A 131092-nucleotide genomic window follows, 5' to 3' on the forward strand; every position below is an offset into this window, starting at 1 on the left:
AAATTTATGTTAACTTTGGCCTTGACCGAATTACTTCGAAATGCAAATTAGTTACAACCCACAAAATAAAAACAAAAACTCATTACGAAGCGCTGCCAAACAAACCGCTGCCCAACGCGACACTCCACGCGGCCTTATTTAATTTCATACTAAATTACACAAGCAGCAGCAGCAACCCACATTGATGACGTCACCGAAGGGCAGACAAAACGTGAAAACAGCCAAAACCTAATTAGCCAACCGCTGCGCCGGGTCGTCAGCTCTGCTTCATTTTCACTGTCACGAGTGGCGACCCAAAGAGTCGTTTGTTCCGCCCCGTAAGTTGACCCCAGCTTCGAGTGGGCCACATTAAATTACCGAAACGTCCAGGGTCGCATTTAGGACAAGGCAAGGGAAAAAAAAGTTATTAACGCGCCAGGAAGGAAAGTTGTGCGACTTTCCTTGGCAGCTCGGCAAGGATATTTCTGCTAGGCAACGACAAGTGCGGTGGGTGCTCAGGGGCAGGCAGCGGCAGAGGGTGGTATCGCTTTTGTTAAGATGGTGGCCTGACCTCATTGCGAAAATGTTGACCGCATAACGTGCTGCAAGTGCAGACGGGGGCGTGGCAGCTGCCGTTGCTAGGACACCATTTGGGTCAAAGTTGGCAGCAGTTGATGCCAATGTAATTAACACTGGCATGCGCGCTGTCATCTCCCTCTCTCCAGTGCATTTCTCTGGTCTTTCTCGTTGCTCTCTGTCGCTCTTACCGCCAAGCAGGGCAATTGGCTGTCACTTGTAACAGGCGCGCAGCACTGAGAGACAAAGTTTTTAATTAATTTTTAGCGCATTTTGCAGCTTGCCGGTTCCTCCACCTCTACAATTTATACCCGCCATGGAGCCCGGCCGGCTTTTTGCTGCTGTTAATAATTGTGGCTTTGGCTGCTGCTGAGCGTGCCACAAAGTTTTTGTCGCCTGCCTTTTTCTCTGCATGTGTGTGCTTGTGTGTACATTTTGTCCTTGCCCCAGTGCACCAGCAGTTGTAGGTGTGAATTGGCTTTCAGTCTGGAGCCAAAAAAGGACTAGGCGAGCAGCAAATTGCGTATGACATTTTCCGAGTGTAAGTGTGAATGGAATAAACTGAGCTACAGAGAGACTGAAAAGCAAAACATGAGAGAATGAAAGAGAAATATGCAATGGGACAAACTGAGAAATGTTAAAATTAGAGGGGAAATTAACTGGAACTGCACTCAACTTGACAGTCCTTAAATAACAATAATGATGGCAAACTATTTCGGGCCATAAGCAATTAAATTAAAGAATCGGCCGTCCTGGCCGATAGTTAATCAAATTAAGAAACATTAAAAATTGAACTCCATTAGAAATTTTGATATAGAAATTATCAGCACAATACAATTAATGGTTATTTAAAACCTCAAATACTTGCCAAACGTAATAAACAATTAAGCTATTAAAACTCTAATTAAATTCATAATTGGCAGTTATCAGTATTACATTTTAATGCCAAAAACAGCCCACAATTAACAACCCTCACAGTTGCACAAACAACTGTCAAACTGCCAAGCAGACAATGCAAATTATCGCTTATGCCATTGATTATTGTCGATTGCCAATCAATTTTGGCTGGCAGTCGCAGTAGGGCTGCAAAAATATCAATTGCCAATGCCAAATACCACAGCGTCACGTCAGCGTCCTTGCAGTGAGGGGTTGCACGAATGGTGATGGACGAAGGCAGAAGGAGGGCGAGGTGGTACTGAATGCAACCTTTTGTTGTTGGTAGGCGCACAAAAGGCACTTAATAAAACAAACAGAGCTGCTTGCATGCTAGCTGCTGGTTGCTGGCTGCTGGCTGCTGGCTGCTTATTGTGTGTATTGTCTGTCCTGGCCAAGCGGCTTCTCTGCACTTGACTTGCCAGCTGAACAAAGGACGCAGAAGATACAAGGCATGCTGCATGTCATGGACTCCAATTGTTGCAATTAAGCGCAGCAGATTTTGCAACGACATCGACTTGGAAACGTGACCCCTATTGAGCCTCTATCGATATCCTGTCGTATGCCTGTAGCCTTGTCACCCCATTCTTATGTGTCTGTTGTGTTGCATGCATTTGCATAATTTGCATATAATTCTCTGTCAAACAGTTAGAGATACAAAACAACAACGAAATATAAAAACCGCCGCTCATGTTTTTCAATAACTCTATGCAAATTCGTGCGGCGTGTGAAAATTTTCGTACCACTCTCGGGCTAAGGCAGCTGCTGCCGCTGATAGGGGGAGAGCCACCAGGAACAACAAAAAAAAAAAACATCACAAAAAAAATATCAACCTCAGCCCGCTGCTCGTCTGCAGTCTATAAATATTCAAGCGTTGCATTGACAGCTCGACCAAAAGTTTTGCTCAAAGTTTTAACTCTGCGACAGCTTAAAACAATAAAAACAAGGCGACAGTTTGGTCAAGCATTCGACAGGAATATGCTACATTTAGTATCTATATGTACTTATAACTTCTACTAGAAGAAAAGTGGCACCAAAGTTTGCGCGTCGCTTGGCATTCTGTTACGCTGATTTGCAGGCATTCGACCGAAGCTTAGGCTTGTGGGGGAACTGCAACGGGGCTAACTTGGACGCGTTCAACTTTTAGCCACAAATTGAACTGCGTAACAACAGTCGCGACTGGGTGGAAGTGTGGTGCACTTAATAGGGTTGCATTTTTGATTGTGTCAAAAGAACCAAGTTAAACGGAAAATCTAGTTCGTTGTTCAAATAACTGTGAATGTTCTTTGTTATGAACACAACTACTTAAACTTGCGTCACTTTTCTATCTACGTCTTATCCTCGGGAAGATTAAATAAAATCACCAATAAAATCATCATTTAATAATCCCCCTCCTCGCTGCCCCAGCCTTTTAGATAACTGGAGAACTAGCCGGGCTGTAAGCCCTGGCTAGTTTAAGGACGTTGTGTTCACAAGTGAAGATTAGTTAGTGCTTAAAACAGAAAGGATGCTGCATAAGTATCGATTGAGAAATATATGTTTCTACCTTACCTTCTGCTACAATTAATTTGTAAGTATATTTTGAATATGTTCTTAATATTTTATGAGTGTTAAAGGCACGATAAATTGTTGGTTGTGTCGTGAGAACTCATCCTTCATTTTATTTATAGTGCCGACATTATTGTGAACATTTTGAAAGTGGGCACGACCCCACTCTTAATTGTGAGTTTAAATAACATTCTACGCGTGGCTATTCCCGTATAACTGTTGCGTAGGCAAAAATCTAATCTAAATCAGCTAATGCGTGTATCCAAAACTATTTCAAGCAACATAAACTTTCAGTCAAAGAGGTGTAGCAAATTTAAAAGACGAATAAATGAAAATGCCTAAAACCCATCGGCTGGGCCAATTAACACGCCATTAAGTGCACGAGGCGAGCAACAGCAACGGGAACAGCAACGGCAGCGGCAACTGGCGACTGGCAAATGGCAAACGGTAGCGCCCAGCAATTAGCCAAGTTAATTAAGTCTCGGACATAAACAGTGCCCTAAAACGGACGGCGCATAATGAGAGAATTTGCATAATAAAAAGCAAATTAAATGTGTTTAACTAGCTCTTAAAGGTGCAGCCAAGCGCACAGCCAAAAACAACCAGCGGGCAAGCCAACGATGAGAACTGAATTTGCCATCTTGTGCCCCGCTGGAGTGGTGCAATTGTACTGGCCCGAGTTGCAGCCATCGTAAGTTCAATTTATATGCAGCCATTGGGTAAGCATTTCTGCAGTTCTCTGCAACCAACCCGGCCCTTTCCACTTATCAATTTCCAGTTGGTGCCATAAATTTGGCCAGTCGGCCGTGTCCCAGCAATGGCGAGCTGACCCACGCCGTAGCCACAAACTTAATTTCGTATTTGTTGCCAAAACAAAGGCAGCCCAACAAAAAAATAGCTGTGGTATACGATCCTACATACGAGTATATCCAATGCCGTTAACATATATATCTGAGCTACTGCATGCAGTTGGCAGCCAGTGTCTCCGCATCGGCCAGCCCATCGGACATTTCGGCAGACATTTGTCTGCAGCAGACATCGGGGCGTGCATTTTGTATCCATTTGCCAAAAAAAAAAATAAATGGCAAGTTCTGTTCTGCTTGCAAGTTTATTAGGGCGTATGATTAATTGCCTCTCGCAGGCGCCGGTCGCATCCAACCTCAGGCAACATTTGAAGACCCCAAAACACACTGACGAGGCTTAAAAGCCGACTCTTGCTCATAAAAAATTGACGCAAATTATTACAGTTTATGCTGCAAACGACGGCCAAGGCGATTACCAAAGTCGGGAGTCAGGGGTGTAGTTTGTCCGTAATTAAAATTGATGTGAGGAATTCCCTGAACTTGAACCGCTTCAGCAAAAGCAAAAGTACCTTATTAAGCTAAGGAATCAGACTCCAAGCTGGAATGTCTAAATATATATAATTGTTACTACTGGACTAGAAATTGTATCGTTATTTAAGCGCAATATGTGTTTTTCTAACTATTTTCACATAACTTTAAAATGTGAATGGAATTTCTTTCTCTCCCAGGTCGTGGCTATAATTAGAAGCCGCTTTATTACTTATTCAGGCAAACTTCTTCAGTTAAGCCATCAAATTCCCATTCCCAATGGAGCCCGTTTGCAATGTGCTTACTAATTTTTTGCAATTGTATCTCTTGCTTTGAATGCGATATCCATGATATCCATGATATCCATCCATCTATCTATGGCTACTTGTAACTGTATCTGTGCATTGTACATTGGCAACCTGGCGCTGGAGAGCATTTCAATCAAAACCGCACTAATGAAGCCCATTGAAAATGCAATGCTTAAGCAGCAGCTTCCGATTGAAGCCACCTGCCCCTCCTCTTCCCTCCACACTGCCAGCGTTCCCTCATTAAGCCACCGTAACCACATTTCAAAGCGCAAAGCTCCAATTCCCCAGGCGCTTGCAGTTTTCCGCTCGGCGTCAATTTTAATGGGCGCGTTATATTAATGACATTTTCATTTCCATTGCATTGGCGATGGCGATGGCAAAAAAAGATATAAGTATCTTTATCTTGTTTATGGATGTATCTTGTCAGCATAATTATGAGCCGAGTCTGACTGCACCGGCAGCAGCTAGCAGACAGCGTCCATATCTCTTTCTCTCTGCCCACCTTTCGATTTCGCCAAGTGCAGTTGATTTTCGGTTTTGGGTTTTCGGGTAGCAGTCATGGATCCAAGGAGGCGTGGCAGCCAGGTGAAATGCTGTTTTTGTTTAAATCTGCAACCGACTCTCATTCTGCCTGGTGTTCTTATTGTTGTTCTTGTTGTTGCACGCCTCAACGCATTTCCACTTGCCATGCAAGAGTCAGCAGCACACCAAACCCAACCACACCGAGCCAACCACACCGAAGCAGCCAACCAACCAACCAACCACTGGCAAAATAGAGTTCTTGTTGCTGTAGGTTGTTGATGTTGCGAGGAACCTTCAAGTATTATTTTTCCACATTTCTTTATTTCCATGCTACCATAATTGCGTCGTCGGCTGCAATTCTTTCATCCAAGTGCGCCTCATCAGCGTCGGCCAACAACGTGGCAGCCGCTTCAGAATGTGCCCAGCCCTTGCACCTTCCTTCCACCCCACCCCAGACCCTCTCTGTCTCTCTTACTCAGTCAGGCCCGCGGTAATTAAAGCGAACTGCAAAATTTTGTGTTTTTTTTTTCGGCGCTTTCAGCGCTGTAATTAAAAATTTTCAAAAGTATTTGCTTGTGTTTTTTTCCTATCTTATTTTTTGCTTTTTTACTGCTGCTGCAGAACAAATGCTGAAAGCTGTGTGGGAAAACCGCGTCAAAAGCAACTGAAATGCATTGGACAGACCGCTTCTCCTTTTCTCCCAACAGGGAGGTCTTGGCTGGGCAGGGCCCGTGCTTTTTATACCTTTGCAAAGGGTGAAAGGAGCGTCACTATGCTGAGCAAAATTCTATCAAAAAAATATATAACAACCAAACTCACAAAAGCAGCTAAGAGATGGCAAGGTGTTTACTCCTATAGGAAAAATTGGTCGTAGCTTGAATTTTCGCAAAGTTATAATATATGAGGTATGTACACCTTTTGACAGTCTGCTACGTGTGTGCTTTATAGGGTATTTTATATTCGGCATCTTAAGGACAACAGTTATTTCTTGTTTTTATACGTTTTATGTATGGCATTGATATACGAAAAGTTGCGCGGGTTGTCGTCATTTCAGTTATGGCATGAGGTAACCACAACTTAAAGTCAACTGAAAGCTTAAAGATCGAATGTAAGAATAACGAATGTGATCATTAGCTGTAATTTATGGCCAATGATTGAGTTGTTATATATACCAGTATACCAGCTGCCATTTACCGGCCATGCTCCGTCCTAGATAACTGCTTCAAATTTTAAACATTAATTATTAAATTATTAATTTATAAAATGTTAGACAAAGATGTTTAAAATGAGTTCGAGACCGATTGCATGGTAACCAAAACAGCAACAACACAAAAGAAAACTTATATTTGGTGTGTCTGTAAAATGAATTAATCTTTTTAAGACGAAAGTAATATCGATTGCCTGGCGGCATTCACTGATAGTGTGCTATGGCTAAGGATTAATTTATTATCAAGAGACTTGGCTGATGCAGCTGTAAGTTGCCCGCCCGCAACTCAACTCCAAATTAGCAGCCAAAAAGCGGTCAACGTTTTGCGAGCAATCAGGAAAAACTGTCAACTAGCCATAAAATGCGCAGAGGAGTCAAAAGCGAAAAGTCCACAAATTAAATTAGGCAAGAGACAAAAGGCGGCTTGCAATTTACTGAAAACCGCCAGCTAATCAAATTGCCATATAACCAGATCCCAGATCCAGTCAGCACACACTACACCGATCGCTGGCCAATTCCCGCGTGGACAATTGCAGCCACAGTCGTCGTTGTGGCGGAGTAAATAATTTCGTCTTGCCATAAAATTGCTGTCCGGCGAGGGTGGGTGTCGGGTGGGAAGGGTAAAGGGGGGCGGGCGCAGTCGGCTGGCAGCATCTGTCAATGGCTGGGAGATTGATGCCCCTGGATAATAGCGACGCGAACAATTTGCAGACGACAACACACCAGAGCCGAGCCGGCAACGAGGCTGAAGCCGCGCCGCCGTCGGTGGTCGCATGTCTCGAGACAAACTGAATGACAACTCTTTAGCCGGTGGCTGGTAACGGGATTTTAAAGCAAGTTATTTGCCCAAAAATGGTGGCGACAGGCGGCGAAGTGTCGCAGCCGCCGACAGGTGACAACGGCGCATGCGTGACTCGCCAATGGTCCATACCCAATTGGCAATTGGCAATTGGAAGACACTCATTGTTGGATCGGCGGGCCGGCCAGACAGCGGCTGATATGGATATATGGTAAACGCAACGTTGACTGACACTTTGTCAGCATACGCAGCTTGGACAAATTTGCCTTGTTTCCCAACGGTGGCAGCTGTTGCAAGATCTGCTGCAGGAAAGGGGTTTCCAGCTTAAGCCGGCAGCTGCATGCCTAGACATGCCTAGACAAAGGCCGCATTGTTTGTGCGGCGGGCAGGATGCAATAAAACGCAGTCACAGGTGCATCAAATGTTGGTTCAAGCTACAGTCAGCATGTTGCCAAGTCATTAACTTGAGCCTGTTTAGGCTTTTGTTACATGTTTGTGATTACTGCTGCTGCTGTTGCACTTGAGGCGGCATTATAGGGGGAGTGGCAGCGGGGCAACAGCAAAACAAAGCAAAACAAAAGGCGGCCAGGACATGGACATGCACTGTTCTTGTCGGCCGTTGCTGTTTAATTGCAGAAGCTGAACTTAAGGGCCAGCTGCGATGGCGTTGCCAGCGCCTTGAGCGTTTAGGCCATTTGAAAATTGCTGGCCTACTACAGCTGGCTGGGGGTGCAGGGGATGACTCACAGCAGTTGCACACAGCAGCAGCAGCAGCAACCACTTTGGCCAACAACAACAACTGCTGCTGCTCCTCCTCCTCCGGCCCGCCATTGTCCCATGCGCACGTGTGTGTGTGTGTGTGTGTGTGTTTGTCTTGCTCATGTGCGAATTTTTATTGCCAAGGAAAACAACCCCCAAGTGCCACACACATGCGAATGTATGTGCGTGTGTGTGTGCTTGGCAATGTCAACTGGGGCGGCTACAAGCTGCTAAGTGCACTTGCCCAGCATTTCATTGCCTTTCCTTTGGCATCTGTGTGCGTGTGTATGCGTGTGTGTGTGAGAGTGGTTTGGGGAGGTGCATCTAACTCTGACACACCCCCATCCCCACATGTGCTCGCTTTATTTATTTATTTTTTTCTTTCGTTCTTTCTTTTTTAGCAACTGCCATGAATACATAATGCATTTGAGGCGCTTCACCCGCTTGCTCGCTAGTGACAAAAGCGGGCGGCTAATTCAAATGACGGGACCACGACTCGGGGCCCTAGCCCCCGACTCTGTTCGTCAGATAACTGCATTCTCCAAATGTTGCATAAGGATGCAAGCTCCTCTGCCCGCCAGCTGGGCAACATCTTTGTTCGCCTTCCGTTGCCGTTGCCAGTCGGCCGGAAAGTAATTAAAATCTGCGCTTAAGTGCAGGCTCTTTAAAACAATGCGTCAGCGAGGGACTGAGGAGCTGAGAGGCTGAGAGTCTGAGGCCTGACAACAAAAGTGTTGAAAAAGCTACTGAAATATGCGAAATTAAATATTTAATAGGCCTATAACAAGCGCCTTGAAAGCGGGCTGAAGCAAAGGAGATTGGGTAAGTTTCCGGCTCCATCTATCGTCTTAAGTGTGTACAAATCTGTGCATCCTAGTTGATAAATCATAGCATATCCTTTTTAAAAACGATTAGCGCCATCTGGCGCAATGCTCAAACTGTTCCCATGCACATCGCAGGCGCAAGACATCGCTCTGGGAACAGTTGCGCCAGGAACATAGCACACAGTTAGCAGGGGTTAAATCATGAAACATTGCAGCGATGTTAACATCGCACAATTGAGTTGCGCTCAAACAGGATGCACTCAAGCTCAATTACCCCTTCGAACATTTTACTCGACTCACAAAACCACTCGCAGGAGCAGCGCTGAGTGAAAGAGCAACGGATCTGAGTTAATTGTGAATGACTTTGAGTGCTTTGCAATTGAATTCGGGCCGAGTGTTGCGTCCGTCTGCTGTGCTAATTATGGAGGCGTGCATTGAAATATCCGACATGAGTATCTTTTGCCTTAACAATTTGTTGAAGGTGAACAGGCGATGGCCTGTCACACGCCCCGTGCTGGTGTATTAAATAATGCAAATAGCAAAAGTTTTGATACACCCAAACCAAAAAACTGTAGCTAAAGAATGCAAACCATTTTTCAATATGTTTCTAGCATTTGTACAACGCAATCGAAAAACTTTTCACCTTGCCACACGCAGCTGCAGGCAAAAGTTTTTCCAAACAAAAAATATCTCTTCAATGCTGCAAATGAGCAAAAAAAATATATAATTCCAAAAGTGGTAGATGAGTAGGTGGCTAGATGGTCACAAAACTGTGAAAATTGAAACGAAAATTACCCATTGTGGCAGCAGCATTTCAATTTGAGTTTCCATTTTGCACGTGCCTTGCGCCGGGTGCTCAGCGCTCTGTGCTGCTAATGGTCCATGGCAATCCCTCGTTTCTTGGCCGCCTGCTCTGAGCCATCTATAAAGCCGACTTTGCATTTTATTCATGTCGTGCGACGTCAACGTTCGACTTTATTAGTTATTTTCTGCTCAATTTGCGCTCGGGAGGCAGGATAACAAGAAAAATTATTTTCATTTCATTCAACTTGAACACATTTACCATAATGGAAATATGAAAAATAAAAAAAAATAATAAAATCAGAGCTTGCCCTTCAGTTAGTTCGGTGCAGGCAAATCCATTCATTGGCACTCGAGCGAGCCAAGTTCCAATTTTGGGTTCTAACTGGCTATTCATAATTTCGCTTTGGCCTTGTAGTCTGGGCACGTACTAGACCTGGTTTCCAAACACGAGCTAAGGCATTTCAGCTTTGTCATGTAATTCACGTATAGAAACATATACGCAAACAATGCGTATGTTTATACTCTAGATTGTCAAATTACCATAATGAAAAATTTCAAATGGATGTGAAAAATAGTCTCATTCTCTGAATTATGAATTCTCATTCTCTATTCTCTATATGATAATGACGTTTTATTCTTAATGACGACCACATCACAATTTTGTTTGTTCAAATAATACCAAGCGGATAAATTTGATGTATGAATACAGTCGTCCCTGGTTTCCAATTCTATTTTTGTTTGTGTTTAGTTCTGCGTTATCAATACATTTGATTTTACTTCCTTCATGAATGGACTTCAGTTTTCTGATCAATTATAAATTTAATGTTAATTCTTTCGTTTATATTTGGTTGTCATCGTCGAACCAGCAGCTAAAACCAATGTTTTAAGTGTGGCAGAAATGGAAAATTCTTAGATTAGATTAAATTGTCAATTTGTATATTTTCTAAGAATTAAAAGAACATATATTAAATTGGACACAAATGTTTATTGAAAACTTATCAACATTTTAATGAGGCTCATGACTTGCCAACTCAATAGTTTGTCCACCTGAATTATAATTCGGGGATTCAAATAAGTAGTAGTTTATTAAAAATACCCTTTTAATTAAAACTATTCTCTGCGGCAACAACACAACATCAATAACATAAGCAATCAATTTGCTTGACTTGAGCTTTTCTATTTTAGACTGGTTTTATTTTTAATTTTGGACAATTTTCAAGGGTGTTCGAGCGTCGTTGTTTTAAAAAGTTTAATTAACTTAGTTTGCAAATTTGTGTATAGCATTGATTAACGGCCAGCAATGGTCGCTGTGACTTAGGCCAACTAGTCAGTCAACTCTGACTAAATTATGGGAACTTTCCAGCTGTAAAACTTGACAGCTCTAACGGCTAATTACATGAAAAGTCTGCCGTTTAGTGGGGAATACTTATACAAGTTAAAAAGTTTACGCACAATTACCAACACTTGGCCCAGGCGACATGATGGGGCACAAAAAGTTGACAGCCACGCCCAGTTCATTGCAGCTAATCAGACTATATAAATGTCAAGTTGCGACCGCATCCCGTACAGTTAGAAAAAGCAGACCTAGATCCTTACAACGAAGTGAACAGAACAATGAGCGGCTCGTTGGTGGAGACTCCACGCACCTTTGGGGACATGATGCGAATGCCCGTGCGTTTCTACAAGACAATTGGCGAGGACATCTATGCGCATCGGTCCAGTAACCCGTTGAGATCGCTGCTGCTCAAGATCTACTTGTACGCGGGCTTCATCAACTTCAATTTGCTGGTCTGTGGCGAGTTGGTGTTCTTTTACAAATCGATTCAGGACTTCGAGACAGTGCGTCTGGCGATTGCTGTAGCGCCCTGCATTGGCTTTTCCTTGGTGGCGGACTGCAAGCAGTTGACCATGGCGTTGTATAAGAACACGCTGATACGGCTGCTGGACGACCTGGAGGAGATGCACCCGAAGACGCTGGTGGCACAGAGGGCCTACAAACTGGCAGACTTTGAGCACACCATGAAACGCGTCATAAGCATATTCACATTCCTTTGCCTGGCGTACACGACCACCTTCACTTTGTATCCGGCCATCAAGGCGACGGTCAAGTATAATTTCCTCGGCTACGAGACATTCGATCGTAATTTTGGCTTTCTCATCTGGTTTCCCTACGATGCGACAACTAAAAACTGGGTTTATTGGATTACCTATTGGGATATTGCGCACGGAGCCTACTTGGCCGGCATTGCCTTCCTCTGCGCGGATCTTCTACTCGTCGTTGTCATCACTCAATTGTGCATGCACTTCAGCTATATAGCCACGCGTCTTGAAGCGCATCCTTGCAATCCAGATGAGGACGCAGAGAATGTGCGCTTTTTGGCTACCATGATCAAATATCATAATAAATGCTTGACGTGAGTGGCATAAACTCAAATTAACTAGTTTAAATATTGCATTTCTGCTCTGGCGCAATATCATCTCTAACAGGCTCTGCGAGCTCGTCGACAGCATGTATAGCTTCTCTTTGCTGCTTAACTTTCTGATGGCCTCCATGCAGATCTGCTTCATTGCGTTCCAGGTGACCGAGTCTACGATTGAGGTAATTCTGATCTACTGCATCTTCTTGATGACATCGATGGTGCAGGTTTTCCTAGTGTGCTACTACGGCGATGCTCTGATAGCAGCAGTACGTGACGAGCATATTTCTGTCTGCTGTTCTTTCTAAAAAAAGAGAATACCTTTTGCAGAGTCTGCGTGTGGGCGATGCGGCCTACAATCAGAACTGGTTTCAGTGCAGCAAAAGATATTGCATAATGCTCAAGATGATGATTTTGCGCAGCCAGAAGCCAGCCATGATACGTCCACCCACATTTCCGCCCATTTCGCTGGTTACCTACATGAAGGTGAGTGCGGCTGCCAGAGCTCAGCTTCAATTATCATAGTTCTTGCGTTGTTTGTAGGTGATCAGCATGTCGTATCAGTTCTTTGCCCTGCTCAAAACTACCTATTACAGGAACTAAGCATTCAAGCTTTCATCTTTCCTTCGCTTTAGTCCCTCTGCGTTCCCTCCCTGCCTGCTGCTAGACTAATGATGTCCGCGACACACTTTGATAATATTTAATTAAAAATCGCATTTAAAATTAATAAGTTAAAATGAAACCAATAGCGCCCGAACGAGCACAAATGCAAAATGTAAAAAAAAGAAAGAAATAAAACACATAGAAGAGCCCACGGACAAAAACATTTTTCAAAAGGAATATTACAGCACCAATAACAAACAAAAAATACAAAAAAAAAAAACTCACACAGAAACAAAATCTGTAATGGCCCCCACTGAAGCGTCCAGTGTAAAGAGATGCCAGGAGCCATCACCATTTCCCAGTCCCCGGCTGGTAATAAAAGGAACAACATAAAACGCAATCACAATCATCGACAATAATCCGGCAGCGGCAAAAAATGCTTATTATAAAATTTCACAGTTTTTCAATGAGCGGCAAAAAGCAAAGCAAGTAAAAAACGGAAAAAAGCAATGGCTTTTCAAAATCATAATGGCAGCTAGTAACAAGAGTTTTGTGTACAAATAAGTGGAAAAAAATTGCCAGGCACTGGCATAACGATCGGCAGCCATGCCCCAGGTTCGCGTCCGCGTCCGCGTCGATGTCTATGTCTATGTTGGCGTCAATGAGCGCGAGCAAATACCACGTCAGCAGCTCCAATGGCATCTGCACCACCGCTGCCACACCCGTGCTCCGCTCGCCAGCTCGTCGTGCACGTCACGCGCAACCACTTAAAAAACCTTGGGCCACCCATCCAAACCTATTACCAGGCCATTCTCCATGTTCCATCCTCCAACCTCCATCCTCCAACCTCGCCGTTGCTCGCTGCATTTTCCCTTAACAGGCCGTTAGTCGTTATTATTTTGGTCCATTGACGCTGCGGGCCATGGCAGCACAGCTTTATGTACACGGGTATATATACCTCCTCGGCCATGTACACCCTCGCCCAGCCCCTGGCTCGGTCACCTCTAACAGTGCTGTGCTTAATGCGCCGTTCAGGCCAACGGCAGTGCCCGGGCCACATTATGTACCACACCGGCCCACCCCCAGCTCAGCTCAGCCCAGCCCGGCCAGTCCATCAGCATCAGCATCAGCATCACCCACCTTCGGCTTGGGCTGTTTGCCACCCTCGTTGACGTTGATGTCCCGTATTGGAATCGCGTTCGTCTCGCCTTGTTTGTCCTCGTCGGCGTCCGCGCCCGCTTGCGTCCGCGTCCATCGTCCTGGACGCGCACTCTCGGCAATAGCACCACCAGGAGGGCAATTTTTATAATTTTAGTCTCGTTTGCTTTGAATTTATTTTTATTTTTCTGTTTTCTGTTTTCTTTTTCTTGTACTTTTTCATTTTATTTTTGCCTCTCTTGCCCGCTCGACTGGCTTGACTCCTCCCTTCCGGCCTGGCAAAAAGGCTCCCCCGTTGCGGGCGTTGTTGATTTTATATGCCTGCTGCTGCTTCTTGCTCAAATTTCTTGTTGTGTACACACGAACGCACACACTCACATACACACACACATTTGGATTTAGTTATGGTTTTGTATTGGTTTCATTTGACGCTTTTTTACTTACTCACACAGCATTACAAAATGGCGTTGCTCGTATTGATTTTTGATTTGTTGTTTTTATTTTCACCAGATTTGTGTCCTGTGTAGGCCAAGTAATGACTAATCAGAACTTGTGCTAATGCGCACACAACTGTACCAAATACTACATTAGTAGACTAATATTAGAAAGTTGACTTTATTACTAATAGACTAAATAGGCATTTCTTACTTACTATTCGATCAATTAGATTATATATCAATATTTTTCTTTTAATATTCTCTTACTTTATATTCTGGCCGAGGGTTGCAACAGAAATATGACATTTCCATAGGAAACTCATAATTTTATTTGAGCAAATTCCTGCTCAAAATGTTTTCATCTAAGAGCACTCATTGCATTGCGTGCTGTGTCGTGAAGATGTATTAGAGTGCACTCCTGAACTAACTTAAACTTTTAACAATGCAGCATCTGATTAAGGAAACACTGAAACACTGTAGGACGAACTAGGTACAGGTTGTTCAGAAGCAATTGAGGCTGAGTGTAAATTGATATTGCAAGATCGTCATTTAATATGTCGTTAGATTGGAGCATCCATAGACTAGTATTCATTCTATCTGTCGTATTTGCCGACCCCGTATCGCATACCACAAAGTTTAACAAACAACTGAAAAGTGTTTCGAAAAGTCTTTCGAATAATATAATATGGCTACAAACCAATAAAAAATGTGGGTCGAATTAATTAATTTTATGGAATTGTAAATTTGTTCGTCTCTGTTCAAAGACTTGCTACTTAGTGTTTATCTTGTTCTATGCTATTCATTGATTTTTTTCAATTCGATGCCTGTTAGCTGTTAGCTGACCCTCATTAGCTCACCTATTGGGCAGCACCCGCACGGGTGCACGACCCTTCGCCCAAAGTCGTGCTGGCAAACATTTTGTATTGAATTAGCATCAGGATGCTGGCAACGGCTACAAAGTGTGCGCAAATACGCAAAATCTTTTTATTTCGCTTGTCAGCTTTTAATTTTATGCTTTTCCTGATGGACCAAGAACAGGACCATGACAGAGTCGGGCCCAGGGCCGGGCTTGGAGTAAAGCAATACTTTTCTTTCTTTATGCCTTTTGTGCGCCCGAAGTGGGACTGAGACTGAGACTGGAACTCGGAATGGACGTGGCTAGCACTGGCTGCTACTTATGCGGCAACGACACAAGAACAACGTGCAGCCCGGGCCCAACTGAAAAGACGACCACTCTAGTTGCCCGCCCCGCCTGCGGCCCATTTTCCCCTAGCAACGCTAATGAGATCCAAACGCAGAGTGCGGAGGCAACTTTCCATTACATACAATTTTTTTTGTTTTTTCCACTCGTTGTCACTGATGTTGTTTCGTCTCTGGCCATCCTCCCACGCTTCGTGCTCGTCCGTGATCTGGCATGTGTCCTTTGGGCTTGTTAAGAAAATGTCGCTCTCTAATGCCCAGCAAGTTGCGCTCGGCAGAAATGTCAGGGGCAGGAGGGCAGGGCTGACAAGTCGCTGTAGGTATTGGTGCTGGTGTTGCCACTGCCGCTGCCACTGCCACTGGCACGTTGGCGCTGCCGTTGCCGCTGCCGTCGCGCTCTTAAATTAGAAAAATGTAAATTTATTTTAATTAAGATAAATAAGTAACAAAATGTTTTATGGAAATTACGTTAACAACGTGGGGACAAGCGGCAGTAATGGGCGGCTGGGTGTAGATTTCTTTCGTTTTGGCTATTACTTTCAAGAGGCGACACACTCCAGCCCGACCGCATGACAGCACAGGACAACGTCGGAGCACTGCCAACTGCTTTAACATGCTAATACACATAAACAGCAGGCCGCATTTTAGGAGAGCTAGCTGGCGTCAATGGCAACAACAGCAGCGGCCATTTCAATAGGACCTGTCCGGCACCATGCTCCTCCAGCTAAGAACAAATAAAATTATTTTTACCACTTGTGTATGCAGGCATTTTTTTGTTTTGCGGCTTTGTGGAAAAGTTAGCCATTGCTGCGATCGATGGCTGATGTTTTATAATTTTTATTTTTTGTGTTTCGCGTTTTGTGTATTTTATTTATTATGTACGCATTCTCTCGGAACGGCGGCTGTTATCGACACTCATTGAAGCGGTTTGATGAATGTTGTTGAAACTTTTAATTGAAGCCGAGCCGCGTCGGAGCTGAACCATTCGCAATTAATATATATTTGCACTTGCATTTACCGCACAATATTTCAAACAAAAACAAAAACAGCCAAATACAAATAAAAGCCATCGAGTTTTTTATTTCCATTTTTTTTTTTTTTTTTTTTGTATGTTTTATGTAGAAGTTTTATTTATTTTAATTAAGTCGCTTAATTTGTGTTGTTTTTTTTTTTTTTTTGCTTTTTATTGCCTGGTCAGCCGTTGCATTAAATGGCCCGACTGAAAATTTATGATCGTCAATTGAAGCTGCAACTTTTTCAATATATGCACCATAATTAAAAGTGCTAATAAATTTCATCTTTGACAACAACAAGCTAATTTAATACAATGAAAATCATTCTTTATTAAACAAACCTCAATCAGCCTTCGGGCTCGTCGAACATTAAGCCCTCTACAGTCATGTTCGCAAATTTGAACTGTCGTAGCATAGACAAATTTTGCATAGACTCCTTGGCCTGGCATCTGTATCTGGAACCACTCGGCCGGTCCACTTTTCAAGCTTAATGGTTTAAATATTTACTCGTAATTAAAATTCAGCTTTATGCACATCACATCAAGTGCATAATCACAGCGCCGCTATGCTGACAAGGCCATTGAGACGATTTTTGAGTGAGACGACGCCCAGTGCGGCCGTCACCAGGAGGCTGGAACAGCAGCGACTGGCGGCAACGCCGACATTAGCCACCGGGCAGGATAAGTAAGCAACTGAAGATTATGTCGCCCCTTAAGTAAATTAAACTTATGCACAAATTACACAAGTCAGTTGACTGGCTCCCAGCTCTCCCCACCCTCTCTCTCTCTGTTGGGCTGTGGCTGGGCTCCATTCCACTGTGGGCTGCTCTTTGCCCTATTCAGAGCAGCCCTGCTCATAATTAAAACTGGAGCTGAGTGAAATCGCATAAAATAAATTAAACATTTTAGGGCAATTAAGAGGGGGGAGTCGGTGACTTTCTAGGTGTAGTAGGTATGGGCTCAGGTGTGGGCTGCTACTATGCATGCTGGCAGTTGCTCTCAGGACAATTGTAGCGTTAAGTGAAATATTAATGGTGTGGATATTCGAGGCATGAAGCAGATTCTCTAATAATGTAATCCAGACACAGCTTTGACGGCGTACTGGTGGGGCGCCCGAGCAGGGACTGCTTTTAATGATTTTTTGCTTCCCTCATTGTTGTTGTTGTTGTGCACACACACACACATACACACACACTCCAAAACATTTTCAAGTGCATCATTATTTGTTGCGAAATGTGCGGCCTGCCTGCGCGTGGGGGGCGTGGCAAAGGTGGCTGCCTCGTGCAAATTCAATGCACTGCATTTTTAATCCTGATGCAGGATTTTCTTTGTGTGAGTGTGTTTGGCTATGTGTTTTTTTTTCAATGCCGCAACTGAAGTGCATGCCACGCCCACTGCACTTGGTATGCAAACATTTATGATGACGACGTCGACTGCCTTTCACTGTGCCCTCAAAGGTAGTACGACTGCTTTTGTTTCGCCTCCCGTCCGCCCATCCTACCGTCCACCCATGTCCCCTTGCTGGAAAGCATGTGTGGGCCGCTGCTTGTCGAGTGCAGTCCTGGCTGCATAATGGGATGTCTGATGAAGCTCTTAGTCGGCATAATTATTACTTTTTTTGTTGTGTTTTTGCTGAGGGGCAACTGATATGCGTTGGGCCCTCTACTTGCTTTGCTTTAACTCGTGAAATGAAATTATTAATTATATAGACTACAGCAACATGGCCGAGCAGCTTTTGGCCAGCACTAATGAGGTAAGCAGTAAGCTTTGCAGTGGCCAGGATACAGTAGTAATGAGAGCAGCAGGAGGTGGCTGCCTTTGATCGCAACCACTTGAATGCCAATTAAAAGCGTGTAAATAATTTTGAACAATTGCCAAACATACAATAGCCATGCATACATTATATTGTATTACATTAGGCAGCAGAGACCTGTGGCAGGATGAGCGTGAGTTATGGCTACTGCATTAGCATAAGGATTTTGAGTGCGGCATAGTTTGACACGGGTTAAGGACCAAGTACCAAGAGTCGAGGGAACCTTACAGCCCAAGAAAGCGGCAATCATAAACATAAATCGTGGGAAAGACTGCCAGCACAGGCACAGCGAATATTCAAATTAGATGTATGTCAATTCACAGGACACGGGGCAAACAGTACGGCATTTATAGCTGGCGCTACAGTTTTGTCAACGTACACGAAAGACAGAATAACTGAATAACTGAATGGCTGAATGCCTGAATGCCTGAATGAATCAATGAAAGGGTGATTGTTCTTGTTCTCACAATGTGCGCCCAAAGTGGCGATCGTTTTGTTTTTTTTTTTTGTCTATGAGGGATCGTCAATCGCCAGAATCACAGCGGCTGATGAAGCTGTGCGTCTTTTCAAGCTGTCCCGTAACCCTATTTTTCATTTCTTTTTTTTCTGCATATTTTCCAACCAATTTTAATTGAAATTTTTACCTGGAAATTGTGAAGCTTGGCCAACATTTGGGTGCTGCGCTTGCAGCTGCGACCCGCTGTGGCCTCTATCTGAGCTCTGGATTAATGTACAATTCTTTATTTATTGAAATGCGTCAAATATTTTCATAAAAAATACCACAATATTCCTAATGAGAACCGGTTAAACCGGTCTGCCTGTTACAATTTAACCCTAGCATTTATCAACCTCATCAGCTCAATGCAGATCGCAAGCTGCACAAGGACCTTGAGAAACTCTTGCGCCTTGTAACTCTGAAGGAGGCTGTATATCAATTCCAGTTTGAGCACGCCAGATGCTCCACCCGAGAATCAGCTGCCTTCAAAAATTCATTTATAGCGCACGACTTTCAAAACATTTTTTTTAGTGTGTAAACAAACTTGCCATGCATTAGAGCCGAATTTCAATAAGAAAGCTAATATAAATTAAAGTTTTTCTGTTTTACATAATAATGCAAAATATATTTGATTAGATTATCCTAATGTTTTCTTAGACACATATATTTTGGCTGCAGTTACCTTGAGGCCAAGTCGTGACTAACTTGAAATAAATAGCTCATTAGCTTATTAGCTTGACTTGTTTCTAAAAAATGGAATGCATTCAGTCTGTGTCGACTAAATAGATGAGATATTTGCTTGGAGCTCTCTGTTATTCATATTTGAAACTTTTTTAATCTTCACAATCTATCACAAAACTTGGACAACGACAGCTGCGGGTAGATGAAAATTTAATTTTGCCGCCCCACGTTCAGCAAACGGCAACTTAATTTACGCTGAAATCCATTTGACTTTATCTGACATTCCAATCAAGCCGTCTAAAAATTTGTAACAACATAAAAAAATCATAATAAAAAGCAAAAAAAAAAAAAAATATCCCAAAAATAACAAAAAAAAAAGTTGCTCGCAGTCACGTCGTACAACTTTTGATAAAAATTTTTTTCGAAAGCACTTTTTTTTCTTTTCCTGCCTGCAACATAGCGATGATGAACATGAGTATGACGATGATGATAGTGGGGTGGCGCTGCGCTAATGGGCAGCCCACCCCTCGCTGATTTTACGTACAAAAATAATTCAATTGTTCGTGTGACGATAGCGACTGCGAGAAGGACTCGGAAAATTAAAATAGTGTGGCAAAATATAAAAAAAAAACAACAACAAAAAACGCTGAAAACGAGAGAAAAAAACCTGAACCGACAGCCCAACAATATGTGCTGCGTGCTTGCGGGGCCCGTCAGCTAGGTCGGCGAGTGTATGGGCTGCTGGGTTTCCTTTTAGCTGTTGTTGTCATCGGATTCTCTGCTGCTTCTTCTCTTGTGCGCACATAATTTCCGGCGCATTTTTTATTTAATTTTTTACTGGAAATCACATGCTGACATATTCTTCCTTAACGACAAAAAAAACTTTGTTTTATCAAAAAAAATGTAATTTTATAGTCAAATTGTAACAGTTTTTCACATGCCCTCACGCAGGGTATTACAATTTTGACACGAAGTGCGTAACGCATTGAAGAGAACATCTGGGATCCACACAGTGTACATATATATTCTGAGTTTAGATAGTCATGTCATCGGAACTAGCTCCATTGGACCATATCATATAGACTTAATCGGTTATCGGTTATCGCTTATCGATTATAGCTTTAGAATGATCTTCTTTTAAGGCTCACCATTATAGAAATTATTATCTTAATAAGCTGCAATATAAACAACATTGTTATGTGGCCAGGTATTAAAATATCGTTTCTCTCTGAAAGGGTATTTTAAGTTCGGCACATCCTGCGCTGATATTTTACTTAAGATTCGGGGTGTACATTGAATAAAAGTATATATATAAATGAAATTAAAAAAGTGCACAGTTTACGCTCTATAAATTTTAATGTAAATGGATTTAGGTTTCTTGTTGTTAGTGTAGATCTCGTTGTTGTTGTTGTTGCTGCTGCTGCTGTTGTTGTTGTTGTTGTAGCTATTGCGTTTCGTTTCGCACATGCTTGTTAGCTTTAAAGCGCATTGTTACTGACAAGCTGTCGGATGCGTTTTATGTTATAAATTTTGACTTGTTTTTGTGAAGAGCAGCAATAAAAAAAAAACCAGACAAAAAAATGATTGTAAAAAACGGCGCATAAAATGCAAATGCGTGAGTAGTTTTTTTTTTGTGTTTTACTTTAGTTTTTTTGGTATCATTTTATGCATGCATAAGTGTACTTATAGCAGCGATATATGGCGAAAAGTAATGAATGCGGAGCGGAGCGGCTGTCTAATGATTTATAGCCAAGCCATATGGTTAAACACATAGTAAATGGTCAATTGTTCGGCGGGGTCTTATTTGAAGTGGCACTTTGCCTAAAGCTTATGCTAAATATATATCAATATTTTGTTAAACAAGTAGACTATATGTAAGGCCAGATATTAGCTATATATACCTTCTTTTAAGGAAAAATGTCGGCAAAACGAATTTATTACTTAAGCTCCTAAAACAGACCTTCAATTTTAGGCAATTTTAGACTATTTTGGGCCATTTTATTTATGGGTAAGCACTATCTATATTCATTTAATAAGACTGTCAATGGCTACAACTAGATACTGTTTCCCTCTCGCTTTAACCATTTCAAATGGGTTTTCCTCTTCAGCATCCGTTGTACTACATCAAAATGCACAGCCTTGTTAATTAATAGCGAACAATTTTCCAGGCCAATAAATTTGATTCTTAACAGCTCAATTGGAAAGGCAACTTCAACAACTATATGACAAACTTTTCCACTAACTTAAAACCACATTAATCTTAGCCACTCATCGTTGTGTTACGTGAGTCACATCAATCAAGAGCCGATTGGCCCACCCCAAGCCGGTAACAGGCAGCCCACAACATGGCCGCTTCTCTCTCCAGTTCTCTTCTGCACTTCTCTGACTGTTTCGCGCCCTCTCTGCCATGATTTTTTGCAAATTTATTGACATACAAATGGGATTTTGACGGCGCTAACAAGTCAATAAAGCAAAGTCATAGACCTCAAGCGACGACACAAACTGACAGCTAAAATTGTCAGTTTCAAGTGCTTGGGCAAATTTTACAATAAATAAAAGTCGAAAGAGTGCGCTACCAACAACAACAACAACAGGCATTAAGCCTATTAACCTTTTTTCTGGTAGCGCAACAAATAACAATGCAAGAATAAAAAAAAATGAATAAAATAAAAAAAACTCTGACGGGTCGTTCGGTTAGGGGTTGTGCCAGACTTACCCCCGCGGACGCACCCCACAACTCACTTTTTCACACCAACCGATCAATGCTCACTTTGCCGGTTGTCGATGTTTTTGTTGTAGTTGTTGCTCTTGGCTGGATGTGTGCATATATAGTATACAAAAGTGCCGATTTGCGATCGATTATGCGGTCTGCATTGATTTCATTATTGATTATTGCCTGTTTACTGTACACAATTGAGCCTGTCATTAGAGCTGTGAGGGAAAAGGGCCCAGGGCAACCCTTGGGCCTGATCCTGTCCACTAATTTGCCCAAATAATGGCATTGTCTGAGCGCAGTGCATACTTTTATTTGCCACCTGAGCTCATTGGAGACAGTTTCTTTTTTTATTGCTTTTATTACTTTGCGCTTTCCCAATTGGAATTGCAAAAAGTAAATGCTGCCAACGCAGAACGAATTTAAAGAAATTCGCTTGAATCAGCTAAAGTATGCTTTATCAACTCAGCTCATCTTGTAATTTGGAAATCCGTGTAGGTAATGTTTTAAGCAGAAGATGCGCTCTTCTGCTAATTACATTTACTTGCGAAAAACTATCTACCCGTTTTAATTTATATGGAGAGTAAATAAATGGGTGTAATGTAAATGGCTAGAGCAAGAGAACAACTATAACATATTTAATTGTAAGTAATACACGTTTTAGCGATCTTTTTGAATTATTTTTATACGAATATTCAATCTTTAAAATAATAATAGCCCTCAATTACCAGATCTAGCTTTAATATATTCGGTTAATACAAGCTAAAAGTTGTTATATTGTTACACAAGCTTCAAGCTTTAAGCTTCAAGCTTTCTTGCTTTCTTTCTATCAGGCAAAAAGGTCTTCACAGGCTTTAATTCATTCGAATTAGACAAAATTAAAGCTTTAAGTCAATATCCAAGTAAAAAGTCTTCACAGATAAAGCATATACAATCTTAATGAATTAATGTAACTTAAGCTCTTCATAGATCAAGCTTTAATTTATTCGCTTGAAACAAGCTGCAAGCTATAATTTAACCTAAACTCTTCACAAATCGAGTTTTACTTTATTCTTTTTATTAAAGCTCTGAGCTCAAGTTACGCTTTTTGAAAGCTCAAGGCTTTAAAGTAATTAGCAGGCATTTAATCACGTAATATGTTTCAAAATCTTTTTAACTCCAACTGTATATGCAAATGTTTGCCTAACTGTGCCTTTTCACTTTGCCAACACCACCTCTGCTAGGCAACTGTACTTGCAAGCTGCAAGCTTTGCAATTACTGTTGGTCAGTTGTGAGTGGCGTCTCCCTTTCATATTCGTTTCATTTGAAAATGCCACGGCTTTTTCATTTACTATTGTACGCTGGCAGACGCCCAGCAGGGGCCTTGGGCGGAAAAGCGCTGCGAAAATGCCTTTAAATGCGGAATAGCGACCGCTCACTAATATTTCTTAATTAAGCGCATATTTTTGCTGGTTTAGCGTTAGCCACAAACCACAAAAATATTTTGCAGTTCATAAAATTTGCGCGCTCGCCCGCAGCCTCCGTCTAGAAATGTCAGTGCTTTTAAAAAACTATTATTTTCTCACACAAAGTACAATATAAGCTCGCCGGGGCTTCCTTATTAAATTTCCAGCACAGACAAGGACGATGGCGGCGCGTGTAATTTCTTCAAGGAAATCTTTTCAATTACAATTCGTGCAGATGGTTGCGTTTCCTTTGCGCCAACCACCTACCTCCCATCCTCTCTCTCTCTCAGGCAATGCGCTTTGCCCCTTTTTGCTGGTTACTTTTTAAGCCCGGCAGACAGTGGCAATTTCTTTTCATTTTGTGGCGTGTCTTCCAGCGGTCCTGAATGTCGTCCTCCTGCAGCCCGTTGACAAACTGCGGGCTGCTTTTCCCTGTGGGGGCTGCTACGGCTTGCTTCCCTTTGGGCTGCCTCAAGGGGCGCTGCGACATTACAAGTGTCTACTCGAGACCTGACTCAAAAGGTAAGGCACCTTCTGGCCTGAAGCTTGCAGTTAATTAGTGTATGTGGTACACAGTTCCAATTGCATGCGACAGCTGCCATGAAGCTGCGCGAAGCTGTACAGTGAGCCTGTTTCTCGCCCAGCACCATTATTCCATTGGTATCGGGGGTATTTACGACTTCATAAAGACAGAATTGAAGAATCGTGCATTTATATTCCCCTGGGATAATCGCCGAACATAAGTGACGTCATCATTCGTTGTTGCCTCTGCTGGTGGTCTGGCCTGGTCGTAAGTTCTTGCCGACGATTACAAATTGGAAAACCATTTAAACACTAATGAAGATCCGCTCATGGCTTGTAGCGCCGGCGCATGTAAAATATTTTCCAAAGGAGCACTTGAAAACAAGTTGCGAATGTGGCTCTAGACATATACCGACTGCGCAATGCTCTATAACACAAAGTCGGCGTCTCGAGATCTGTAGAAATTCGCTAGGCCGAAAGTGGGATTCAATTGCGTTCATATGAATAGACGGACAGACTGTTAAGCAGGTATTGCACAAAGCCAATATGCCCTTTTTGCATCGGCAGAAGAGTATAAATGGTCAAAAATGAAAAGTATTTGGACTTGTTTGAGTCGGCCAGAGAGTGGATTCGATGAGCTACAGGAGATGATACAAATAGGAGGCAGACCATTTAAATGGAATTTACGAGTCATAAAACAAATTATCTACTGTGGAGCTACAAGTGACCTAAGAAAGAGAGGATTATTATCTCCTATCTCCCACAACACATGTAATACAACCAGAAAATCTTTGAATGATCAAAGCAAAAAGTGCTTCGAAATCCATCCCAAATATTCACAAAAATCAAAAAGCAGCTTTTCTCAATTGTAGCGCGTAGTCAGCTAATCCACGAGTCAACCTACAGGTTGCCACTTGCAACTTGCAACAAATTCGCGCCAATAAAAATTTGTTTATAGCTGACAATGATTGAGCGTATTTCATAATGGAACCTTGCCGAGAAAGCTGGTGGGCTGCCACAAATCCAGCTGCTTCTATGCAGAGCCCACATTTTTTCGGCTTCAATTGTTTATTGTTTGTGGAGACGCCCTCTTAGTGGCCCGAGGCTTAAGTGTTTCATATGATTTGTGCACTAATTACTTTTAACATTCTAAAGCAAAAGTTCTGGCAGTGTTGTTTGAAGGCTTTAGCGACAGAGCTGACAAATTTTTGTTTTGCCATAATGAAAAATTGCAGCTTTTATTTATAACTGAAATAGTAATATTCTGACATAATCCGCTTAAATGTATGCAGCTTTTGTCATAAATTCCAGTGCATTGTTCCATGTCACTAAATCATATCAACAGCAATTTATGCAAACCCACAGTACACAGTACAGACAGTACATAGACCAGAATATACCCATAGAGCTGAGACTCGCCGACTCGGAGACTCAGGTCCAGTTCAGTTGTAGTCGAAGTTTCAGTTTCTGTTCGCCCAATTAAAATGCAAGAATTGTTAATGCGCGACATTAAAATTCATTATTATTACATACGTTTATTACTATTACAGGTATTTGGCATGCCGATTGCTGCTTGTTCCATGCAAATGCCCAAGTCAAACGCCTTTAAGCGCTTTGGGCAGCTAGAGACTTGGAGCTGGCAACTCTTTGGCGCAGAGATGTGGTCGAGAGAGGGGTTATGGAACCAATAATAAAAGCAAACTCTTATAAGATTCTCAAATTTATCAAGCAAATGCAACGTATCATCTTTCAGGTTAGATTGTTTCACTCAAGAGTTCATTTATCTGGGCAGCCTTTTGCCACCCCGTCTTGGTGTACTGAGGCTGCGCCTCTGGTGCTTCAGGCACCTGAGGCCAAACAACTCACACGCTTTTCAACTCCTACCGTCTGTCAAACGCGTCAAAGACCAGCCCATGCCGCATTGTAATTATTGACAATAATTTCTGTTATTTCTTGTGTTGGCCAAGCTCTCTGTGCTCTGTGCTCGGTGCTCGAGCTCTACCTTCATTTGGTGTCATTAAAATTGAAAAATATTTCAACATATTTCGCTCGTGTGTGTTTGTTCATGCCCACCAAACGGCAAACTCGTTATAATTTATGGCCACAGCTCAAGCAGCGGCTTTTTTTCTGTTCTGCAATTGTTATTATTATTGAGTTGTTAACAGACGTGGCTAGATTTATTTTTGCTATTCTTTGGCCTTTTTTCTCAGCCAGATTGTTTATCGGCTAACCGAACGCGCCAGGCTGTAAAAACCCCAAAAAGCCCTTGCAGCCTGCTGCTCAAATCGTCCATCGCACAGCTTGTCGATCAACCCCGCGGCTGACCCTTGGCTTCGGCTCAAGCAGTGCTATTTGGCGATAGCCCAGACTAGATAACGACAGCTGCAAACCCGTTCATGACCGCACACACACACGTACACACACACACACATGTAGCATACAGGATCACAGGACCTCAGCTCACAGTTGGATGCACAACAAAAGCCTTAACCCTTTGCGAGGCGCTCGACATAAAAAGCAGAAAAAAAGAGTCGCCGCTGCCGAAATTTCATTTTAAAACATTTTTAATATGCACGCATGCTGTTCGCGTTGAGTTCTTGTTTGATTTGCAGTTCATTTCGGGCTGGTCCTGGTCAGAGGCCCTCTAGACAGCTGCCCGACTGACTGGCTGACTGGCTGGCTACTCAGCCCCTCGACCTGCCCTCCGACCCGTCCAATAATTACACGCGGCATTTGCTTTGTTTTGTGCGCGTTTTTTGTGCATTGCCAGCATCCTGGCATCCCGTAAAAGGACGAACGCGCGCGCTTAAATAAGCAATTACCGTGTAGCAGCATCCTGTCAAAGTTCTGCCCAAAGTCCACACAGCGCTTCGGGGTTTGAGTACAGCACAAAACGAAGGGGTTAAAACACAACCAGCTCGTCCGAGTCGTGTTTTGTGCTGCTGTCAGTTCTGATTTAAATCTTTTGGCCATGACATGTGGCCACCAGACTGAGCAGTCGCCGTCTCCCTTCCGCGCGCTTTCTCTGTCTCTCCCTGTCTCTGTCTGGCTTTTTAGAATTCTCTATGGTAAAATCAATAAACGTCTTGCTTGCTTTAAAGCCCACTTCTCGCCTCGCTGTTGTCTTGTTCGGGGCGCCAAGTTCAAGTTCAACACTCGATAATTAATTGCGCGCCAGCTCAGAAACCCCACAGATCCCGCTCCCACTCCTGCACCCACCCCTGCCACTGCCCCAAGTGCGTGCCGGAAAAAAGGGTCGTCGGGTCGGGTCGGGTCATTGTGCTTTTAATTACAAAACGGACCAAAGGACGGGCTAAACGGGTTGAAAATGAAAATAAAATAACATAAAAACTCATTAAGATTTGCGTTGTATATAAGCCCTTTTTTAGCTTTGCCGCTCCTGACCCAGTTACGTCCAGCTCTGACCCTTCGCAGTGGAACAAACGCCTAGCCAAGTGCTAATTAAGTAATTAAGCTAAAAACACTTTCACCCTTTCATTCGAACCGGCCAAAAGCAGAGCGAGCCCTGACCCAGGTCAACGAAGCTTCCCAATGTCCGCGCTATCACAGGTGTCGTTGAATGTGCATGTGTGTGTGTGTGTGTGTGTGTGTGTGTGTGTGTGTGTGTGTACGTGTGCATGCATTTCCGGTCGTTCTTTTACGTGATTGCATTGCCTTGCCAATATGTGCAGATGACCTCGGGCATCCTTTGTTTTGGTTTTATTTGGCCGGCAGCAGCTGCGCTCGTTGGCTGACCAAATGCAGTTGCAGTTCCCATTCCCGCACATTGTTGTCCTTGTTGTCCTTCACATTGACATATTTTGTTGTTGTTGTTTCCTCTTTTTTTAAGCTGTCTGCAACAGTTCCCACACATGCAACATGCAGCACTGACCCAACGCAATGTGCATTTTATTTGACAGCGCGTTTTTCGAGTGTCCTTCAATCATGATCTTACTCAAGCCCTAGCCATTGAGTACATCGGCAGAAGGCTTATATCGCATTCAAATTAAGCAGCGGTAAATTGCCTTTGATCCGTTTGTCCGCTGTACTTAATTCCTTTTAGAAACTTGAAACATATTCCATATCTGGATACTATGCCGTGTTGCAGAAACTGTTAGCGTATTGTGTCCACTCTCTCCACTCTTATATATACCACACTTTGAGAGCTTCAGCCTCAAGAGTGACCGATAGACTATTCTGAAATTCATTCCTGTACAAAATTCCAAAAATTGACTTCTATTAAGACTCCAGTTTGAAAGTATGTAATAATGAATAATAATCCTATCGATTGATTAAGTCGATAATCGGGGACTGTCAACAGAGTATTGCTGAGTCGGTGCATAGATCCGGATCTATTTGAATTGATACATACTATATACATAATAACTAGGGTCTTAATTTGGCTGCAAACATTGCCTATTAGCATCGAACTATTGACTTATAAAGGAACAGATGGTTCAAAATGAATCAATTCGTCGTGTATTTAGGCATAGAAATACAGTGAAAGCTCTCTTAAAGGACATAACTATTGGGTGGACACTCCACTTGGGTGGACAGTTTCTCTCAAGTCATTATAGATCAGTCCAGCGGACAGAAGTCACCCGACCGTCGCTGTCCGCCCTGGAGAGTCTTCACTTTGTATTACAGTTTACAAAGGGTATTCAATCTAGCCCACTTGGAACTGAGTTGTAGGTAGCTTACCTAAGTTTCTTTTGTGGATGTTTTTCGCTTTTAAGTTCGATTTAATCTGGGCTTCGGATATGCCACATTAAGTTCCTAACACAGTCTCCTTTATATGCGAATTATTTAAACGCTTCGCGCGAATTCCTTGGAACACGCGCCAAAGTATCTTTGGGCCCGGGACATGTCTGATATGTCAGACCTGAAGCTTCAACGGGCATGCCACATGGTAGCAGATGTTTCTGCCGGCTAAGCTGTTGTTGTTGTTGGTATTGGCAGACGCTGTCCCGGCCCTTTCGAGTTGTTGGCCACACAATAAAAATGCAAAAAGCCAACTCAAGAGCCATCGATCAATTGGCAGCGCGGACATTAGAAGACATCGGACTGGGACAGTGTCTGAGGCGATCTTTGAGACTTGATTTATGGCCGTTTCGGCGAAGGCTAGTTTTGCTTTCGATAACGGAGATCCAAGCACACACACACACACACAGATAAATTTGATCGGCCTGACAATAAATAACAAAATGATACAAAAAAGTTGCACAGCAAATTTGTAGTTTTCAATGTTTTAAGGCGAAAAACAGCGGCTAATGAGCTGCTCCTCAGAGATGAGGAATCTTTTCTACTCGAGGGCTGCCTTCGCCTTTGCCACGAGCTGAGCACCTGCCCCCAACTTTGGCTCTGGCTGAGCTTCTGCCCCTGCCTCTGCCCCTGCACCGCCTGCAGTTTGTTACACAATGAAGCGACAGCATGGCAGAGGCAGGGACTGGGGCAGGGGCAGAGGAGCGGCACCCGCATTGAACGTGCCTCTGCAGCGGCAATATGTTTGCCGGCTGCCTGATTTTTCAAGATTTTGAATGCACTGTAGCGGCAGCGCTGGCGCCATAGGCAGTCCCACTGCTGGGACTGGCCAAAGAGTTGAGGTCGAGGTCATGTGGGTGGGGCTGAGGGCCGCCCGTTCAGCTGGAGCTTTTGTGTTGGTTGCCAACCGCAAAAATGCTCTCTGACTCGCCTGTTTGTTGTAGTTTTTGCTGTTGCCATGCAAAAGCAATGGCAACTAATTGAATGTGCTAAACTCACACACACACACTTACACAGACACACACAGCTGCAACTGCATTAATATCGCGTTATATGGCGCATTAAGGCGCTCATTTCAACGACTTTTTTTCTTCTTCTTTGGCTTTGGGTTTGCTCTGTGGCCCCCAGCGTCGGAAATCTAAAGCAGAGCCCAGAAGTGGGCGGCTGCGGATAGCGGTGGGCGTGTGGGTGCGGCTGGAGGTGGCCATGTTGATGATGATGATTTCTCCGTGCGCTTTGCATTTGTATTGGTAATTACGAAGGCCCAGTGTGTATGTGTGTGTGTGTGTGTGAGTGACGTCTGTTTTCTGTCCCGCTGCCATGGGGTGGATTTTGCTCGCATTTTTTTCAATATTTTTTTTATAGCATTTTTTCTACTATGCTCTCTCGCTTGCACACACACACACATACACACACACACAGCGGGGGCAGCGCTGGCTGCAGGACGAATCGTCCTCGTCCAACGGTTTTTTCCCTGTTTGCCCGCTTCGGAAACCGCCATTTTTTATGCGCGCTAACTACGCCACCCTCTCAGCCGCTCTGGCAGCCGTCTCACATCTCTCTCCCTAGCTCTCTCCATCTCTCTCATGCCTTCGCCCCGGCCAACCCGCACCCTGACGCACTCGCACCCTCGCACAGAATTTGCGCATTAGAAAAAATGTGGGCTGTGTATTTTTGCCGTCTGTTATAAAAAAAATAAAAAATGGCGGCTTTTGTTGATACAAAATATAGATAAAAGTATTTTGTACGTTTATTTGCATGGCAACAATTCTTGACAATAAAGTTCGAAAGACGATAATTAAATAAATAATTAATATGTAATAAGATTTGCGCGGCTCAAAGCTTAAATCAAAGCAACATCTGCTTCAATTAAATTAAAATTTTCTATCCCCAATAAGAAAAACAAAAGCTGTTAAGTTTTCAAATGAATATAATTTAAATCTCTTAAATTTGATAGCGCCATCTATATTTGAAAATCAAAATCGGTAAATGCGGTGTGGCGCCACTTACTGTTTGTTTGGGAAATCTACATAAGCTGGATCTAGTATATATCGATATTGTAGTCGATTGCAAGTCGCGGCGTTGGTATTTTTGTGGCTGCTGACTTTGGTCACACTGATTTATTATTTTTGACGCATTAATAGTTAAGTGCGAGAAAGTATTGTAATAAAGTTAAAGTCGAATTAAAAGCGGTGGGTATTATCGCAAATTTTATGTGCAACTTAATGCCAATATATAATACTGCAGCAGCAAGTTGTGGCGTGCTTCCCGGAAACGCAGCATCCGACCACCTGCAACACCATCGCACAACGGCGACCGCCGCAGCAAGATGCACATGAATAATATTAATAAAGGTGGATATGTGCCGCCTGGTCACTATCCACCAAATGCACCGCCAGCCGAGGGAGCTCCATATGCACCACCAAACGCGCCCTATCCACCGGTGCCACATGGAGCACCCTCACCACAGCCAGCTAATTATGTGAGTACCCACGAGTATTGGGGGCGTTGTCAACACACATATATTCATACATTTGCATATACAGACGTATGTATGTATGTATGTATATATGTACACATTCCTTCGCCTGACGTCATGCTTGAGCTTGCGTGTTTATTTATCGTGCCTTATCTCAACGTTCAATAACACTGCAATTCGACTCATATATTTTTGAAGTTCGTTATAGGCAAGACCCACCGTACAATTAGGTTGCTCCGATTTTGCTGCAATTTCATCACACTCAGAGCCGATTTTGTAAATGCATTTGTAACATTCGTGTTAAGTGTAAATAAGTGTGTCATGAAATTAGTAATGCATTGAAGAAGTCGTCGCTTACACTATAAAGCATATATATACTCTTGTTCGGCTTGAATGGTTTGTCAGTCTCAGTTTTAATCCTTTGTAATGAATCTGTGAATACATCCTTCTTTCTGTTGCAGGCAGTACATATGTCAATCGGTCAGAGCGGACTATTTTAAAGGGATGATCATTTAAGTTTGTGTATGAACAACTTATTCGATTTATACCCTCTTACAGAGTATTCTAATTTTGCCATGAAATGTGTAAGGCATTGAAAAATGTCCGACCTCATGAAGTTTGTACATATGCATGCCTCAAAATTCGAGTCCATATGGCTATGTTCGCCTTTGCGCCTGTCTTTTTCTATGCAAACCAGTCTCTCAGTTTTAAATCTATCGTTTTGCTACTTCGCATAGGTCCATCTTTCTGTCAGATAGCTGCCATCGTTACGATCAGTCGAAAACTACTTTGCTACATTCATATATGCCAAATCTTAGCAACATCGGACAGTTGTATCATATAGCTGATCGGTCGAAAATTGAGTTCTTGTACGGACAACTTTTAGTTTTCTATATACCTTGATCAAACTTTTCATATAAGATATAACCATGCTAATTACATATGAGCAAAGTCTTATTTGCGTTGGACTTCAATATTATTGAGCTCTATAGGAAGAGTCGGATGAGTTTTTGTATAAAAAACTTATCTGCTGAAGATATTTTATCCACTCTGAGCTAAAAAGATCTTCGGTCCATACAACCGCAAAACTATAATATTGCTTCTGTAGAAATCATCGAACGGGAATAAGGCTTTTCTATAAAATCATTTTAAAGCCGCTTGTTTAGGGGGTGTTTATTCTTCGCCGAGCTGAAAACTATTTTTTATCTTGGTTTTTATTCCGATGACCTATTTCTAAAGCCATAATTATTTCATTGCAAACATTTTATAGCAATAATATATTAACCAGGGCCGATATGATGTATTGAGCGAGTGGTATAAAAGTTCGCACCATTGGAAAGGCCAAAAGAACGCCCCTATTTGATCGTATTCTTAATTTTAGGGCTTCACTCCGCAACCACCTCCAGGGGGTTACGCGCCAGTACCTCAAATGCCCTACGCAGAAGCCTATGGAGGAGCAGCACCTTTTGGCGCCGGGGGTGGCGGTACAGGTGGCGTTGCACAGCCTTATGGCTACCCACCCGGCCCAACTGGCCCTCCGCAACCATTTGGATATGCACCAGGACCTCAGAAACCGATTATAAGTCAGCCAGGGATGCCACCTGCACATCCGCAACCCGGCATGGGGCCAGCAGGTAAGTTTTACTATTGCTTTCTTAATAAGACATGGGCTTCTATGCTGCAACTACTAATGAAACCCACATCAATAAACACGCGTATGTACACGTATATATTTGGGAGCGCCATGCCAACATTGAAAACAAGTGCAAGATCACAATCAGAATTCTCTGAAATAATTGAGACAAAAGAAATCATTCAATAACCGATCTTCCACATTGACAATTGGTGTCAATGCACTCTAAATGTGATAATAGCAAGTCCACCGCCAGAACAGATATTCTCTGGCACTGAACTTCTCTTGTTGCAGGGAGGAATGCAACTTCGTGTCGAGCTGGTTAAAGAGAGCTGTGGAGGGGGGGTTCAAGCGGTAGAATACAAAGTAGTTTTCTATTATCACCCAAAACCTAGCTGTAAATATTTACATTCTTGGTGTGAGCGAGATTTCGAGTTGTCTGTCCCTAACCCAGATGGGCGGTGACACTGACGTTGGTATCAACAGCAAGATGATGTTGTTGACACACCAAACGCGTTTGCTCTTCCACATGCTAAAGACCCCGCCGCTTATTCGTAGCTGTATGCATCCCAAAGCCAACCCGCTGGCTCTTATCACGACGCGGCGCGTTTGCTTTAATTGAACCAATAAAATAATACAAATCGCTATTTAAAACACGTTCGGTTATGTTTACTACGATGACTTTTGCGGCACGGTGCGCTGGCAACTGTCAACTTGTGGACCCTCTCCCAGGCAGACGCTTCAGTTCAGTTCGGTGCAGCATCCAGAGCAGTCGCGACAACTTGAATCTTGATTAGTGTGCGATGTCAGCTCCAACCGCAGTAACGGTTCCAGTTCCAGCATCGAGCTCTAGTTACATCTCGACATTGGATCTGACTAAAAACGAGTCGGCTGATCAAAAGGAACCGACGCCTAATGGCGCCAGCAGTGGCTCGAAGGTGTTACGCTTCATTTGGCACTCACTGTACAGCAAATACAACTATTTCTGCACGAGATCACAGACGCTGAAGCAGTTGGTCTGCCGCGAGGCCAACAAGCCCTTGCCCAAAAAGTTTCGGCACACAATGCGGCTGAATAAGTCGGCAAAGCGAAAGGGCTACGAATTCTATATAAGCGATGAAGACAGGAGGTGAGACAAATCAAAGTACATAATAGACAGTTTGACTCGTGTGCAATTAACACTCCAAGGTTATGTCAGAACATATCAACATATCTGTTCAAGGGGATAACAAAGGTGCCTTAATAGACACGCCAAAGATAGCGAACTTTATAATTTATATAAGTCATTGTGATGAAATTATAAATTTGCATGGACCAGAGATATATTGGGACTGTCGTAAACATTATCTTCTCAAAGGCCACAATACGATTAGATAAAAGGCGGATTTGAGTGGCGTAAAAGGCACAATAAACCGCTGCGGCCCGGGTTCGTGGCTCGTCCATTGAAATGCCTTCAATTAGGCATACTATTTGTGACGTTGAGCAATTGGCACGATGACAACGACATTGACCAATTGACACGCTTCTGTGGGCGGTCGGTGCTTACATCTGGCACATGTTGATGTGATTCTGCAAGAATGTTCCACTTAAGTGTATTTGGACTGATGATGTGTTTGTGTTATTTTTCAATAGGCGACTGGATGAGTATACCTATAGGCATTCCGAACTGTCCGCGCGGATTGGAATACCTTACGAGTATAGATCAGCTCTTAGTTAAGCAGAAAGTGGAGCTGCTCGAAGCTTTCACTGGCTTCGAGACCAACAATAAGTTCTCAATCAAAAACGCTCTCGGCCAGAAGGTCTACTATGCGGTGGAGGACACAGACTGCTGCACACGCAACATGTGTGGTCCGGCACGGCCCTTCGATATGAAAATTTTCGACAATTACCAGCAAGAGGTCATTCATTTGAATCGTCCATTGGCCTGCTCAGCTTGCTGCTTTCCCTGCTGCCTGCAGACTATGGAAGTGTCCGCTCCACCCGGCAATATTATTGGCACTATCGAACAGGAGTGGTCCATTTGCAGCCCATCGTTTCGCATATTGAATCACATTGGCGACACGGTGCTGCGCATTGAGGGTCCCTTCTGCACGTTCTCGCTTTGCGGCGACGTAGAGTTCAATGTAAGTGCTGAAATTCAATTACAGCTAACGCTTTATTAATTATTCTGTTTGCTTTACAGGTGGTCTCTCTAACTGGGGAGAAGGTGGGAAAGATTTCCAAGCAATGGTCAGGCATAGCACGTGAAATCTTCACGGATGCAGATTTCTTTGGGATAACATTTCCACTAGACTTGGATGTTCGCATGAAAGCCGTGCTGTTGGGAGCCACTTTTCTCATTGTAAGCAGCTGCATTTGTTATTTCATCGCAAGTTTCACTAACCGCACATTTGCATGTTAAGTCGTACAGCATTCATTTCTTTCGTTTACAAATTATGAGTTGTCTGCATCGCAGATTTCGTTGGTGCCGAGGTAAAACTTATCTTATGAGCCCTAACAACGCCCCAGCTTCTTTTGATTGTGCTAGAGCATCACCACACGTCGAGTCATTTCACTTTGTTAACCTTCTGATTTTGTTTCTTTAGGATGCCATGTTCTTTGAGAAGTCCGGAAACCAGGAGACCGATCGTCCAGGCATGTTCTAGCATTTGTTTTAGTTTCTTTAAATTCTGCTTGGACTTTTATGACAAGAAAACTGTCCAACTTGGAGTAAATTTTAATATCGAAGCCCTGTGAACTATCGCTTACTAGTCCCCTTTGGCCAAAGCAACCGCATTCTTAAATCAACCAAATTATCCACTCTTTCAAAAATATATTGCTACAAGCAATTTAAAATAGCTTCATTTTTGTTGAGCTCAGGTTACATTTTTGAATATTATTATTTATTTATTTTTGTATTAAGCTACGATGTTAGCATTTTTGTAATCGCCTTTGTGATTAATATACGACGAAAAGCTATCTTAATGAATTTATTTGTGAGTCTACACCGAATAATCAAAAAAGAAATCAAAATCTCTATGCAGAGTCAACAATGTACTTTAACTAGTTTTGTGTCTTCATATATTCAATACATGTACAAGATTGTATTTGTGTATATAAATATATATTTTTATAAATCTACATATAAAAATATACATTTATGTCTACATTGCAAAATATTTTGTAGGAATGCCTCTAATGTATTTATCTACTCGAATGAAATAATTTTTTGATTGTTGAATAACTATAAATATGTATATATATAATGCATATGGATGTTCCTCGTATAAAAGTTAATTGAAACAAAATCGCGTGGACCGACATACACAAACATAAATTTAACTGTTGATGTTTAAATATTAAAGTATATTTCATTTAAAAAATCACAAGTTAACCGAAAAAACATTTAATGTGGGTGAGGCGGAGATCAATCTGTTGAACCTTTTGTGAATAATGTCAACCTTGTCTATTTGGTGGAAATAACATGTTAATAAGAAATAATGCACATAAATAAATGGTAGTATGGAAAGACCCACATGAGCTATCTCTTGAACCAGAGCTGAGAATACAAGCTGATAAAGAAAGTTTTCTAGTGGGACTTTCGATTGCCAACCATATCAGGTTAATTTCATTGAAATTAATTTGTAAAAAGTGCATAGCCCTTGACCAAGTTAAGCTCTGTAAATGATCTATTTATTTTAAATAGCAAAAATAAATAACTGGTTTATTTGATAATGCGATGCTCTTGTCTTGCTTCCATTGCATGGAAACCGGCTTCCCATCTAGCAATTCGCCAAAACAAGTTTTTTAAAAATAAACACAAAGTTACGCACTGTGTCTTAATATGATGGGTTTCAGTTTTAGTTCTAGTTCAGATGTTGTCAAGATTGGTTCTACTTTCCGCTCTACTCGTCTTCCGTGTAGGACAAACAAAAGATATACAGGAATGTGAGCAGATATCACATCAAAACTATGAGTGCCGCGATATTGAAAACTTTGAGCAACTAAGCCAGTATATACAAGAAGATTGGCAAAGTGTAAATGTTGTTAACGAGCACACTGGAATTGAAAATGACGATAAGCTACTCCCCAAGCTGTCGAAACTGCTTCAATTGGACCTGTCACAGTCTGGAGGATTGACGCTGGGCAGGTATGGGTTCAGAAATTTCGCATCGCTGCAGCGACTCAACCTAACCCACTGTCAACTGGAAGAGCTGCGGTCAAAGCACTTTGCTGACAATGCAAGCTTGGTCAATTTGGATGTCAGCTACAATGACTTGCTGCTCATTGAACGTGCTCTAATGAGACAGTTGCCAAATCTTGTCTATGCCAACTTCTCGAACAACTTGATAGCCAACGTAGAGTTCGATGCCTTCAAGGGCCTTAAGTACTTGGAGTCTCTGGACCTCAACACCAACGAGCAGGAGAACATCACCCTAGGCTCCAATGCCAATCTGCGTTATTTGTCCATTAGCAACAACAATGTGAGAGATGTAGGTTGAATAGCTGTTAATATTCATGTGACGGCTGCTCGAAGCTTTCATTTCCTTTGTAGTTTCATTGGTGCCGTCTGCGCGGGCTACCTCAGTTGCAGGAGTTGCATTTGCACAGTAATTGGCTGGAGGTCCTGGATATGGGCATATTTTATGCGCTGTCTCAGCTGCGCGTGCTCAACGTGTCCAATAACAATATCTATGAAATTCAGCGAAACTTATTCGTGGGTCCGGCTCCTGATGTTGATCCATTGCTTCGTGTGCTCGACTACAGCTCCAACAATGTAAAGGCTCTGGAGGATTATGTGTTCAGCAGGCTGCATCATCTGGAAACACTCAACCTCTGGTTCAATCAGATCAGCAAGGTCTCTCCAACTGCCTTTCGGGGCTTGACTGAGTTACAATCCCTGCAGCTGCAGGGCAACAAAATCGTCCAGTTACCCGATAAAGTCTTTGCCAATTTGACGGCCTTGCAGGTGCTGGACTTGAGGAAGAATAACATTAGGCAACTGGGTGCCAATGTTTTTGTCGGCTTTGTCCTAAGAAATCTAAGCTTTCTCGATCTGAGCAACAATAACATTGACCAACTGCATCCGTTAGCCTTCTCCTCACTGCCCTTCCTGCAGGAGCTGCGACTGCGGCGCAACAAGTTGACTTCTCTGGACATTCGCATGTTTGCGCCACTGCGTCGGCTGCGGGTGTTGACTCTGAGTGAGAACAGGCTAATGGAAATCGAGGCTGATTTGCTAAGTACCTTTGACAAGTTGACTGAGCTGCAAATCAATAACAATCAGCTGACATATCTGCCTGTGCTGGAGGAACAGCTTCTGTCGCAGTTGCGCCACATCAGCATCGAGGGTAATCCCTGGCAGTGCCTGTGCCTGGACGAGCTTACCAACTGGCTGCACGCACGCCTAGTTAGCTATGCGACGATTGCCAGCGCCTATTACAAGGGCCGGAAACCGCTCTGTATAGTCACGCCCAAGGAACAATGCGTGAGGGACTTGGAGGCGGTGTGCGAGCTCGGAATTGTCGAGAGCTTCGAGCAGATTGGAGGCGGCAAAGGAGCAATAAATCAATAGCACTAAATGCTAGTGAAATCGCTAAATGGGGGTGGGCTAGCTGAGCTGGCTAGTGGGTGGCCTGGCTGAGCGGCCTTCGTAAATCACAGACAAATGAATGACCATCAGGCGCAAAAGTTTTGCAAGCCAAAGTATTTGGCCAACTGCCGTAAAACAATAAAACAAAATGCGGCCGCAGAGCCAAGCACAAGTACAGCGAAACAGAGGATGACTCCAGGGGCAGAGGAGAGGGCCCATAGAACAGCACAGATTTTCAAATACTTAACACCACTTAAGCGAACAGTTGGACAATGACAACGACAAGTGGATTTTGCGGGTGTGCTTGCAGGCGGGGTACACATTGATTGTTGAGCGTAATTTAACGTAAGAATTTTTATTAAAATTCTCAAATTGTTTGCATACAAAAGTTTGTGCTTGCACTGAGCGGCCGACTGGCCAGGACTTAATGAATAAATGATTGATTGAGAAGATATTGTGGCGCCTGGTGTGTGAGTACAACGGAAGGAAACTTCCGGTGGCTCGAAAAACATGGAAAATTGAATTGTTAGTGAATTTTCAAGATAACACGTTGGAGCGAATGAGTTGAAAATACGCATGATTAATGAATGATTTATCAGGTACATCGCTTAGAAATTTTGCTTTTTAAATTATTAAAATACATATTAATATTTATCATTGGCAATGATATTTCCTTAGCTTAGTTTTCATAGAGCAAAATATCCATTGTGTTGTCCTAAGAAAATATTTGCCTGTGTATAAATAAATAACTGCATAGGACACATGCACACCCACAACCACAACCACACACACATACAAATGCACAGCTTTTGTTGGCAAATAAGTAGTCCAACTTTTGCGTATTCAGGCAAATGCATTGAAGCCAGGACAAGTATTTGAGGCATTCACACGCACAGGTGACAAAAGCCAACACCAACACGCACAGAGAAAGATGTCAGTGCAGCTCGTGCCACAATAAGGATTCAGATACGAATACAGCAGTGCGTGCGCACTGAATGCGGTAATTACACATGGGAGCCGAAGGAATGTAAGGAGCAGCTGCTCGAAAGGACATGGAGCCTAGCAACTGGCAGCGTTGCTCAACAGCGACAATAAAAGTTTTGGGTGGCTTTCGCACAATGCAGACTGAGTCGGAAATTACATGTACCGGCTATGTGGGTGGCATCAGCGCGGTGTGCATAAAAATGTAAACTTATTTAATTAATTTTATATTCGAGGCTAACATTTTCCAACACCTGCCGAAGTTGTTGTCGGGTCAAATCATTTCTGGTTAGAAACTTTCGTTAGCCTCTTTCTAAAGGTTGTTGTCAATTTTCTTGTGAACCTTGCGGTCGACAGCGAGGTGACGTTGCTAAGGAACCGGACAGAGTCCATCCAATTAATTTTGGAGAAAGCTTTGTTTGAGCAATTTGATGAAGCAAAAGTTCATTTTGTGTTGATTTATGTATGTGTGTGCGTGCGTGTGTGTGTTTGCGTGAAGGTGCAACAAGTGTGCTAGCAACACCATAGCAAATATTGAACCCTCATCAAAATGATATGACGCTCAGTGCTGTCAAAGACATTACGGCCATCAATTTGCAGGCCTAAGTTTTGTCATTGTTCGAACATTGAGACTTTCAAATTTAATGTTGACCTCACCTGGCGTATGCGTAATATTCGTAATATTATTTTTGGTTATCTGCATTTGATGTGTTTGTTTGGCGTGTGGAGTGCAGCAAATGTTCCAGAATTGATGTCTAGTGGCCGCTGACCACTCAAATTTCATTTGCCATGCACATATTTCAGTTAATTGCGTGTACAGCTAATTGCATTTTTGTGGCCTAAATTGCCACACAATTTGTTAACAAAATATTTGCAAAACTCTTTATCATTTTTATACAATTAGCATGACAATTGTATATTTGAATGCTACATTCTGCATGTAATTCCAACAAAATCAAAAATTAGCGCAAACTATGCAACAGCGGCCGGATGTGGTGCGGACTGCACTTCGAATTACAAAATTTTGCGGTTCTGTGGTTCGCTGAATTTATAATTATCCACAGTTGCAGTTTTCTGTGTGTTGGGCTGCGTAATTCGATTTACATGCAAAGTTTTCGGCATAATTTCGTTCAGAGTTAAGAGTTGTGCGGCGCTGTGAATTTGCAAGCAAATACTTTGTTCCATTTTTGGTTGGTCATTATAAAATAAGTATATTTATACATATATTTTTGGCTTCCTTAAGAGATATCAACAAAAGAAATATAATAGGTTAATTTAAAGAATTTTGTTTCTTTATATCCGCATCATTGGCATCATGATATACGAGCAGCAAACTGCCGAATTGCGAGTAGCACGTTGTTCTGGGTAAACGAATGATGCCAGCTATTTCGATATAATTATGCAACATTTGTTCCAATTCGTTGTTGTGTTGCAACAGCGTCTGCGAGGAGTCAGTCAACATTTTGCGGGCCTTCTTCAATCGCTTGTCAATGTCCACCCGGTTTGCCTTATAGCATTTGAGGGGCATTACTATTTTGTAGCTATTTTTGTAGGCTGTGTACAGGTCCGCCATAAAGCGACGATAATCTGCGACTGAACAGCACCTAATGCGGAGATCGTTGTAACGCTCCAGGCACAACCCCGCCCGATGCTGCTGTTGGCTCGGCCATTTGTGCAACTCTTCGATTTTTGTTTCCAGCGTTTGCTTCTGTTTTTTGTGATGCTGTAAGTCGCAATCCAGGTTCTTAAGATGTTTACCCTCGCTGTTCAGTCGTAGCGATAGTTTTATCACCTGACCAACTATTTTAACTGTTTGTAGCTGCACCTGATGCAAAGCGACATTTTGGGAGCCATTTAATTCGATATCATTAAGGCATTTCGCATACTCGGCCGCCGCTGGCTGTTCGCGTACCAGGATTTTGCGAAGCTGCAAGGCACGCTGCTTCATCTGCTCCAGTTGGTCATAGATATCGTCCAGGTTCAGTTGGGACTGTTCCTCAATATTTAGTTCCTCCGTCAAGGTTTCGAATGTGCTCGTGGTAGTGCTGGGAGTGCCAGGCAAACCGGCTGCGCGACAGTCCATGTCGCTAAGGAATTGCTTGTATGATTCGTATGTTAGTGTGTGTGTTCCTTTTGCTACACAAGCCCGGTCTCAGCTGTAGCTCCCACAATGTCATCGCCTGCTGCCTGTTCGTTTAATAAAAATGCTTGGCTGGCGCCATAAAGTATGCAGCATGCAGTGTGAAGCATGCAGCTGGGCCAACACTCGCCTGCCAAAAATGTTACTTCATCGACCACGTGCCTATGGCAGCCAGGCAGCCGGGCAACCAGCCAGGCGGACACAAAATACCTTTGCTAATGATTTTTAATGGCCAAATTGCATGGCGAGCCTTCAGTATGGATAGCGGACCCTTGAGGTTTGTTCCTGCATCGATGGCTGCCATCAGTGGAGTCTTGGCCTGTTCGTCCTAGAAGCTCGCATGCTTATTAAAAGGATATTTGCTGCTGCTTCTCAATAAAGCCGGGGCGATAGGGCTGGGAAAACCGAAGGCTTTCAGCCTCGTACACGTGCAAACACAATTCGATGCAAATTTGAGGTCAATAAATTATGCATGCCACCAACGCACCAGCCCCACCCTCCAAAAGGAAAAGCACAGCAAGGCGGGAGGACAGCGGCCGACGGCCTTACAAAAAACAAATTAGTGGCGCTTACTCAACAAGATTGAGCGGTATTGTGGCTGTGTCATCGTCCTGCTCCTTCTGCTGGAGGAGCGGCAGGGGCGTAGAAAGACAGGCATGTTGTGCCTTAAAGCCTCATTTAAGCCCCTCTTACGCTCGGCGCCACTGAGCGCTGCGTGCAACATGCGAGTCAACGCAGCATGCAAAAAAAAAAAATACACAAAAAAAAAAAGAATTCGAACTTAATTAATGAAAGAGCTTCCGGCTGTCATTCAGTGCGCAACCCTCCCCTCTCTGGAGAGCACAACTATTTATATACCCATAGATATTAACTGATGAATATTTATACAAACATGTGCTGGGTGAGCACTCGCATTACGTACAAAGCTGACGCGGCAAATCAACAGTTGAATATAATATTGTTTATAAAAACGTGAATTCCTCGTAATTTGTATCAGCTCTGGCTTTGTGGGGGAATTGCCAATGAAATGGGAATGTGTCGACTGTTGGAAATTGGCCTCCGCATCTGTTGCAAATGAAATTATGTAAATGTGACAGTAGCAGCTGCCGCGCTTCCAGTGTCCACGTGTGTGTGCCTCTGTGTGTGTGGCATAGGTTGACCCGCAAATACAATGGGAATGCGGTTTTGGTGGCTGTCGCTTGCCTAAACATGGCTTAATGTTGATTACTTAAATTAAACATGCGAAAAACGCGCTATGTGCCTGTGTGTGTGTGTTTGAAGCAAATTGGCGCTTCAATTAAGCATTTGCGTGGCAATTGAATAAATTTAATTGCAAATAAGGCTTATTTAGATTTGCAAACGGGCAATGAAAATGGAAATGGAAATGGAAATAGTTGCGGTTGCCCATAAACTTGGCAAAGCCAATCGATGTTGCAATCCCCGACTGCAGCATGCAAATTGAAAGAAAAATCCCATTCAACTGGCCGCGAGCTGTTTACGATACTTGCTACGGCGCGGCAAACTTTAATAGTAAATAACAACAATAACAAGCACCGCAGGAGCCGCCAAGTCGCAGCTGGGCCACGTTCAAAACTTGCTGCAAAAAACTTGGAAAACAACATTTTGCTTTGATGGCCGTCACATGGCAAACTCCTTGATAGGGCTTATTGCCCCAGACGGGCCAAGGCAAGAGCATTACAAGAAAAGTCCTGAATAGTCAGTCTGTACGGCCAGCCAGGCATTTTTAAACTGTTTTCCTGCTAGTTGAGCCAACAATTTGGATTCTAAATCAATTTAATAATGGATATTTCTTAGAGTATCTGCCGGTCGCGTGCAGTGCTTGCGTTCAGTTCCCATTTAAAGTAAATGGCAATGGCGATGCTGGGGGCTGAACCAAATTAATATTGATTTTGTTATTGCCCTGGTCCGGCTGTTGGATGAAGTTGGCCTTATCAGAAAGGGTGCGCCTCGAGTGTCACTTGGGGCACGCTTTGACAAAAAGTTTTCCTGTATTATTTATGCGCCTTACATGCCCAAGGCGATGGGCTCTTAATACATTGTTTATACAAGCATGCGCTCCATGAAGGCCTGGTTTTAAATTTATGTAACAGCTGGGCTGCGAAATAAAATACCATATACCGAAATGTCAAATGCATTCGGCTAAAGAGCCAAAATTCTCATAATGCGTTAAGTTTTGGCATTTCGACTGCTGGCAATTTTGAGTGCTGCTGCTGTTGCTGTTGCTGCCACTTGAGCTGTTGGCAAACAGTCTGGTAAGCAACTTCGCCACTTCAAATGCCAGAAAGTTTACCCAAAAGAGGCCAGCAAACTAATTATTTAGTTTCATTTCGAGCAGTGGCAAAACGGCAAGCGGCAAAGGCAAACGGCGAACGGCAAACGGCGAACGTCAGCGCAAGCAAAATATCAATAAAAACTCCAATCGAGATCTATTTCAATTAAGTTGTATGAAAACTTTTTAATTAACGGCACTGCAGAGCCAGAGCCAGAGCCAGGGCCAGAAGCAGAAACACAAGCCGGTCTTTATTTCCGGCTTGCCTCACATTGCTGAGCAATTTATTGCTGCGTCTAATTGGGCAACGTGCAACAACCAAGAGCTTAAAAAATGAACTATGAAAAAAATGCTAGTTATGTAAATGCTGATAAATCAAGTTGCAACTGTTGTCCGTGACAAGCGGACAGCTGTTAGACACTCGAAATAAATAAATAAATACATATTAAGCAAAGGACGCTAACATGTTCATGCTGACCCCATTGTGCGGCAGGTTTAGTGGCAACTACTTGAATTGTTGCATACTTTGCTGCGACCCTCATCAAAAATGGTGGCCATTGCGGCAGTCGGGCTGCGCCGTGACACCTTGTGATTTAAAAGGCAGGTTAAAACTAAAGCATTGCGGCTCGACTTGGTGATTTATTGTAGTTAAGCTGAGTTAGTGCTATAAATGCTATTAGCTGTGGCTGAAGGGGAGCTCGATAAGCAGAAGTGAACACACGATATGTTGGCCACAATTACGGCGTCTAGACCATGAGCGAACCCTAAGAACTGTCAAACTGTTGCCTGCTTTTTATTGTTCATTCTTCGAAGGGCAGCTCTATAGTCCATATAGTCAATGGCCCAAAGTTTATTATAGAAATGACAAACGCAGCGACATCTTGAATTGAACTGGCGATGAGCTGCTTCTTTTCTATCCAGCTGCTTGATAAATTGTGTGCCACTCCCCTCCATTGAGCTATTAATAAGATAAATGAGCGACAATAAGTTGTAGGGCTTGCTTCCGCTGCACAATGCGGCGTATGCGTAATTACCATTTCATATGCATTAAGCTTCAATCACAAGCCACAGCGCTGCGCGTTTAAGCAAATATTTGTCGGGCTGCCTGAGAGGCTCCCCGGCTCCTGGACTGGCTGTCTGCTGGGCTGCCAAATGGCAAGGCAGTGTCATTAAGCGCATTTGTAAAATCATCAACAATGTACGCGCAAAGCGTCGTTGATGTCGCTGATGTCGCTGATGTCGTCGCCGGCGTTGCCGGCTTGGCAAATGGATTTTATTGTAAGCGAGGCATAAAAAATGCACAACAAATTGAAATGCGATCAATAATAATTATTGTTGGAGCACAGTCAGTACACAGAATAATTGCGTTTCCATGCAATTGCTCAATTCTCAATTCCACAAGGAGCTGCCTATCGCACAATGACGCGATTATCGAAAGAAATTGATGGTTCTCAAATAATATCGAATAACAGCTTGAATGCTAACACAAAAATTGTTTAGTGACGTTTATAAATGGACTGCATTGCTTTAAGATCAATCGATAAGTACCAAATATATTTCGCGACCTTTAAGTGGGATACATTGGGAAACTGTTTAAAGATAAAAACATTTTAATGTTAAGTCGTGATAACATTTAATACATTTTTATAATAAATCGATTCATCGAATTCAATAGCTTTGCGATTTTCCACTGCAAACTTTCAATTATGATCCCATTGTGCGCCATCTGCCAGTGGCGGCATCGTTTAAAAAAACATTATCCCACGCGACAGTGTGAAGCGGGCAATATTGCGGCTTCAACTTTAAGCCATAAAGTAGTAAAAGTTTACGGCTATTGAGGCACTAGCACTTGACTGTTTCGGATGACCGCAAGGGCGTCGCTGTTGGTGGCCAACGGCCTTGTCCAGTTCGTCACAATGAAAATCCAATTTAATTTCACTGACTCTGCACTTTGGCCAAATCGAAGCGAGCTAAGCGAATCGGCAGACCACAAACTAACCAAAGTGGTGGGAGGGCTGCATTCTAAAGATGTGAAGCATATTGTAAATGTATGCGGAGATCAGTCGACGGCGCATCTAATTATTGTTTGTCGTGCCTAAACGCCAGGAAAATTGAATTGAAATGAAAATAAAATGCGACGAAAATTGAATTCGGGTCCGGAAGTTAAGTTGCCGGCCAAGACAAGGAGCCGCAGCCAGTGACAGCCAGAGTCAGCCAGGTCAGCTGTGCATGGACCCACAACGACGGCAAGTATTGAAGCTCACCGCCGACAAATCCTTAAAGATTTCAGTTCAGTCCGAGCCCAAGGCAAAAAGAAGCAAAAGAAGCGTAACCGAAAGACGGCAGCAAAGGCAAAAGCAGCAGGTAACATAAAACGGACAACCGACTGACTCTAGTTAGATGTGAAGGTAGGGGGGCGGCAGGCTGCTTCAGTAGTAGAGGTCTGTCAAGGTTAGGCTGTGTCTTGCCCTGGTTCACCAACATCCAGCAATGTGTGTTTGACATTTGATTTCTGAGAAAAAAAGGAGTCGTCGATTCATCCCCTCGCAACCTGCAATCATTTTATTCCATGTCTCTCAGCTCGCAACCTGATGCGGCGAGGGAAATGCAGCTGGCCAGAGCAAACGGTATCCAATTATAGAAAAACACCAAATGAACAGGGCCCAGCAGCTGTCAGATGTTCAACTTGGGCAGTTTCTTCAGATTTGGGATTCATTTGCATTTGCAAATGCAAATTAAATTCATGCTGCGTGTGAATGAGCAGCAGTTCATGAAAAAAAAGTTGTTTTCAAATTTATGTTGCTAGAATATGAAATATCGTTTAATGAATTTTCTTCAGTTTTCAATGGATGCACACATTGAAGTAAACAGATATAATGTGAAAGAAACTTTATTTGTATTCCTTAAATTGTATTTTGTATTAGTAAACTTTTACTCACCAGATCTTTCTCCTTTGCAGGGTATAACAAATGTTTAACATGCAAATGTGCACTGGCCAGCAAGTTGGCCCAAAGTCCTGCCCCTAAGGCCTGTCAGTGTCAGAGTCAAAACCATACCATGACTGCCGGCCTCTTTGCCTTCAACAACAGGCAGGCATCATGAGCATCCTGTGCAAGGACTGTTTCCGGTTTGTGTATCCACTCACATTTAATGCAAATATTTGCCTTATTAACATGGCCAGCCCCTCAAGACGCTCGCGTTATTTTCAACTGCCGCCCAAAAGTATGCAACAAAATATATAACCTCAACTTATGCTAATGCCATGGCCAAAGAAGACAGTGGAGAGGGTTGAGTCCGTTGAATGTTTGTGTTAATTCAAATGACATTATTTAATGCATAGTACACGAAACATAGCGCTAAGTGTGCTTGTCTCAGTGTGCGTTTGTGTGTGCGTGAAAAGAAAGTGTTTTAATTTAATGTGTTAACCGCTTGCATAATTCGACGAAAAGTGACAAAAAGTGAATTTAGTCACGCTTTAATTTTAATAGTGTTATACAAACTATGCATGCCAGGCCAGAGGCAACAATTACTCGAATGTCTAATAATAGCTGGCTCTAATGGCAGTTCAATTCGCATTTATCAATTATGGTTCATCGACATTCTCACAGAACAGTTCAAATACACGCCTACGACACAATCTCTTAATGCCTGCAAGACTCTTTTCCAACATCTACGATGGAAATCGATATTTGTCATGTAAGTTTGAATGTTAGAAATTTGCATATTTATTAAATTTTGTGAATGAATGCGATAAACTTGTGTATATGCACCTTCCTGAAAGGGAAAACAATTTGAGGAGATAACAATCACGTGATACACGAGAAATGCTTAAATTCAATTGATTGACGAGCTCTTGCATGTTAATATCGTATCAGAAAATGATTAAATTGCATCAATTCATAGAATTTGTCTGCTATCTACCATGTTATTAACTAAATATTAGTGACAAAATTCCGTTTCGGCGGAAATACCAAACTATTGAGTCATTAGTAATGGAAAGTTGACAATGCTTTGCAAACAAGGCGAGATATAGATGAAAATAAACCTCTACAAATTGTGAGACTGTCTAAGCTGTTGAGTTATGAAAGCCAAGGCTATCAGCACTCTGCGAATTGATATTGGGCAGGTAAAGAAGTTGGCTTATATGACACATTGTTGGCACACTTGTTAGTAAAAGACAAAAGAGATTTCAGCTTGGATTGTTGACATTATAGTTAGCCAAATTATAATATTGGCTTACTGTCAACAAATCTAACCCAGACCCTCGAAATCTTCATTGTTGTTATTAAAAAAAATATAAAATATATTTATAAAGTATTTCTAATTGAAATATATATCCACACTGAAGCACACACTCAGTGCTATAACAAAGTTGATGCTGATCTGACATTGATATCGTTTTTCAGCTGCTGTTCAGCATCTCTTACTGCTGTTATCGTGTTGTTGTTGCTGTTGTTGTTGCTTCTGTAAGGGGAGCCGACACTTCAGCTTGACAATTTCGTGAGCACAAATGGCATTTTGTTAATGTTTCGGCTGCCACATCCACTGTAGCCAGTTGTGACGCCTACGCGCGCCTCTGGCACCAATCTCATTGCCTTAAAGTGTCAATTACCAAGAGACTTGAGGCAAGTTTCTTCCCATAATCGAGTAACTAGGGGTGTGTATGTGTGTGCTTAAATTATAAATTGCCTGAAGGTAGGAACAAAAACTACAACAACAACAACAACAATTGTAATGAGAGCAATTGGGCTATTTATTTTTTATTTGTTTTGGATGTCAATCGTTGATTTTGCGCTTCCCTTTTTGTTGTTGTTACCTATTGTTGTTGTTGTTGTTGCCGTTATCGGCAGTGAAAGAAAGAGAAAGTGCCTGTAGCCAGTTTTTGGTATTTATTTTGTTGCTGCTGCTCTTGTTGTTGTATTTACTTATTCGAATTGCCTGCAGTACGCTTGTGTGTGAGCGAGTAGGCAAAGAATGTCAATTTCTTGCCGTAATGCTCATGTAGAGGCCACAGCGGACTTTTGCTTTTTTTTGAAGCTGTGAAACAAGCCCGACATTAACTCAGATGTGTGTGACACACGTACACACACACTTACACACACAGCTGCACACAAAGTAACACGTTCGTCTGCAGCTTTCCCTTCCTGTGCGAGAGTCGCTCGTGATGCGTCCGTCCACTTCCACATGGCTCGACGTCTCTTCTTTTTAGATTTTATTTTAATTTTGTTCGATAGGCTTTTGTTTGATTTTTTTACTTTAGTATTTCTTGGTGATCGGCCCTGCCACAAAATGCTATGATAATAAAAATGGGCATCATTTAATGACGTCGTTGACAACTTTTTCTTTTTGTAGAACGATTAATATGCATATCAATGTAAGGCAAGGCTTCTGAGACTCAGACTTTCGCTAATTGAAAGACGAAAGACGAGTTTTCAGCTTCGCGCTCAAGTTCTCTCTGCATATTCATTGCAATGCGACACAATTAAATCAGACAGATATAGAGATGGGCATGGTCAAGTTGCCTTAGCCGTTGCCGTAGCCGTAGCCCAACCCAAAAGACTTCGGGCCAAGCGCACAAATTTAGAAAACATTTTGAGGGCACTTTCATTTACCATTTACCATTTACGATTTTTATTTTTCGCCGGTGCGTATTGAAATTGCTTGGCTCTGCCCGGCTCGGCTTTCGTTCGATGGATGCGCCGCTCATTGAATGCGAAATGAGCAGCACAAAAGTACAGGAAGGTACTTGGAACTTGGAGCTTCAAACTTGAAGCTTGGCACTTGGAGCTGGCTTACCGCTCAACAGAATTGTCGGCCGTTGTCGTAGCCGTCGCCGACGCCGTGTTCGTTATCGTTGGGGATTGTACGTGAATGAATTCATCAAAAAACAGCAACAACAACCTCTTCAGTTTGACCAGTGGCAATGCACAGCACGAAAAATTGAATATAATGTGCAAATGAAATTCAACGCCAACAACAAGTTCAAACCCAAATCCCAATACAAATCCGCGTCGACAATATCTGCGGCTTAGCTTCCACGCACATATTTGAATTTTCAACAAATGAAATTGTTCGCACGCATTTCGAATATAATCAGGCAGCAGCGTCAGCAGCAGCAGCTACTAACTAAAAACCGCTTTGAAAATCGATTAGTTGGCAGCCACAAGCACTGAATGGCGGCAGGTAACCGCTTGTTTTATTGACAATTGATGCCCCAACCCCTCCGCACGCCAGTGCCCTGCTAATTATTCCGAGCACAAAGCGACGCTTTCATGCATAATCTCACCTAAAACTACAACCGCAACGACATCACCACCACCAACAACAACAATAACAACAGCCAAAACAACACACGTGCACGGAGATAAAACTTACCATGGTATTTTTATTGCGCTTTTTTTTTGTGGGATGTTCAAAGCCGAAAGAAAAGCGAAACTTTTTTGAGACGTTGACTTGGCAAGAAAAACGGTTGGTAATCAAATAATTTCTACCATTTAATTGTCAACGTCAACATCAACATTGTGTGTCTGTTTGTTAGCCTAAGGCGGAAAAGAGTGCCAACAAATTGGTTTGCTTAAACGAAGCAGACACGAAAATCATGAGCGTCTACACACATGCTGCCCGCAGGAACTGCCAGTTGAGCTTAGCAAGGGCAACTCACTGAAAGATATAATTAATTCTAGCTAGCTTAATTTAAATGCATACTGAATCCATCAAGAGCATTTACGTTTGCAAAAAGAACGTAAAATATACGTTTTATTATCGTTAGCATCAGGTTCGAAAGTAAAAGTGTTGTAAAAATAGAAAAGAAAAAAATTTTATTTTATTCTCTGTTCATAAATAAATTAGCCAAGTGCGAGTGCACTAGCGGTGACTGTCCGAATTGAAGATACCCTGCAACTGGACTCAATCTACCTACGCAAGGTCGCGGCAATGCTTCTTTCCTCAGCGTACAACACGCTAAATGTGTGTATCTCTTTAGCACTTTTGTAATGGTATAAGAAGAATCTGAAAAGTGCTTTTTGACTATCTTAGTTTATAGCTTTTGAGTCCTTAGCTATTGTAGTCGTACAAGAGCCGCCCAAAAATCCGACGTGACATAATATTAAAAAAAACATATTTATAAACCTCTCAGAGTCTCACTTATATGAACAGACGTGTCATGTCGTCACGGATGATGTTAAATTTTTGTCCAATCGCAACATTTCCTTTTTCTTACCCACATTCGAGGACTAAATGACATATACCCTTTAATTAAATAAGTGTTTAAAGAATGGTAACAAGCATACTTCTTCTATACTACAGAAAAATATTCTTTTCGCATATATCCAAAGACAGGGAGAGAGGTTATATTATGTCAACATCTAATTTCTTAGATCCAGAGGAGGTGCGGTTATACATGTACATGTGGAAAATAATATAATATATAATCTTTATCCAGTCAATACCCAATAACAAATTTTGGTATAAAAAGTTTGCTGCTGCCATACTTTTAATACATTTGCTTGTAAGCTCAACATTACGCAATAGAATCTTGAAAAAGATTTTTCCTTGAAAAATGAGAAATTAACAAATCCACAAACAAATCCGAAAATTAACATGCATACCGACAGAAACTTTTGTGCTAGCTGCAAAAACTAATCAGCCGCAGAATCTCGTATTTTCACCATTTTCTGTCCGCAAGAAAGTTGAGAAAATTAATTAGTCCAGTGGAGTAACGTCTTTGAGTTGGACTCGAATACCTCGAGTTCCCCGGCTCGCCCTGTTGGTTTGTTTATGAAAATGTTTACAAAGCCACCAAATAGCAAATTACATTTTGATTAGGTGCAACTAAGTTTGAACTTGGCAGGTCTTTTTCGCGGGGACGGACATCTGTTTCTTCGACCCCTTCCGTAGAGCTGTCGGGCGTTACGTTTAATTGATTTTGTTTTCATTTTCTCGTTTTTTGCCACCTGAGCGATGCTGTCAAGGAGAATGTCAAAGTGTATTAAGCCATTAAAATGCTTAATTATTTGGTTTTTGAACCAGTGCTTAAGCCCCTCGAATGGCGCTTTAAAAGCTTATAAATAGTTGAGTTTTAGTCGAGCACAAATTTGTAGCCTTGAATGAAAGTTTTTTTATTTGTTAGCTGTTGTTGACGTCGGTTGAAGCTCTACTGTGTTTGTTTTTTTGCGATTTCTGTTGTTGTTTTTCGGCACATTACATAAAATTTCGTAACATTCTGCGGCAAAAGACTGAAATCGTCTACAAGTCGAGTTAAGTTTTTAAGTTGAGAAAACTCCACTGACCTGTTAACTGAAATGCTTTGCCAAGACTTGCATACTTTGCCTGTTGTCTCAATAACACCAACAACAACAACGACCACAACAACAACAAGTTGCGAAGAAAGTTATAGACAGCCCAAGCTCTCGGCTACAGTAAAAACAACTTTTGCCCAACTAGAAAAACTACAACAACTACTCCAGCAAGAGACCGCTATAAACGAGTAGAACACGTTTTACTGTTGGATACGCCGACTGCGACGCCAGCGCCGCCGTTGTCATATATTAGCGTGTGTGTGTGTTGGTATGGGAAAGCTTTGCTTTTAGCCCCTTTAAAGTCCCCTCGCTGACAGTCCATTTCCTTGGCCCACTGTGTCCCGGACACTGAAAATGAAATGCAATCTAAATTAATTACATTACAGATTGTCACAGGTATGATTAGCACTTATCTTAACGTTATTATTTTTATTTTTTGTTGGCTAATAGCAAAGTTAACTGCTCAATAGCGATTTCACTTTGATGTGCTTGTGTCGGCCAGAAGACCTCGGAAATTAGCACTTCTTCTGGCTGACCAACTGCGAAAAAAGCTCATCAGTAAAACTCGCACATACAAATCCAAATACTTTACGCACTGGCAATATTTATTTATGAAGTACAAACTGAGAGAGCTGCTTCACAGGAATGTCAGAAAAGGGGTGAGGCAGCGTCAGTTAAAATGCACTCACAATCACGTATTCACAAATAGAGAGCTATTCTTAGAAAATTAAATGAATTTAAAAATTTGTTAAAACAGTAATTTATACTAGAATGTGTAACTATAATTAATCAAAAGAGTAAAGAGAACTCCAACACTTTTTAATGCTCGAAAAAAAAAAACTAAAATCTCAATTGATAACAGCTGGACGCCTATAAATATCCATATTTGTTTAAATGAAGTGCAGCATCAGCCTGTTTGGTAGCTAACTGTAATAACGAGTTGTTTACTGTGCCAAATATTTTCCCATAGGAACCGTCAAAGAGAGCACAGCTCAGGTCCAAAATTGATTGAAAATCAAGTTGGCCAAGAAAAAGAGATGATCCGAGAGAGTGAGAGAAAGGTTGAGAGAGAGAGACAGTCTGTCAGAAGAGAGCACAAAGAAAGCAATGTAAATGAATTGCGGGGGAACAGTTTGGTGTCGTGTCTTCACGGAGTCGTCTACAACTATGCTGGTAACTGAAGATTCCAGCCACGATCAGTTGCAGACGGTCAGTCGTGCGAGACAGTTGAGTGCGCGGCGGTGTGAAAATTGCCAACAACGAAGCTCGACAACATAAAATAAGCGACCGCAATCACAATCATAAGCCAAAAAACTCCTCCAGCGAGAAACAGGTAAAAAGCAAACGTTGAAAAAAGAAAGTCAGCCAAGAACCGCATGGGGCTAAAAAGCATACGAAAGAAGCCCAAACAGCGACAGTCTTTGACGGGTACTCGAGGAGTGAGCAACGGCTACTGACACTCAAACTCAAACTCAAATCGGTTATCGTAACAAGAATTACAAAACTAAACAAACATTCAATCAATTAACGGTGTGTGAAGAAACCAAAGCTGAACAATATACGAATAATCGATTAACATTATCATAATCAAGGGCAGCTCCAGGTTAGCATTGGATTAAAAGTGTTAAAAGCTGAGGATTATCGTAACATCGTATCGTGTGTGTGCTATTCTTATATGATAAGTCCACGTAATTGGAATGCAAAACGAATGCTCTCAGCCAACCAAACGCTTTGCTCCTGACCCACAAAACAGTTAACAAACGAGAAATAGAAATAGTAGAAAGAGCCTTGGCAACGTCTTAGACAAGAACTTTTAATTGATTTTCCAGAGCTCACAAAAACCAAAAACCAACTGAAACTCGGACCCGGACTCTTAACTGGCAGGGGCCATAAATTGTTTCTGCGCAGCAATTTAGAGCCATCCCCGGCTTTTTTTCATATGCTCTGCTCCATATACAAGCCACACAACCAAACTCTGCTCCATTTCATGTGTGCTGTGTGGTCAGCAGCAGCAGCAGGAACCCCCTCTCAGGTTTCTTCTTACAAACTGACCCACATACGAGACAGTGGCTAATTTAAGTGTTTCCTGGCATCGCAGTTATAGTTTACGCTGTTTACACAGCTTCTGCACTTTGCTGCCAAAACAAAACATTCTCAAGTGTTGTTCTAAAGAGTCACAGCAGCAGCAGGAGGAGCAGGAGCCGCAGCAGCAAACCCAAAACCAACACCAACATCAACAGCAGCAACAGCGGCCATGCACTTAAGACAAGTAGAAGCTATTAACAGAGAAATATTCGACATGGACATTGTGGTTTTTCAACGAAATTTGAGTGGCTTACACAGTGAACTTCTTTTCAATTCACATACCCTAAAAGTTACCATTTTTTTTTTTCATATTATTTATGAACTTATGAGGGTATGACATGAAAAAAATGATATTTAGATATTATTACTCTAAATACCCCGATCATTGAGCTAGCGCACCTTTTTAAAATAGAAATGTTTCTAGGATAGAAATGAAGGTATAGGTTCCTAGAAACATTTGTAAACAATGGTTGAATAATCACGCAATCATTTCAATCCCAAGGAAATCACAAATATTTCCCAGTTCTGCTTAAAGTACAGGGTATGCAAGAAAAAAACTAGGAGAAGACCATGTCCATTAGTTGGTTAAGACGCTTGGCTGGCATGCGGCAAGTGCATTGTTGTTCCGCCAGGTGGCGCTGACACGACGGCAGCAGCTCCTAATTCATGCGACACGAATGCAAAAACTGAGCGAGATGGATGAGTATGGGGCATAGGGTGAGACAGGGACCGTAGCTGGGTAGCCTTGCGTGAATGCTGCGGCGGCTGCAGGTGCTTCAACATGGGGCGTGGCAGTTCAAGCGGCACGTGTAAAGATTATTTTTCTACTTTACTTTTGTTGCCATTGTCTTGGAAAATTAACCGCAACGGCAGCGGGCGTTGTAAGGCAAGCGCGCCAAGCCCAGCATATGAGGCAAGTTTAAACAAAGACTCGACAGCTTCTGAACTGCGATGGTAACAGGCTGATATGCAAATCCTGAGGCACTTTTGTGGGCGTCTACGCGTGGCCTTTTGTGCGGCCAGCATATTTATTGATATGACGCTGATATGACAACGCATACGTAGATAGAGCCGAGCAGGAGCCGCAGGCAGCCGTGAGGGGATCAAGTGGCTGCGGGTCGGTGGGCCGACGTCGGGCCCAATAATCCCCATTGTACGAGAGTGTGTATCTGTGTGGGGCTTAAGTAATTTTGCTGCCTGTCATGCAAGTGCACAGCAAACACTCTCGCAATGCTTCCTCCATATTCAACCACATAACCCCCTCCCACTGGCATGAATATTAATGTAAAATGCACACACGGTTAGCTGCATTTTTCTATGGAGCATTAAAATATAGTGGGAGCAACGTTCCATATGAGTTAGTGCCTACAATAGAGAACAACAGCAAAGCCCAGAACCGGTTGGCACTGGTGGGCGTTGGGATGAGTACCGGGACGGATGGAAGCTTCCACGCACTCTTGTGCTTGTCAAAAGTTTTCCCATTGCATTGCTTTTATAGCATGATGCGTAAAATGTTCGGAGTTAGGTGAGAAAATGGAAGAATATTGAGCGGCTCGAGGAGTATGAAAAGCGAGTGCATGGGGCGAAGTAAATGCTATTTCGTAGACTTCAATAACCAGAGTTTATAAGTACCCAGCTGAAGATGCCGCATTTGCTAGTCGCAAAAGCGTCAACACATACAATGGGTGAAATATGCGAACAGCTAAGCAAAAATAAAATTATAATTGCTTTCAAATATGTTTAGCTCTACTTGAAATAAGTTAAGCTAATGAGGATAGATTCTTCTGATATTGGATAACCCTATTGAACTGGAATTGGACATAATAGATTTTTCTCTACTTAAATTTGTTTAATTGGTTTTACGGTGCTACATTCTGTCGATTGGCATCCGTAGCAGAATGATGCACGAGGCGTAGGCCAGGTGTAGCTGATGTGATATATTCGCTTGAGTACCACGCCCAAAACGTTGCTTCCTTTTTCGCTGCTCTGTCTGTGCCACTGCACTGCCTTGGGCTTCAGATTTTAATAAACGCTGCTCGAGAGAACGCGTCGTAAAAGTTTTAATTAAGCAGAGCATCGTGACGATGCGTCTTCAGCCGCATATACAGGGCGGGCACATGGAAAGACACTTCGAAGCCATGAAACGCGGCTTTGAGCTTATCATTTAGGCTATCTTCAACTTGGCGAAGCCCTTAAAGGAAAGCCGCTGCTGCTGCCAATGCCGCTGGCAGGCCCCTGCAGCTATTCCGGTCTGGGCCTGGACAGTAGGTCACTGGGTTTTCACTTTGCTTTATAGCCAGCAACGTTTGCTTATCAGCGCTAAGCTGAACTCGATTTTTAAAATGTTTTACTCATTTTTCAATAAGTGCCCGAACAGGCGGCCAACAGCAATAACAACAGCGGCAACAACACAACAACAAATTGCTGCGGCAACGCTGCCGCACAAAACTTGTTCGTGGCAGCGACGTCGACGTTGCTTTCACTTGGGGCAGCCGCACTTGACAGTGCGACAATAGCAACAACAATAACAACAGCAACAATTGTTGCGGTTGTTTGTTATAGCCATTGGCTGTTGGCCATGCTGATTGTCATGGCTAGAGAGCCAACAGCAATCGCAGCAACAGAAACGAAACAGCAACAAAGCCCGTAACAAAACCATAGCAATGTGAATGGAAAGTTCAGGATGGGCACACGAACACCTGTAATACCCTACTTTGACTTAACTCATTTAAAACTCAGCAACCCTGGCAGGATACAGACAAATCCTGAATCGGATAAATCGTCTAAGTAGTTTTTATTTTCTGAAGTTGGCTCAGTTTGTATTATTTGTATACATCATCTAATCTTGCGTCTAAATTCCATCAACTAGCATTGAAAAACTTTGTCAGATTCTCGGAATTCGATCAGAAGAACCTCCATTCCAATCTGGCTATAGGAAAACGTGTCTTGATCTATGAAAGTTTGACAAGCGGTATCAAAGCATTGGCATTTGGACCTTGGACTCTGCACGCTTGCAACATTTGCAACAGAGTCGAGGTTGCACTGCCATACACTCACTTCTGGCTGTCTTTACCTGCCACTGCGGTAGCTGCGGCGACGGGAGTGGCGTCAAATGGCGCCTGCAGCTGTCCAAAAAGCGTCGCTGTTGTTGTTGTTCAAGTTTTTGTTGTTGCTGCTGCTGCTGCTGTGTGTCAAGTGCCAACAAAATGGACATGTGGACACAGCCCGGCGGCAACTTTGAGGCATAGTTCAAAAACATGTTTACACTCGCACTTACACTCACGTACACCAGACACACACACGCGCGCGCACACACACACACGAATACGTAGTGTCTGCAATTATTTGGCTGCTTTCTTTGATGTCTTATTGACAAGCTGAGTAACTTAGTGGCCTGTCAGTTGGCTTTGTTCGATAAATATGTAATTTAAAAGCCATGAAAAAGAAAGTGTTGCACTGCAACGAATTGGGTTAACCGCAAAAGTAAAAGTTCTGCAAGAGCCCCACAATTTCAACTCAACTCCTCCTCTTTTGCATTCCATCTGTTGCAGAGACGTACCAACAATGAAATTCGTGATTTTGCTATGCGTGCTAAGTGCGCTGCTACTGCAGATTGAGGCGTCGCCGGTGCAGCTGCTGTCGAGAAGCGAAAGGGCCGTCGCCCGGCAGCAGGCGGTCAACAACGAGGTGGCACCGGCGGCGGCGCCGGCCAGCGAAGATGACGACGACGACGATGAGGATGATGACGACGATGAGCCGGATTTGGGCGACTTAGTTGATGACGATGATGGTAGGTAGCCAGGCCAATTGCACACACACAGATATTAAGCAAGCACCCGAGCACCTGAGCACCATGCACCACCAGCAGAACCACTGCAACTAGAAACTGCAACTGCATATGCAACCACTAAGTGGCACTCAACGATCAACCACCATTCGCAACCAAGAAATTTGCATATTTGTGTGATGTTATTAACAAATATTTCGTGCCCTTCTTTCCTTGGGTAACACAGTTATTTTGCTTTCGGGGTTTACAGATGATGACGACGAGGAAGACGACGATGATGAGGAGGAAGATGACACGCCACAGGGTCAAGCGGCGCCAGCAGCGACCGCCAGCGATGATGACGACGAAGAGGATGACGATGATGATGACTACTTGGATAGGCTCTTCGATGATATTTTGGGCGGTAAGCCATACGATGTGCAGCTGGTTGGCCAGCCAATTTAGCCCCATTTACATTCATTATCAGATGATGACGATGAGGACGATGATGACGAGGTGGCGCCCGCTGCCAGCGCCCAGCAGAGCCCTGCTGCCGCTGCGCCCGCGCAGGCTCTCGAGGAAGTTGCGCCTGCCGCTTCAAGCGGCTCGCTGAGCTCGGGCATTTCTGATGGTGTCGATTTGCCCGCGGAGAGCGGCAATGCTGCTGAGCCAATTGCGGCCGGCAACACTGTTGAGGATGTGGCTGCAGCTGCAGCGCCCGCCCAGACGGCGAGCAACAGCAACAACGAAGGTGAACTAAATGTTTTTTACGATGAAGATGCACTTGTAGACGGTAGTAGTGGTAGCACCCATAGTTTAAGTAGCACCAATGCAATTGACCAACAAAAACAAAACATACAACAAATACAACAACAAATACAACAACTGCCACAACAGCAACATGCGACACATCAAACAATAACAGCAAATCAAGCATCATCACAACAGCATATAACAACAGAAACAACAACAAGAACAACATCAACAAAGAACACTCTTAAAAATAACAATAACAATTTAGTTGTCAGCACCGCTCCGGCGCAGCCAGTAGTGGGCGCTGTAGGCGTGGCAACTGGTCCAAATGCAGCGCCTGCTGCTGTTAATGTTGCCGCCGGCGCAGCGTCTGACGACGAAGACGATGACGATGAGGACGATGAATATGATGATGATGATGGTGATGATGATATTGATGATGGAGTCGATGAAATTACAGGTGCGCTGACAGGTGACGACGAGGAGTCTGACGACGACGACGATGATGATGACGATGATGATATTATTGGCGATGACGTCATCGAGGCCAGACGCGAAGCACGTGAGTCCAAGTCAACAGCAGCAACAAAAACAGCCAAAGCCAAAAAATCAACAAGTGTTTCCAAGAAGTCCAAAAAAGAGCTTAAGCATTAAAAGTAAACAACTGCCACAACAACAAACACAAACAACAAACAACGACAGCTTAAACAGGAACTGCATATGACTGGGACAATCAAACCACATTGATATGACTTAAGACGTTGCAAGGCATTGCCAACTGTTTTTGGGTAGGACCACATTAAATCTCTTGGACATTGCATAATTCTTTGCCTGCACTGACTATCCCTAAGTCCCACAAACAACAGATCGATCAAAAACCACTGAAATGCAACAACCTATTTCTAATTTATTTATTTATTTGTTTTTGAGTTTTAGTTCAAATGCAAACACAAAATCTAGTTTACATAAAACAAAACAAAACAATACAAAACAAAAATGGAAAAAAAAAACATATTTAAGTAAACGAATATTTTTACAATATCCTCAAAATGAGTGGATTGAGAGTTTGGTGCTAGTCAAACTATCTGCAAAATGACAACAACCAAGAGCACAACAAAAAAAGCAAATGCAAACTTTAAAGCTGCACGCACAAGTAACATTTCCCCGTCCCGCCCACACTCTTTCACACAAATATTACGTTTTCATTCCAAGTTATTTACGCACGGACTGTTCCACATGACCACTAACAACAAAAGCAACAAAAAAAAAAAAAAAAAACAACAAAAAGCAAAATGCACAACAAAATGTTTAATGCCGAAGCACAAATTGTTGAAATAATTATCAGCGCAAAAAGCAAAGAAAAAATGCAAAAAATAATGTGAACATCGCGCCGTGTGGTATGCAACAAAAACTGGCTGAGCTGAATGGTGATTCGCCATTTTGGCAGGCATTTTTGTTGCTAACCGTGTCGCAAGCACTCACGCAAATACATTTACACACCCACACACACAAATAGCTTAATTTATGTAAACAACAACAACAACAACAGCAACAACAACGGCAACAATAATTGTTCATATAGTGTAATCTATAATAATTTTTAATTTTTTCTTGCTTCACATCTACTTTGTTATTAATTTTATTGTTTACAAAAACAACAATTATCGCAGAAATTATCAATGCGTATTTATATACGCATTTCCAAAGTCCATTATATATATATTTCTATATGTGTATTTCTCTATCTCTGTCTCTGTCGCTCACTTTCCCTCTCACTCACGCTTTCACACATTTGGCTTACAGTTGACATCAAAGATTAATCTCTGACTATTTTATTTTTGGCTTTTTTCTGGCTCGCAACCTTTCCGCAAACGTAAATAACGCAAATTGTAAAAAAGTAAAAAAAAAAACTGAAAACAAAATTAAACCAACTGTAAATTGTAGCTAAAAGTTGAACGCTTGAAAGGTAGCGCACGATTTGCCAAAATTTTCCAAATAATGAAAAGTGACGTCAATTACATTTTTATTGCACAAATTGTTAAACTTTGCGTTTTAGGTTCAATTATTTTGTAATTTATTGTTTATTTATTTATTTATTTATTTATTTATTTATTATATATTGTAAAAACAAAACAAGAAGTTAACGAAAACAAGCAAAGCTACACACACACACGTAAACACACAAGAATTTGCTTAAATAAATTTTTCATGAATTTTGTGTACAACTTTTTGAGAAATCGATTGAAAAAACTAAAAAAACCCAATTTGTGTTTTATTTAAATATGTCCCTAGTTCACTTTCAAGCGTCACTATTTGCATAATGGTCAAGGTATTGGTAACACTTTCTCTCTCACTCTCTATGTATGTCTGTCTCCCACCTACTGTCTCTCTTACTCTCATCACTAGCAGCATCACATGGCTCATTTACATATGTATGGATTACACCTGGCACTTGTACATAATTATTTTCCTCCGTGTGGCTGGGCACAACTTACACACACAAACCTGTTCACAACTACACACATACACACAAGCATACATATGTGATGGTATTGGTGCACTATGGTTTTCTATAAAAAGCTTGGCTAGTATCTATTTTAAATATGTCAAATGTAGAACGGGCGCAATGAACTTAATCAGAAGTTCGCTTCAATTAGTTACAACAAAAGGACAAAGTTTACATTAATAGTTTGAGCCCAAAGGGGGTTCCGAGAGGACATATGCTAGGTTACACTTGTGTACTTACCCAGTTCGTGTTACAGTATGGAACGAAGTGCTAAAAAAGAAAGACTCTCACGCCCACATGTAAAATACACATAAGTAGTTCAATATTTCCAGCGATGACTGCACAATGTGCTCTTTTCTATGTAATTCAGTGTACTGGCTTAAGGGTTGGAGAAGTCTTCGCATAACTATATAGTAACATTTGTCTGAGGGTTCTTACAAGAAACTCACTGTTCAATTATTCAAACTAAGACATCTTAATCGTATTGATTAAGATAAAATTACATTGAGATTTGCTTGGGCTGAATATAGATATTTAGTAAAATATTTAAACTTTGCTTAGTTGTCAGTATTGGCTGTAACTAAATGATTTGTTTTCTCTTTTTACTGATGTTAACTCTGTTCTCTTGTCCTTTGCTCTCTTGTGCTTCGCAAGTTAATCCTCAACACGACTTGGCTTAAGTCTGTGCAAGCTTACATAACATCACATATATTCCCATATTGCATGAGCACTTAAAAGTCAATTTTAATTTTGCACTGGTGGAAATTGGATGTAAAGGAATATACCTGGTCGGGCAATAAAATGGTTTATTAGTTTCCTGTTGCGTTTAAGCCACGTTAATTATTTTCTACCCAACGTCCATCCCTGGTATAGTTCTTAAGTGTATGAGTGCGATTTGCTTTATATACGAGCTTGTGGCTGCGCTGCTTCAATGTCAGCGGTTTTTATAACATTATTTGCTAAGCAATATTTTCCTGAGTCACATACTCACACACACATACATAGTCCACACTCATTACGTATTTGTGTATGTGCGCCTAACTATTTCTGGTGAGTGCTAGGGAAGTCTGCACGAGCTGACATTCACACATCTTAAATTAAAATACACTGCATGCTGTAAAACTAACCATCCAGGGCCATTAAGGGCCAAAAAGCCGCGAATTGTCCTTCACACAAAAACCCACACACAACACAAAAAAAAAAAAAACTCTTAAGCGAGCCTCCTGAAAGCGTATTAACATTGACATCTTCTATGGTGTGGGCCAGGTGATCTGAAAAACAACGTCATTGACATGTCAACGGATGCATTCCAAGCGCGCCATAATCATTTCATCGATGCCATATTCTCTCGCATAAATCGCATTGTGGCCGACAATTACGATCCATTTGTGGTACGATTGGCAGGGCGCTCGGCCACGCCCACCTATGGAAGCGCTGGCGTGAAGACAACAACAAAGACCAAGGGAAATGCTAACCATAAGGCAACAACTCACAAAAAACTGTAAGTGGCAAAGGGCAATAGTTAAAAAAGTAGAATATATAAAATGGATAGAGCTCAAGTGGAGATAGAGAAAAGAGAGAGAGAGAGAGATAGAGAGAAGACGCTTTCTTAAGCGATAAAGATACCTTAAAGAAATTTAAGGAACTCTTAGGTTCCTCTTAATGTTCCCAATGCCCATTTACTAGCGTCAGTACGTCCATATGGGATTATTATGACTCAAGCAGAACGCAATCGTAATATCTATGTTGCTGAACGGACTTCGAAATGACCTCGAGATATTTTTTTCAGCGGGTTCAATGTGAAGTTTTAATGTGAGCCCAGCAAAGTTTTCGACAAGCTTCTATTAAAATGTCATCAGTTATTTTCTTGATTTTCTCAAGTGGACTCCAATCATGTCTGTTGTCTAGGCCATAGTTAGCAGTTGGGTGCTCTGCAGGGGTATAAGCTGACATCAAATAAAGGCAAAGTCAAAGCAAATGATGCAAATTTGTGAATCTCTATGACTTGCAGCAAGAACACCCGCTCGGAGCCGCGCACCGCCAGCAGCACGGAGTCCGTCAAATTGCAGGAGCAATTGACGCAATTACAGACAGAACTTGGTGTCAAAGCCATCGAACAGCAAGCGGTGGAGGAGCAGAGGCAACAGGCCGTGGCATCCGGCTCTGGCAAAGCGGAAACTCGCACCGTGTTCAATGGCGAGCAGGCAAGCGTCAAAGCCAACCAAAAGAAATCCACGGCCGGACAGCAGCAGACGGCGCATAAACACAACACGAAAAAGGCAGCGGCTGCGGCGGCGCTGAAGGCGGGCAACGCCAACTACAATCAGCCAGCCGGCGTGGGGGCATCCAAAGCGGGCACGGAAGTGGAGAAGCTGCAAAAAGCCGAAGGCAGTCTGTCCGGACTGGCGTCACTGAAACGTGTGGGCAATGTGAAGGTGATCAGCGATGCGGAAGGACGCAATTCGACCATTAAGGCCAGATTTACGCTGGGCCCATTGACTCTGCGCGTGGAGAAGTCCTTTAAGCGGGGCAGTGTGCGCAACGTGAAAAGCGCAACGGCTAGGACCAACGAGATGATCGGCCGCATCAAGTTCAGTGTGCTGGATGATCGGGCCACCTTGATGTCAATCAAGGTGCAGCAGCCCAAACAGGTTAGCTAGTTACCACAGCCTCTTTGTGCTTTGAGCAATTAGCTTTCATTCTATGTGTTCCTTTGTTCCTTTTGTGCAGGTGGAGGTGGAGAGCAAGGACAATCACGACCGAACCCGCGAATTCGTCTGGCGTCGCACACCCAAAATTGCCAAATTGGTCAACGAGAAGCTCAAATTGGCAGCCGAGTCCCTCTTTACGCCGCAGGGCGTTGAAGTTGTGAGACTCTAAGGGGCAGACAATTGCCATCTTTTGCACAGCCAGATAAATGTAGTCCTAAACCTAATTGTAATGTCTAACTTATTTATTTAATTTATTTGCTCACTATTTACTATTCACTATTAATAACTCAATTATTTCACTCGCAATTTGCAGTCGAGTTTTACTAAGCTTAGAAAAGTATCCTGGAAATTTATAGCAAACTTTGATTTCGTGGTGGATTCTCTTTTATACCCTGTAGCTAATTATGAAATGGGTTAAATAGGGTATAGTGAAGTTGTGTAAGCTTGTGTACGAAGCAGAGAGATATCAATTATTCCAGCTCCTTCCCCAAAATCCATACATAGCTAAATTATGTGTCGATTTTCTGTCTCACTTGATACTTATGCTCTCCTTTGGTATCTTCTATCACCCTATTTCAACTGCACCTGTATGACTTCCTTTTTCGATTTGAGACGAAATAATGATCATATTGTCCCCATGACTTAGGTTTGAAACAGTTTTGTATAATTTTCATACCCTTATACATATGAATGAAATAGCTGTGCACTTTCGCAATGTCCTTAGAAACAAAGGTGTGCCAATTGTTAGTCCCAGGTGCATGTCAGTTGGTCCCAAGCCAGCAGTACACCTGAGAGTATCTGTATCAAGTCACTTACAGTTTTCATTAATTCTGCAGGTGAGTCACAGATGGGTGGCTGGAGACGCCCCTGTACTCTGTAAAGTAAATATAAGTGCGTATTTTGTGTTGCATCTAAGGCGGAAGGACATGCAATTTGTTGCTGTTTGCCTTTGTTGGTATAGTATAGTCCTTTCTGCTGCCTTCCATTACGCTAACCCCCGGTGGCCTCCCTACAGCATACTCCATGCTTCTTTGTCGCCATCGTGCATGCTGTTTGTTTTGTCCCGTCTGGCGTTCGTTGTTGTTCTTTGTTGCACCTAAATTGACAACAATATCGTTTCATTTGCTCAGTGAAGTGAACTCATCAGTGCCGAGATCCCCACAACCATTCCCGTGCACCATCCCCATATCACCTTCACCATGTAGGACACGCATTGGCACTTCATTTTTTTGCCATCTTCTATAGCTGCTGCTGCTGCTGGACTCCCGTTTGGCAGCTTGATTATATTGACTGGTAGTAGCCGGCGGGATGACAGGACAATCTGGTCATGTGCCCGGCTTAAATTTTTGCTTTAGATATCTTTTACATTGTTGTGCGCAATGCAATTGTTGCTTGCCTGTGCCATATGAACAAATTAAACCAATTGAATAGTCCAAAAGTGCAGGGGCCGAGGGACTGGGCCAAAATCTCATTTGTGCAGCTGCCTGCCAGAGCGAAAAATACGTAAATTTGTTGTAACTAAATTTCTTCAGCATTCATTTGCATTTGTTATTACTTCGTCGGTTTTCCAGTTGCAATTCCTGAATATGCAACAATGCCCGGGACAAAGCAACAAACTCTGTTAGAAGATTAAATTCCATGCTGCAGCTGATTGCATTACCAGAGTGGGTGGACCACTGCCCTATTTATTTGAGCAAACTAAAAAATATTTTCATAAATCATAATATGCAATTTCCACATGCTCTCTACAAAATGTGTTCACATAAACGGGTCCTGCAAAACATTTAAATGAGAGCTCTAATAAAAAGTTTTAAGTAATATACGTAGTAATAGTAATCATAATAATAATGTAAATGAAGAGTTCTTGTATATTATCATTAGGTAAAAAGATCAACTAGAGTTCGGCTTGCTGTAAGCACAGCAAAAGCTTACAAGTTTTCGAAACGTTATTTTAGATTGTGCAACTTAAAGCCAAACTTGTCTGGCTGCTGGTATTTTGAAAAGTTTAATACCTTCAGACGTGCCACATGCCGCTCATTATATTAAGACGGAGGCATGGGCACACACATGGCCATACTGGGATAAAAGTTAAATTTGAAAATTATGAAAACTATATTCGAGTTGGGGGACAAAGTCTAGCATACAACTTGCCACTGGCACTTTGGTAGCCTGGCAACTTAACACTTTCAAGGTCAGGAGCTCGTGGAATTAATTAACTTGTTGTATTAGCTCGCTAAGCTTTCGAAGGGCTTCACCTGCTGTCAAGGCAACATAGTCCGATCGGGAGTGTCCTCGTGGCTGGCCACAAAAGCGACAACTAATTGCCACATAATCAACAACAACAACAACAATAACAACAACAACAATAATGCTACTGGAAATGAGCAAAGGAACAATGACAACCACAACAAGCACCAACTATTGTGGGCGACAGTTGGCCGTCGGAGGGCTGTGAATCGGGCTGGAATTTAAGCACTTGCGCTTTTTACCAACTCAATTTACGCTAATTACTGATTTTCGCCACAGCGATAACGTTGTTGCCTCTGTATTTGCCCAGCTCTCAGCAATCGCAAGAGATAAAACGCAACTTGAGTATATTTGTATGTGGAAGACTAAGTATATGTACATATATACATCGCAGCTGCCGAGCCGCCAGAGCATCGTCAGCCTCAGCGCTCGTTGCCCATCTGCAGCAGGTTTCCGAATGCCAAGTGAATTTATATTGTCATTAGCTCTTTTTATGTAAAGTCGCGACACATTTTTCATTAAAATTCTACGAATTCGCCGTCAAAGAGAACCGAACTGTGAGCGAGCTATGCTCATGCGTGCTCTGTGCTGCGTTCTCTTCATGCTTTTTATCACTGACCTAAGGTCTTGCTGTTGCAGTTGCTGTTGTCTGAGTCTGCCAGGCAGTTCATGTGGACGCGATTGTTTATGGGCCTTTGGCAATTTATTAAAAACAAAAGTTGGGGAATGAATGCCATATTATTGAACAGGCTATTTCTGGTCAGAACTTTACAACTCGATATTCCAACAATTTTCTTTCGTTAAAATATAGCCGCTGTGATAAAAACATTGATAGAACAGTTAATTTAGTTGTTATTAGAAAAAAAAAGTTTTTTTTGCTTCACTCGACTAGTTTAATTTAAATGTAGAGTTGAATATTATCATCATCATCCTACCATTATTCTAGGATCAACGTTAAAAGATTTAGCATTTTAAGCATTTTGCTTACAGAGCACAAGTGAAAGAGTGACAAATTGAATTGAAGAGAAACAGATTGCGGCGAATTGACAGCTGGCTGGCGGTCGGATTTGCCACACTTGGACGACGACAACAGCGAAGCTAACGATGCCCGCGAAACACGAAGACGAAAGCAACAGAAACCGAAAACAGCACGAGGCTTCGTCCTGACAATGGATGAGGCTAAGGCTCGTCCAGTATGTTGGCTGACAAGTGCAAGGCCCAAAATAAGTTTCAGTTTCAGTTTGTGTGCGACTGCGACGGTGAACGCATGCGAGATAAACGCAGCGGGTAACGCGTGCGAGTTCGAGCTCAAATCCAAATTCAAATCCGATAACGTATTCGATAACAACAAAGCCAACGTAGGCACACAAACAAGTTGATATAAATCGTAGGCCCAAAACGTGAGACGAAAAAGTATCTGCAACCTGCATCAGTGTGTAAATGTACGTAGAGTATGTGCGTGTGAGTGTTAACGGAAAGTTGAGACCAACTTCTTTAGAACGACTAAAAAAGTGCCAGCGTCGTAAATTTGGAACGTGTGAAAACGCAGGAAAAGGCTCATTGCCTCATTGCCGGCTTGGCAGGAGAAGAAATTGAAAGCCCTTTGTTGTTGCTATTGTTGTTGCCATTATTGTTACTGCCGCTGGCTTATGTCTTTTGGGGCAGTTTGCTAAAGCGCGCGACGCACGCGAATATTTTATGACATCGTTTCGAATTATATGCGATTTTTTTTTGGGCCCGCCCCGTGTTTGCAACTTGTTAGCAGTGGCAGGCGACAAAAGACGAAACTAATAAAATAAAAGCAGCAAAACGCACATACAACAAATAAAAAATGTGTTTACGCCTACACGACTTTCCCTTCCCCTCGACCGCATTACTCGCGCCCCCCTCTGCAACACTCTGTCTCATTAGCAGTCAGCAAATTAAGTTGTTGTATATTTAGCCCAACGTTTCCACAACACCAAAATAAATTAACAAACTAAAAACAGAACTAAATACAAACACCTCACAAATGTACCAAATCGTCTTTGATCTATAGCCCAACAGATAAATGGAAAAGCGCGTCAAAACAAATTGTGCACACAAATTTCCCGCGTGGCAATATTTTGTAACTTAATACATTCATAGCCTTCGAGCGGCACTAGAGTGTCAAAAATTAATAGAAAACACATAAAAAATTAACTTAGAAAAGTGCCAGCAATGCCGCGTTAGCTTTTAGTGGGTAGCTGAATGATCGCCATCGGGCGCACAGTGCGTATGCGCGTTGCGTAAACGAATTTGTTACACATACGTCATGTTGTACAACAGTAAAAGACCAACAGCTACAATCGTTATTGCTGTTGCTATTATTGTAGATGCTTTTGTTCGCCAAAAAACTTTACCCTTGATTGTTGCACTAAGTAGTTGAAGACAGGCGAGAAAAGTTTTGCCGAGTTTTAAAAAATAAGAGCACACATCAACAAAAGTTGAGACAAAGAATGAAAAAAGCCAAGCGCCAAGTTCTATTTTCCTATCTTATCTGGATTTAAACTGTCACCGAACAAAAGTCAGACACGTACAAAATAGAAGCAATTCTTTCAATAGTAAACGCTTTAGACTTTGCCAGTCTTTGAAGACAGCTCAAGTAGTTAAATGCAGAAAATATAGTGTTATCAATTGAAACTTGTAATTTAATTTAATATTTAATATTTAACCATGCATTGATTTAGCGGGAAAACTCATTTTATTTGTTGAAAGGTACAAGCAAATGAATATTAGAAATCATTTGTCTTTCGCCATAGTATTAGTTATTTTTTCCTAGAATATTCAACTGCCGGCATTTGTATCAAGTATGGCAATAATCATTAGGTTAAATGCAAGGAAAATCTGCGTAAATTGTTTTCAATTTAGCTAAACAACCAAGCAGAATAGAAACTAACCTAAAATAAGCACACAATGCTGTTGTATCAATAAAATATTCATGAACAATGCGCAGCGGTGTCGCACGGGGATACACTGAGTCGTAGCAATGCGGAAATGGCCAAATGCAGGGGGGAGTGCGATGAAGGGCATATCATCTAATCACGGATACTAAGCATAATGGTAAGCGACGCCGACGGGGAATAGGAAAGTGCTCAAGAGCTGAGCAACAAACTGCAGACGTTTACAATTACACACACACACACACAGAGAGAGAGAGAGAGAGAGAGAGAGAGAGAGAGAGAGAGAGAGAGAGAGAGAAGGAGAGAGAGAAATAGAGAAAGTGCGACAAGTGGACTTCACTTGAGCTTGCACAGCCTTAGGCAACAATTACCAAGCCGCATACACTCACTCACCAGACACACACACACACCCACACATATATAAATGTATATATATACAAAAATAACACACAAAGAGCTTGAGTGCGTTAACACTTTTGAGAAGCACAGGAACGACGGCGTTGTTCTGTGCCTTTCAGGCTGCTCTTGCTGGCTCTTGCCCCTGTCTCTAATTCCATTACGGAAGCAACAGTGACAAGTGGCCCCCACAGGGCGCCAGGCTAAGCTGGCTAAAAAGCCTGCTGCTGCTGATTGAAGTCTGGGACAGGGCAGCATCAGTTGCCGTCAGTCATTGTACCTTTGAGATGACTTCTCTGCCCTGGCCTCAGCCGCAGCACCAGCCCCATCTGTAGTTTGTAATTAGTTGGAGGCACTGCTGCAAATTTGCAACTAATTAGCTTTTAATTAATTTTACACTCCACCTACAAATCCTTAAGTGTCGTGCGAAAAGCCCAATGCCAGCAACTGCTCCAACAAATTACAAGTGTATTTTGGGCAGGATATTTATCAAGGCAGCTGATTGAGTAGTTTGATCCAAAAGTTGAACCTGCCGCAGGTCAAATTGATTGATATCCCTCTGACATACACTGAATAATTTCGAATGTATGAGAAACGCCAAAATTGCCAAGGGCAAGCTGAAGGTTGGCCAAAGGATGGGTCGACAGTTGGCGGGCTTCAATTTTGAGACGTGCCGAACCCTCCGGCCAATCTATTGCCACATTCCCATTTTCCAGATGATTCCCAAATGCCCATATGCAATAAAATACACACAAATATGTATGTAAATATCCTAATATTTACTTTATATGTTTTCCTTGCCTGTCCTATATTTGATTATCGTAAGCATGGACAGATTTATTTTTGGGCATAGTTTCTGAGTAACCCACTTACAATACTCTGCAGGCATGCGTGTCAGTTCTTGTTCTTGTAAAGCATGTATCATGGAAATTATAGATAAACTTTCTTCTTAAGTTAGTTATTCAGTCAGTTAGTTATTCAGATTTTAATTGATTTTTTTACGCTGAAGGTGTTTGGAGTCGTTAAGAAACACCTGAAGGCAGGAGTTTGCCCGAGCCGACTCTATAAACTAATGTGAATGGGAGGTTTAGTTTAAATTTAGCTTCTTACCCAATTGTTCCATTAGTTCTTAGTGCATACTGGGCCGGTGATAATAACTGCGTGTTTAAAAATATGGTAAAGTGCCTTTATTCACTGAAATATTTAATATCAGTAATGTGATAGCTGTTCGGAAACTTAATAGAAAATTAAAAAATCAATATAGCAATGTCACACATGCAATGCTATATCTATTTCATGCATTTATTTTCAGCTTTTCACATTTATTTGTCTTCAATCATAATAGATGAGAAAGCGTTAGGCTTTTGTTAGGTGAAAATGCGTAAATATGCCCACGCTTTTCAGCCGAGCGAACAGAATTATAAAAACAACGATAAATTTAATCAATTTAAGTTCGCAGAGCTGACAAAATCAATTTACTTTGGCCAAAGCGACAAAAAGCGTTGAAAACTCATGGCATAAAGCAAAGCAACAACAAAATGGCATAAATAACGGACTAAAAAGAAAATGGAAAAACAAATACTGATATTTGGTCTAGGCAGCAGCAGCAACAACAACAACAACAACAACAACAGCAGTAAAAACAATATCAAACAAAAAGCGGGAAAAAGGTTAAAAACAAACGAAACGTTAAAAGATTAAATTGTCTGCCGTTGGAATTAAGTGTTTTAAATGTCATTGCGAGTGTTTAATTCATGAGGGCCGACAGCAGCACAACAAGAAGTGGCTGTAATTGTTGTTGTTGTTGTGTGTGTGTCTGCAATCTGAATAAAAGTATCATTTACAGTGAGAACACAAAATGAAATAATACAACTATATTAGTAGAGAGATGTAAAAACACTTAAAGCTAATTGTAAATCAATATATAAGCAAAAAAAAAAATAAATTGTGAAAGCAGTAGAAATTGTGACACTCACAGGACTCGAAACGAGAGAGACAGAAACACTGAGAGAGACAGGGGAGGAGAGACAGATCTAAGGAAAAAAGCACACGGCGCTGGACGCCGCTTTCATATCAAAATGTTGACCCTTTCGACGCTGCTCTGCTGTATGATGGGTAAGTTGCAAACCGGGCCAGGACACTTGAACGCTGTCATAGCGTCAGTTATATATACATACATACATACATACATATCAAATCCTGTTTAAGCATGCATAAGATTATCAGCGATTGCCGGCGACAACGAACCCAAACGACCCCCAAGTTATTATTGTGGTTGTGGCGGTACCCACAGCGAATCCTTTAAAAAACATTTGTGGCCCGGGCTGCGAAAATCCTGATTTATGTCTGCCTGCTGCGCTGCGCTGCACTGCGTTCTCGTTCTCGATGTCGTTGACGTTGTCCTTGCCAGCAACATGGCCAATGCCAACCGCAGCAGGGGCAAAGGCTGGCAAACAAAAATGCGGTCGCATCGCCTTAGTCCACCCCGGGCATATCGTGTAACGGTAGCAGAGGCTGTGGGGTGACTCATGCGCAGGGGCGGGCTGCTGGAGCTGCACTTTAAACTTTAAACGACATAACACAAATTGCTCTCTGCACATAATTATGCATAATTGAAAAGTGTAATTATGCCCGCGGCTCGAGCAGCGATTTTATGAGGCGCAGCATCAAGCTCAATCAAGCGCAGCAAGAAAATAAACAACGGCAACATCCGCTGGAGTGTGGCAACAAGAGCCAGCCGAGCACAATGTTTATGGCTCTCAGGTCCTTTTAATTGCTATCAGCTGCGGGCCAGGACCAAGACGTCATAGACAGAGCTGCTCAAGCCTACACAGCTCCTCCAACCATCGGGAAAGTTCAAAAGTTAGGTTCTTTCTAATTCCCGTTAATACAACGCTAGCCGTTTGCGCAAGCCTGTTGATTGGTGCTAAAGCTGTTGATCGGCTTGCACAAGCGATTTGTGTAAATAATTAAATATTAAATAAGTTTTTGGCGACAGATTGACAATGAGTTTGAGCAGTTACCCTTTCTAAATATCGTAGAGTATGTGCAATAAGCAATTCAACTTTTTTCAACAAAAAAAATTAGAATTTGCGCAAATCGCTCGCGGAGACCCCGAGCTGACGGTACTAATATTTATATATATACAATCTTTAAAGGGTGTTACTATCAAGCGAACCGAAACCACCACGAAAATCACACGAGGGGGCAATCTTGGAACTGTCCAACTCGTGGTACTGCAAAAAGGACTCGGATGGCCTCTTTATTTGTGTCCCGACAGAGTCGGGCTTACGGCAACAGTAAAGTGTCTCTTTTAGTCGTCTAGTACGACAAGCGTGACATACAGTCGAGGCTACAGTGGTCGCCATTTTTGACAAGACAAATTGTTATATAAATATTTATATATTTCTATAAGTTTTTTTTTTTAAATATTGTGTTGATATATATTTTCTTTCAAGGGTAATGAATGGTAAGATACTGAAGAACTCAATAAACAACGATAGTCAAAAGTAGTGTTCGTCGCATTGAGTACCACAGTACCGCCAACTTCATGGCTGAAATCAGTTTTGGACGAAAGTCCGCTACTGGAAGCCGGAACGGAAGTGGCCATATCAAGCCGGGTGTTGGATCTAGAACATATAAAATTTATGGGATCCGAGATATGTCCATATTAAAGCTGCTTCTTTTTCTTACTTGGAGTAGGAGATGTATATACTTTTCTGCTTAGCTGTTGGTTGTTCAGGTTTTTAACTTCTGGCCTTGTTTGTGTTTCTTCCGCTCAACCAGCGCTCACTTCGACGCCAGTTTTAGTTAGTGGAGTGGTTTATTTAGCTGCCTCTTGTGCCATGTGTTTTTATTGCATTAATTTTTATGGTCGCTGTTGTTGCTGCTGCGGCTCTTCCTCATGTTGCTGCTATTATTGTTGTTGTTGCTGTTGGTGTTGTTGTTGTTCTTTTCGGTGCTTTTGTTTTACTTTGCGTATGCCCCAAAGTAATAAAGTGAATTGGTTTTCCCAAATAATTTCCATTTTAAATCCAGTCGGCAAATCCGCACAAGCTATGCCTCCCTCACGCCCAACTTCGACCAGGCGCAGTAGGTCGGTCCACGCAACGTATATTGTTGGTTGTTGTTCTTTTTGTTCTTCCTGTTGTTGTTGTTGTTCTGTCAAAAGTGGCTTCATTTTCTCGCATAAAATTGTTTTGTAAAGTTTGTTGAGATTTGTTTGGCGACAGCATTTGCTATTGTTTTTTCTTTTCCTGCATTCCTTAAGTTGTTCTTGTTGCTGTTGTAGTTGTCGCCTCTTATCTATTTTCGGCGTTGAATACTATTTGCATTTGAGCCCAATGCGGCCGCTGCCGTCAGTGTCAACAAGGCCTCAAAATTTAATTGAAATTTAGTGTAAACAGAATGACAGCTTGTCGATTATCCTGCACCCACCCACATCCGGACTCGAATGCGTCGAAACATCTAAGTCGATATTTCCGCGAAATCCTTTCCCGCGCAAATCCTGTCTACTTTGGCTTGGCGTCCAATTTGCCAAGCGCCTTTTGTATGTCAAAACTCGATACGAAACACGGCAAACATTTCGCACATGTCACTGAGCCAGTGAAGTTCTTGCCATACGCTCAACCCATGGATTTGCCTAACCCCAACCCATCCCTCTCGCTCCCCGCAAAGTTGGCTGTCAAAACAACACCAACAGCCTTGCATCTAGACTCACACACACACACACACACACACACACACACACACACATCACACACGCACATCACACACGCACAACACACCCCTCACACACTCCTTTGAATGTAAACGCGAATTGTTTACATATTTGCTTTGTGCATATGGAAATGAAATGGCAAATAAGCGAATGAAAGGGGAACAAAAATTACGTTGACTTTTCCAAATGTACATAAATGACATATAAACACACACAAGCACATACAAACACACACGCATGGGTGGGCAGCCAAGGCGCTGCCGGCGATAGCGGTAAAAATAACAACACACAGATTTTGTATAACCCCTTCTCCAGCATACTGTCTCTGTCACACGCTGGCTTTAGTGTTAAGCAACAGACTCTCGAACTGTGCCCATTTGCTACCTCTTTCCCTGTCTTTATCAGCCTCATTTTTACGCTACAAATATCGTGTAGACATCCAATAAATTGACATTTCATTGGATTTGACATAATAATAGCCCTAAAAGTATAGTTGTGTTTGCGTAACTATTTGCATTCTTGCAGAAATAGGTTGGTTAGTTTTTTTTAGTTACATTCCCTATTTTAAAAAACACACTTTTCTGCCCAATTGACAATTGATGACCATTTCCATTGACTGGCAATAAACACACCCCATTTAACCATTTTCCAAACCTTTAACAATTTACTTATTTATTTATTTATTCTAATATTAAAAAAGTATATTTATGCCAACGAAAATATTTGCATTCTTACACAAATAATTGTGTTATTTTTTATTACGGAAACTTTCTTTTACTATTTCTATATATATTAACAAAGCCAATTGGCAATTTGTACACCCCATTTGCGCATTTAATGGCTTTTGTCTTATTTACATTTGGGCTACGCTTGTTTTATTTCCAATTTATTTATTTATTTACTTTTTCTCTTTTTATTGGGATTTCTTGCAACATTTACTCTTGTCTAGCAACATTTTCAATTTCTTTGTACTTTTCTTTATTTTGCTTATCAAAAAGCATCGCGTACAAATAAACTCAAAGAACATATAGCAGGGTAGCTAGAAAAAATTGAATGAAAATAAAGGGGCATGAACAAATTGTTTACGGATGTGTTTGCGTCCGTCTTCTAATCTTTGTTGTTGCCGTTGTTGCCACAACTGCCATTGCCATTGCAAAAAGGAAGTAAATGGGAGCATAGAAGCAGCCCGAAAACGAAAAAGGATGTAACAAAAATTCATAACAAAGTACATTTCATGGCAGTGCGAGCAACTCGTTCATCCTGTTCGGTTTCTTTCGGCTGCGTGTTGTGTCTGTGTGTATCTGTGTGCGTGTGCGTGTGTATCTGAGTGTGTCTATGTGGAGTCGGTTTTTTATTGTGTGTTTGGTCAGAAAAGGAAATTCACTTGACTTTTGGCTACAATAGTTTTCTTTTGCTGGTTCTGTGTTTGTTGTTCTTATTATTATTTCTGTTGTTGCCGATGTTGGCTGAGGGCATAAATAAGCTTGGATTGTGCTGCAGTTGTCGCCGCTTGGCAGCTTGACTGCGTTTTGGCCATGGCCAGCAGACTTAGATGTGGCCGGTAGGCAGAATACACACACATGCACACAGGCATACGTACGTACTTATTTATGGCAATTTGTCGAAAGTGCTTGGGCATCTATATTTATTAGGAGTAAGAGCTTTCCCAACAAAATAATCTTTCCAAACAATAAAATATGAAACAAGAGTGCTCTAGATAGATCGACTTGGCTGTCCATGTTAATCAACAATATATACACTACTCGAAATTGGAAATGTCACAGTTCAATAAACCCGCCAACTGTAGATTATTGGTAGAGTATGATTAGATATTGGCTCATTTATATAAAGAAATTATTTCTATTGGACAATAGATACTCGTAAGCTTCAGCGATTTTGACACTTAGAGTGGCCATCAAATTATTACACATGACCTTTTAGGCACGCTCTGGTTACTTTTGAAGGCATGTGTAACTTCTTTCTTCGTAAAATATATTGGAACTTCCGCTTTCACTGGTACATTCAAAGCCGAACCAATTGTTGTCATAATTGCACCACAACAGGAACAGAGCAAAGCTCATAGCTGCTACAACAAAGTGCGGCCACACCCAATGGGTCTGCCGTTAATCCCAGTCCCAGTCCCAGTCCCATTCGGTTACCAGTATCAGGGCCAAAACATAACGACCCCGGCTAGCTTTTATTATTCCGCTAAATTGATTTTGAATTTAGTTCAATGTTTATGGTCAAATGGTTGCGTTTTTGTGTCACCAGGCTCGGTGTGGAAATAGCATAAAACGCTCGTATATGGCTGTATGGCTTTAGATTGGCCTAGGAACAGCCGCTGTCCCTTCACCTTTACCATGCTCTATCTATTTTTGGGAGCCAGTCAGCTAGGTGCGGCTACAATTCTGGCTTGTGTACCTTATAAATCATGTTTGCTTCGATGCGTAAGTGACAGCAGCCCCTACGTCCTAGAAGGGATAAGCCGCTGGAGCCAAAAAATAACCTACCTATGCCTAAAGAATGGCCGAAACGAGGTAAAAATGAAATCCCCAATCGATTTTCAAGCGCATTCAATAATTTTCCGGCAGCCTTTCTGTGACTTTAAGGCGCATTTCTGGGGCAACCTTTTATAAAATTTTTATTTTTATTTATTTTATATTTTTGCCTCCATATTACTCATGCATATGCTTAGAGTACGCTCCATGGCCAACGTAAGTGAGTTTATACATTTTTTATTTATTTCATATCCATTAAGTTCAAAGCGAAATGTGTCAGAGGAGGCGTCTAATGTATTGGCTGCTTCGGGGCGGGCTCGGGCTGTGCGTCGGATGCGTTGCGGATTGCTCTCCGAGCGCACATTGATTGCCAGCTTGGCTTCCCTGGTCTGGTAGAGTGTGGCGAGGCCTTGTCTGGTGTGATGGTTCCAGCGTTGAAATTTCAATTACTCAAGCAAATGATAAATGAACTTGTAGCCACAAATTTTCTCGCCTTTTGTCTGGCAGGCCAGGGAATCCATTATGAAGACACGCCGCAAACCGCCCACTAAGTATGTGGGCGTGTCACTCACATGCTCACATGCGAAAAGTGCAGTATGTAAAGTGATTGCGAAAAACTTGCGCAACTTTGCCCAGGCCAACAGTTTGCTCTGACCAAATATGCAAAGCCCCTTCCGGGTCATCATCAAAGGAGTTGTGAGTGGGGGGGCCACGGGTCTGGTTATATGCTATTTTCTGGCTGCAAAGTTGTCGTGACTTGACAGCTTTTGCTTGAAGCAGCTGCTGCCTGGTAACTCCATGCCTAGTCACGTTGGCATTCGCTTAATTAACAGCTAAAATAATAAAATGTGGGCAGGGCGTATATGTGCTTTAAATTGAGTTAATTAAGTGACATGTCTGGCATGTCAACTGGGCATTAAATGTACTCGAATAAGTTCAAATGCATTCACAAACACACTCAGAAATCCACTCACAAATATTACTCACTTGTTGTTCGAAATTCATTTCCGCTATGCCAATTCATAGGTGTTATTGTTGTTGTTGTTGCGCCCTAGAATACTTCAATGTTGCTTTGTCAGTCAGCCGTGCATTCAACCAGCCAGCCACTATAAACATGCATCGACATCAACTTAATTGCATTTTATTCATTGGTAAGCAGCAGCAGCAGCAGCTGCTGCTTCGGCATCTAGTATTGTGCCTCATGATGTGTACGGGGCGGAGACACGTGCCGGTTTTCCCGGGAAAGTGGTGTGAAGTTTCATTTCACTTCAGTTCCATTCGCTGATGTGGGCGTTAAAAAAGAAGAAAAAAAGCAAGCACAAAAACCACATACAAAAATGAAAAGCAATGCTGAAGGAGCCGGAGGAGGCGGGTGAGATCGAGGGAGGCTGCCACTCAGAAAGGCAGCGAACAGACGCCCCACAACAGTTGGCAAACAATGGGAGCAATGGCTGAATAAAAGGGTTAAGCACAAACATAACTACCAAAAGTTATTTGTGTTTGTAATTTTTCGAAGTCAAAAAAAGTTATTCATGGTGTTCTTCAAATTGTATGAAAATTATATTAAAAAAAAAAAAAGTAAATTCTCTAGGGATATGTGACAGGCATGCCAATTAAATATTTAGTAAAAAACACGTTAAAATAAATATTTTTGATGACTCTCGAGAGTAAAAACAAATTTGAAATTCAGTCATATTTTGACGCCGTGTCACAAAGTCAGCCTTTGCATGGTTAATTTATTTTGTTGAGCTTACATATATTTTTTTAGCATTTTTATTGTCAACATTTGGATCGAAGTGTTTAAGAACAGTCTATTAAACAGCCTTAATCAAGCCTTATAGTTGAAATTATATATATTTGTTTCTTAAAATTGATAGGATATGGAACTTAGTTAGAATGTGAATCTAAAATAGCAAAAATATGTTAAAATGCCCTCGATAAATGACAAAGTGTCAGCTACAGTGATCTATGTCAATAAATTAAGGGCTATATATGTTCGTATTTGTCTATTTTCTTCTTAAATACACCCAATATAACAGCCACTATATTTGCTAGAATATCCAATGTTACCCACTGTATCTTTTACTTGCCACTAGGCATTTATACACCCGCTTTTTCGAGCTCTCTTCTGCTTTCCCATTGAACGGGCGTTGCTCATTGCTTCTGGGTTTTGCCGCGTGGCATTGCTGAAATGGCTAAAATTGAGACGTCACCGTCATTTTACTGCACAGAACGGAAATACTATAGAGGGAGCCGATGGAAAAGGATAGGGGAAAAAAGGCAAACTTTTTAATTGAATTGTATGCTGCACAGCTTCAATTGCAAGTACGGTTCCGTTCCGTGGGATTGACCTGAGCTCGGGTTAGGTTGGCAGCCAGCGACATTGTTCATGTTTTAGCTGTCAATTGCGAGTTGCAGCTAAAGATTCGACGTCTGTTTAGCGTTTTGGCACGTTTTACTGGCTATCCACCCCGCCGTGGCATCTGCTACTCAAATTTAGAAGCCGCATCCGCTTTACTTAACGCACGTGCTTAGATCCAAACAAGTAATGAAAACACTTACGACCGCACAGCTGCTGGTGGAACGAAATGGGATCTGCCAGGCCCTGGCAATAGTCTTTCCTCTTCTCATGCTGCTGTCGCTGTTGCTGCTGCTTCTGGCTCTACCTTTTGTTGGCATTTCCCCTTACTCCCACGCTTTTATTAACACAAATATTAATTTTTGCGGCGCTGCATGTGGCATGCGGCAGTCTTGTTTACACTGACGCCATCGGCAAGCGTCGTTGTCTTTGTCCCCCAAACTCTGGCCCACCCAGCTGGTTTATGTTTTTGTTGTTGCGTGTATCTCATTAAAGTCAAAGCGCCCAGCACGCACTTCAATTTGCATGAACAAAGCTTTGAGATGTCCCTTTTTCGCTGAAACGGACCGACCTTCTGCCCGGACTATGGCTTCATTTTGGGCATTCTATGTATAACTTAACAGTGTAGAGCAGCAAGAAAATCTCATCATAAAACTGACGGCGTTACGTCAAATGCATTTGGGCCCCTGTTGCTTATCACCAGTGCGATGGCAATGAACATAACGATGTCCATCAGCACAGGGAAAAGAAAACTTTACAGTAACGACAAATTGCATGGGGCATGGGCACGGTCAGGTGTGGGAGTAGCTCTGCCTGTGGACGTGAATGTGTGTACAGAATGCCAATCGCACCTGACCCAATTCAGCGCTGATTTTGCTGAGCAGGCGGATGCGAAGTGAGACAAGGCTACATGTCAATACACTTTATCGGCATGTAATTATCAAGGCTTTGTCAAGCAGCTTGTGAGCAGAAGACATTGTGCATTTTGTTCTCTTTAATATGGTTTTTAATTTATAATAATTTCCATTAAAACTTCTGCTTCAATCTAGATGAAATGTAAGCTCTCTTGTTTGAGGCAATTCTTCTTCTCTCCTGCTGCGATTTATCTTCTAATGTTCCAACGTTCGTTTTCAGTCACTTAGACGTTTGACAGGTTCTTGTCAATTGGCTAAAGAAGAAACGGGATGATCTAACATTTTTATTTTCTGGGAGACATTCTGTAGGAGTGTATAAGTATGGTGTCATCTTTCATGCTTGCATACATCCTGCTCTCTTTTATATACTGGTTTCTTAAGCAACAAGGCCGCAGCTGCTTCCATCTTGGACTTGCTCTTGGCACACAATTGCCGAGAAATGTTTTGCGCTAGTTCTGGATGCGGCAGTTCGCACCGAGAAGCAATCTCTGCAGGCGGCATGGCCATACATGCGGCCGTTGCACGCCTGGCTGCCTCTTTGGCCGCATCCTTTTTGCCACAGCTCCGCTTGGTATTTCCTGCAGCATTTGTAATGCATTTTTGCCTTTCCCCCATTCATCGCCGGTGTTAGCTTGCCGTGCGATTGCTTGGCAAATATTTTCTTAATTAGTTGGCACTGAGCTGCCTGAAAAACTTGGCAATTACACTTTTAACTCAACGGGCTCGACTTGCTGCTTCGCCCGGCTGACCAACTGTCAAGTGTGAAAAATTGCTACTGAAATTGCTGTACAAAATGGCTTTAAGAGCTCGTTAAAAGTCACGCAGCATATTGTTTAATTTATGCGTACGAAAACAGAAATTATATTAATTACGACTGCAATGCAGGAAGGTGGCAAGTGTGGGCAGAGGGGTCAACAGTGCAGCGTCCAACACGAAACGGCAACGAGCAAACTCTTAAATGTGGCCCCTGAATTTCGAGTAAATTTTCCCCCAAGTACAAAATAAAAAATGCATAAAATTTGCATGTCAAAAGTGCGTCGACAACGTTGTACTCCATTCGTTCTGGCACAGCTCCAGTCCGCCCTCCCCCCCAATCTCCTTTGGCTCGTCAACAGTGTTGTTTGCAAGCGTTCTGGGGCTTGGCTCAACCACAAGCGGTAAAAATTTTGCAATCAACATAACAATTATATGGTGTTGTGGAAACGGGATTACAGTCGGGCAGGGGCGTTGGACTGAGAAAACAGATTGTCAAATTCTTAAAAGGAAACATAACGCCGCTCAGATTTATCTTGTTTGCATATTACAATGTGGCCCTGCCATATCTTTTAATAGTGCGTACAAATTTTTAAAGTCCACGCAGCTAATTACGTGTGGGCTGTTTATACGATTTGTGTTTGCCACGGGGTGTTTAATGCCGTCGCATAAATGTCGAAACGATGCGGCTGCCGCGCCACATGTTTGATTTGATGCAGACGTCGCGCTGATAGGGGACACGGCTAGCACGAGGGCTACCGAGCGGGGCTGGCTCATTGTCTCGTCTGTGCGTCTGGCTGGCTGCCTTCCGACTAAGCAAGATAAGCGAAATGTGAGCAACACGCACAGCAAATGTCAAAGCGTATTTAATGAGCTACCGCACCCCGCATCTCGCAGGCCGCCTGCAACCGCTGCACACCCTTGAATGTTGCCGCGATATTCTGCGAAAATCACAAAATCAGTTGGCAAGAAATCTGATTGGGAGCTGGGGTAACCGCGGCAGGGACTAGGCAACATCGACAATGTTGTGGCAAATACTGTTGTTGTGCAGTGTGGGGTCTGAGCGTAGGGGCTGTCGGAATGACGACACCAAGGAGCTGTAGATAAAGCTAAAGCATATGCCGCGATGCGTGTCAGCGACTGTCGACCGACGACTGTCTGTCTTTCTTGGTGCCGTATATCGAGCGTAGCTGACATAGAGGGAGACGCCACCGATGAAGACACTGGTGAAGTCTATGCTAAGTTGACAGCAACAAGGTGGAATTGACGATGTGCTCGGCCAAATGCCACGAGCGACAACAAATTGTTCAGGCAGCGACCTTTGAACGCGTCTATGTGAATAAAGGTGTGCGGATATATTAACTCAGGTACATAATGTCAGCTGAATATTTCAACGAAATGTGACCTTAAATCTCGTCTGTCTGTGTATTGATTAAGAAGTTAATTAGTAGGGCTTACAGAAATATAATTGAAAAGTATAAAGCCAAATTAACTTGGGCATAGGTAAATAAGTTTTTCCGAAGAATGCATATATATTGAGTTGAATTCGATAGCATTCAATATATACAAAATTTCTTATGTAGCTCTTACGGACTAAGCTGTGCGTCGATCAACCAAAAAGTCAGTCGGTCAACCACGATGAGCAATTTTATGAATAGATATTTTGTAAGGATTTCTACGCATTTGGTTTAAACAATTTCTTAGATATTTTGACGAGATTTGGCAGAGATGAGCTTTGCCACTTGGATGCCCCTGCATGCCATTGCCGTGGCTAGCACGTTACCACAGCCACAAGACTTTTCATTAGTGCAAGTGCTGCATAGCTTACACATACCCACGCACCCAGAGACACATACATGGGCATTCAGTGTGCGCTCCAAGCATAGCGGAACGTGCCAAAAACTATTGCATAAGCGCAGGCGGTCGACAATGCAAGAATAAATAAGGTAAAAAAGAAAAGCATGCGCAATATTTTCTTTTCCAGCTCTCCAGCGTCGAGCAACGGCAAACAAATCTCAGCCTTTGTACAAAAAACGAAAAACACTAAAAGAAGAGAACAAGAGTGTTCAACTAGCTTCAGTCTACCGAAGATTCAACACCCTTAAATGCGTGTTATGTGTGCTTCTAAGGGATTATTTAAAAATATCTAGACTTTACATATTTATCAGGTATAAAGTGTTTACTTTATCTTATGTTCCATTATAGGAATAACACTTACCTTACCTTCATATTCAAGTTGGAATTCGAGCATTCTGATATGAAAATCTTTTGATTATCGTTTTTGTCTTATGAATTGCTGTCAGCTACTGATTGAAACACTTATAGCAAGATCTTTTAATAAACTTATAGCAATAGGATCCATGTTTGAGTGCCAGCGTTGTTTTGGTTGTGAGTCGAGTTAATAGAAACTTTATCCTATACTAAAGATAACAATAGCAATAAGTGATCTAGCCTTCTTAGTGATGAGCTTCTAATACCCTTTTGTAGTGTACAACAAAACCTTACTGGCGCCATGCACTGCCCATAAATGTGGGCAGCAGACAACCAGTACAAATGGATGATATTGGAATTGCAATGCGTTTGGCAATCAACTCACGACTCTAAAGCAGAAGCCGCAGTGGCAGTAACTATGGCAGTGGCAGTCAAAGTCGTGGCGGCAATCCGTTCCTGCCAAAGCACTACCGAGTTGCTGCCACGACTTTGACTGCCATTTGGCATTGCGCATACGCCGCGTTGCACATGTCGCTGCTGTTGCTGCTGTTGTTGCTGTTTCTGCATTGGCAACTGGCTACGAGGCGTGTGTTAATAATGCGTGACATAAACTGAAGCCCAGGCAGCTTCCCAGATGGTTGACTGCTCGATGTGACGTGGACGTGACAAAACGAATTGAGTTGAGCATTTTAAGTGACAGGACCGAGCCGTATGTCGCATGAAGCTCAAGAAATGGCAATCGGAATTGCGACATTGTCATTGTTTTATTGACATCCCAATGTGCTTCACACACTCATGCATACTCATACACACTCTCATATACAATTTTTACGCCTGGCTGCCTGTAACATGTATATCATTTAAATTTTTGCCTTTAAATATGCAAATAAATACTCCATATGGCAATGGCAAGAAGGCAACAGTCTAAAAATGGGATTGTGAAGGAGGCAAAACTTGCTCATGCTCTGCATAATGTGTATACATGTGTGTAAATGTGTGAGAATTTCAATTTCCGTTTACACAAGCACACACACCCACACATACGCATTGATATACAGCAGTGTGTGTATACTAAGCACGCTGCCAATTGCCGCCAATCAAAAGAAAACCAAAATCGAAGGACTATGCTGGCAACGCGTTGCTGATTTTTGAGGAAATTAAATGAAATTGATTTTAACCCCAAGAGCGAGAGTTCAGCAGTGTGTATATGCATATTAGTTTGGTGTGTGCGAGTGTATTATATCCGTAGGGGCATCCAAAATAACTTTCTGTTTATTTCAGTATTTAAATATCATACACTGCTTAAAATTGTATTCGAAGCAGTCACCAGAGAAACGATGAGGGAAAGAAAAAGAGAAAGATAGAGAGAGAGAGAGAAATGAGAGAATGACACATGTTTTGGAGATACATTTAAGCTGCAGCTGTCTTTTGCAGCGCTAAGCCCTGTACAAATAATTACAAACTGCAATTATTAGCCTTGAATAGGCGGTAGAGGCAAGAGGATGCCAAAGCAAATCCAATTAAGTGAAAAGCGAGTGTAAGACGAAGCTTTTCTTTTCCGCCTTTCGCTTTGCTTAAACCGTTCAGTTAATTCTCTAAATGGCAGCAACCTTCACAGCAAAATTGCCGTAGATGCAACCGACACGTCTTGCACCTGCAGAGGATTTTTCTGGGACTCAACTTACTGTTACTCCTTTTTTTTATACTCTGCTCAAAACTTGTAAGGGGTATATTGTTTTCAGGTAATGTCTGTCTTGCTTATAGCCCGTATCTTCCTATGAAGAAAACTTTGAATACACACTTTCGTATCTCCACGTCATGCCAATAGGCAGATTTAAGCTTTTATTGTACTATATATAGAGCATTGCGCATTCGGTTGGACCGCTCATACCTGCTTTTAGTTCACGTTGCATTTTATTTTATTTGCTGCTCGACCATAAAGCTTGAAATTAAATTGGCTTCAGCAAAAATAATAATAACGGCTGGTAGCATCTTAGCAAACTAAAGATTTTCGTTGCTGTAAGTAGCTCTTTTTGTTGCTGTCATGACGAGATAATCTGGCCAAGCTAGGACTTCCAGCATGACTGCGGAATGGGTCATTGCTATGACTTATTTTTGCCTGCTGGTGTGGCTTATATCTGTTGCTTCTCATACCTTGCGAAAGTAAAAAGTAAGAGAGCGAGACGAAAGAGAATTTAGTGCGATGCGAGAGCTGCATAAGATGTGTAAATGGGGATTAAATTATTTTAAAATGCATAAAATTACTTTAACATTACTGTAACAAAAAATTGTTTACTCCTAATTATTATATTTTTATGCGACAATAACTAGTGGACGTAACCAGTATTTTTAGAGAGTTGGTTTATTAATCTCACGATAATTTCCAAGTAATGTTTCTTCCATCTTTCAATATTCCCAATCGATTGAAAGGAAAACATGTGGGACTTTTTAAACAATTGCAATATTTCAGTTCGGTTAGTTACATATTTTATAATTTGTTGTTTTAAGTAATAGCGATGATTTTTTATTAAAATTATTATATATTTATACATACATAACAAAAAATTGCCATATTTATCACTTTTTCCTGCGAAAGCAGTATTTTTTACTTTTTTTCTCATAAGCTTGAAAACATTGCGCCATTTAATGAAAGGGAAAAACTGTTGGAGGGGAATGTCCATTCGGTCCTTGGAGTCAAGAAAAACTATTTCAATTCAGGTAGAAAATGAACGACAAGGGCATAGCGGCACTTTCATTTCTCTTTCTACCGTTCCGTTTTTGTTTTCTCCTGCTTTTTGTATTTTCATGAATTGCAGCAGAGATTTGCAGAACACTTTTTTGTTGTCTTTACTGTTTAAATTTCAGCGTGAAAAGAATTTTTGCCTTCACATTTCAGCACTCATCTTTTTTGCCCCTGTTGCTTTTTGTTTTTTATTTGTAAATGTCAAGTGTGGCAAGTCGAGGCGGCAACCCTTCACTGCAGCAGCTTATATACCTTTGGCATTGATAGCCCCCGAACAAAAGTTAGATTTATTTGCATGACATTTGAACCTGTGTGTGTGCGCATGTATGTGTGGAAACTTTGTGTCTGTTTTTGTGTTGAATTATGTGCTAAGCTGCATAGGCATGAGTAGGCCATAGTAAAGTGAACAGCAACAGATGTTCTGGCCAAAAACAGTTGTCACAGCAACACTGCGTGAGCTGGCTAAATGGCTGGAAGCAACTATAAAAGCCACAGGCCCATACCAATCAGCCAACAAACATCAAGCAACATGGAGCTGTACTGCAAGCATCTACTGGCCACAGTTTTGCTGCTGATGCTGCAGCAAGTCTATAGTCAGGACGCAATTACCAATTACTGTCAACCGGGGTTGTGCCCTTCACTTAAAAGACATATTGGCTGCAAGAACAATGGTGTAAGTATGAGGGCAGCACCTACCTTGCCCTGCTAGCTGATCGTTCCACCAACCCACAGGAGCTAGCCAGGTTCTGTCCAGCCAGTGCGCAGATTTTGAATCTTACTCAGCATCAGCCGATCATTCTAAACCAGCACAACCAGCACCGGAATTTGCTTGCCTCTGGCAAGTTGGAGAACTTAAAGGTGCCCGAGAAAATGGCCACAATGCAATGGCATGAGGAACTAGAGAAGCTGGCTATGCTCAATGTAAAACAATGTTCGCTAAAGTATGATCCATGCCACAATACTCCAGAGTTTCGTAATTCTGGTCAAAATTTGGCACTGGTTAAAATAAATAAGACTGATATGTCGAATGAGGAGCTGATCAATTCTACAATTGATCGCTGGTGGGATCAGCACAAAAACATAACACAGCAGCGAGTGGAATACCTGCCCAAGGAACCCAAAATTACCGAGTGCGTAAATCGTAATCATTGTGATTTTTATTTATATTTCTATTTCTATCTTATAATCTCTCAACAGCCTTGTGCGTAACTTTGCGGTGATGGCGCGCGACAACAACACACATGTGGGCTGTGCGGCCATAAGATATGGCTTGGGACAGACGCAAAACTTTCTAATGGCCTGTAACTACGCCAGCAATTATATGCCCGAGTATGCCATTTATAGAGTGAAGAGTCTGAACTGCCAGAACGGTTATGACAGATTGTATCCGGCATTGTGCAAGGCTGGCGAGCAGTATAGAGATGTCGAGCCATTGGAGCCGAACAAGTGGTGAAATTAAAACAATTAAAATAATTCAAATATTTATGAATAAAGTTTATTAGGCCCACACGGTGCAAGCAAATTATAAAAGTAATCATAAAATTAACATATAACATATATATAATTAAATTATACTCACTCACAATCTTTCGGTACAAATTTTACAAATAAGTTTTGCCATTTTACTGGCAGGGTCGTAAAGAAAGGTCGAATATTCATCTATGTTTGAAAAAGAACCTTTTCAGAAAATTTGAATTCTCTCTGAAAACTCTGAAATATTTCCAAAAACTATTCCCAATTTTGACATACAGACGAAATGACGGACTTGGGTTGATAGATTCATCTTACTTTAATTTAATTAAATTTTTTTTTTGTTTTGGGATGTCATACGTAGACAATTATTAAATGGTTTGAAGGGTACTTAACCGGGTTTGTTTCATTTGTAGTTAATGAGGCCGAAAACATGAGCTGGTATGTGTTTCACATCTTGTGACAAAATAATAGTACTCTCTGCTTGGTTTAAAAATATTTTCCTGAACAAAATATTAAACACTAGCCTGGTCTATTTAACATGTTGATATATGTGTCAGATATCCATATATCATCGGCTTTATGACATCCACCTGCATTTGAAGGTGTAGGGCGGGGAGGGTGGGGGCCAGCTCATCACCATTCACATGCGGCAACTTTAGATAGAGGCATCATCCCATCATGCCATTATCATCATCATCTTGAACATCAGCTAAAATATGATACGCGTTGTTGCAGAGGCTGAGGCTCTGCCAACGACGCGTCGCCGACAAGTTGTCATCTAATTTTAACGTCAATATACGCAATGTAAAAACGTGTCTTCATCAGCGCTCCACAGCTCGTAATCTGGCGCGTCCGTCCTTGTCTACGCGCCTCATCCACTCATCCATTTCTCTCTAGCCAGCCCCCACACAGTTTTAAGTGCCTATTAATATTGTTGGCGTGGCCTGGCTGAGGAGATTTCTTTCGTTCGTCTCTTGCTTTGCTTTATTTTTAGTGTACATCGTTAGTAAGCATTCTGCAGCGTTCTTCTGCGTTTAATATGCCGTTATGTCGCCAAATCTTAGGATCATTAAAAACAAACAAACAAACACAACGATTCTGCTGATTCTGCTTTTGTCACATTTACAGATAATTAATAGACGCCCAAATGGCGGCTATATAAAATATGCCCCAATTAAATACAATTCTGGACTCGGGCAGGTAACTTAAATCCGTGTAGCACAGTGCACTCACGAAGCATGCGTAAATTACTATGTTAGTACATTTCATGATTTTATGCATACCTCTCGTTAATTATGTTGTAAATTTGAGTTGTTCATTTGGCGAATATAATTTGTGATGGCAATGCTCATTAAAAGCTTGTAAAAGCGCAGTCAACATATTTTCCCATGTGCATTGGACCCTAACATAAAAAACAAGTTCAAACGGGGAAGTGGGAAGTGCAAGCGACTGCGCAATATATTGTTTGAATTATAGTAGCTGCTTAAAACAGCTGAAATGGGATTAACTAGGCGCAAGGCAGTATCTATAAAATCCTATCCTAAAATATACAGTAGATATAAAGTTGTTGCATAAATGAAGGCAGATAAACCTTTGTTTTGTGTCACCACAATGTTTCTGTACACAAAATGTTTCGAAAAATGTTTAAAATGAAAAATCAGCAGTTTCAGTTGTATATATAGATTTAATATATGTTAAACACATTAGGTATATCTATTATATATCAAAATATTATTATAATTATTATTAGTTTTATAATTATTAGTTTTATTATTATTATTATTATTATTATTATTATTATTATTATTATTATTATTATTATTATTATTATTATTATTATTATTATTATATTATTATCATTATTATTATTATTATTATTATTATTATTATTATTATTACTATTATTATTAACATTATTGTTCCTGTTATTTATTTTTATCACTGGCTACTATGGCCTTCGACTCAGAAAATACCATGTCTATACACTAGTCAGGGAAATGAAATCCGGAAGAAATATATATACCCCAATTACTCTAATATTTTTTGAGTATAAGTTCCCTGTGTATAAATAAACTTAATTTATTAATATTATAAATATCTCACAAATATTTCGCTGTCGTCATTAGGCAAATTGTATGCGACACACACATTCACACACACATATAGATTTGATAGGAGAAAATAAATTTATATATTTTAAATAGGGGTCCCTCGACGCCTCTCACTTTTTATTGTTGACGTGATTTTTGGGGCCTCTGCTTCGCATGCTCGTTAAATCGAAATTAATGCGCGAATTACAGCCAACGAAATATGGCATTGGTTATTTTGGCTTTTTGCTGCGTGATATGTGGTCGAGTTTAAACAAGTTAGTATAGTAGAATACTAAATCGAAATGAGCATAAATTACAGAAGCGTGCACAGAGTTGGGAACAAAGCATGCATGACTTAGTGTGGCCGAAATGAACGCCATTTAAATGTTTAATGAGCAGTCAAATGTGTCAACAGGCTAAATGAAAATTTATTTAATTATGAGTCAGACAGCGCAGAATGCCCAGAGCGAATGAAATGTGAGGCATCATAACTTTTAAGCTAGCAACGCAATAGCTTTGAAGTTGTTGTGCCAGCTAGGCAAAATGTATCAAATGGCAGAAAAAGAGGATGTCTTAAAAATGTCTAAAAAGGCAATCAAAAGTTGCCTAAAGAATTTTGGGGGGCAACAAAAGTTTTGATTTATGAAATTTACGCTAAAAATACAAATACCATTTGATGACATTTGTTGTTAGAGCCGTATCGTAAACAAATTCTCGAACAAGTCCAATAAAAGCCGTAAGGAGCTTTGATTTATCATCCTGTTGGTATTCACAGAATGCGCCGGCATGAAATCGGTCGCAAATGTCTTTTGGCTGCCCATGCAAATGCCATATAGGGCCTAATAAATAAGCCAAATAAAACTTTGGCCAAGCCCTCGATCAGCAAAAAGGATTGACAAGCTTTTTTGCCTATAACTTTCTGGCAATGCAAATCACCACGAAATTCGCCCAAGCTGAGGACATAAGCATACCTATCACTTATACACATGTGAGCATGTGAGTTGTCCACAAACATGCCATTTGAGCCACAAAACTTGCCATTGCTGCCTCATTTATTTTATGGCTGCGTCGCTTTAAGTTATTTCTCTTCATTATATTTTATATGCAGCTGGATCATGGCCTAAAAGCAGCCGACGGCATTTGGCAATCAACGCAAATGTTACGTTTGTTTGCCCATATAATTCGCATATAGCTAGCTTGTGTATGCGTGCGCAAAATGTCAAATGGTCGACTAAGCTGGCCATCACACATACGACCAGTTGTGCGTCTAGTCGCACGCTCATTTGCAGTTCGTCAGTTCATTTCTGGGGGCTTAGCGCACAGTTCATTAGCGCCGTCCCAAACTTGGCTTATTAATCCTTAAATCCTCAGCGGACCAGGCGCCAAGACAAAACCCCAGCAATGACCGCCAGCCGCCATTTGGCTGTCGACAGTTGTCATTAGGTTGTGGCATAAACAGCAAATTAAGTTTTACTGTTTCATATATATTTGGCACAAGGGCCGACTGTTAGTTTTTGCGCTATTCAGTTTAAGGGCCTCGCTGACTCGCTGACTCGTTTTAGGAATTTGTTCCGTTGTGCGTTGGCCTGTGTAATTTCAGCTGTTCCTATTGATATATGATTGCTTGTAATGAATTGCGTACACTGCTAGCTAAGCAAATGAGTAAACATTACTCGGGGTGGGTAGAATCTCAATTGGATTAATACAATAGCTATATTACCTTCACATAAACATATGTAAATAGATAAGGATCGATCGATTAGACTGCTAACAATTTAAATTCGGTTGGAACGGGTAAAGGGCAAGCAAGTCTAATTATGATGAGGTCATTAGATATATATTTTTTCACATCTATTTATAAAAAACTTGTAGTTATTTATTTTTAGTTGCTATATTAATTTTAATTATCTTTTTAAACGTTTACTGTATTGGATCAAAATTAGCATATAATTTAATAACAGCACAATGTGCTTAGTTGATGTCTCGCCATATCTGGTTGGATCCTTAGGCCTTATTATATGAATTTTGTTTCATATTTTGTTTTATGAATTTTGTTTTGCATTTAATTAAATACTATTAATTGGATGGTTTTCATTTCTAATGTCTTGCGGCTTATTTATATGCAAAATTTCATGATTTTCGGTCTGAATTCGCTGCGAAATGCCAGAATCAATTTCGGTGTTTCATTTCATCTGTTTTTTTTTTTTTTTAAGAGCGCTTGAGCGTCAAACATAATTCAATTAACGCCTGGTCAGGACATGCTCAGCAAATACACAAGCATATCCACACACACACGCACACGTACACACATATACATACACAACTCAAACTCGCAACACATGAACAAGAGCTGGACCACTGGCCGCACTGATTGACTAAAAATCACTGGGCCAGTGCCCAGCTGGACGGCTATCCAAATGGCCGGAAAGTGGCGCTTTACAATTTTGCAATTTCCGCCGCCGCACAACATCAAACAAAAAATTCTTGACGCTTTCAACTGTTTGTTCTGTTTCCTTCTATTGCTATATCTGTCTCGCTTTTCATACCATGGACCGCTGAAAATGGGTTAAAAGGGCATATTTTTTTGTACATATGTTGTAAAAAGCAGCTCCGACCCAATAGTATAGTCTTGATTAAGACGATCTTTCCATCTGTCGGAGACTACAAGAGAGTGACATCATACGGAAATATTTTAATTTCTTTAAAACTCACTCCGTTTTCCCGTAAGCAATAAATTTAAATTGGTTACATAGAGATGCATAGTATATCCGCGTTGGTACTCTCGACTAGAGCTCTGTTCTCTTATCATTCTATTTGAATTGTGCAAATTTTTGTTGTAAAAAGTTGTGATCTTTGGTCCTACAAAATTTATTGTATTTGAATATATACAAAAAGTTTTTTTGTTGTTTGTATTTGTATATGAGTTAAATGCAAATATGCAACATTCAAAATAATGTGATTAGCGTCAATATATTTTCTCTTATTATAGTTTAAAACTATATTATAATTGCTGTATTTTGTTTAATTTAAAAATACTAGAAAATATTTTATAGTATATATATAGTTTGTGACGTGTTGAGCAAATATTGAATTTGAATTAGGGTATATTTGATGAATCAGTTTCATGCTTGGGTAATTGTAAAATTTAATTGGCATTTCTCTGTTGTCGCCGGCCCGCCCCCGGATGCCATGCCTGAAATAATAATTGCTTAAATAAATACAACAAAAGTACATTAATAAACATCACCGGTGAAAAGAGGACAAACAAATTAGGGATATGTTCGCTTTAAAACTTGGCATGCAATGAAGCGCAAACTGAGCGACAGCACAGCCAACTTAACTTGGGGGCGGCACTTGGTTGGCTGCCCTCAACATTCACTTCCGTTTCCGTTCGTTGCCACTGCACATTATTCACATGTTGTCGTGCTGTTGTGACCAGCTCCCGTTGCATGCAGTTAATAATAACCGAGGCTCTGGTCATCGACATCGCCCTCGACTCACAGACAGTGCGTGAAGCTCTTGTATTGGTAATTATGCATATTTTATTAGGCATCAAGTTCCTGGAAATGTTATGTCTATTGATTTTTTTTTTGACCATTTTGACACATATTTGCGTGAAACTAACCCAAGGAAAAGAAGCTGTACATTGCAACATTTTAATAAAACTAAACCAAAATGTGCATCATGATTCTCTTCCTGTGAATGTGAGATTTGTTTGGACATTCAAACTGAAATTTTATCACAGTTGAATATTACTCTCACACACTCGTCAAATTTGCTTAACAATATCTTACCGCACTCGACAGTAGTAGGTTCTGCCAGTAGGGCCAAGTGTAGAAAGAAGGTCGACACACAAGTTTAATTAAAATTTGATTTTCAAATGAAACATGACAAGCAACTCAAGTTGAAAGTTGAAAGCCTGAGGAATACGGGCTACTCTCAAGGGATTGAAAATGTGAAAAGTCGATAAAAATTTAAAATCGTGGAAAAGTATAAATGCACTTCAATACAGACTCTTCACAAAGATTGTCCTTTAGTTTGAGACATGTTGATATAAAACTTAAAGCACGTCCTCATTGAATATCTGGCAATAGCTGGCAATAAAAAAATGCAACATTAAATGGGCGTTTCACATAAATAAAGCCGGTGGAATTGGGTTAAAAATTAACTACGCCAAATTTAAATCAACTGCGTGGAGGCCCACAGGAGCTGGCATCGGAGTTGCTGCCTGTCAGCGAGTTCTGGTGCCTTCGGGGCCGGTAAAAAATCGACTCGAAGCCGATGCCTGCCTGCCTGCTAGCAAGCCGTAAATAAAGCGCCGCAAACATTAATAACTCCCATTGGGTGTGTTAACAGGCAATGACCAAAAGAGGGCAGGCCTGGCATGGATTTGGACTACGCTTTTGTTGCTGCTCCCCTGCCTTCTGGCTCCTGACTCCTGTTTTCCAGTCTGCATAAATTGCAGTAAAAACGGCACGAAAATAACTGGCCATGCTGTCGTTGCTATTTGTTGCTGTTGCTGTTGCAGTCTATGAAAAACGATGTGCAACAAAAGTAAAACAGAAAGAGCAGGTGAAAAATTGCGCATACGTCAGGTGCGCCCATGGCTCGAGAATGCTGCGAGCCAAGCGACGTGTAATGCATGTAAGACAATCATTTTGACAAGGCAGCGGCAAGAGCAGCAGCAGCAGCACAACTGTGTTTACACTGTGCCACGCCCTCCAACCTAGACTCTGTCTGGCCCTGGCACCTGCCGAGATACTCATTGGCCCGTCTCTCGCCTGGCTGCCTTTTGATTATTATGCACTTTGATACTTATCTTTAATTGAGGCAACATTTTCCCTGAGAGCAGTTGAAAGCTCTCTTTCTATTTCACGCTACACTTAACTGAGAATCGCTTTGCCACCCTCCATTTTTTCAACTTTTTTTGATTAAGCTGACTTTACTGATTCGCCAACAATGAGAAGTTTGTGTTTTAATATTAAGAGGGGTGCGTTAAAATGTTTTATGTGGATGGCCAGAGCTGAAGTGAAATAAAATAAATTTAAGATAAAAAAAATTACATTTTCACTATAAGCTTACATTCACATAATCTTTTTGTTTCTTGCGTTTTACGTTTGAGTTTACTTTTTAAATATCGAAGACCATTAAACAGACAACACACAGGGACACACATACACACATACAAGCAAAGCACTAAGTGTTTTATGGTCATTGTTGCCAGAGGGGCTCCATGTGTTGATCTCATGGCATATGATTGCGTTTGGGCTCAGCCTCAAGCCGTTTTGTAATCGTGTGCACCTTGCAGTCAGTATGAACCGTTCTGTTGTTAAACGTTTGCAGCGGATGCCAAAGGTAATTTTGCGTAAAATGAGTCCCCTAGCTGTGGGGCAATGATTCATTATGAGCCGTAGCGAGAGGTCGGCACAGGGCAAGGCCACAAACTGTACAACACGGCATATGCAAATGAGCACTGAGTGCGGCTCCCTGTTGTGTTATGGCTGACCGTGTTCCGGGTTGTCATTGATTCGCTGACTCTCTGGCTTTGTTGTTTTGGTTAGCGATGCGCGCACAACCCCCACTGTCACAAATCTATCAATCAATCAATCAATCAATCATTAATTGTCAGCGGCTGCATTTGCTGATCCCACATATATTATTCTAGTTGCTTTTATGTGAATGTTAAGGGCGCATATTTAAATTAGAGCTTAATAAATTATGGCACATGACAAACATATAGAGTGTACTCAAAGCTATGAATGCGGGGTAGTTATTGCCATAAATACTGTTTGCTGATTTGAACCTTAACCTAACAATTCACATATTGGCAATATTATCAGGCAAGGGAACGCTGTACGGACTGTTGCATGAAGCGAAGCCAAAAGCTTGTCCACTGCTGACTGCATTTCTATTTGAAGAGAAGAGAAGTAGGCGTTCCACCACCTTCCTGTTATAAAAGCAATACTCATACGCCCAACAAGCCAGTCGAACGCAGCTATTTGCATTCACTTCGTTGCAGTGTTTGCCTGGCCACTCGTTGCCAAGCCCACTCCTGCTGCACAGTCGTCTGGCTCGCCAGAACATTTTAATCCTGTCAAAGGCGGTTGTAGTGCTTCGGGGCCAGCTCTCTTAAAGTTTCATGGAATTTACTAGCAGCTACGAGTTGCCTCAGGTACGTCGGCTAAACGACACTTGGTTGCTTGAGTAAACAAAACACTTGATGCAGGCAAGTAGCACAAATTTGATTGGTAACGGGCCACATATATATCTCACATATATATATTCACCTTAAACAAGTCTCGAATTTAGCTGTTGAAAGGAATGCACTTTGAGGTTCCTAATTGAATTGACAAAAAAATGTTTAAATATTTAAAAATTGTATACTGGCTACGTGCACTTTGCTATTTTTCATACATTTGCGGTAAAGTATAGTTCCCTTCTTCTTCTTCCGTATGGTAGCCTTCTTTGTGCTTTTAGTTTTTGAATTTTTTTTTTGTAAGCTCTCTTCAGAACATTTTAAAAAGTTTTTGTTCATTTGTTATGCTTGCTGCTGCTTATGTTGTGATTGTTACTAAAATTACTTCAGCTCTAAAAAACTTTCACTCAGCTTTTGCTTTTTTTACGACGCCTCTCAATTTGACATGGGCAGTTTTATGAGCCTCTCAATACGGCTGCCAGTTTTTTGTGTCGTTGTTTGCCTTTGGGTGCAAATTTGCTGTTTAGAGCTTGTTGTTGCCATTTCCTCTTTATACTGAGAACTCATTCAAAATTGTTGAAAATAGGGCATAAGGGTTTTGTGAAAATGTATGTAACATGTAGAAGTAGCTTTCTCCAACCTCATCAATAATGTAAATATATTGTTGATTTATACCGCAAGCGTATATATTTTTTTTAAATTTAGAAAGATCGAATTATCTATAGGTATCGATTTCCAGCCATTATTTATTAGAAACGCTGGAATCGCGTGCCAGCTTGTATGTGCGTGTAGAAGGGTATCTTCGAGTCGGGCACTCCCAACTCAAGGACTCTTTAGTCGTAGCAGAGCATAAACATCAGAACACTTCATAGTCGGGGCACTCTGTCCGTCGTAAAAAACATTGCGTTCTCATTTCGCGAATGCTGTCGAAGTCATAGAAAGTCGACGCGTCTGGTAATTAGAAAATTAACCCCTGTCAGCGGCCCATAAATGCAGCGCACAACAACCAGAAGCAACAACAACCGGTACTCCACAAGGGGCGCACTTGTCGAGCAAGCGAGGCACATGCAGCTGCCACCGACACTTGAGACCCGGCACAATGAGTTTGTCATTTGCGCAATTTTAGTTTTAGTTACACAAGGATCACAACACAACACAAAAGCTGGGTCCCGGTTATGTATGTGTGAGTTGTGTCAACTCTTCAATTCAACTACAATTAGTATGAATAAGGTTGATTTTGGAGAGAAACGTTTCCTGTTTCCGACCGGAGCCGGAGCCGGAGCTCATGACGCTGTCGGCCACAACGGCAATGTCCCTAAGCAGAAACGAGTCGCCAAACAGCATTGTCCCGCAGGTGGCTTAGCTGGGCTTATGAGTTAATAATAAAAGTATAACAAAAATTGAAGTTAAGTAACGCTGACGGACATTGGCAACGCCAATGGAAAATTACGCATGAACAAATATTAATTTTAATATAATATGAAAAAAACGTTTTTTTGATTTGTTTCTTTTTTTTGCTGTCTCGCAGGGCTAACATTGTGCTACCAGCGGCAATCTGTGAACAACAACAACAATCATAATAATGCAGATTCAAAGCCAACACATCTGCCACCATTACATTATCCGCATGGCCACAAATGGAACGAGCCGTATTTTGATTTGACAATGCCAAGGAATATAACATCCCTTGTGGGCAAATCCGCATATTTGGGCTGTCGTGTCAAGCATTTGGGCAACAAGACGGTGAGTACGACCCGCGCAAAGATACGGATAAGCATAAATACAAATCCTTAAATGGCCATCTTTTGTGGTATATATCTGTGAACTACAAAAGCTGCACGCCTAACTTAAAGAGAAGAGCGTTCAGTGAAAAGATAACGTGGACTAAAAGAAAAAATATACACAAAAATTATATGAAACCAGCTTATATGCTTATATACCGAAAACAATAGCTTGACTGCTGCTGCGGGGGCATCTGTTTTAATAATGTTTATTTTTATTTACATTTAATAAACAAAAATGTAGCGGCAAGTGCGGGCAATATGTCGGCCATCTCAGATAGTTGCTATATGATATTGGCATAGGACACATGTGTTGTAGTCGGCGTGCGTGGATGTGCCATAATAACAGCCGCTTATTAAATTTACTGTCAGTTTATTATGTACTACGTGACGTTGAAACAATGAACCTAAGTTGAGACGCACAACACAAGCCAACACATGTTGTCCATGTACCCTGTCCAGATATTGTCATTAGTTTTATGGCGTCACTTGATTTTCCATGGCCTAAAAAAACTTTGACCATTTGCCATTTGCCATATGAGACAGTTTGGATATTCGGAACCTCAAGGCTAAATTTGCTTTAGACAATTAACATCTCGTTTTCCAACTTTTTTGACTGCTTGAGGAGCAGCACTTAAACTGTTGTACAAGTTCGCTTGAAGGCTCTTTCTCTGAAATTGCTTAACAAAGTATTGAATTTCAGCAAACCAATTAAATTGGTTGCCATAACTGCGATACTGCTGAAATGTTGGCCATGTTGGGTTGATGAACACCCGTAGAATGGGCTAGTTATTTAGTCACGCTGTCAATGTCCTAACTGCCACTGCAGCACAATCTGTTGCAGACCAGGACATGAGCCCAGCATTAAACGTAATTTACGATGAGATTTAACAATCAAACACACCCGAATAGTTCACACTTCAGCATTGCGGATGTATTCGCATACATTCCAAACACATGTATGGCCTGCATGCAATCGTGAGAAACTTTGCAGGTGCTCCTCGTTTAGCGCCAGAAGTTATAAATGCTCCAGCGTTGATTACGTTAAGCGAGCTTTGGACTTGGCACCCTGGACGGGGGTTATAGATTTCCACATAACCAAATCCGCTTCCGCAATCAGTAAACTACACATACCAGACAGAGAGGGAGGACGAAAGATAGTTTGAGAGACAGACAGAGAGAGAGAGAGAGAGAGAGGGAGAGAAAGTGCAAGGGCTTGTGGGGAAAGCTTCTCTAGTTAACTGGCGGCTCGTTTTTGGCCAACGGTAAATTTATGTTGCCAGTGCGGCAAAAACTCTGACGGAATAAAGTTTTTTTACAGGCTTGGACTGTTATTGCCGAATTAGACAGACGGCAACTGGAACTGCACAGATGGATGCCTGGCACAGTTGGCTGACTCTGACGCAGTGTCTGTCTGCCTGTCTGTCTGACTGTCTGTTGGTCTGCCTGTCTGTTTCTGTGTCTACCAATGTGTGCATGTGTGTGTATTTGTTACTGTAGCAATTGGCCACCGCATAAAAAGGCGCCCAAAAACTTGCCAAAACAGTGGCAGCACACAAAAAAATAAATGGAACATAAAAAATTTACAAAATGTAGTGGCCAATGCGGAAAAGGAATGTCGAGGTTGAGAGCACGGAAGTATCATTTTCCGGCGCTGTCATGCGTGGCGCACACTAATTTTTAGTTATTTAATATTTAGATTGTGAGCTGCATACATTTTTGGCCTGTGGCTGCGACCGACAATGAGCCTGAGACTCGGACTTAGGCTGACCAAAGCAAAGGCCAGCAAATTGACACAAGTTTTTCTTAGCTTAATCAAAATGTAAATCAGCATAGGACGCACAAATATTACAAAAAAGGCACATTTTGATGTATTCAAATTTGGTTTCCTGCCTCTTTAAATAAATTAAATAATCAGTTTTAATAAGTCTGAAAAGCAGTCTTAAATCGACTTATGCACATACACTGACAAATTGTTTTTGACGTACTTTTAATAAATGACAAGCTTTTCGTAAAATTTTAAAGTAATAAAATGAAAATTAAATGCAAATTGAAACAGAATCAAACATGATTTTAACCCAAGGTTATTTATTCAAATCACATACACATAGTTTAAATGCCTCGTCCACTCGCTCGCTTAATGCATATGATATGATATATCACATATCAATTTTATATTCCTAATTGTTTTATTTAATTGAATTATTGGGTTTATATGCTTGGTGATTTCGTAAGCCACACAATAAAGAACATTGCAATCGGCTGCTATTGTCTGTTAGCATAAAATGTTTGATTGTTCAGGTTGTGTTGACTAGGAGGCAATAATTTTGGTTTGCCTTAAGAATGTGCAATAGATAATTGCATTTTCACAAGCATGCTAATATAAAATTAAATTTGCTTCTCCATATTCACAGGTCGCTTGGATACGGCATCGTGATCTGCACATACTCACCGTGGGCACATATACCTATACAACGGATCAGCGTTTTCAGACCTCGTATCATCGTGATATTGATGAATGGACATTGCAAATCAAATGGGCCCAGCAGCGGGATGCTGGTGTCTACGAATGCCAAATATCAACGCAGCCGGTGCGCAGCTATTCGGTCAACTTGAACATTGTGGGTGAGTTGAAATCAAAAACTGTGTCAGGGTGTGCACACATACCTATACCTTATAAAATATACCGAATATTTATATAGCCGTGCAGCTGACGAGGCTTTAGCCGTTGGGTTTTGCATATTTCAACTTCTGCTTCTGCTGCTGCCAGCGTATACGTAATATTTCGACATGTTACAAAAACTACGATGCGAGGGGTATTCACATGTTTCTTATTTGCATATTCATGCAATTTGCAAGAGTGTAAATTATGCACACTTGGCAATATCGCTACAAAAATACACAAAAACAATATAACATGTAATACCGTACCAGTCGGGTGGAGCCGACTGCGCAATACTCTCCATTAGTAGTGCAATAATGTAAATGTAACTCAAAAGCAGCGATTTAAAAATTCCAACTTAAGTAAAAATATGCAGGATGGAGAGTAGCATGTAGTACTCAACACACCAAAGGAATTATTAATTTTTTTTTAGATACTTGGAGTATCTAGCCCCAAAAGCGTCCATATGAAGGGGCGGTCAGCTGGACGGTTATTGCACCAAAATAGAGTATAAAAATAACCACCAGGCGCAGATAAAACAGCTGCGAGAATAAAGAGTTTGATTTTTTCTTGAATTTCGAAATAAATTGTGAAAAATTGTTGTTACGGCAAAAACGTTAAGAAAACAGAAAACGAATACTACTGTTGTTAACACTGTGAAAATTCTATTATTGAATGTTAAAGTCAGATGGATAAAGTAAATTGCCTGAGACTATTTTTATTATTGCTTATTTTTTACATGGATTGCATCAGGTAAAGTGCTTTAGGAACACATGTTCGGCTCGGAGACACCCTGTAGCCAACTTCACAATGCTATTTTTAGTTCATATATCTTATAATACTTACCCACTTCATGCTCCCTTTTGATTCAGCGCCACATAAAAAAATAAAGGTTATAATTTAGTCGGTGCTTGCATTCAGGAGGATGAATGGTATCAAATAGTTTATTTTTCCCAAAACAATTAAGTAAGCAACAATACTGCATGATTATTTATAAAATATTAAATAGAATTCCTTGAATATGATTAAGATTTAAATACTTATAATATACAATTAGCGCTTTTAGCGAACTTAGGTTATTTTTAATACGATTTTTGAGTAATTATTTAATTTAATTAAACTACATATTTATTTATTTTTTTGAAGAATTCATTTATTATGATTATGATTTGTATGCACCTTATTAATATTTTTCGATTATTTATTTACATTTCTTGTTTGTTTTTTATTTTCATACAAATTTTTGGTTGTGTGTCTCTCCACTTGCCGTGGTGTGCATCAGATATTATCGACGAGGAGACGAGCAGCATGATGCAGCAATATTTCAACGACGATGCCTTCTACATAGCCGCGGATCGAGTTTATCAGTCCAGCGATGACGAATTTGCGGGCATGTTTGGCCCCATTCAAACAGTTGCGGGTTTGTTAAGAAATATGACATAAGCAGTGAAAATTCCTAAGTGCAACTGCCTGACAAGTTTATGTTCAACCAGACCACGCGTTATTTAAAACTTGCTGTAGACAGAAGTGCGAAGGGGGAGCTGAGAGCTGACAAGCGTGTGCATATATTATCCTTAAATATTTTTATTTTATATGTATTTCACGTCAGTTTTGTGCACTTTTTAGCCAAGTCCTCCAGTTGGACGGAAGTAGGATAGTTGCTCTAGAGTTGAGTCTAGCACTTTTGGCTGGGGAAACGTTTTTCTGGCTCATAACGAACAAATTGCTTTGGAAAATACTTCTTCGGACTAACTTTGGCAGCTTGTTACTATCCACACACAGCTTACACATTTTTTTCTGGAGGCCCAACAATTTTCATGAAAATACTTTGCCACAAATATTTTTTATTTCTCAAGTACCTGTCACATTTAATTAGGCAACCATCAAGAGTGGAGCGGCTTGTTAGAAATGAAAGTTGTACTCTTTTAGTCGTTTATGTCGGTAATCGTTTTGCACAGATGTGGATAACTATCACTGACCCCGTGAGGACAGTGTTTTACCTCGAATTTTCCGCTCTTATAGATTGGACGATTCTGCTCATGCGGATGGTTATAGTAACATATTAGCACAAAGCGATCGGCCACCTTATCATAGTCCTCAGCCGCGGCACAGCCCACGTAGCTGTTGTTATCATTAAGTATGTTTTTAATCTCATAGACTTCACCGCCAAGATCCCCTTGTGCAAGGTTGTACACCTGGTGCATCCACTGCTCGGTTTGACTAGTTAGTTTCTCAGAGTTCGTCGAACGCGAATAGCTGGGAAGCGATGCAATATCTAACCAACTTGAACCGTAGTTAACAGCTGGATTGGGAAACGTAGTAACAGCCATGCAGTTCTCAAGCCTCTGTAGACAACGCTTCACATGGTACTCGGCTATCAGAGCCAGCTTAGAATGCCACAGCAACTCCGGCATGTGACTAGCTCGAGCCAGACCCATTAAAGCTCCGGACGCCACATCTTCACGGTATTTATTGTGTAACTTGATCAGGTAATCCTTATATATTTGCATATTGAGCAGTATACAATTATGCATGCAACTACTATGAAAGGTCTAGAAGAGAGTCGAATTATAATTGCCTTATTGATTTCAAGCCTTACCAAATCATTGTTGCAGCCCAAATGGCTCACTCCTTTACACTCTGTCATATTACAAAAGTCTATGGCCAGACATTTGGAGTAGCAAACGAAAATTAAAAGTACAACTATGCATATTCGCTCCATTCTATGACCACAGACCTACTGAATTTAATGAACGAACGTCTGTGGCTTATATTGAGAACGTCTGATCCAAACAACGGCCACAAGTGTTTATACATCGCAGTTTTGGATCGGATGATTGGATCAGATGAAAAGCAAACAATATGTGACGCCTTAGAAATCAGATGCCTTTCGATGAAAAATCATCTGATTTCTTGTGAATAAAGGGTAGAAATGTCCGTATCAAAATCAAACTCAATCAATATTCCAAATAAACCGCAAAATAGCTTAAGATCATAATTTACTTTGCCAGCTGGAACTTTGAAACTTATTTCACTTATTGACTCGCTCACTAGACAGCTTGTCTATCAATGAGGGCTTGTTCTTCTCTTGCGCAAGCTGGACCATGGTTATTTCTTGGTGACTTCTTGTTCATTTCGTAGTCCACATGTGAGTGCATTTTGCTGACGTTTCTTATTGTCATTGATTTGTTACATACACAAATGTACGGTACGCACACTCATAGATATTCGTGTGTGCTGATTGCAACATAAGCGAGAACAATGCCAGGTTGCATAAGTGGCATCACCAACAAAGCGTACGAGCTGGAAGCAAGAGCATAGCTACGTCTGACAACAAATAGAGTTTTTTTTAGCAATGGAATGAGGTCCGATATGACCAGTTGCCAACTTGCGCACCGAGATATCGATTTGGCCAGAATGAGTCAACCTGGGACAGATGCTTCCAAATTCCACGTTCGTTCAACGTTATTTAGGTAGCTTACTGATTGGAAACAGTCACGTGGGTTAAGAAATGTTGACAATAATTTGCTGATTCACTTATTCACTCACTCTCGTACTCATTGTTTGCAATAACTGATGAAATTGTTCAACTACTTACTTTGCAGTGCCCACTGCAACGATACTCGGCGGACCCGATCTCTATGTGGACAAAGGCAGCACCATTAATCTTACATGTATCATTAAGTTCAGTCCGGAGCCACCAACACACATTTTCTGGTATCATCAGGATAAGGTGAGTATCAGACCAGAGTCAAATCAATTTATGTAAACGATAAAATAAATGAAACAAGTTTAAAAGATAAATTAAAATTTTTTTGTGTGCATCAAATTATCTTGCAATTTTTGAGTTTTGCCCTCGCAAAAAGAGAATCTACAAAATCAGAGCTGCCACGCCCACAGTTCAAAACCCCAGCCACTCAAACTGAAACTCATACCAATACTCAAGCTCAAGGCCCAGCCAATTGCCATTGGATAAACGTTTCAACTTTTATGAGCGCTGGGCGCGACTTGTGTTCGCGCTTTTGTTTACGCTGCGTATACGCAACACATTTAATTTTAGCTTTTATGATTATGAGAAAACATGCTTCTGCATTTAGCTGGCTGCCTGCTTGCCGCTTGACTGCCGCCTCCTGCCACCTGTTTCAAATTTCCTTTCAAGCAACAACATTTCTAGCGAAAATGTTCTAATACACACCTTTATACACACAGGTGCTCAGCGAGGAGACTGCCGGTGGGCGGTTGAAATTTAAAACCATTAAATCAGAGGAGACCAAATCAATTTTGCTTATCTACGATGCGGATTTATTGCACTCCGGCAAATACTCGTGCTATCCATCAAATACTGAAATTGCTAGCATACGCGTCCACGTGCTGCAGGGTGAGTAGAAATGCAATCCGGGTGAGTAGTAATGCATATTTGTATGTGGGACAAGTGCATTAAGCGAGTTTAAATGCCCAATAAGTGGATGGCAAAGGTTAAAAAATCAATAGGAAATAAAATTGAATGGATGAATGAACACACAGATGCACTTGAAGGGCTTTCAAGTCTGATAACTGCACGGAAAGTATTTGCAAATACTTGACCTTTTCGTCATATATAATGCATTTGGAAGGATGGAGTACACACTTAGCTTTGTTGTACAATTTTTCTTAGCCCGACAAACTTTATGCATTTTTGAACAAAATATTTAGTGAGTTAACCACAACAGGAATAAGTATTTCGAGACGGTTTGTTGGTCTGTGTGAGTCCTGGGTGGGGTTGGTGCGGTGTTTGTGTGGGTTCGGGTGAGTGTGTTTTGTGAAAGGATCCAACAAATTGTAACTCATTTATGCCATGTCTGCATTAATTTTTCTTCTGTGTTTGCTCATTTTGCACAGGCGAGCGACCCGAAGCAATGCAAACGAATGCGGCACCAGCTGCAGTCGCACTGGCCTGGGCCTGCCACACGAAACAGGCAACGCAGGCCGTCAAAGTAATTAGCACAATGGTCGCGGCATTTGTATTGTTGGAAGCCTGCTGCACACTGCTGCTCCAGGGAACAGGCAGGGGAGGTGGTGCAGCCGCTGGAGATGGGACAGAAAACATAGCACGGCCGGAGAAAAGTCAAACGGCGCGGGCGAACAGGAACAGCATCTGCGGTAACCGCAAACATGGTGGCCAACAGACGACGTCAACCTCGTCCAACCTTGTCAATAGGAGTAGTACAGCTGCGCGGTGATAAATTAAAGCTGCACAGTTAGAAGCGCCACAGAAATGCCACCGCTAATGCGGCAGCCAAGTCAGCAAATGTAACTAAGTGGGCTGCCCGCTGGAGAGCTATCAAGATGTGAAGCTTGGCTGTCGCGCAAATGATGCAATGCAGCAGTAGGTGCACCAGAGGCAGTTGCAGTGGCAGCAGCACCGAAGCATGCCACATTATACCAAAAATAAAATTAAAGAACAAAAAATATATAATAAAAAAATGCTAATAATGCTAATTATGAGCCGCCTTTGATAATTTCAACTACGGCGACTGGTACTGGTGCAGCTACTGATATTGCTTTTGGTATACTCTCTAAGTTTTAAGTAAGTGCGTGTGTACTTTACATGGGTTGGGACTAGGTCTCAGGGGGGTGGTGCAGCTATGTACATAGTACTATTATCTAAACTTATATGCCAGCACTAGAGACATTAGTAAAATGGACAACAAAAAATTTAGTAAAGAATGTAAAAATCATATGTATTGCTATTGATAAAAATAATTATTCGAAAAAAAAAGAAAAAGAGGTATTGTCAGTTGTAGAAGCTGTGGCAATAATTTAATATTTCAAAGTCTACTTAAATTTCATTCATTTGTTTGTTATATATATCGTTTCGATTTGAGGGCTTTACATGCGATGTTTATTGTCATCATAAATTGGAATAATTTTCATGATAATCACCTGTATATATTTGTAAGGCCTAGCTAATAATGTAAATATTTAAAATAACTGCCAGTACTTAATCAGCGGCAGTAACCTTCGACAACGCATTTTGGTATGATTAACATATGCATATGTTTTCATAATGTTCCTATTCAAGCTTTGAGTTTTCAAAGTTTTCTAAACCAGGCAACATTTAAAACTAACAAATTTACAAATGCTTCAATCTCGAGTCGTACGATTTTCTGTCTCTTCGATTAAACAGGCATTGTATTAACTATGTATGTACATAGTTGAGCACCATTTCTTATACTTTCTGTTGGGGTGCCGTTTCTATCTACGCAAAAATGCATAAAATGCTGAGCTAGTCTGTTTCCTCCAAAGTGTCGCACATTTTGAGTATTCCATGAAGTATTGAGCATATGTGCCCAGCCCCATCCTTGCTGTTGCTCAAGAGTTTGGAACTCTATTTGGTACTTCTACTTCATCATGTCCGGTTGTATTTCCCTAGAAAGCTGCAAGTCACTTTTCATTTATATTTGCTAAGCTACCCACTAAAGTGTAGCGCCCAAGACTTCAGTTGTCTGAAAGCAATTCGCCCGGTTTTCCGCCAGGGTCGATGGCCCATGGTTGCATATGTACTCCTTTTCCCAGGATGGCATTTCGCACCTCCCCCAAGCCGTTTCCTCTGCGCCTGGCGCCGTTTAATGTGTCACATTTAAAAATGCATGCGACTGTCCACCTTAATGGCCAGTCGACTATTAAATGTTATGACCATTCGCAGGCCAGGGCATGGCAGGGCATTTAACTGATCAAAATTGTAAATAACAATTGCATATATGTTATGTTTAAATTAAAGCTGCTGTATTATCTAGGTGTGGTAGAAGTATGTGTGTAATTTTCCAAAGAGAAAACCATTTGCAGTCATAAATATTAATATTAATAATTAAAAATTATAAATGCGCGCCAGTGAAATTTGTCGCGACAGTTAAATGAATGTTTAATGAGTAAATGCATGTTGCTATAAACCGTGAACAGAAAAAGAGAACGAAAAACCAAAAATAATCAAAACAATAAATCCAGTTAAGAGTATAGAGTACATATAAAGTTTGTATGTGTATGTACAAAAGTTAAATTGAGTATTATAATCAGACATAATAATAACAATAAAAACAAACACTACAAGCATATATTAATGTCACATGAGATTGTGTTGATGATATTTTGTTACAAACAAAATGTGAACACATTATTATGGATTATAAAGTTGTTTTAATGTTTAAGTGAGTAGCGCCAGCTGAGCGTTAACGAGCATTAGGATTAACTACGTTTATAAATAAAAGCAGCAAATATTTAAATAAAGTTTTTAGTTATTATGAAAATGGTAAATGTAGCAAACATGCCAACTCCTTTTTTTGCAAATTCCGCTGACATTCTGATCGTGGGCCTTAAAAAGTTAAAATAAATTACATACACGTTGCGTATGGGTAACATAAACAAAATGTGGGAAGGACTCACACACACTCACACAGAGGCTGCGCGTGCCCAAAAGATTTATGCAAATATTTAGCAAACAGACATTTTAACGGGCTGCACATAATAGACAACCCGAATGAGGAGAAGAGGTCCTGTTGCGAAGGCATTTTCATTTTTCAGCCTAATAAAGAAGCAACCGAAAAGAATGAAAAGTTTTCGCTGGACTCAGCAGGAGGCCGGAGTCCAGGACACTGTGGAATGCGCATAAAGTGCTGTCCCCGGTGTTTCCTGCCCGGGCCATGTGTGTGTGTCCTACCAGCAAGGCATCAAAACCCCATAGCATAAAAGTTTATTATATGACAAGTAAGTACATATATTTGTATTCAGCAATGTACTGAGCCAAACTCCGCTTCACAAGGCAAATAACGGCAATATTATGTCAAAAAGTTTAATAGCGCAAGACGCGTCATGGCGAATTGGCTGGAAAACGTAAGAAACAGCCAGGAACACTCTGCGCATATGAAGCGTAAAGTTTTTGCCACAACGAACAAAGAGACGGAAACACGAAATAAAACCGTACAACAAAGTACTGCGAAAGTAGATTACCCTTTTGTTTGATAGCGCTGGAGACTATATGTCGATATTTCGTGAACAATATTAACTAATTGAAACTATATTCCTTTCATATCCTTTAACTGAATCCTTTCTCTAACGCAGTGCTAAATATTTTATTTTATTTATTTACTAAAGATTTACATGTATACCATTTATTATATTTTTAAATTATCTTTTTATCTTAGTGTTAAAAGAAATTTAGCTTCTTAAGTCACGGTCCTTAACTGGTCCATTTAAACGAGGTTTTAACCATTAAGTTTCCTATTTGTTTCACAAAGGTTTCTGAAAACTAAGTTTATAAATTTCTCGATATATATTTTCTTATATTATTCTCTGAATCAAATGAATTATATATAAAGTGTCTTACAATGTCAAAGTGCTCTTAATTCCAAACTTTGATCAGACGCACATACTTATAAGAAACCATCCATGAAAACATTCCAAGCTATCTTTGCACCACACTTAATGAAATAGATATGATACAGCAATGTACGGATACCTTCTGGTTTGGGAATTGCCCAACGTTACTTTTAATTGCACAGAGCTTATGGTTCAGATCGCAGCGGCTGGTAGTCAGCAGCTGGCATATGTACGGTCTGGCAGTTTCAGATGAAAGCTAGAATGTCTGAGGAATGTTTGCCAGCTGGTGCGAGGGGCAATTGACAAAGGCAAAATAAATTATCATCATTGTGACATTTTCATTTGTCAGCGTAATTTGCTTTGAGTCGCATTTTTTGCGATGAAACTCGTGGCCGCCTAAAAGCACACTACACTTTGTACACCTTTCAGGAGCTTGGCACAACCAATAAAAAAGAAGGCAATTTTGCGAGGAATTTACTTTGCTGCCTGGCTTGCAAATGGTCGGAGTATATTGGATGACTGTGACAGCGGAGTGATGCGTTTTTTATTTTCTTTTATGGCTGGTATTGTGCCGGTTTGCCCAGGATGTTGCGCTTATTATCGTTATATGTATTTTTAATGTGAAAATATGATTTGATTTTTTACATTTATTTATTTTTTTTTTTGCTTTGCATTTGTCGCTCGCAATCTAAAATTTATTGGAACTGCTGCCAAGACCAAAGCGTTCGACTTTGATTCCCTTTTGAGCCATGCGCATAAATTGAACATAAATCAGGCGACTTATGTGCCACATGCAAAACAACACACACACACACACTTGTGCGAGAAGTCTGTAAGCACAGGTTTTGTATTAATGTTTGTGTCTCGCTGAAAATCCACTACATAATTTATTGACATGGCATTGAAGTGCTCCCTGGCAAGTACTGTGTGACGGGCTGCCAAATGTAGCTTGTCCTACAGCTGCCAGTATGTATATTATTACCATATTTGTGCCTGTCTCTATAGATGTTTGTATATGTTTGACAGGCAGCGGGTCTGTGCTTACATCCAGTGAATTGTCAAAGCAAATGCCCGGGGCGTCCGACCATTGTGTGCTCCACACCATTTAACGCTGCAATAGACATTTCGATGCATCCACAAAGCAGTTTATCTAAATGATTCAAGGCATGTCTGACGAGATTTACATATTTATACCATGCAGCCATTGAAAATTTGGTAAACAAAACGTGGACATTGCCAAAAAATGTTAATACCTTGGCTGACGCTTTAGGCTTTAGCTTAGGCAAGAAAAATATTTTATTGCAATTGGTAGAGCCATCTTCGGGCGTGATAAATTTGAAATATTATATTACTTTACAATTTTAATTAATTGAATTTACAAATGAGTTTTGTTTTAAACTTCAGTTATATGATTTGTGGGGAGCCCTAAATGTGTATTTATTTGAAATTGCTGAAAGCTTTCATCTTTTTGGCCCATTGGCCCACTAACTCACCCACATACATGAAAAATAAGTATAATTATTTTCGCTTCCGTTAGAGCTTTGCTCGCAGACCCCGCTGGAAGTTTTAATTTTTTTATATTTGGCCAAATTGTTTCGTAAATAATTTACACATGTAATGAAATTTTTGTGGTTGGTCGTGCATGCATCACCTACCCTAGACCCTGTCCTATCAAATATTTTGGGTGCCATATATTCTGCAAATTTTCATTTTTATACCCTGTACCCAAATGAGTGAAACAAGCAATGAGAGCGACACTCAAATCCCATAAGGTTTTTATATGCTCAGTCAGGATAGAGGGCCGAATTTATGTCCGTCCGTCTTTTTGACTGTCTGCAGGATTACTAAACGATTAATTTTGTTTATTGTGTGAGGGTTGCAGAGTATATCCTAAGTGGAGAATCAAAACTAGAGTATGCTCACTTGTTAAAATAATTATTGGTTACGAAGAAGAATAATTATTGCCGACTTAGATAGTTGAGAATCAGGTTCCAAAACCAAGTTGCTCACACTAAAGCATAAGGCCATAAGGGCTTTATAAACAATGAGGCGATAGAAAATCTATTTATTGATTTCCTGGGAAGATTCTTTATATTGTATATTCTTAAGTTGGGTCTCTAGTTTCAAAGGCAGGCAGAAGCTTGGACATAGGTAGATCAAATCGACTTTTTTTAATTGGTTACAGGGTATAAGAAAGAAAAACCGAAACATCGTGGTTTGCGCATAATTAAATTTGTACGTGCAATGTTCATTGTAAAAACAATATAAAAGATGACTCTGTGATGTAGAGTAATGTGTTTTGATTAGAAAATCGTTTTAAAATTGTTGTCGTTGTTTTGTTTAGGGTTTCATATGTTTGTTATTTCCATTTGTTTTCATTTTCGTCTCGCCAAGTTTGTCCAGCCCTGACACAATCCCTATTTGCATGTGTGTTTGCGTCAGGATTACACACAAGCACAGCCATACAAATCCTTCTAGCTGTGAATGGGATTTTGACCATGTGAAACATTGTTGTTGCTGGCCTCGTTATTATTTTTGTTGCATTTGCCGTTGGTGTTGCAGTTACAGTTGCATTTGTTGCTGCATTTGTCGACTTCATGTATGCCCATAAATGGCCCCTCAGACCAAAAATTGTTGCTTACTTTTGCACTCTTCGTGCTGTCACTTTTGCGGTCATCCTTGCCTTGCTAGTGGTGTTGTTGTACTAGAGCCCTAATGCAATTTGTCATTTTCAATTTTAGCTCACTGGTTTTTGTCTCCAATGGAATTTTCTGGCATTTTGTAGCCATAAATCAAAGCTATACTTAAGTTACAGCAAAAATATAGTTTTGGTTCAATAAATTTATATGCACATTTTTTTATACGTCTGTAGCCATCTTGCTGTCGTGCTGGCTAATTGGCCCATTGACTTCATTTTGCTTGTTGCAGTCGATGAAGACGCTGTTGAGATGCATAAAACTCAATTACTTTTAATAAGGTTACATTAATTTGATGCAGTTTATACTGACCACGCGCACTGCACTGCGTCTCAGCGAAACCCTTTGTACTGTTTCGTTTCTGGCCAATAAAGTTGAACACAATTTTATGGGTCATAGCCTGGGGTCCAAGTGCGTGAGCTGAAAGATTTTGAAATGTTACTTTTGTACACCATTCCCATTAAAATAGTTGGAAACGTGCGCTTATCTGGAATTCATCCGAACATTATTCGAATTCTAAGAAAAATTTAATTTATGACAATCGAATTAGGCAGCCAAAAAATTCTTGTTTTGCGACTTTATTGTGCTGCTTTAAGACTCTCAAATTATAATATTTTGCGACATTCTAATGACTCAATAATTTTTTGAAATATAAACGCGATTTTACTTTGGCTTACACTGATATTTTCGTCCTCCCTTGCACGTCGTGGCATCATATACTAAAATGCGCGCATGTCTCTCATGTCTCAGTATTTGTGTGTGTTTCTGTGTGTTCGTGAGTTGTGTACTGCTTTGCTTGCTTTTGTAGTTTTATCACACACTTGACCCATAAATCAAACATGTGTAAATGTTTTCACTTTATATACACACTCATACATATCAAATATTTTCGCCGTCTTCTATGCATAGCGTATAAGGCGCTGCAGGATCAGCATTGGAACGTGTGCGAGGTATTTTCTCCTACTCATTCGTGCGTGTAAGCGAAACTGAGTGGCGTATAAAATATACCACAAACAGCAGATCGCCTGCAATATTTCTCCCATTGTGCCATTTTATATTATTATTTAGTCTGTTTTTCTCATCCCATTCGTCAGTCCCTTTTGACCGCAGCCTTTATGACATTACTAATTTTACTTGCTATGATTTATATTACATTAGTCTTTATTGAGTCAAATAAAAAATTCGCTTGACTTTTGTAGTCACTTTCAACAATTTCCAATCAGCAAGAACTTACGTCATTATATCTAATTAACAAATCGATTTTAAAGAAAAATTAATACGCAAAACCGAACACAAATATTCTAATTGGTATTTAATAACCACTTTTAATATTTTGGTTTTTTTTTTTTTTTTAATTTTAATCTGGTCAGAAAAACTTTCGTATAAATGCGAAAGTGTGTTTTCCTTATTTATATCTTATTTTTGGAAATCGAATATTTATGAAACCATTAAAAACATTACCAAATGTATTTGATTACTTAATTATACCACAAGCAACACCCAAATATGCTCTTTGAAATGTTTCATTACTTTGTCCACCTAATGTAGCTAACATTGTCTGACATAGATGTTTAAAATGGTACTTCAAAAATACGCACCATCATGCTTCTGTCATATTTAATACAAGAGACGATGCAGTTGCCGGCACAAAAAGTTGTGTGCATTCTGTCAGGTTAGCTCCTTATGTGCGCAGGCTGTCGGCAAATGAGGGGTTAAGTTTGGGGGGGCAAATGAGAGACAGATGAGAGTTTTGGTTACAACTTTTTCCATTTTACGCTCGAAAGCCTTTTAAAATGTAATTTTTGCCTAATTAGCAACAAACAAAGGGCCGTTGCTTTCGTCTGTGTACTGTCTACATCGTCTTTCTCTTTCTCCGGATTGCCACCTCTTTTGTGTCACGGGCGCTCGTCCAAAATCTAATTTGCGCTTTAGCAGTCACTCAGTCCATGCTGAGGCCAAGAATAAGAAAGCAGAGCCAAGCAAGCATTTGTGACCTTGAAAGTAAACGGCTTTAGTAGCCTTAAGTTGGGGCATTAGCTGCGACAAAGTGCTGGCACTCCCGCGCGGCCGGCTCGAGTGATATATTGGAGGGTTGTCTCCCTGACTCGCTACTGTGTTCATAATCCTTTGAGGAGTATCTTGCATGAGTAAACATAACAGCAATGAGAATTTCATATTCGCACGTAAACAACGCATTGAGTGGCGGTCCTTGGCCACCTATTTTGCCACGCCCATGCTGCCTAGACTGGCAACTAATCCACGTCCAGCTTGCTGGAGCATGCTGCTGTTAGTTCGTCCCACTCATTCCAATATCCTGCTGTGCGAAATAAAAGAAAACATTTCTTTCCGAGTGACTAAATACCTTTCACGTGCTGTCAAGAGCAGGCCCACCACACACCGCCCACCACTTCACGCTGACCCTTTTATACCCATCCATGAGGAAAAAAGGGTATTAGAAATTTTGCAAATATATGTAGCTGGCAAAAAAGGTCTTCTTTTTCGAACTCATAAAGCCTATTTATTTTATATCAGCATTAATATTTAAGTCGGTCGAAGCATGGCCATTGATCTGTCTTTCGGCAAATACGATCTTGGGGATCCCTGATAGCTAAAGGTCTACGGACATAAAGTTTATCGTTGGGCATAAGCTGACCAGGACTATATCAATTTTTGAATACCTAAATACTTAGATATTTATTAAAATAAATATTCGAAGGCAATTCTGAACTGGTTACAGGATATCTTTCAAAGGGTCACTCTCGACCAGAGAGCTTCTACATGTCATTAATCGCGTGTCGAGTTTCATGCGTTCGTAATATTAAGCAGTGTTTAAGTTGCCTTTTTTACCCATTCAAAATAGTTAAGAGAGGGTATAAGGAAATTGTGCATATATATGTAACCAGCTGAAATAAGCATTTCTCACAACATATTTTCGTAGTTAACATTAACATTAAATTAGAATAGATTAGGCATGTCGCTTCAACTTCTTTATCTGAGAATATGATAATATGGATTACTGCACTTTAGGACATTAAAGATAGAGATACTTTATTTGGTATACTTGCTCTTCAATATTATAAATCTGACGAAAACTATTCTTTATTTTTAGTACACCTGTACACCTTTTGTTTCCGCCTAAACTGGAAACATCGCAATCATTTGTGCAGGCATTCAAACGTATACGTTTTAGGAGAATACCAGGGTGTCAACTTGTCGGGCACTCACTTCTGGGAAACTCCTATTTTTTTGTATTGTTCAACATTGTATTTGTATTCTGTTCCAATTGTTGTTCTTGTTGTTGTTTTCAGCTGCTGCCTGGTGAGCTAATTAAAAATTATAATTAATTGCATTTGTTGAGCGCACAAGTCGCCTGTCTGCGTGTGTGTGTGTCTTACGGGTGTGTCCCAGCATATCTTGGGAAATTCATCTAATTTCTTGGTGCTACGCTCTGCTCCGTTCCGGGAGCAGCACATTAAGCTTATTAAATTCACAAAACTGAGAACGACAACGAAACCGTGAACGTAAACGACTTTTACATTTGAACACACATGCATTAAGTTATTAAATGTTTGTTGGCTATGTAAGAGACAGCAGCAAGAAAAACATAGCTTATTTTATTCCATAAGCCGAGATGTTAAGCGGCGATTAGTTGATGTTACCATTATGCTAACTGCTTATTAAAAATCATAATTAAAATGACGACTGCCGACTAAACCGTAGGCCCGCCTATATCGTAGGCTGTACATCTTAGCCGAGTCATAAATATCCATAAATTGTGTCTGTTGTTGCATAACTCATTTTACCTGTCATTTAGCGGGCGGAGAATGTTTTCGTAATTAATATAAGGCACTGACAACAAATTAATATAAGAGAATTGATGATGATAGTTGATAACGACATACCCTAGCTCAGGTAACTGATGACACCTGATAGCAAAGCATAAAAGTTTCAGCTCATTTAAGAATGTGTCAGAGACATAATCCATTTTAATTGTGTACTCTCAAACAGGCCCTCTCTAGGTCAGTATAGTAGAGACTTTACATAATCAAGGATTCAATGAATATAGTTTGCTGTTTTAGGCCAGGTGCCTAGGTCAGTTCGACTATGACAAATATTGTTCGTGCCTATAAACAGATTCGCTGTTGTTACCCCTTACATACTCTTCCATTATAAAAAAAAAGTTTGCAGTCAGCATTTATATACGTTACAACACATAATAATAAAAAAGAAAATAAATATAATTTCGCATTCATTTATGCTGTGCGAGTTTGTTGATCAATGGCAAATAATAAATTAAATTACTTTAATTGCACATTACTTGAACAACTGCAGCATTAATGAGGGCCTACTGTGGACGCCAATTAATAATGAGTTATAAAATATGAGATACAATTTACAATTGCAATGGAAATTGAATGACGGCTGGCTACGACAGTAGTTGTTGTTTCTTATAGCAGTGCAACCTTTAGTCGCCTCAAATACTTTTATACATGTCCAGGTGGGCACAGCCACAAATCAATTAATTTCATTCAATTATTATTATTATTTGCTATTATTTTTGCAATGTGAAAAAGCGCTGACAGCGAAGTGTGGGCCAAGCAATGCCATATCCGATTTCATTTCCATCATCATCATCATAAGTGTGCTCATCATCAGCATTACAGGAATTCAGAAATAACTCGAAAAATGCTTACAACGCCTTTTTGTTTCCTCACGCCGCGTTAATTATTTCCGCTGAGGCTGGAAGTTTTATTTATGGTATTATGCGTGACTTATTTTGTTGGTAGGGGGTTAACAAGAGTGAGAGAGAGAGAGAGGGGAATTTCAGGGAAAGAGACGGTCATGAAATATGCATGCACTTTGTTCCAATTTTGACATAAATTGTGTTTAATTGAAATTAACAGTTCGCTCAATTCTGCTGAAATTGTACTTTTCGCTTTCTAATTAATACACGGCCACTACCATCTTTGTTGCCATTTGGTATTTTCTCCGTAACGTATACATTAACAAGGTAGAGCGGAACACTAAAAAGAATTTCCTGGAAAATCAATTTAAAGACCAATTGTTGAGCATCAAACTGTGCAAATTCATGTCTACATTTAAAATTTGAAAAGTGTTTCTTAATAAATCATAAGTGAATGTGCGGGTAGAAGAGCTAGGTCAGCAGCTGTTACCTGATTGATTTGCTTATAATGTGCATGGCCAGAGCCGGGATTTTCTGGCAACAATCTAACGAAATAAGCGAAAATAAAATGCCGGCAAGAGAGTTTCGTAAGACTGTTGCGTTATTGACGTTGATCGACAGTTGCCATTTCTGCGCTAGATTGAAATAATTTATGGACTCGCCTTGGGCTCGTCTTGCGCTGCCTGGCCAATCATTTATTCATTCATTAATTTTTATTTGTTTTATGTTAATTTATTTACTACTGACTGCCCCCGGCCAGCTAGCCATCTGGCCAGCTTGCCACCTGGCGAACCAATTACATAGGCCTCGCGCTCTTGTGTACGAATAAATATTCCTTTTAGCTAAGAGAGCTGCGAAAGGAATTAGCTGATAGGAATACTTGCTGCTGACATTTGACATGTTGCTTTTTGATTGTCACACGCAATAAATGTATTGCGTACATTTTTTCAGTTAATTTGACTTATTATGCCTCGCATTCGCAGCCAAATTTGTGCGCCTTATCATACTTATCACTTCAGAAAAAGGTTTTTTGTATAGCCTTCGCCTTTTTCGTATTTTAATTAAACACGTACAAACGCAACACCAGATGCAGACAGAGAGGGGCATGGGCAACGGATGACTCTAGGGCGTGGCGACATGCATGCAGCAATTAAAGCCAAATAATGGCAACCAGCAACGCATACAAAATGGAAATGAATGGCGCAATGGTAAAAGGCTAACAAGGCGGCGACTTCCAGCGACAATGGCTACTGGTTATGGCATTGCGTATACGCCTCGTGCTTCTTTATTTTTATTATTTTTCTACTTTTGCATTGCTTCTGCTGTCCATTGTCCTCTTTTTTTTGCAGTGCTGGTCACGCGCCGCGCAAAGGTCGCGTCGTGTGCTCCGAAAAAAATGTGGCGCAATTGCTTCGACAGTTGAATAAACGTTTGTACAGCAATTGGGGGCTTGTGGATGAAGTGTTCTTAAAGACAATTGCTTGTACTTGTTTAAGATATTTGACAGAGAGCAGCGACTAGAGAGTCGGAGCTTCATTTAACCTTGCTTAATTATGGTAATTTATGCAAACAATCGGTGCGCAATAGGCAGACAAGTGACAATAAGAGAAACAACAACAAAGTACAGGGCGTGCCTCGGGCGAAGATAAGGCAGTCACACATACGCAGAAACATTCATGGAGCAACACACATGCGAAACAATTGACTTGAGCTAACACAAAAAGATACGAGATACATGCAAGCAGGCATACAAAGATACAATTGGGGCCATTGTTTTTCAACTGAAGACAAAAGCCCCAAATTTAACTTCATTCACATGTGTGTTTGTGTGCATGTGTATGTTAATTGTCTTGTTTTACACCGACAATGATAAAGCATACATACACATGTATTTAAACAAACATCTTGATATAGCAGCCGACAGCTCAAAATGTCTAACCAATGTTGTTGCATTTGTTATTGTTGCTGTTTTTGTTTGTTGCTGTTGCTGATATCTGTGGCTTATTTAACATTTTATAATTGAAATTTTGTTGCAGCCTACATTCTGTCGCTGGTTACAGTGTGCAGTCACAGTCATCGCATTACGCATACGCCACATAAGCACTTAAAGGAATTAAACTAACTATTTTGCGCACAACTGCGTGCGTGTCTCCGGCTCTTATTTTCGCTAATGTTCGTATGAGTGTACGGTGAATGTGCCATTTTAGAAATTAAAAAATATGCTGAAGCATGACATTGGCTTCATTACACAGACCCAACGGCAAAAATATATTAAATCTCTATATATAAAAATGTTTACTGAAATTATATAGGAATTAAAAGAACACGCGCTTCAGCGATTTTTGGAATTCCACTCGCAGCTGTAGTAAAATGCCGGAAAACAGATCTACGAATGGTATTTGTTGACTTTTCGAAAGGCTTCAAAGTCACTTTTAAAGTTCTCTGTGACAATTCACCTAACAAGAATCTCTCACTTAAAAAAATCCGCCTCTCTTGGATGATAAATATGGCTCAAAATTAATTGAGTGAAGTTCTGATACAATAGTATATATTTATAGGTTCAGTGCTTTGGTTTATTCAACTTCAGAATATTTTGTATATTATATTTCAAACTTAACCAAAATTTTGGTCCAACACAAAATAAATAAAAAAAATATGTGACAAGACAAATTCTACCACTTAACCACTTGTTGCCAGCAAGCGGCTTTCTCTTCGGTTTACCATATACAGCTTCTGAGTTTTTTCCTACATGAATTTACAGGAACTCAAGGTTAACACATCTATTTTAAAGTGTAAATTTGTTTTATTTGGCAGCGCAAGTTGCATAAAAAATGAATGAAATCAGTCGACAGACATCCAGCCAGACCAGCTTGCTTAGGGACTGGCAATCCGAAAATTTCATTGAACCTAATCAGTTTTAGGCCAAGTTGGGCACATGGCAAGTATGTAGCCTGACCACTAATCCCATAAATAATGCAAAGCTAGAAGCCGTTTGGCTTTGCTTGCTTGGAGACAGCATGGGCGGAGATCCTCGTCGTGATGGGTGATGGTCAGTGGCTCAGAGATATGCCCAATCATTTCAAGGACATAAATTCACGCAAATGTTTCAATCAATTTTGTGCTGCTCGGCACAATACAAATTCAATTTGACCCACAAATTGCTGGCACATCCCTGTCCAGCTAAAGGAACGAACCATTCAGCCTCATTCCGTTTTTGTCATGCCATCTTTATGCGATTACACAAACAACAGAGCAAAGGCCGGGACGGAACAGGCAGGCTTTGACAGGCAATGGATACTGCACACAAAGGAGGAACATAGCTGCGCTCTAAGAGGACAGCGCACCGGAAGTATCTAACGATTGAATGAAACGGAAGGCAATGAAGCGGGGCTAGGAGACACGCCGAGGGGCATAAAATAGCAGCGGCGATGCAAACGGTAATAAATGACATGAAAGACAACGAAGCAAATTTCTTTTCAGACGACTACCACGGTCAAAAGCGCTTAGCAAATGCAAATAAGGTAACGCCCTATGCCACGCCAAAAGTAACAACTTGTGCACCACAGTTGCTTATTAAAAATTGACTAAATTGAGTTGAAAGCCAGAGAAAACATTCAAAAAATAAAAGTTGCAATGCGCTTAGGCAGAAGGAGGTTCAGAAAGACTGGCACTAGCAAATGCCTGGCTCGGATTTATAATGTTGTCCTCAGCAGCGATGGCAGCGACCCTCGAGTCGTTAAGTGCACGCGTTAACCTCATTTTTGGTTTTGCCGCGGCAATAAACGAAAGTCCAGCAAGTGCTAGCGTTACTTAACCTAACGCCTCAAAAAGTTGTCGTCTTCTGCTTAGAAATTCCAGTCCTAATTAAGGAAACAAGTACAAGACAAATAAAATAGTGTACTCATATAAACACCTACAAATATCTTTGTATTTAGAAATTACTGACAGTGTAAGCAATTTGGCTATCCACTTTTCTTCTACTCTACATATTCATTTGTTTTTCCAAAAATTATTTTAAAGCTGAATAAATAAATTACAGCAGTTGAAAGTAAGAACCATATATCTCGTGATGTGGTGATATTATGAAACTCATCTTGGGATACCCATTTTGTATTAAAGACAAAGCCTATATACGAAGTATGCCATTTGATAAATATAGCTGCAACCGAGTATACTGCCATATATGTATTTGTATATTCTTGAAACACTTCCGCGACTGCTGCAGCGCCACAAAGCCGCAATCAGAATGCAAAATTCAACATTAGCCGGCAGGCTTGTTGAGGCTTTGTTATAGTCTGGCTCTGAATTGGCGGGAAACAGGCGTCGCCAGCTATTGTCTATATGTGTCAGACAACTGCAACATTGGACGCGAGTTGTATTTACGGCTCCTCCCTGCTAAATGCTCGTGCATTTTATCAACTTCATCTATTCTGGCGCAATTGGAGCTATACCTGGTCTTTTATACCGCATCTTTTGTCTTTTGTTGAGTATATTTTCTATTGTGTACAATATAATATCTATATTGTTATAAAGTAGTAAGCTGCATAAATAGCCGCATGTAAATAATGTATGTCACTTCAACAAAAGCTTAATTATATGCTGAACCCATTAAAAAATGGGTATAAGGGTATATTGTATTTGTGCAAAATCAAAATGTATGTAACAGCCAAAAGGAAGCATCTCCGACCCCATAAAGTATATATATTCTTGATATGCATCAATAGCCGAGTCGATCTAGCCATGTCCGTCTGTCTGTCCGTCCGTCCGCCCGTCCGTCCGTCCGCCCGTCCGTCCGTCCTTCCGTCCGTCCGTCCGTCCGTATGTATGAACGCAAGGATCTCAGAACCTATAAGAGCTAGAGATTTGAAATTTTAGATGTAGCTGCTCCTAGTTCCCGCGCAGATCGAGTTTGTTTCCGATAATCCGTTTCCAAGCAATCGATAAAAATCGATATCGATATCCTGTTTTTTAGGCAATTTTGGTAAATAATAAGAGCTAGAGTCACCAAAATTGACATATAGCTTCTAAAATAGAATATATATATGCATTTGATGCTGGAAGAAGAGGGTTCAGGGTATCCTCTAATCGGGAGCTCCCGACTAGAACCTTGCTTTTAGAAATTAAAGAAGACAGAAATTATTTAATATTTAGATTTTCATTTCTTTGATGCCAATTGATAGTACTGATCCTTACGAGTCAAAAATGGTAGAAAATTATATAATCTGACATTATTTGGCCGAGATATGCCAAAAAATTATCAAAAAAGTCTTGATTTTCGAATCGATCCCGATTTTCAGAAAAAAACGTGATGTAACCCCTTGCTTTTTGATCAATTTGGGTCAAAATTTAGATTTTCATTTCTTTGATGCCAATTAATAGTACTGATCCTTACGAGTCAAAAATGGTAGAAAATTATATAATCTGACATTATTTGGCCGAGATATGCCAACAAAAAAATGATCAAAAAAGGTTGACTTTACAAACGAATCGTTTGTTGGTCAAGAACTGTATATAACCCATCGATTTTTAATTTGTTTAAATGCCAATTGATAGTAGGGATACGTACGAATTCAAAAAGGTATAACATTTAAAAATCAGACGATAATTACTCGAGATATTATAAAAAATGATCAAAAAAGGTTGATATTCGAACCGATTCCGATTTTCAGAAAAAAAACGTGATGTAACCCCTTGTTTTTTTGGTCAATTTGGGTCAAAATTTAGATTTTCATTTCTTTGATGCCAATTGATAGTACTGATCCTTACGAGTCAAAAATGGTAGAAAATGATATAATTTGACTTTATTTGGCCGAGATATGCCAAAAAAATTATCAAAAAAGGTTGATATTCGAACCGATTCCGATTTTTAGAAAAAAAACGTGATGTAACCCCTTGCTTTTCGTCAATTTGGGTCAAAATTTAGATTTTCATTTCCTTGATGCCAATTGATAGTACTGATCCTTACGAGCCAAAAATGGTAGAAAATGATATAATTTGACTTTATTTGGCCGAGATATGCCAAAAAAATGATCAAAAAAGGTTGATATTCGAACCGATTCCGATTTTCAGAAAAAAAAAGGTATAACCCCTTGCTTTTAGGTCAATTTGGGTCAAAATTTAGATTTTCATTTCTTTGATGCCAATTGATTGTACTGATCCTTACGAGTTAAAAAGGGCAGAAAAATTTATAATCTGACATTATTTGGCCGAGATATGCCAAAAAATTATCAAAAAAGGTTGACTTTACAAGCGCATTCTTCTTTGGTCAAAAACTTTGTATTACCCACCGATTTTTAATTTGTTTGAATGCCAATTGATAGTAGGGATATGTACGAATTTAAAAAGGTATAACATTTAAAAATCAGACGATAATTACTCGAGATATTAAAAAAAAAATGATCAAAAAAGGTTGATATTCGAACCGATTCCGATTTTCAAAAAAAAAAAGGTATAACCCCTTGCTTTTAGGTCAATTTGGGTCAAAATTTAGATTTTCATTTCTTTGATGCCAATTGATTGTACTGATCCTTACGAGTTAAAAAGGGCAGAAAAATTTATAATCTGACATTATTTGGCCGAGATATGCCAAAAAATTATCAAAAAAGGTTGACTTTACAAGCGCATTCTTCATTGGTCAAAAACTTTGTATTACCCACCGATTTTTAATTTGTTTGAATGCCAATTGATAGTAGGGATACGTACGAATTTAAAAAGGTATAACATTTAAAAATCAGACGATAATTACTCGAGATATTAAAAAAAAATCATCAAAAAAGTTTTGATTTTCGAACCGATTCCGATTTTCAGAAAAAAACGTGATGTAACACCCCTTGCTTTTTGGTCAATGTGGGTCAAAAATTAGATTTTCATTTCTTTGATGCCAATTGATAGTACTGATCCTTACGAGTCAAAAATGGTAGAAAATTATATAATCTGACATTATTTAGCCGAGATATGCCAAAAAAATGATCAAAAAAGGTTGACTATACAAACGAATCGTTTGTTGGTCAAGAACTGTATATTACCCACCGATTTTTAATTTGTTTGAATGCTATTTGATAGTAGGGATACGTACGAATTCAAAAAGGTATAACATTTAAAAATCAGACGATAATTACTCGAGATATTAAAAAAAATATCATCAAAAAAGTTTTGATTTTCGAACCGATTCCGATTTTCAGAAAAAAACGTGATGTAACCCCTTGCTTTTTGGTCAATGTGGGTCAAAATTTAGATTTTCATTTCTTTGATGCCAATTGATAGTACTGATCCTTACGAGTTAAAAATGGTAGAAAATTATATAATCTGACATTATTTAGCCGAGATATGCCAAAAAAATGATCAAAAAAGGTTGACTATACAAACGAATCGTTTGTTGGTCAACAACTGTATATTACCCACCGATTTTTAATTTGTTTGAATGCTAATTGATAGTAGGGATACGTGCGAATTCAAAAAGGTATAACATTTAAAAATCAGACGATAATTACTCGAGATATTAAAAAAAAAATCATCAAAAAAGTTTTGATTTTCGAACCGATTCCGATTTTCAGAAAAAAACGTGATGTAACCCCTTGCTTTTTGATCAATTTGGGTCAAAATTTAGATTTTCATTTCTTTGATGCCAATTAATAGTACTGATCCTTACGAGTCAAAAATGGTAGAAAATTATATAATCTGACATTATTTAGCCGAGATATGCCAAAAAAATGATCAAAAAAGGTTGACTATACAAACGAATCGTTTGTTGGTCAAGAACTGTATATTACCCACCGATTTTTAATTTGTTTGAATGCTAATTGATAGTAGGGATACGTACGAATTCAAAAAGGTATAACATTTAAAAATCAGACGATAATTACGCGAGATATTAAAAAAAAAAAATCATCAAAAAAGTTTTGATTTTCGAACCGATTCCGATTTTCAGAAAAAAACGTGATGTAACCCCTTGCTTTTTGGTCAATTTGGGTCAAAATTTAGATTTTCATTTCTTTGATGCCAATTGATAGTACTGATCCTTATGAGTTAAAAAGGGCAGAAAAATTTATAATATGACATTATTTAGCCGAGATATGCCAACAAAATCATCAAAAAAGGTTCATATTCGAACCGATTTCGATTTTCAGAAAATAAACCCCTTGCTTTTAGGTCAATGTGGGTCAAAATTTAGATTTTCATTTCTTTGATGCCAATTGATAGTACTGATCCTTACGAGTCAAAAATGGTAGAAAATTATATAATCTGACATTATTTAGCCGAGATATGCCAAAAAAATGATCAAAAAAGGTTGACTATACAAACGAATCGTTTGTTGGTCAAGAACTGTATATTACCCATCGATTTTTAATTTATTTGAATGCTAATTGATAGTAGGGATACGTACGAATTCAAAAAGGTATAACATTTAAAAATCAGACGATAATTACTCGAGATATTAAAAAAAAAATCATCAAAAAAGCTTTGATTTTCGAACCGATCCCGATTTTCAGAAAAAAACGTGATGTAACCCCTTGCTTTTTGGTCAAGTTGGGTCAAAATTTAGATTTTCATTTCTTTGATGCCAATTGATAGTACTGATCCTTACGAGTCAAAAATAGTAGAAAATTATATAATCTGACATTATTTGGCCGAGATATGCCAAAAAAATTATCAAAAAAGGTTGACATTACAAACGCATTCTTCTTTGGTCAAAAACTTTGTATTACCCACCGATTTTTAATTTGTTTGAATGCCAATTGTTATTAGGGATACGTACGAATTCAAAAAGGTATAACATTTAAAAATCAGACGATAATTACTCGAGATATTAAAAAAAAATCATCAAAAAAGTTTTGATTTTCGAACCGATTCCGATTTTCAGAAAAAAACGTGATGTAACTCCTTGCTTTTAGGTCAATTTGGGTCAAAATTTAGATTTTCATTTCTTTGATGCCAATTGATAGTACTGATCCTTACGAGTAAAAAAGGGCAGAAAAATTTATAATATGACATTATTTAGCCGAGATATGCCAACAAAATTACCCACCGATTTTTAATTTGTTTGAATGCCAATTGATAGTAGGGATACGTACGAATTCAAAAAGGTATAACATTTAAAAATCAGACGATAATTACTCGAGATTTTAAAAAAAAATCATCAAAAAAGTTTTGATTTTCGAACCGATTCCGATTTTCAGAAAAAAACGTGATGTAACCCCTTGCTTTTTGGTCAATTTGGGTCAAAATTTAGATTTTCATTTCTTTGATGCCAATTGATAGTACTGATCCTTACGAGTCAAAAATGGTAGAAAATTATATAATCTGACATTATTTGGCCGAGATATGCCAAAAAAAATTATCAAAAAAGGTTGACATTACAAACGCATTCTTCTTTGGTCAAAAACTTTGTATTACCCACCGATTTTTAATTTGTTTGAATGCCAATTGTTATTAGGGATACGTACGAATTCAAAAAGGTATAACATTTAAAAATCAGACGATAATTACTCGAGATATTAAAAAAAAATCATCAAAAAAGTTTTGATTTTCGAACCGATTCCGATTTTCAGAAAAAAACGTGATGTAACCCCTTGCTTTTAGGTCAATTTGGGTCAAAATTTAGATTTTCATTTCTTTGATGCCAATTGATAGTACTGATCCTTACGAGTAAAACAGGGCAGAAAAATTTATAATATGACATTATTTAGCCGAGATATGCTAACAAAATTACCCACCGATTTTTAATTTGTTTGAATGCCAATTGATAGTAGGGATACGTACGAATTCAAAAAGGTATAACATTTAAAAATCAGACGATAATTACTCGAGATATTAAAAAAAAATCATCAAAAAAATTTTGATTTTCGAACCGATTCCGATTTTCAGAAAAAAACGTGATGTAACTCCTTGCTTTTAGGTCAATTTGGGTCAAAATTTAGATTTTCATTTCTTTGATGCCAATTGATAGTACTGATCCTTACGAGTCAAAAATAGTAGAAAATGATATAATCTGACATTATTTGGCCGAGATATGCCAAAAAAATTATCAAAAAAGGTTGACATTACAAACGCATTCTTCTTTGGTCAAAAACTTTGTATTACCCACCGATTTTTAATTTGTTTGAATGCCAATTGTTATTAGGGATACGTACGAATTCAAAAAGGTATAACATTTAAAAATCAGACGATAATTACTCGAGATATTAAAAAAAAATCATCAAAAAAGTTTTGATTTTCGAACCGATTCCGATTTTCAGAAAAAAACGTGATGTAACTCCTTGCTTTTAGGTCAATTTGGTTCAAAATTTAGATTTTCATTTCTTTGATGCCAATTGATAGTACTGATCCTTACGAGTAAAAAAGGGCAGAAAAATTTATAATATGACATTATTTAGCCGAGATATGCCAACAAAATTACCCACCGATTTTTAATTTGTTTGAATGCCAATTGATAGTAGGGATACGTACGAATTCAAAAAGGTATAACATTTAAAAATCAGACGATAATTACTCGAGATATTAAAAAAAAATCATCAAAAAAATTTTGATTTTCGAACCGATTCCGATTTTCAGAAAAAAACGTGATGTAACCCCTTGCTTTTTGGTCAATTTGGGTCAAAATTTAGATTTTCTTTTCTTTGATGCCAATTGATAGTACTGATCCTTACGAGTCAAAAATAGTAGAAAATTATATAATCTGACATTATTTGGCCGAGATATGCCAAAAAAATTATCAAAAAAGGTTGACATTACAAACGCATTCTTCTTTGGTCAAAAACTTTGTATTACCCACCGATTTTTAATTTGTTTGAATGCCAATTGTTATTAGGGATACGTACGAATTCAAAAAGGTATAACATTTAAAAATCAGACGATAATTACTCGAGATATTAAAAAAAAATCATCAAAAAAATTTTGATTTTCGAACCGATTCCGATTTTCAGAAAAAAACGTGATGTAACCCCTTGCTTTTTGGTCAATTTGGGTCAAAATTTAGATTTTCATTTCTTTGATGCCAATTGATAGTACTGATCCTTACGAGTAAAAAAGGGCAGAAAAATTTATAATATGACATTATTTAGCCGAGATATGCCAACAAAATTACCCACCGATTTTTAATTTGTTTGAATGCCAATTGATAGTAGGGATACGTACGAATTCAAAAAGGTTTAACATTTAAAAATCAGACGATAATTACCCGAGATATTAAAAAAAAATCATCAAAAAAATTTTGATTTTCGAACCGATTCCGATTTTCAGAAAAAAACGTGATGTAACCCCTTGCTTTTTGGTCAATTTGGGTCAAAATTTAGATTTTCATTTCTTTGATGCCAATTGATAGTACTGATCCTTATGAGTCAAAAATGGTAGAAAATTATATAATCTGACATTATTTGGCCGAGATATGCCAAAAAAATTATCAAAAAAGGTTGACATTACAAACGCATTCTTCTTTGGTCAAAAACTTTGTATTACCCACCGATATTTAATTTGTTTGAATGCCAATTGATAGTAGGGATACGTACGAATTCAAAAAGGTATAACATTTATTTATAAGACGATAATTACCCGAGATATTAAAAAAAAATCATCAAAAAAATTTTGATTTTCGAACCGATTCCGATTTTCAGAAAAAAACGTGATGTAACCCCTTGCTTTTTGGTCAATTTGGGTCAAAATTTAGATTTTCATTTCTTTGATGCCAATTGATAGTACTGATCCTTACGAGTCAAAAATGGTAGAAAATTATATAATCTGACATTATTTGGCCGAGATATGCCAAAAAAATTATCAAAAAAGGTTGACATTACAAACGCATTCTTCTTTGGTCAAAAACTTTGTATTACCCACCGATATTTAATTTGTTTGAATGCCAATTGATAGTAGGGATACGTACGAATTCAAAAAGGTATAACATTTATTTATAAGACGATAATTACCCGAGATATTAAAAAAAAAATCAGCAAAAATGTTTTGATTTTCGAACCGATTCCGATTTTCAGAAAAAAACGTGATGTAACCCCTTGCTTTTTGGTCAATTTGGGTCAAAATTTAGATTTTCATTTCTTTGATGCCAATTGATAGTACTGATCCTTACGAGTCAAAAATGGTAGAAAATTATATAATCTGACATTATTTGGCCGAGATATGCCAAAAAAATTATCAAAAAAGGTTGACATTACAAACGCATTCTTCTTTGGTCAAAAACTTTGTATTACCCACCGATTTTTAATTTGTTTGAATGCCAATTGTTATTAGGGATACGTACGAATTCAAAAAGGTATAACATTTAAAAATCAGACGATAATTACTCGAGATATTAAAAAAAAATCATCAAAAAAATTTTGATTTTCGAACCGATTCCGATTTTCAGAAAAAAACGTGATGTAACCCCTTGCTTTTTGGTCAATTTGGGTCAAAAATTAGATTTTCATTTCTTTGATGCCAATTGATAGTACTGATCCTTACGAGTAAAAAAGGGCAGAAAAATTTATAATATGACATTATTTAGCCGAGATATGCCAACAAAATTACCCACCGATTTTTAATTTGTTTGAATGCCAATTGATAGTAGGGATACGTACGAATTCAAAAAGGTTTAACATTTAAAAATCAGACGATAATTACCCGAGATATTAAAAAAAAATCATCAAAAAAATTTTGATTTTCGAACCGATTCCGATTTTCAGAAAAAAACGTGATGTAACCCCTTGCTTTTTGGTCAATTTGGGTCAAAATTTAGATTTTCATTTCTTTGATGCCAATTGATAGTACTGATCCTTATGAGTCAAAAATGGTAGAAAATTATATAATCTGACATTATTTGGCCGAGATATGCCAAAAAAATTATCAAAAAAGGTTGACATTACAAACGCATTCTTCTTTGGTCAAAAACTTTGTATTACCCACCGATATTTAATTTGTTTGAATGCCAATTGATAGTAGGGATACGTACGAATTCAAAAAGGTATAACATTTATTTATAAGACGATAATTACCCGAGATATTAAAAAAAAATCATCAAAAAAATTTTGATTTTCGAACCGATTCCGATTTTCAGAAAAAAACGTGATGTAACCCCTTGCTTTTTGGTCAATTTGGGTCAAAATTTAGATTTTCATTTCTTTGATGCCAATTGATAGTACTGATCCTTACGAGTCAAAAATGGTAGAAAATTATATAATCTGACATTATTTGGCCGAGATATGCCAAAAAAATTATCAAAAGAGGTTGACATTACAAACGCATTCTTCTTTGGTCAAAAACTTTGTATTACCCACCGATATTTAATTTGTTTGAATGCCAATTGATAGTAGGGATACGTACGAATTCAAAAAGGTATAACATTTATTTATAAGACGATAATTACCCGAGATATTAAAAAAAAATCATCAAAAAAATTTTGATTTTCGAACCGATTCCGATTTTCAGAAAAAAACGTGATGTAACTCCTTGCTTTTAGGTCAATTTGGGTCAAAATTTAGATTTTCATTTCTTTGATGCCAATTGATAGTACTGATCCTTACGAGTCAAAAATAGTAGAAAATTATATAATCTGACATTATTTGGCCGAGATATGCCAAAAAAATTATCAAAAAAGGTTGACATTACAAACGCATTCTTCTTTGGTCAAAAACTTTGTATTACCCACCGATTTTTAAGTTGTTTGAATGCCAATTGTTATTAGGGATACGTACGAATTCAAAAAGGTATAACATTTAAAAATCAGACGATAATTACTCGAGATATTAAAAAAAAATCATCAAAAAAGTTTTGATTTTCGAACCGATTCCGATTTTCAGAAAAAAACGTGATGTAACTCCTTGCTTTTAGGTCAATTTGGGTCAAAATTTAGATTTTCATTTCTTTGATGCCAATTGATAGTACTGATCCTTACGAGTAAAAAAGGGCAGAAAAATTTATAATATGACATTATTTAGCCGAGATATGCCAACAAAATTACCCACCGATTTTTAATTTGTTTGAATGCCAATTGATAGTAGGGATACGTACGAATTCAAAAAGGTATAACATTTAAAAATCAGACGATAATTACTCGAGATTTTAAAAAAAAATCATCAAAAAAGTTTTGATTTTCGAACCGATTCCGATTTTCAGAAAAAAACGTGATGTAACCCCTTGCTTTTTGGTCAATTTGGGTCAAAATTTAGATTTTCATTTCTTTGATGCCAATTGATAGTACTGATCCTTACGAGTCAAAAATGGTAGAAAATTATATAATCTGACATTATTTGGCCGAGATATGCCAAAAAAATTATCAAAAAAGGTTGACATTACAAACGCATTCTTCTTTGGTCAAAAACTTTGTATTACCCACCGATTTTTAATTTGTTTGAATGCCAATTGTTATTAGGGATACGTACGAATTCAAAAAGGTATAACATTTAAAAATCAGACGATAATTACTCGAGATATTAAAAAAAAATCATCAAATAAGTTTTGATTTTCGAACCGATTCCGATTTTCAGAAAAAAACGTGATGTAACTCCTTGCTTTTAGGTCAATTTGGGTCAAAATTTAGATTTTCATTTCTTTGATGCCAATTGATAGTACTGATCCTTACGAGTAAAAAAGGGCAGAAAAATTTATAATATGACATTATTTAGCCGAGATATGCCAACAAAATTACCCACCGATTTTTAATTTGTTTGAATGCCAATTGATAGTAGGGATACGTACGAATTCAAAAAGGTATAACATTTAAATATCAGACGATAATTACTCGAGATATTAAAAAAAAATCATCAAAAAAATTTTGATTTTCGAACCGATTCCGATTTTCAGAAAAAAACGTGATGTAACCCCTTGCTTTTTGGTCAATTTGGGTCAAAATTTAGATTTTCATTTCTTTGATGCCAATTGATAGTACTGATCCTTACGAGTCAAAAATGGTAGAAAATTATATAATCTGACATTATTTGGCCGAGATATGCCAAAAAAATTATCAAAAAAGGTTGACATTACAAACGCATTCTTCTTTGGTCAAAAACTTTGTATTACCCACCGATTTTTAATTTGTTTGAATGCCAATTGTTATTAGGGATACGTACGAATTCAAAAAGGTATAACATTTAAAAATCAGACGATAATTACTCGAGATATTAAAAAAAAATCATCAAAAAAATTTTGATTTTCGAACCGATTCCGATTTTCAGAAAAAAACGTGATGTAACCCCTTGCTTTTTGGTCAATTTGGGTCAAAATTTAGATTTTCATTTCTTTGATGCCAATTGATAGTACTGATCCTTACGAGTCAAAAATGGTAGAAAATTATATAATCTGACATTATTTGGCCGAGATATGCCAAAAAAATTATCAAAAAAGGTTGACATTA

At 40.2% G+C, this 131092-nt stretch overlaps 8 protein-coding genes and 1 long non-coding RNA gene across 11 annotated transcripts; 6 read left to right on the forward strand and 3 right to left on the reverse strand.

Moving 5' to 3' along the window:
- Positions 1-11204: 11204 nt before the first annotated feature.
- LOC115770339 (odorant receptor 67c) lies at positions 11205-12610 on the forward strand. The gene is made up of 4 exons (XM_030715576.1): positions 11205-12004; positions 12078-12276; positions 12338-12493; positions 12551-12610. Exons 1-4 carry the CDS (start codon positions 11205-11207, stop codon positions 12608-12610), a joined length of 1215 nt encoding a protein of 404 aa, XP_030571436.1.
- An 18348-nt stretch (positions 12611-30958) lies between these two features.
- LOC115770129 (phospholipid scramblase 1) lies at positions 30959-35796 on the forward strand. Of its 3 annotated transcripts, none has more exons than XM_030715262.1 (6): positions 30959-31041; positions 31097-31331; positions 32710-32962; positions 34594-35084; positions 35144-35302; positions 35547-35796. In XM_030715262.1, the coding sequence occupies exons 2-6, from the start codon at positions 31179-31181 to the stop codon at positions 35604-35606; spliced, it is 1116 nt and encodes a 371-aa protein (XP_030571122.1). In that variant the 5' UTR covers positions 30959-31041; positions 31097-31178; the 3' UTR covers positions 35607-35796. The 3 variants fall into 3 exon arrangements, with proteins under 3 accessions (XP_030571122.1, XP_030571123.1, XP_030571125.1); XM_030715263.1 differs by having other exon boundaries at positions 30960-31041; positions 31100-31331; XM_030715265.1 differs by lacking the exons at positions 30959-31041; positions 31097-31331; positions 32710-32962 and adding an exon at positions 34005-34090.
- Positions 35797-36815: 1019 nt separating this feature from the next.
- Positions 36816-38589, forward strand: LOC115770340 (leucine-rich repeat-containing protein 15). The gene is made up of 2 exons (XM_030715577.1): positions 36816-37433; positions 37496-38589. Exons 1-2 carry the CDS (start codon positions 36816-36818, stop codon positions 38513-38515), a joined length of 1638 nt encoding a protein of 545 aa, XP_030571437.1. The 3' UTR covers positions 38516-38589.
- Positions 38590-40757: 2168 nt separating this feature from the next.
- On the reverse strand, positions 40758-41686 carry LOC115770223. Its single transcript, XM_030715424.1, has one exon. It carries the CDS (start codon positions 41595-41597, stop codon positions 40785-40787), a length of 813 nt encoding a protein of 270 aa, XP_030571284.1. The 5' UTR covers positions 41598-41686; the 3' UTR covers positions 40758-40784.
- Positions 41687-57808: 16122 nt separating this feature from the next.
- Positions 57809-64264, forward strand: LOC115770194 (protein bfr2). Its single transcript, XM_030715356.1, has 7 exons — positions 57809-58116; positions 58364-58516; positions 58580-58843; positions 59306-59407; positions 62618-62852; positions 63363-64002; positions 64082-64264. The coding sequence occupies exons 1-7, from the start codon at positions 57891-57893 to the stop codon at positions 64229-64231; spliced, it is 1770 nt and encodes a 589-aa protein (XP_030571216.1). The 5' UTR covers positions 57809-57890; the 3' UTR covers positions 64232-64264.
- Positions 64265-67606: 3342 nt separating this feature from the next.
- Positions 67607-107259, forward strand: LOC115770254 (zwei Ig domain protein zig-8). Its single transcript, XM_030715469.1, has 7 exons — positions 67607-67751; positions 71473-71741; positions 97112-97326; positions 99779-99989; positions 103632-103759; positions 104236-104404; positions 104905-107259. Exons 2-7 carry the CDS (start codon positions 71705-71707, stop codon positions 105243-105245), a joined length of 1101 nt encoding a protein of 366 aa, XP_030571329.1. The 5' UTR covers positions 67607-67751; positions 71473-71704; the 3' UTR covers positions 105246-107259.
- On the forward strand, positions 86332-87355 carry LOC115770255 (venom allergen 5). Its single transcript, XM_030715470.1, has 3 exons — positions 86332-86497; positions 86557-86954; positions 87022-87355. The coding sequence occupies exons 1-3, from the start codon at positions 86354-86356 to the stop codon at positions 87275-87277; spliced, it is 798 nt and encodes a 265-aa protein (XP_030571330.1). The 5' UTR covers positions 86332-86353; the 3' UTR covers positions 87278-87355.
- Positions 92475-93246, reverse strand: LOC115770257. The gene is made up of 4 exons (XR_004018826.1): positions 93182-93246; positions 93013-93115; positions 92635-92947; positions 92475-92580 (listed from the first exon to the last, which is right to left on the reverse strand). It is a non-coding gene; the product is annotated as an uncharacterized LOC115770257 (long non-coding RNA).
- On the reverse strand, positions 101615-102748 carry LOC115770256 (allergen Tab y 5.0101). The gene is made up of 2 exons (XM_030715471.1): positions 102626-102748; positions 101615-102578 (listed from the first exon to the last, which is right to left on the reverse strand). Exons 1-2 carry the CDS (start codon positions 102746-102748, stop codon positions 101952-101954), a joined length of 750 nt encoding a protein of 249 aa, XP_030571331.1. The 3' UTR covers positions 101615-101951.
- Positions 107260-131092: the final 23833 nt, after the last annotated feature.

The sequence above is a fragment of the Drosophila novamexicana genome, unplaced genomic scaffold (genome assembly GCF_003285875.2).
Source record: "Drosophila novamexicana strain 15010-1031.04,08,12 unplaced genomic scaffold, DnovRS2.1 tig00004555-arrow-pilon, whole genome shotgun sequence".
Lineage (NCBI taxonomy): Eukaryota > Metazoa > Arthropoda > Insecta > Diptera > Drosophilidae > Drosophila > Drosophila novamexicana.

Bases quoted from the DNA above. Each gene is read 5' to 3' on its own strand.
- LOC115770339 (XM_030715576.1), top strand. From the start codon at position 11,205: ATGAGCGGCTCGTTGGTGGAGACTCCACGCACCTTTGGGGACATGATG. The intron at 12,005-12,077 runs GTGAGTGGCATA...CATCTCTAACAG, and splicing joins TATCATAATAAATGCTTGAC to GCTCTGCGAGCTCGTCGACA. The intron at 12,277-12,337 runs GTACGTGACGAG...TACCTTTTGCAG, and splicing joins GCGATGCTCTGATAGCAGCA to AGTCTGCGTGTGGGCGATGC.
- LOC115770254 (XM_030715469.1), top strand. From the start codon at position 71,705: ATGTTGACCCTTTCGACGCTGCTCTGCTGTATGATGG. The intron at 99,990-103,631 runs GTGAGTTGAAAT...CTTACTTTGCAG, and splicing joins GGTCAACTTGAACATTGTGG to TGCCCACTGCAACGATACTC. The intron at 104,405-104,904 runs GTGAGTAGAAAT...CATTTTGCACAG, and splicing joins ACGCGTCCACGTGCTGCAGG to GCGAGCGACCCGAAGCAATG.
- LOC115770223 (XM_030715424.1), bottom strand. From the start codon at position 41,597: ATGGACTGTCGCGCAGCCGGTTTGCCTGGCACTCCCAGCACTACCACG.
- LOC115770194 (XM_030715356.1), top strand. From the start codon at position 57,891: ATGAAATTCGTGATTTTGCTATGCGTGCTAAGTGCGCTGCTACTGCAG. The intron at 58,117-58,363 runs GTAGGTAGCCAG...CGGGGTTTACAG, and splicing joins CTTAGTTGATGACGATGATG to ATGATGACGACGAGGAAGAC. The intron at 58,517-58,579 runs GTAAGCCATACG...ATTCATTATCAG, and splicing joins CTTCGATGATATTTTGGGCG to ATGATGACGATGAGGACGAT.
- LOC115770129 (XM_030715262.1), top strand. From the start codon at position 31,179: ATGCACATGAATAATATTAATAAAGGTGGATATGTGCCGCCTGGTCAC. The intron at 31,332-32,709 runs GTGAGTACCCAC...TCTTAATTTTAG, and splicing joins CACCACAGCCAGCTAATTAT to GGCTTCACTCCGCAACCACC. The intron at 35,303-35,546 runs GTAAGCAGCTGC...TTGTTTCTTTAG, and splicing joins TGGGAGCCACTTTTCTCATT to GATGCCATGTTCTTTGAGAA.
- LOC115770255 (XM_030715470.1), top strand. From the start codon at position 86,354: ATGGAGCTGTACTGCAAGCATCTACTGGCCACAGTTTTGCTGCTGATG. The intron at 86,498-86,556 runs GTAAGTATGAGG...ACCAACCCACAG, and splicing joins TTGGCTGCAAGAACAATGGT to GAGCTAGCCAGGTTCTGTCC. The intron at 86,955-87,021 runs GTGCGTAAATCG...ATCTCTCAACAG, and splicing joins AAGGAACCCAAAATTACCGA to CCTTGTGCGTAACTTTGCGG.
- LOC115770340 (XM_030715577.1), top strand. From the start codon at position 36,816: ATGTTGTCAAGATTGGTTCTACTTTCCGCTCTACTCGTCTTCCGTGTA. The intron at 37,434-37,495 runs GTAGGTTGAATA...TTTCCTTTGTAG, and splicing joins GCAACAACAATGTGAGAGAT to TTTCATTGGTGCCGTCTGCG.
- LOC115770256 (XM_030715471.1), bottom strand. From the start codon at position 102,748: ATGGAGCGAATATGCATAGTTGTACTTTTAATTTTCGTTTGCTACTCC. The intron at 102,579-102,625 runs GTAAGGCTTGAA...ACTCTCTTCTAG, and splicing joins TGGGCTGCAACAATGATTTG to ACCTTTCATAGTAGTTGCAT.